This window comes from Centropristis striata, chromosome 5 (assembly GCF_030273125.1).
Source record: "Centropristis striata isolate RG_2023a ecotype Rhode Island chromosome 5, C.striata_1.0, whole genome shotgun sequence".
In the NCBI taxonomy this organism is placed as follows: Eukaryota; Metazoa; Chordata; class Actinopteri; order Perciformes; family Serranidae; genus Centropristis; species Centropristis striata.
Window position 1 is genome coordinate 31,642,978 of NC_081521.1, and position 108,419 is coordinate 31,751,396.

Here is a 108,419-nt window from a genome sequence, read left to right on the forward strand (position 1 = left end):
TTAAAATAGCAGTTTTCCATGTAGTGCATTACTTAGTGATTGTTTGTCATTATGTGTCCTCAGTTTTGTATGTAAATTGAATCATTCGTTCCAAGTAATATTCACTAAACCAGTTCATTGGCTTAATTAGTTGATATTTCCAAGTAAAATGTAATTGAGGGACATCAGTGATTCTTCAATTTACTTGTGTATTTTCATAAAAAAATAAAATAAAAAAAGTTGTTCTATTAAATAAATATTACTTAGAAACAGCCTGAGTAAAGATTACAAACACTTTATGTGGGAAAACTTGCCTAGCTTTTTTAAAGATAATATCACTCATTTTTTTTCAGTGTGCATAGAGCCTATTTGCATTCAGATATATTGAACCTGATATTGAACCACTGAAGAGGTACATCTGATTTGACTTTTGCACTAACTTTGGCACATTATTTCACCCCTTCCCGATATGATATCATGGCTTGGATACTTCAGATCTTCTAGTTTCAGCTTCAGTATCTTATTAGCAAAAGATAGAAGTCAAAGGAAGCCCATTCATCCTCTGTCCATGCAGATTATATAAAACCACATCTATGTTAGTTTGTTTAGTTTCATCTCTTCAGGTTATTAATGAAAGCAGCAGGGCTTAACATGCTGTTTATCAGATGAGACACAGACAGTTTTGCAGGAATAACTTACCTTTATTTTATTTATTTATTCATTTTTTAAGATCTAATTTTTGCTCACGGTTTTAATTGATACCCTTTAGCTGAGTGGATGTCTTCCCACTTGTAGGTAGAAGAGGATTTTTCCTTTGCAGTCTGCACAGAGAACCTCTGTGGACAAAGCTGGTTGATTCTTAATATGCAGCACTGTTTATGCTAAAAAGGGAGTATTATGTATTCATTTTCTACTTCGTTTTATCTCCGGAGTCTTTTTCTCTTAAGGTCACTGTCATGCTTGGAAGGCTAGGCTATGCAGATTAGCTTGTTGTGCCTCTCAACACATTACTCTGTTTATAGCTTATGCCTTATTTTCCATATATGGAACTATTCATTAATTACTGTCCTGAGCTACTGAACTTCAAATCTGAAATGTCATATAAGTCAATATTAATAAATAAAAGCATGTGGCATTGAAATATATTAATATTTCTATGAAATTAATCGAAAAATCAATAAATGAGGCAATTTATATACAAATAAAAAGTCAACATTAACAAAGTTTAATAAATAAATAGAATTGTATTTTAAATAACTTATTTTTCAAAGGGCTACTTTTATTCACTTCAGGAAATTTATGCTATATTGCCTCATTTATTTATTTCAGGATTTATTTCCGGGTCATATTGTTTTGTTTCATAGGCATAATTATTTATTTACCTTAAATGGCATTTCAAACAATCCAACTTCAGAAAAAAAGATTGAGATTGAGAGTTATATATTGTATAATATTGTCTTGAAATTCCTTGTTCTATTTTATTTTATGTAAGGTTTATGGTTGATGTGAACATTTTCAAATAACACTAGAGAGGATGTTTCCTTGTTCAACACAGCTATAAAATCAGGTCACTGTACAGCTCTACCATACTACAAACACATCTTATCAGCTAAGATTATATTTAGGACCCTTCTGTTTGGCAGGTTTGGTGAGTAAAGGTATATGATGTAAAGCAGCCTAAAGAATGTAGGCCAGATCTTTAAATCAATTCAGCTCATTAAACACATTGACAGGCTGAAGCTCCCCAGTGGTGTCCGTCTTTTCTCATACGTCTACCTATGCCTCTCCTCAACGTCCCCACCCCCTCTATCATTATTATTATTCACTCCACATTCCAACCATCCATCATCCCTACATCTGATGTGCTTTATAAGCTAAATTATTTTTTTTAAGTATCCTTTTTAAATAGTTTCTTGTCTCCTTTGTCTTGGATTATAACTATGCAATATACACATTCCTCTGGCTGTTTAACTAACGCAAGAAGGAGATATTCCCTATAAACAGAGGGGAAACCTGCTGTGTGTGCTATTTATAGAGGAAGTTAATATAAGGGGTTTTCACTGCTCAAAGGGGAGTGATAAAAAGGGGAGTTCCCCTCCACATACACACACATACAGATAAATGTACAGATTTGCACACAGGTTTCCCCGATGGAATACGGTGTGCTATAAAGAAAGCTCAAAGTTGACAGGCTATTAACTGGGCTGTGTATTAGGTTATAAATCAGCCCATACTACATGGACAAATATTCACAGCATGTGAGGCAATCACAGGGTCTATTGGATATTGCCTCATACAACATACAAGTGCACTGTTGTCCATCAAAATGGCCAATAGGAGAGAAACTGTGCAAGAAAACATTGGTAATATATTCATTTTATTATTAACTGTCTTCTGGCCACTTTAAATCATTAAATAAATGTTGCCTTCAAAATAAAAGCACAAGTAAAACAAAATCAGGGAACAATCTTGCATACATTGTTCAATGGGATTACCCACACATGTGTGATATAGATGAAATGTATCAGCTGGCTTAAACAGAACTTGAGCCAAGCTTCTGTTTAATACGTAGCTAATCAAACAGCAATCAGTGGATCAATACCCATCAGGATGCCTGGCTGCTTGTCCTTAGCTGGCATACCGGAACCCAGCCAACTGAGGTGGCCCAGAGGGAGCATTATACTCCTGCTAATATATGTCTGAGAGGAGATTCAGATCACCCACTGTGCATTACTTTGGTGCTTAGCACTGGTGGAGAGACAGAGGAGGAGAGAGATGAACACAAGAGAAAATGTGTGGGAAATGAAATATGAGAGGGGGGAATAATAGAGAGGAAAAGCGAGATCACACTCAAGCAGCAGTGATAAGAGCAGAAGGTAAAGACAACAAGAGGAGAGACAAACATTTCCAGCAGCGAGAGGAAGTGATACAGAGAATGTTTGTACTTGTGCCACTCTACACTGAACTACGAGTCAGGAGCGTTTTGCTCTCCTCTCTCGTTTTCTCACTTTCCCTCTTGCTGGTTTTATAAATAGCCCACTCTGTTTTCTGAGTAAAACACAGAAAGCATAAGATTCACTCAAGGACAGAAGCAGGAGTCAAAACCATTGAGATGGTGAGGGTTCATAGTCGATTCAAATATACCTTCTGTAATGGACATGAGAGCTGCAGCTCCAGTGATGCTTTTATCAATTTACATTATATGCAACTCTTAGGTTTTCTGTCTCATGGCTTTATTTAGCTACAAGAGCATCAAAGAAGAATTGCATATCTTACAAACTGTACGCCTCAGTGACATTGCTGTTTTTACACGTCAATCATTAAGAGTCATTTTCTGCTCAATTCTGTGCATTCTGAATATACAAAGTATAATATTATGATGAAAAACATAACAGATAAATATAAGCTGGTTTGGACTGGCATGACAATAAAACTGGTCTGAATCCACTATTAGAATTGCAATCTATCTGTCTTTTGACTTCACAAAGTCTATTGCATCACATAAGAAAAAGACACAACAGTAGTTTGAGGTAATCATAATGATGTTATTATTGATATTGTCATGAAGACCAGTAGTCAATAGGTATGTAATTTACATTTGCATTTCGAGTGCTCTCTCTGTTAATATTCTGTATTAATCACTCACGCTGTTCTCATTTGCTGTTCGTACTCATACCCACGAAAAGTAATGTGTTATAATTTGTAAATAGCCCATATAATCATGAGTCGTGAGCCAGGACGTGCGGAGCTCTCTCAAAGGCAGAAGTAAGGTGATCTAGTATAAAGAACGACAAAGTCCGTGTTGGCAGTAAGTCGAGGTGGATAGATGGGTCAAACAAACACAGGACTTTCACCCAGGAGATCGAATTTCACTTACATGACTAACTTACTAACCCAAGTTATGTAACAAACGTCCTGTTAGCGCTATTTTTCTTTTCCTATAATGGCCAAGGTGTGACCTGCCCTACTCCACCTCTGGCTGGCTTATCCATATATTCTTACCCAAACCTTAAGCAATAGCGCTGCTCATGCCTAATCATTTCCAACCCAAACCAACGAAGGCAACAAGTACTAGCCAATCAGAGGTAGAGTAGGGTGGGTCATGACTGTTACATCCCATGTTACATAACTTATGCAGTTAGGTAGCAAACAGTTATTTGAAACAAGCACAGGTCTTTCACCCAGGAGACCATTATTAATTATGTTACATGTTATTTTAACCCAAACCAACATCTTTTCCTAAACCTAACCAAGTAGTTCAAAAGAACTTATTTTAACCAAAACCATGATCTTTTTCTATAGCAAACCAAGTAGATTTGTTGCCTAAACAGGTCCTGGTCGTGCTGCTGGATAACACACGAAAAATGGTGCAGAACTTTTCATAAGATAAGGATAGGTTGAATACAGCAACTGGAAGTTCTCAAGAAGGGTTTGAGAAGTGTTCATAGCGATAATAGGTCTTTTTCCTTCCACAGGCTTTATACAGATAGCGGAGTATCGAGACTGCAAAAGCTAGGGACAGCGAGTGAAGAAGCTGAGGATTATCCCAATCTTAAACACACATACAGTATTTGACTGGCAAATAGTGGTAGGAGGTGGTAGAGGAAATAAAGTAAGAGGAGGTGGTTGTCTGGGGGTAAATATGTATTAAGACAGAAAGGACAGAATCTATTTGACCAAGGCCTGCACGTGTATTTCAGTCAAACCTCATCCCCTGCACCATGTGAGGCTCAAAGGTAAGCCAACAACAACATTCAAATAGAAAAACATAGTGAAAAAAAACAAACAACAGTTAATTTATACAGTGTCTGATGACACAAATAAGTTCTCATAGAAATTATATTTCTTTTTTGATTTATACTTCCATCCTTTGTCCCTGGAGCGAACCTAAGAGATAACTCATCTACTATACAACTTTAGCTTCTTGGGTTAATTCAGCAAGCATACACTTTGATTCCCTGCTACACAGGAATCTGTACATGGCAGAAGCTCATTTTAAAGCTGAAGCTTTAGGCATTTTAAGACATCATTGAAAGCAACTGTAACTCTTAGATACATTGTTTACATGGCTACGTGTGTTCACCACCAGCAGTGGGTTTAAGTCCATTCACTTTGTGGCCTTGAAGTCCGATAGAACCACAGTGTCCGTCACAGGCAGTGTGTGTGCACGTGTGTACACAGCTGTAAGTGTTTAATTGTCTGGCGTGTTTGTTTGTGTGAAGTGTCCTCTTGTCTGTGGAGTACAGCAGAGATGTGTATTCCTTAGCTCCAATGATCCTGATGTGCTGAGTGCAGTCCTGTTGGTTTCTCCCAGAGATTGTTTTTTGTCTTGACGGAGTGTCACTTCAATAGTGTGCTTGGTAACAAGAGTGGAAACAACAGAAATCCAGAGGAAGCTTTCAAGCCACATAAAGTCACATAGGTATTCCGGTACACAAGAACAGTTTAGAAAAATACAAGTACACATCAGATTAAACAGCAGAAGAGGGTGTGGGCAGTGTTTTTCTTACTTTCCTTATCCGATTTTCCTCTATTTCCTTAAGTAATTGGCTGATACTGCAGCGTATCTCATAAGTCAACACATGCTCATAGATCTCATCTAGTGAGTGTGGCAGGAAATTCCTTTCAGTTGCCTGGGTTTAATATGTATGTGTTGGACATATACACAGGCACAGTGTGCTAGGATAGAATAAAGTATAAAGAGAACCATAGTGGCCTTGAGTTAAGAAGAGCAGTGTTTCAGATTAACTTTTAGTCTCCAAGAGCTACACGCTCAGTTTGCGATGATCTAAAAGCTCTCTATTTCTCACTATCTCTTTGCCTCTCTCTCCGTCTTCTCTCTTTCATTCACGCACACAAACACATGCACAAACAGCACTACACAGTGAGCATGATGGACCTATGTATCAGAGATAAGCGCACTCAGACAGTCCCTTGCAGCATTATGATACACTTGGTCGGGCAAAAAGTCAAACCGACTGGCTGTCTGAATCTGTGCATTCACTGGGCTGGCAGCAGATAGTAGCTGTTGTTGTGCTTTCACTGTTAGACACAGTGACTGGGTTGTGACTGCGAGTGACTATAAAGACTTCAACACTGGAGCGAGCGGGACATTAGTTAATATCTTAACTGTGGATGACACATTTAGCTCTCCCTGTTCTGGAGTCGGAGTGGATTTGGACTCAAACCTTCCGTGTTTCCTCTCATGTTTACCTGCTGTTACTTTCTCCTTACATTCATGATAGTGAACAGATCTTATGGATACACAACCCTCTTGGGATAAATACTTCACAGGGACTACGACTCAACAATGTTTCAGATAATAACAGCAAGAAGATGCAGATGCAAAGCATGACACATACTTCTAAAAGCGAGACACTTGTCTTTCATACAGTATATTGCACATAGCAGCAGTAGAGATATAGGAATATATTGGTGTCAGTTTGCCTGTTAAGTATTATTCATACTAATTCATGCTACAATGATTACTTCAAATGACATGCATCACTACGATAGCAGAATAGCATCTGTTGGATGAAAAGCTAATGAAGGACATATATCCTTGTCCTTGGATTGCATTACATGGGAATAATGCACCAATGGAATGAATGTTAAAACTGCATGAGTGTCACAAAGAAAAGCAAAAATTGAGAACCAAATATATCTCTTTTACAATCCAAGATACAGTTTGCCAGGTGGCAGCATGTGTCTTCGGTGGTCTAATAATTGAGCAAGCAACACTTGTTCCAGAGGCAGGCAAAGTTTAACAACTTACGATCGACCTTTTAAGGGGAGAAACACATGGGAACGAGGGCACGAAAGGTTCAAATGTTTCATCAGTTTGATTAGGTAAGAGTGATCAATTTTACCTACTGATTCTGGATATCATAAGCAAGCTTACAGTAGACTTAAACACTGACATTGCTTCTTGTCATTTTAAAAATACAAAGCAGGTATTGCTGCTATGACAAAAGATGACTTTCAAGGTTTCATAGATTCATTTTAGTTGATCACTGAGCTTTTCCTTTGGTTATGGGCCTTTAGAAAAACTGTCATTTTTAATTTTTAGAGTAAAAAAAAACGACCTACATACACGTTGCTGCCAAACCCTTGAACTTGTCTGAAATTAGCTTCTGGCAAAAACGTCAAACTAAAAGCTTATCCTAGTTTGCTCCGTAATCTCATTTGATCTATTTCTACAAACATGGAATGCTATGAAGTCAGGAGGATGGAGGAATAGGCACTCACTCAGAACGCTGCAGAGAAAATATTCACTATCTTTCTACATCGTGTATCCATAAAAAATGTAGGTGAGAAGCAGACATTTATCATATGACTAACAAAACAAAACAATTCACAATAAATAAGCATTCACTCTGTTTAGCGAGACTTTTCTTCTGTCCACCTGCTAGCTTGTATTGGCTGGAAACAAAAAAAGGCAAGGTCTTGGCAAGAGTATACATACTGTAAATCTAAGCTTCATTGAAGAAAAATGGCAGGAAACAGAATGTGTGCTATCGTGGTCCAGAATTACAGCACAGCACTTTCATACATCTGTTACAGAAGCCACTAAGTTGTAGACAATATCTAGTGAAGGCCTAGGGAGGAATGCTAGTGCACTCTGCCTTTTTACTCTTACAGAGAAAGCAACAAATGACCATTTGGCCAAAAGCCTGTTAGTATTGCTCGCTCTCTCACTCTTTGTTGCGCATTTCAGTTTTCCCTTGACAGAACAGCTGTGATCATGTTGGTTTTGTTTTTCTCTGAGTCAGGACCTTGGCAGTTAGGCCAGCAGATTAAAGTCGTTCAAGAATGCTGATATTATGGCCTGTTCTTGATCACAAGTTAATAAGATACATTTATAAATTACACTGATCTAAATTGTTGTTATCGTGCATCTTCTCCCAGCGGCAGTTTGAGCAAGAACATAGAAACTAGTGGTCCCTTTATGTTGTTAATATTGGTTATTACTGGTTAGGCTACTATTTGGCTACTGTTGCGAGCAGAATGACTACTGTCACATAGGTAAGACTAACTCCATGCAGACACTGACAATGTCCTAAATAAGACAGGTGGCAAATCTATGATATGCGTTGATAGGTCCATAGGATGTGGGAGAACGTGAGGTCCTCTTAACTGACCTTTTCTCCAAGTTAATCCCATTCATCTGCTCTGGACTCCCCACGGGGCGCCATGCGTTGGTCATAACAGGGAGTCACACCTTCATCCTTCTGTTACAGACCCCAGCTGAAGTTATCCATCTACAGAAGCTTACATTATACATCTGTACGCATCTTAGTGATGTTTACATAATTAGTGTTAGCAAGGGTGCAGTTTCCTGTTTTTATGCCCTCTGGTCTGAAGTCCTCAGTGCTGTGGTTCACAGCCTCCTGGATCTCCACATAGTCAGATTTACTGATAGTGGACCCGCTGCCGCTCCGACCACTTTTCTTCAGATCATCAGCTGAGCTGGCTTTAGGCACACTGGGAACATTAAGATACTGTGCCTGCTCCTCGCCCTCCGTCTCTCTGTGGTAGAAGTAGTTGAAATTTGACACAATGACGGGTACAGGCAGAGCAATAGTCAGCACACCGGCAATGGCGCAGAGAGACCCCACAATCTTTCCTCCAATGGTTGTCGGGACCATGTCTCCATAGCCCACAGTGGTCATGGAAACCACAGCCCACCAAAAGGCCTCAGGGATGCTGCTGAACTGGGACTCTGCCTCGTCTGCTTCTGCAAAGTAGACAGCACTGGAGAACAGGATCACGCCGATGAACAGGAAGAAGATGAGGAGGCCCAGCTCTCGCATACTGGCCTTCAGAGTCTGGCCCAAGATCTGGAGCCCCTTGGAATGACGTGAGAGTTTGAAGATACGAAACACCCTGACCAGACGAATGACACGAAGAATAGCCAAAGACATAGCCTGCTGGCCTGCCTGGCCGTCCTCTGGCCTCTCTGCCAGCTCTGTGCCCAGGGTGATGAAGTAGGGGATGATTGCCACGATATCAATGATGTTCATGATGTTGCCAAAAAATCCAGCTTTACTAGGACAGGCAAAGAATCTAACTAGGAACTCAAACGAGAACCAAATGATACAGAGAGTCTCCACGATGAAGAAAGGGTCTTTGAAATAGGCTGAGCTGTCATAGGTATAGGTGGCGTTGGCCATAGATGGGAACTGATAATTGTACATCTCCTCATCATCATTTCGGAAAACTGGCAATGTCTCTAAGCAGAAGCTGACAATGGAGATCAGAATCACCATGACAGAGATGATGGCAATGATGCGCGCAGGACCCGAGCTCTCCGGATACTCAAATAGCAACCACACTTGTCTCTGAAACTCATTCTCTGGAAGAGGCCGCTCCTCTTCCTTTATGAAACCTTCATCCTCCCTGAAGATTTCCATAGCCTCCTCACCCAATTCATAAAACCGAATCTCTTCAGAAAAAATGTCCAGGGTCACATTAACAGGCCGACGCAGCCTCCCTCCTGATTGGTAATAATACAGAATAGCATCAAAACTTGGTCGATTACGATCAAAAAAGTACTCGTTCCGGAGTGGATCAAAGTACCTCATCCTCTTCTTGGGGTCCCCCAGCAGCGTTTCTGGAAACTGGGAGAGGGTCTTGAGCTGCGTCTCAAATCGCAAGCCCGAGATGTTTATGACGACCCTCTCGCAGCACTCATGATCCAGCTCTGGGTCGTACTGGTCATGAGGCTGACCCGGATGTGCTGCGGCTTCATCCGCAGGGTCGCTGGTAGCAACCGTCATGCTGGAGGAAGATGGGACCTGCAGGGTTCAGACAGGGTGGGGCCACGTCGGGCCACAAGGAGATAAAGGCTCCACACGCTCGTGGATTCAGGTACAGGCAGGTCTGCCTGCGGAGAGCTACAGGACAGGACAGAAAGCAGAGAAAAACTGCAGTATTAATGTGATAACCATGTGTCACATTATGAATGCAATGAGGAAGAAATGTTTTGAACTGATACATCCATTTACATCTTGAGCATGCATTTTCTACAACTGGTTTCTGGATCATTCATTTTTATTAAATGTGCTGTAACATCTTTCACTTGCTAAAATGGTCAGTAATTCCCAGAAATGCTGTGTTATTTCAAGACCTTCCTGCAAACAGGCAGAGAAGAGCAGTTGGAAATAACAAGCACGGATGGAGGGGGGAGCCAGAACCACTTGAGCGCATTGGCTCCATCATGTCTATGTGTATTAGGTTATGAGTTCTCCTTCATATGAGCGCAGTGCAGGATCAATATGCCAGCCAGTAATATTGTATCAGCTCTCACAGGGTGCAATTACAACCAACAAATCTGATTACATGCTGAGTGCTCCATACAATCTCTGAGATGAATTTCCTCTCTCTGTACGTGTGATGTGACCAACATTCCCTGCCAAAGCTGAGAAAAACTTCATCAAGTCACTAATGAAATAAATAGTTTATCTCTAAATTATTTTAACACATGCCATAGCCCAATGCATTACTGCACAACTGTTTGACTACAACCTTCAAACTTCATAGGCCATTGCACGAAAGCATGATGTATTTTACTATGTTCAGCAAACTATTTCACACACGTGTAATATGATAGCAACGATACCTGAATGAAGAAAAAGTCCCACCTATGTGCACGGGCGCTTGTAAGCCTTGTTTACAGCGTGTCCTCTGGTGGTGATGCGTAACTGGGCCCAGCAGAAGTGTCCGGTCAAAAGTCAGCCACCGCGGTCACAGCAGCTCCTCTCTGCCGGCCATATATCACCCGAAGCTCCGGCTCTGCAGCGGCGCGGGAGTAGGAGAGGGGGACAAGGCGTGAGGATGCAGGAGTTATCTCCCTCGTCTCAGTGATCCAGCAGATACATGCTGTGATGCGGCTATAGGCTACAGGTTGAAGCTGGTGAGGGGAGTGGGGATGATGTTTTGGTGGGGATAAAGTGATCAAATCTTTAAATGCTTGGCATCAGCAAAATATGACACCCCCTCTTCAAAAACAATACGCCGCCGCCTGCAGCGGCAGCAAAGGTAACCCTCTAGCCTGATATGTGCGGAGACTTATTGGGGAAGGGAGGTGCTGCTGTCGGTATTTCTACTCGGTGGCACCTATGCTTTGGCAGATTAAAGCGAAATCACCTGTTTGATCTCCAAACAGATCCATATCCCAGCTAAAGGTGTTTGTGTCTGCGTTTTAGCTCGTTATTATCCTAATATAGCTCCACCATCTTTTTTCCTGATGGGGAATATCCATAAGAATACACCAATGATGCACATTAGTAACAAATGGAGGCTTATGTTCACAACCCATTCCATGGAATAACGCAGTCCCCCGGGGGCGTTTTTCATAGCCTATAGGTGAAAAATATTTTTTGAGACAAAGCAGCCAAGTTCATGCACTGGGATGTTCAAAACATTAAATGACAAGTGTTGTATAGTTGATCTGCAAGCGCGAGTGAGTTAGTTTGGAGTGGCAGGTGCCAGACATGCTCAAACCATTCGCAGCCCTCTCCTGTGTGGATCGTGGACAGCCACAATAGACTCCATGCACTAAACAAAGCAGCATAGCGTTATCTGTCGGACTACAGCATAATGTCAGATAATGGCATGCAGGAATTCACCCTGGTTCTCTTGGTGCGCAGACGCATTTATTTTTATCCAGTTTGTCTCCTCTTAAAAGGTGCCTTGGGCTCGTAAGTCCATTCCTTCATATCTGTCCTTCTTCCCTTATTGGACTAATCTGCAGCGGATGTGTCATCTCATCACGACCAAGTGTTTTTGAGCTGCCGGCTTTTCCCATGTCTCTCATATTTCACCATAATTCACCACAGTTGAGATGCGTGGGCTGCAGTCGGGCATCGCAGCGCATACTAAGAGCTGCTTGCGCGCCTCGCCCCATCCCTCTGCGCTCCCTCTATCCCCGACACTCCTGTATCTCGCCGCTCCACATTAAAGGGAAAGCATCGCTCGCCACTGGGTGGGAACGGTTTTCAACAAAACATGCGCGTCTCAGGGGACAACGAAGGATAAAACAATATTTAAATTTAGAAACTGGCAACAAAAGGGGCTCTAGATTTCACTAAAATGTTGTAATCGACTTTGTAGCTTGCTCCTGATACAACTTGATAACACACACACATAAATATGAAGAAAAATGAATAAAAAGAATAAAAGGAATGTTTTCTATTACTGCAATGAGTTGAGGGGACAAGGAATAAACCAGGAGCTTCAGTACATGTGCATGTGATCATTGTCTGAACACAAACAATTTTCTTGCATCTTATGATTTAGTCCTTCTGTGAAAATGTTCAAAAGGCTGCTGCAGTAACCCTGTGCCCCTGTAGAGATAATATTTATGTGCACATTTGTCTGTGTGCTTTGTTGCAGAACTCAAAAGAGTACAGAATGTGCACACACATCATGAGGGTAGGACCCACATATTGAACAAAATGTGTGTGCCCCCTGTGAGGTCCTTAATGTATGCAGAATACAGAGGAAGACTCCAGTAGTGTTTAATGTCACTGATTAGTCTCTGATTATTTACAGACCCACATACTAAATCATAGTCCACTAATTACTGCACAGTCCTATTAAGCACATGCAGGCCCACATTCACACATACAGACTGATGCTAACAGCTCTTAATGCAATCACAATTTCATGAAATTCAAGTGAAGTCCAACGATTATAGAGTGAAATTAAGTAGTGACTTTTTCCTGCAGACAGTCTTCCCTGACCTTATTTCCTCTGCTGCTGCATGAAAGTGGGCCAGGTGAAAGCCCAGATATGTCCTCAGGCAGAAAGCGGGAATCGCACACACATGAAAAAAAAAGAGACTCTACAACTCCCGAATGTATACATGAGGAATTCCACATGTCCTCCCCCCATGTGTTCTCCTTGCTTTGCCATTCTCTACTGCCCAAGGACAGGTTGGACATCATATGCAATCCTTCTCCAATTAAAGTGTCAAAACACTGATGAAGATGATGACATGGGACCACAGGGACGGCAGCAGTAGCCCACTCTGCACCCAGCTGATGGCTGAAGGTCTCAATGAGCTATTGACACTTTTACATAAACGTGCTGATTGATGGACAGGAACTCTTAAATCCCTGTCGTCCATGAATACAAATGAAGAGGACCCAATCCTAAATGGAAGGCAGCTAAGAGCCCAGCCACCGATATCCAATGCTGGGTGTCACTCGTGTAATGATTCATCACCTGCTACCATCATGCCAGCAATCACCTAAAACACAGTTTGACGGACCGGAAGAGGGCACGTAGAGTACGGGATATGGGATTGAGTTTGTTGGGGTTGGGAGAAAGGTGAGTCATATCCTCTGATGACTGTAATGTTTCATTTCAATTTGCAGTTTGAAGGTTTGTATTCAGGTAAAGTTTAAATTGGAGATATTCTGAAAATGGTTACGAACTTTAAAAATACATACTTTATTTGCTCCACCAAGGAGGTTATGTTTCCCTGTTGTTTTTTTTTTTTTTTTAGCAGTTTTACAGATAACTCCAGGCCCAATTTTCCTCGAATTTAGTGGAAGGTTAAAGCATGAGCGAAGGGCGAACCCTTTAAATTTTGGAGCTAATCAAAGAATTGTTTTCACTTTTGTTAACATTGTGAGACAGGGCATGAACTTGGAGGAGGTCAGCTCTCTTCAAGTGCTCTGTTTTTTTTTATTTATTTGCTCTTAAATTAATATGAGGCACACTTTTCCCATAGACAGATTATTAAACAGTGCAAAAATGTGTATGCATGCAGTGCGGAGAGGCCCAGCCAGGAAAGGTTAAAGTTGAAAGGTTAAATTTAGAAAATGTTACTTAGTTTGAGAAAAAATAGAATGCTTTACAAATTACATTTTTAGACAAACAGTAAAAGTGTTTTAATACCCAACAAACACTGACACAACATATATATTTAGATTTACTGTATAGCAATGGGTAGACTGCAAACAGGAACAGGCAATAGCTAATGCGGAATGCTAGCAGTTGACAAAATGTAAACTGATATGGGGTTTAAAAAAAAAAAAGAAAGAAAAAGGCCCTCAAAAAGAGTTTTGAGGGCCATTAATCCTTCACCCATTTTGAAGTCCTCAATTGTGTCTCCAGTTCCCTCTCACCTTCAGGTTGTGCCAAGCCTGAGCCGAAAGGGACCATTGATTCTGTTTTGTGTTTAGCCCAGCAGACCAGATGGAACCTCTTAAAGAAACATAAGAATGATTAACGACTAATGACCCCATGTGACTGCTGTAACTACATCTGAGCACTATTTCTATTATGTATAAAACATTTTTATTCATTCTTTTAATTTGTGAGAGACCATTGTGTTCTCTTGTGCCAGCTGGGGCACAGTAGTATCTGAGGTGCTATGGCTATGGGGGAGTCCCACAAGGTTTAGAAAAGGAATATGGAGAGAATAATGATTATCAGGACAATATAAGTGCAGGGAGTTTCCAGATGTCCATAAAGTGCACATAACTTGTTATCCCCATGATTAAATGAATTTACCCAGAGAATAAATGTGTTTTTGATCCATTACATGAAGCCCTTTCACAGAAATCCAACACAAATAAGTCAGTTAAGATATATTGTGAGATGATCAGCACTTTTCTGTGTAAGTGTGTGTGAGTCAGCAGACCTGCACACCTAAAATCTCCACCCTTTTCTATGCAGCAGAACATGTGGAAGTGAGAGAGGGAGGAGGAGGAGAGCGAGAGTGAAGGAGAGAGGAGGGCGTTGATCCAACTTATGACAGCAGACTGCAGGGGAGGAGCTCTGTCCTGGATGACCTCTGCTGGTGCTGCAGCAGGTGATTACTCACGCAAACACAGATGCAACAGCCTACTCCGTTGGCACGAGGGCACTCATCACCAGAACACAGTGACACACACGTTTAGAGAAAGTTGTGCTGCCATTATGTTTCTTTATCGCTCCAAGAAAAGAAACCTTAAGTTGCTGCTTTCTGTCTGTTCCTATTCCTAACAGCTCCACATGAACACATGAAAATCCTCCTTCTGTTCCTATTGACTGAGTATACAGGGCCCTCATATAAGGAGGGCCCACAAATTTACTAGAATGAACAGCCGTGGATGTTAGGAGGCATCAAAATAGCACTCCACAGCGGGCATCCTCCTCTACGACAATGAGCCAAGGAACTTCATTACCATATCCACTTATTTTGACCCATCCGCCTTATTTTTCCCCTCATTTCTCTCCCCCACTCATCTCGCTCTCCCCGCTTGTCTCCCTCCGGGGTTCCTCTATATTTAGAGAATGACCTTGAAAGTTCTCTACCTGCCTGTTGAGAGCAGCCAGGCTGATGATAATCGCTGCTTTCATGATGAGATATGTCCTCACCTTCGCACTAGAGTACTCTACTATTGATTCTGGATGTGGTTTCACTTTCTGTTGTTCTCACAGCCTTCGAAAAACAAGGAAAAATCAATGACCTAACTGTTTGAGAGGTGTGGCTTAGCTTAGAGAGGAAACTTGGCAGTATATTAATAATGGTATCTATACTGCATGAGTATGCACAGTGGAATATGTATGCCATATGCAGAGATCTCCTTTACAATGATGCTTGGCAGCTTTAAAACGTACATTGAATGTGCAGTGACAGTAAGGAATCCTCCCCCAGCAAATGTTTTCTTCCCACACTGCAAGCAGCGGTTAAGTGCTGCCTGTCTAGTCAGTTCAATCAAATCAGCAGTCAATGTATATGGGCCACAGTCTGCTAACGTTCTGTCTTTAGTGTGTGTGTGTGTGTGTGTGTGTGTGTGTGTGTGTGTGTTATATGACTTGTGGTAGCATTGTGTCAGAGCCAGCATACAACACAGCACCTGACCCAAAACAGAAGAAAAAAAGGAAGGAAAAGGTTGGTATGATGTCAGAATGAGCACTATGTGTCACATAAAAGAGGATCGGTAGAAGTGCAAGTGAGGAAATGAACATAGTCAGCAGGAACTGGAGTTAGAAATGTGCAGGAATTGAACATAAGGGACGGAACAATAGAGGTGGAGAGGGTAGCAGATAAAGGTCACAGTGACAGAGTGATGAGTCATCCAGTGGAGCACAGCAGCATCTCTCTCTCCGTTTCACACGATCACCCTCTCACCATCTGTCTGTTTGTTTTGACAGCAAAAACTGAGATGACTGGCAGGAGATCACCCCTTCCAACAGCTCGGAGAAAAAAACAAAAAACGAATGTGTCTTAACATCTGGGTCTGAATATGCTGCAGATATTGTTTTGTTGTTGTTGTTGTTTGTCTGCCTGCATCTGTTTGAATGTCTGAGATTGTTTTGTTTGTGTGTTTGTGTGTACTACATATGTCTGGATAGGGAGTACTACCGTGTCTACTGCACTTGCAGCTGGAAACTGGAAGTGATCAGCCAATCAGCATCCAGAAATAATCAGATTTTTTTTTTTTTTTGTGGAAGCACTAGCAACAGCATCATCACCCTTAGCAACCAGCCTTCCCAGCTGCCAATGGTGTGGCTCTGCCAGTGAACATGGAAATAACACACAACTGAAAGTCACAGGAAAGTGCACTGTAGGTGGCAGGTAGGAAGGATAAGAAAGTTTTATCTTCAGGATTTGTATGTTAGAAAACTTTGTATCTTCATTAATGTGGTTATGTCAAAAGGCCTTCAAAGTCAGTAGTTTTTAAAAACGGTCTTTTATTAATCCAAGTGACTTTTCTATGATCAAAAAGATTGTCTTAGAGGACTGGATAAGGAAAAAACTAAACAATGGATGTACCTGTGAAGCAGCTATAACAATATTTTTTAACAAAAAAATTAAGTGCAATGACAATGTTCAAACAAATTATCTTGTGAAAGGGGTGAGGCTGAACTGATGGAGTTTAAGTTAAAAAAACAACAACAGCATTCATGATTATTACTAATGATATTCCTCTATTCTTATGTTAAAATTTCAGCTATAGCAACTACCCTGTCTGACCAGATGGAAGTCTGTCAACCTAGTTAAGTAGTCTTATGGCTACTGCAAAAGCTGAAGGTTAGTTTAAAAAAAGACATGCTCTTTTCAATAGTCATTGGACATGTCTGTAATAATGATTTATGTTAAAGCAACCACTAAAATGTTTTACACACAGTTGTGACATAAAGTGGTGGAAAAATACCACACTGTGAAATTACTTCATTGCAAATAAAAGTCCTGCATTCAAAACAAAAGTACAGAAGTATCAGCAAAATGTACTTAAAGTATCAAAAGTACTTGTAATGCAAAATGGCCCCACTCTGATTGTTTTATACCTTGTAAAAGTATGATTAGATTATTTGTATTGATGTATGTAAGCAGTGTTTTATTTTTTGTAAAGACAGGACTACATCTAACTACTTAATATATTGTTATGAGGCTTAATTTAAAAATGCATAATAATGTTTACATTTATCATGTTTATGTTAAGTACAATATTGGCCTGAAAATGTAGTGGAATAGAAGTATAAAGCTCCATAAAAATACCATACTTAATTATATTCCACCACTGGTGACATAAATAACACATCAATAACAAAAAATAATTTATTTTGATTAAAATATGAATTTCACAATTTGAACTGCAGGAGGTGCCGCACAACAGCAGCCTTAATATATCACATGGCACTGATCTAAAGTCATTCCATCTTCCTAGAGATGTTGAAATATGCTTTAATCATTTGCTGTTCTTGGCATTCAGCCTGTAAGCCTCTATGTTGTTTGTGTGCACATACAGTCTGAGTTTGGCTCATGAATTGGTTGTGCTGGCATTATTTTAACTCCACTTAGACCTGCTGTTCAAGTGGAGTCCCTGCATGGTGAGACCCAATCTGCCTGTGGGGCAATGCACTGATAGTCTGCCAGACACACACACACACACACACACACACACACACACACACACTAATATACCTGAAAGCACACAGAGACACACAAATGACACACTGCCAATGCTTCTCAGAAGCCATGTACACATAAAGGATACTATTGCAGACAGCTAAGTGCTGATCCCTTCAGTGCACCTGTAGAGGGCTGGATCTTTCCTATATTCTCTTTATCTTGCTGACAACCCTCCCTTGTTGCTATGGAGATTTCCTGGTTTAGCGCCATGGCTGGTGGTGAGCTTTGATGACGTCATAGGTATTTTTGTGATCTCAAAGGCAGATCACTAACACGTTTATTAATAAAACCAGAGAAGAGAAAGACAAGGCAAAGAGCCAGAAGGAGAAAGAGTTTAAAGGGGGTAATAACTGATAAACATTGTGAATATTTAGTCTAGAACTATCACCACATTTCCAATATGGCTCAAAGAAATGCAGTTTGATACTTGTGGACAGACGGTGGCCTAGAGAGATGGCAGAGTTATTAGCGAGCTGGTGGGCTCGCTGGAGCAATAAAGCACACTTGCTCATACACAGGATGACAGTGTGATGACTGTAAACCTCTGTTAGAATGTTAATATTTACCTCCTGCGGCACCGAGATGATATGAAGTTTTCCACTGGACTCGTACACAGTTCAATTCTTTTCGAGGTTCACAGAGCAGCCAAATGTGTGGCAATAACGCTCTCTAAAAATTCTGAATCAGCATCTCTTTCGCAAGCCAAATATAAACCCCAGAGCTCTTAAATCTGTCAGACAGAAGACTGTATTTCATTCAATATTATATTTCCATTGCACTGATGTTTACAAATAGATGCAGTATGCTTTGATAGAGGTTTGGCCCGGTCATACTGTTACAGTGGGGTTGCCTTGTTCTGTCTTCTCCACACAACCACAGCAGAGACTTCTGTTGTCTGTTTTTCTGTAACCAGTCGTCTAACAGGGCTGCGAGCCAAACGCTGCTGTTCCCTGCTAAAAGGCTGCTCCTGTGTGAGGCTCTGCATGGGAAACACTTATTAAACAGTGACATTTCCTGCACAGTTATGGATAGTTATGCTCTGATTAACCTATGCAATTAGAGCGACATTAAATGATTTCACCATTTTTAGTAATCATTTAAAGAATCACAGTTTTATATTGTAAAAGCACTGCTATAACTTGATAAAATGCCCTATAATAGACTATGTGATGGCCTTGTTTCACCTTTATCCTGTTAAATAATTAAATGCAAACCGATTAGGTTGCTCATATAAAACAACACCATATCGGAGTGGATTATAGAAGTGGATTAACTCCACTGAATCAGAGAGCTTTTTCAAATGTCTCTATTCATGGCATAATCACAACATATGATACGCACATATACTCAGGTCTGTAATTGGACCTAGATATTCTCCCAGACATAAATGGATACCATTCTCTCAGTAATTGAGTGAAAACAGACTGCAGCTCCTCTCAAATAAAAACAGTACAAATCATAATCTCTTTATATGGGTCATGTTTAAAACAGCACAGAATAACACAGAACAAATACTGGCATACGCAGCCTTCCCCTGACATTATTCTGACCCATCTCAAGACACACCAGAGCACTCTGGGATAAAAGAGAGCCATTCACAGGCACGTGTATGTGTGTGTTTGTGTGCATGCCTCTGTATTGTTCTCCATGTGTAGGTCAGGGGAATAGCTGCAACCAGCACAGGTACGTAGGTGTGTGTTTCACATATTAGCAATACAGAGCACACAGAGCTAACAAAAGGCATATGGCTAACAGTCTTTGATTTGTATCACAGTTTCATATCAGCAAATCACAATTGGCCTCAGTTATTTGCCACTTTTGACTCGAAGCAAAAGCTGTTTGTCAGTTATTGTCCGTAATGAATGTCATTACCCAGAAAGAGGACTACAGAATGTAGACATCCAAGTAAAGTGTAGGCATTGAATGTGCTTTGCAAAATTTCTGGCTGTTTCCTGAATGTGTCCTTTTGAATTTTGTATAGAAAGCAGTATGGAGAAATCATAACAGTCCCGGCTGAATTCTGTCACTGCCTGAAACACTTTTGATCCTGTAATGCTTCCACTCACAGCGTGTTATATCCAGGACAGAGGCAGTCATAAGACTGCAGCTACAAAACTGTACATGGAATATTTTAAGCGTCCGTTTTTTGTCATTCTTGCAATTGCATTTTGTTGCATTTTGAATTGAGTGGTGATCCACTGGACTGGGAGAACTGGTAGGCACCTAGTCCGCGTTTGAGGACACCAGTTAGGAGGAGGAGGATTAGGGAAGAAAAATTGATCCATTGGGACTTCTGTCTCAACTCTTAACTTCGGCCAATCTGGCCAAACAGGAAGACCGGAGTCATTGTGCCCCTAAAGAGAAAAAAAGGTCACTGCAGGTTAATGGATAATCTATACAGCTCTAAAATGAGAAAACCTTTCTAAGTGATTATCAGGCAATGTTATCTGAAGTTCACCAATGGCATATTTACTCTACTTATGAAATTAAGTGTGTTTACCTTAATGGGAGGCAGTATAATTGGGATCGTCAGGGGTTCCAGGAGGTCTGTGAAGAAAAATAGAACCACTTTCACCTGTTAGAGAGAGAGAAAAAAAGAGGAGGGGGAGAAAATTGTTAGAGCCACACAGCAAAGCCAGACCCATCACACAGCTCGGTGGTTTTATTAACAATGCAAGGCTGCTCCTCTTCTCCCTGCTGCCTCATTACCACTCATGCAAAACTCAAATTGTAAACACTGTCAGATCAGAGGGAGAGGAGAGGAGAGGAGAGGAGAGGAGAGGAGAGGAGAGGAGAGGAGAGGAGAGGAGAGGAGAGGAGAGGAGAGAACTTTGGGATTAGAGAGTAAAGAAGCCCAACATTTCCATAAAACTATCTCCACTGACAGCCACATTGCCCATTAATCCGTCTTTGAGTGAAGCAGATATACATCCAAACTTCTCACTTACAATTGACCCTTTATAACACCATAGACTAAATGACTGCACTATAGTAAACTCAAAGAAAGAAGAGTGAGGGTAAAGAGAGGTAGAGGTAGGTCTGTCAGTAAGGCATATCCATAACTCAGAGATGTACCTTAGCAGCAATGGACAAAATAGAAATTGAAAATACTGTGCTTGCCGCAGTACTTTATTACATCTGTGGTTTATTCTTTAACAATCCTTCCTGCCCTTGAGGAAATCTTCCAGACTGACCGATGGAGTTGAATAATAAACGAATAGCTCCATAGTCTGCTCCATAATATATCCCGCTTACTGATCAATAGACCATGGTTGTCCTCACTGGGGCTTTTTATGTGGCCTGTTAAATGAGCAGGCCATTTAACTGATGACCAGTACAGAGTTTTCCCTTTAAAATATATGAAGTCAAGGTCAGGGGTCAAAATGGAAAGCAAAAATCAATGAAAGGGGTCAGTCATCCTGTGTAGGACCTCCCCCATTTTGCCTTTAGGGTAAGCCTGCTAATGAAACTGCCCTAATTGTCACTCAGCCATGACTGGAGGGGTATAGTATTAGTTTACTACCACAAACATTTGCTTATAAGCGCAGATTCACATGGAAACTAGTTTCTAGGTCTGGGCATAACATGAAAAAATACAATACCAGTAACCTCAAATGAAACCACTACAAATATAGTACATTTGACCCCCTATTTTTATTTGAATGGAAACATTCTGTTATGTAAAATGCCGCCTCCGCTCCTCCCCCTCTAAATTATTTTTACATAAATACATTCTGAAAGTGGTTCAGAATTTGATGACAGGTCAGCATGCTGAACTGCCAGATCTGTGAAATACACTAAGCTGGACTTAGACACCACAGACCGTACGGGTTGAAGCTGCTGGTGAATTGGACCAATCACACGTGGCATTAATATCGAAGAGCACTTGTGGCAATTGGCTGACCAGTAAAACCATACATAAAGTGTTTTGTTTTTTTCTCGAGTGGGCCCTAAAAGTCACACTAAGTAGATTCAGAACATGGCTACTGGATAGATTTACCGTCCTGCCTTTTTAAAACGTTATTTCCCTCTTGCCTTCGTCTCTGTTCAAGTAAGAGTAATTACAGTCAGCAAAGACAGGGAACATAAATCCAGACACATTTGCAGGGTTGCAGTGCAGCAGTTTTAAAAGACAAGAATGTGGTACAGATAGAAAAGGCAAGAAGGATGAAGACAAAATCATTTTGATCGGTCCTTACAATTAAAATTCACACAGTGAGTATTACCACGCAAGTTGATAATCTTACAGAATAAACACCCTGCATAAGAGAACAATTTCTATTCACTAAGATTTATTCACTGATATGGGTGTCAGACCATCAGTTTCCATTTGTTCTTTCTCTCTGGTTTTTCATAGATTTTGGACCTCTCTGATATCAAAGGCAAAAGGAGACCGAGGTCACACGGCAGGTGAGGCACCTGTTCTGTTAGCAGTAGCAGGTGGCCACCAGGGGGCAGCACTGAAACAAGCTGGGTGGGCATGCTGTTGGTGCTCTTATTTATTCCATAGGCAAAGTCAGCTGAAGGTTAAAGGCAACCTGGACACACTGCAGGAGCATCAGGACGAATGCACCGAATAGGAAAATCTACAAACTAAGGCTGATGGAGGAGTAAACATATACATACCTGGAACTTGAGAGACAAATAATAAGAGCTATGAAACAAACCAACAACGACAGACAACTATCTCACACTTATATTTTCAATAATATATCTTGATTAAACTGACCTGTCTGAATAGTCTTTAAAGCCCTGAATGGAAAGGCCCCCTCCTATACCTCTGACCTCTTGACCCCCAATTCCAGCTCCAGGTCCCTCAGTTCATCTAATCTGGGGTTGCTGGTTGTTCCCAGATCTAAACTTGGTGACCGCACCTTTTCTGTTGCAGCCGCCATACTGTCGAATAGCATCCCCCTCTCCATCAGATCTGCCCCCTCCCATTGAGTCTTTCAAGTCCAGGCTAAAAACTCACTTTTATTTATTAGCATTCCCTGATAGGGCTGGATATGTGCCTGTTGAGACTGCGTTGTTTTAATTATGTTTGTTGACTGTGAATTTGATGTGATTTTACTGTCTTGACTGTGATTTTATACACTTTGTACAACACTTTGGTCAACGTGAGTTGTTGTTAAATGTGCTTTAGAAATACATTTGTCTTGACAAATCTATAAAACATAAGCAGTTAAAAAAAAACTGTCTTCATGGTAAAGAGATCATTAAGAGACAATAGCATGACACAGAACTTACCAGCTCCATCAGTGGGAGAACAGCAGCCTCTGCTGAGCGCGAGCAGTAGTGCACACAGGACAGCCAGACACAATGTGCTCCCAGCCCATTCATAATTCCTCACGCGCTGCAACTCCTGGCTCGTCACCTGTCTGAGTTGTACCTGGTTCATGTTTGGTGGGGATGGGGTGGGGCGTTTTATGGTGGCAATTTATAAACAGACCTTCTTAGTCCAATTTGTTTCTATACTAAAGTCACTGGGTGGATTCTGGGCATGTCTGGGCTTGTTTTTCCCCCAAACAGTCTTATTAGAGACTGGAGATGAGCTATTTTGATGGAAATCTTCAATATAGCTTCCAAGCCATCTGGGAGGTTACTGTAGAAACAAGGGCGCCATGGCAACGGTGACTGGGGTTACCGAGGAAACGACCGTCTCCATGGCGACTGCATCACAGCGGGCTATATTTGAGGCATCCAAAGAGAAGCACGCGCCATCTTTGATCACCGTTGTGTGTGCGCGCGCACACACCGTGTTTTTGTCCGCTTTCACGTGCGTCTCGCCCCGATAATGACACACTGACAAGCCGGCGGGGCCACTGTGTTTATATGGTGCCGTTTACGCATTAAATAGCCCACTGGGACAGTTCATATCAGGGAGTTATAGGGGGCTTATTTGTATAGACAGTAGCATTTGGACTAGACTTTAACGCACAATAAAGGCATATCACAGAACGCTCTAACTGAGATAATATATGCAGAACTGTGTTTTTCAGACATTACATGTGTTTAACCACATACACATATTTAAATGATTCTGAATATTATACATAGGCTATGACTGACGAATCACGACTCATAACGCATGTTATTACAATGTGAGTGCTCTTCGAGTAGCATATATGTCATCTTTCACATTTATAAAGCTTCTATTACTACCTGTTGTGATAATATATTGGCTATTGCACAATGCACAACAGGTCAATTCCCTCACTCAAGAGAAGAATAGTAGGTCTACGGAGCTCTTTCTCTCCAAGCGCAAAAGGAAAACAGAGCAATTATGAACTCAGATCACCGAAATTAAAATTTCTGATACTTTGAATGGAACACAAAGCAGCGTCTCTGAACGGACAGGGTTTGCTCTCTCTTTCTATTCCTTTCTCTCTTCATCTGATCTACCGCTGCTTGCACACGCTGGAGCGCAACGACAGAAGTGTGTTTACACACACCCCTCCTTCCTGTGTTCAGGGCCATGACTCGAAAAATGTGGCTACACGTCGGTGAAAATCTTTTTGTTTATGTTCACACAATTCTGCGAGTTGTTTTGCGTCGTGGTGGGAAAGTTGGGCTGCTGTTTGAATGCGCTGTTGATCCCGTGCTCCTCTATCACCATGTACTCGCTCTTGCTGAGTGAGGATGAGGAGCGAGTCTTCCTCAGCTCCTCTGTGTCTGCTAGAGGCTGACAGCTGCCCACGTGCAGGTACTGTGCCTGCTCCTCGCCCTCCGTCTCTCTGTGGTAGAAGTAGTTGAAATTGGAGACGATGACAGGTACAGGCAGGGCAATAGTCAGCACACCAGCGATTGCGCACAGAGACCCCACAATTTTTCCCCCGATTGTCACGGGGTGCATGTCCCCATAGCCTACGGTGGTCATGGTGACAACAGCCCACCAGAATGCGTCCGGAATGCTGTTGAAACCCGATTCTGGGTCGTCTGCCTCAGCAAAGTAGACAGCACTGGAGAAGAGGATGACACCGATAAACAAAAAGAAGATAAGGAGGCCCAGCTCACGCATGCTGGCCTTCAGAGTCTGTCCTAAAATCTGGAGCCCTTTGGAGTGACGCGAGAGTTTGAAGATGCGAAATACCCGAACAAGCCTAATTACGCGCAGAATGGCTAACGACATGGCCTGCTGTCCGTTCCCCTGCCTCTCTGCCAGCTCTGTGCCCAGGGTGATGAAATAGGGGATGATGGCCACAATGTCAATAATGTTCATGATGTTTTTGGAAAACGTTGCTTTACTCGGGCATGCAAAGAAGCGCACCAGCAGCTCGAAGGAGAACCAAATGATACATAACGTCTCCACCACAAAGAACGGGTCTGAGAAGGGGCTGATGAAATATGTGAGTGTGCCATTAATCACAGGTGCAATGGTGATCGGATCCCTGTTCTCGTCCCTGAACTCCGGCAGTGTCTCTAAGCAGAAGATGACAATGGAGATGAGAATGACCAGGACGGACACTATCGCGATGCCCCGTGCGGGACCCGAGCTCTCTGGGTATTCAAAAAGCAGCCACACCTGTCTTTGAAATTCATTCTCTGGCAACGGCCGCTCCTCCTCCTTTATGAAGCCCTCATCCTCCCTGAACTTCTCCATAGCCTCCTCACCCAGCTCATAGAAGCGGATCTCCTCAGAGAAAATGTCAATGGGCACATTTACGGGTCTTCTGATGCGCCCGCCGGACTGGTAGTAATACAAAATGGCATCAAAGCTGGGTCTGTTTCGATCAAAAAAGTACTCGTTCCTGAGAGGATCAAAGTACCTCATCCTCTTCTTGGGGTCCCCCAGCAGAGTCTCTGGAAACTGGGAGAGGGTCTTGAGCTGCGTCTCGAAGCGTAACCCTGAGATGTTGATGACGACCCTCTCGCAGCATTCGTGATCCGGTTCATATCTGTCCAGAGAGTGGTGGCCCGGCAGAGCCGCCGACTCTTCTAGCATGTTGTCACACGCCACAACCGTCATCACGTCGGCTTCTGTCTCGGTGTATCCGTGGTTCACCAGGTTGTCGCCCCGGGTTTTGGTCGCGCTCGGCGGGGGTGATTGCAGGAGGCTGAGGTGGTCGTCCATGCGCGGTTGAAGAGGCATTCAAGGGGCGGCCGCCTCGCCCCCCTTCGCGAACCCCGGTCAACCACAGCCGCCACCACAGCCTCTTCTCCTCCACCGCCGCTCTCACTCTCTTCCTTCGCTGCACTTTCACTCTCTACTGTTGCTGTTCCCGCCCACGAGGAGAGATCTGGGTTTATAAACAGGCCATCCACCCGCCCACGGCGCGCCAGCGATGGGTACCTTTCCCTGCCCTCCGCCAATCGCAGCCCGCACAGATATACACAAGAAGCAACAGACGGGCGTCATTCAACTTCATGGTTTGGGCGTGCCCGCCTCCCTCAGCCCCTCTCTCCGTCTTGTGGACACGCGCGCACACACATACGCACACACACTTACTAGGCGAGCGCAAACAGTCTCCTTTTAAAACAAGGTCACTGCCCACAGATAGGACGTTTTCAAATAGGCTACTCATAAATATATCAGGGACAGTCTTAAAAGACGCGCCAGCATTTACGCGTCACCCTTTGTTCCAGCTTTTGTTCATGCAAGAAACGTACTTGGGTGTGCCATGGCAAAATTAAATGCATCTGGAGACGGAATATTGTCCTTAATTGCTCCGTCGTTATTCTTAACTACACGCACACACACATGGCGGTTGGAATGACTGGCATCCGATCTGATCTTAAGTATAATTGATGCCTGCGTCCCAAAGTGGTGATGGTGCGCGTTAGTGAGGAGAGCAGGAATGGGAAAGAGAGGACAGAGGTCGAACAGGTCGAGAAAGAAATGTGTTATTCATGTAAAATAATACCAAATTTGTCATATGTTTAAAGATATGTTATAAAGAAATACTGGTAAATATGACATGAAGAGACACACACCACCCTGCCACATGCACTCTAGCCCCATGCAATATTTAAGGGCTAATATAGTGAATGTCAAAAGGGCAGCTACAGTACACATCATCGCCGGCCCTGTGACAGATGTGATCAGTTATAATCACATAGGAGACAGAGTAATCCTTGCCTCTCCCATCTGAAACCTGACTGGTTTATACTCTGTCTGAATATCAGCCGCACTGTGCCGTTTAGCCTTCACAACTTGTATTGAATGTAATGCTATTAAGCCCTAAAAGTGACAGGTGTCCCCACATTATAAAACCAAAAGTAGTAAACAGGAGGTATATCACAATAGCACTGTTAAAAAGAGTGTGATCATTCCTCACAAGTGGTGTTGTTGGTTGGCAAAACCGACCACAAATATTGTTCTTAGTCATCAGCTAATGCTCCAATTGTCTCCACTAATTATGCCACATAAGTCTATTTTAGTTGCAGGGACTTTCTGCTCCTGGGAGCTGCTGTCCAAGGTGCTGAAATGTAAAATAATTGCAAATATTTAGACTGGTATTTTGATCGCTATATGATTCACAATACTGGAGATAATGATCATTTTTGCACTGTTATTCTCCTTTTCACCTTTCTCCTTTTGAAAGATATGTTTAAATGACCATGATGTGATTTGTTTTGGGAAGATTTGTACCAAAATATGTTTTTCAAGTCTGTAGAACGGGATTCATTGACTGTGACAGCTCTGCATCATCATAATACTTAATTCAGATTGGCATTTTGACACATATTTGCACCTCTTCCAATTTGGATATTGTACTAGTCCATATTGCAATATTAAAAACATTTTTGATTAATTGTGAAGCCCTACAAAGAGTTTCTCTTTTTCTTTTTACAAAGTACATTTCTCACCTGCTTGGAGAAACAGTCTCATTGATTAAGTCAACCTGAAGGAACAGAAGCATGACAGTATAAGCCTTATTACAAGTGGTCAAAGACGTTTGGTACAGCCACCAGCCGCCATATGTAATCTGTAGGTATGTAGCTGAGCTGATGAGAAATGCTGTGCTCATGAACTGCAAAATAATAAAAAAAACAATAGTTTCCATTCTTACTTACATTTTGACTCCAGTGTTATATACAAGGTTGCCCATAAAGTTGGAATAGTTTTGTCACAGTCATTTCATGGAAAGAGGAAAAACATTTTTATTCCAACTTCATGAGCAACTGTGCAGCTTTCACACTAGTTAAATAGTGCTCAGACAAAAATGTTTTTAAGGTTTTATTCATTTATATAAATTCTGGAAGTACCAGAAGTGAACAAGTGGTGGAGTCTCCCTATACAATACATGTGCATTTGACAGTTTTCTACATCTAGCATAACTTTTTATGTAATGACACGACAATGATGTCTAAGAGTTTTCCCCCTTGCTAATAGTTAAATTTGGCATAAACACAGCTAAGCAAGCTAATGCTGGTGCTCTAAGACAATATCCAGGGGCTGCAGTGGTCACACTGAATAAACTCAATCAACAGTTTGTGGCATTACTGTGAAATATGACATAAGTTGCTCTAACTAGGGCAGCCTTATGACTAAAAAAAACTGGATCACAATCAGAACAAAGGTGACTTGTGTTTCAGTCTAACAATGGACTGTATTAACTCTGCCGAATGCTTCATGGTTGCATGTCGTAACAGCAGCCTTTGGAAACCTGAACAGGACATGTACCCAAGGTGTCCTCTTAAAAGTCTTCAATTTAAGTTAAACATGCTGAGTCACTACAACCTGCAATAAAATCACTGTTAAGCGTCCCAGTGGGTCATCAGTAGAGAATGCACCATTAAGGCTTAGTCCTTGCAACCCAGTGGGCCTGGGTTTGAATCCGGCTCAGAGCCCTTTCCTGCATGTCTTCCCCTCTGTCTCCTTTTTGTAGTCGGAAAAGGCATGAAAAATAAAAAAAATGGTGGAGGTCAGTGGTGAAAAGTAACTAAGTACATTTACTCAAGTACTGTACTTAAGTACAATTTTGAGGTACTTGCACTTTACTTGAGTATTTCCATATTTGTAACTTTATGCTACTACTTGACTACATTTTGAGGCAACTATTGTACTTTTTACTCATTTACTACATTTAGCTGACAGCTTTAGTTACTTTTTAGGTCAAGATTTAACATAAAAAACATGATAAAAAAAGTCATTAGACATTTTTTGAATTAAACCTAATAACAGTATATTAAGTAGCTTAAATGAGCTAAACCTCTACAAAATTAAAATGCTGCTTGCATAATTGCATCAATTATAATAATCTAATAATATATTTGGAATATATAAAACGATCTGAGTGGGTCCATTCTGCATAATGAGAACTTTTACTTTTGATACTATAAGTACATTTTGATGCTGATACTTTTGTACTTTTACTTCAGTGAGTTTTGAATAAAGGGCTTTTCACAGTCTGGTATTAGTACTTTTACTTAAGTAAGGGCTCTGAATACTTTTTCCACCACTGGTAGCTTGTGCTGGATGACGAAACATACAAAGCATTCGCCAGATTCATCTCTACCTATTTTGGCACGAACTGACCACGAACAGTGACGTCAAGAACAGCTGGGGACCATTGTTGCATGTCCTTACTCAGGGCTTTTGTAATCCATCCAACAGTGTCACATTTTCCACTTTGTTCCATTTTTTTAATGGGAACAATAAGGAGACAATCATTATTGCCGTGTATGGCATGTGTATAACCTGTTTCTTTAATAACAAATGTTACCACATGTGAACTTGATCACATGCATCGACAGTGCACTGAGAAGATTTTCCTAATTTCTTACATATTCACAAAACATTCTCACAAGGTGAGAGGAAATGAGGACAATCCCCCAAGGTGAGGACACTGTAGAGGTGAGGAGCAGTACTAAGAGCTGCCCTGAGTTTGAGGATAAATGTAGTCAGTGGAAGGTCTTCATAAATATTACGGCCAATGCCAAACACTTGTGTATGCTCCCCTGTGTGTGTATGTGGGTTTAGGTGGGTGGGTGGTGGTGGATATGTGAGCTGAGAATAAAAATGAGAGAGAGAGAGAAAGCATGAGAGTTGACTGGTTACTAAACTGAATCTGCTCAACAAAGAAAATACCACATTTAAAGAGTGTCATAAAAACCAGCGCTCTTTCAGTCTGCTCCTCTGATGTCTTTAACAGAAGGAGTCACACTCACATTTTACCTTCATTCTTTATAAACCACAGCAGTGCATGCTCAGACAGCATATCAACAAGTGGAGGGAGCACAATATCAAAGGGACGACTGGAGGAAAGAGACCACGGGCTAATTGTGAGGGATGACTGTTTGTGGCTCATGAACATCTGCTTCCTCCAGATTAAATTAAATCAGCATCGAATGACTGGAGTAATCTGAGAAGTCTCCCATCAACATGGGCAATGTACGGCAACACCCAACCTGACACATGCAGCTCCACACACACAAACCTGTACTGTAATTGTAAAATATTGCATTTACATTTATTCCTGCAGGAATACCCTAAATTAAATCATGATTAACACTCATTTTATCACTGAAATGAGCTTTGCAAAGCGTCTTTTATATTTTGCCACTAGGGGGAAACAATAGTGAGAATAAAAATAATACAAAAAAACATTTAACAAGGTTTATAAATAGTTAACCTTACAGCGACCAGCCTCTTGTTCCAGATGGGAACTAAGCAGGCGGCAATCTCCCGGTCTGAGCAGTGAAGCAAATGCGTGCCTTAAGACTGCATTCTTTCAAAAGTCCAACAGAGGTTGCCAACATCGGTTGCAAAAGGAGTCCGGTCCTATCTATCACAAAATGAGACTACTTCTCATTTGATTTATTCCATCTGTAGAAATGCTTGTGGCAAGATTATAGTCTCAATCATTAGTTTCAAGTCTTCTTCAATATAATATGATGGTAATTGTGGAAATAACAGTCCCATTTATAAGAAAATAGATAATAAAGTAGGGTATGATTTGGGGCGTAGCTACCTTTGATTGACAGGTTGCTAACACGTTGAGCTGTCATCAGGATAGAAGCGAAGCAAAACAATCTTTATTCACAGCACTGTATACGTCAGGTAAAATTAAACCTAGTAATTCATGATAGCAAGGTTTGATAAAGTAAGCTAGTTTTGCTCAAATTAATACTAGTATTTCTTTGTCTTTTATAATTGTTATTGCAACTTTCAGTTTGCAAACTGTGGCTTAATCCAACTTCATTCTCAGCTCATTGGCTTATTCATTGGCTTATTCATGGCGTGTTTCAGTTCAGTGAGTAGTGATACGCAGTCATTGATAACATTTTAAAAATACACTGATCGATTAAAAAATTCCATGTGATCGACCAAAATCTTAACGACCATTAATCGATCATCGATTGATTATTCCCATCCCTAATTTTGGTCATATAAAAATGTCTTATTCAGCGTTCGGTTGTAGTAAAAGACATTCCAGTAAGTAACGTACATTTTGTTTGAGCGTTAAAAGAGTTTATTTTTAGATACGCCCATAAATTCTCCCCTCGCTCCTCTTCAAACGGGCAGTCGACAAACCAATGGGTGACGTCAGTCCACGAAACTAAGTCCACTGAGAGACAAAAAGATATACTATTTTGACAACTTTCATGTTGTATTTTAACCAAAGCTTCTCTGTTCATTGTTGACAACAAAAAACAACAATTGTTGTGGTAGCTGGTCCAGCGTATGTGGATGTTTGTGAATGCAGGTCCCTGCTTGTGTTCTACTCGCTGCCGCTCTGCATTGCTCTCATTTGGCGGTTATCGCTGACAGTTTTCCCAACCCATGGCATGTCATGGAAACATAACAGCCGCCCGCCGGTTCCCCCTCATGTTACGCTCTTAGCTCTGTCCCCACTGTTGCCATTAATAGCACTGTTACCACAAGATTAATGTGCATAAATTAATATAATAATGTATATTTTGGACAAGTGCCATTCTGCTGCATGATAAATGCACTTACTTTTTATACTTACAATACTTAAGACAAACTGCTGGGAAAACACTGAAGGACATAAAAAACACAGTGATGTTACAACTCATTTGTCGTCAAATAACCCAGTTTGTATAATACAGCTGGCAAAAAAGGATTGAGAGGCATTACTTTAGTATTTTTTGTACCATTAAGTACATTTTACACTGTAGTGGTGAAGTGAAAACTTCTTCCACCACTGTAAACAAACTCCTTGTTGAGCATTTTTCTGTAATCAGTACAAGGACTTTGTTTCAGAAAATGCATTAAAACTGAATTGAGGTATGTTCAACTCAATCCTTGAAGCACAATTCTATTATTGTCATAAAAAAAAAATTACTAAAAGAAATTAGTCATTAAGAAAAAGGTTGCAGAGACATTAAGATCCTTCTCTGGATCAAAGTGTTTGACAATTCAACACTGTAATGACAATGATTGGTTAGGACTGTGACTGTGACTCTGATACATTCAATGTAGAGCCTGTTTTCCTATTGAGGCCACATTGAAGCTGTCTTGTATTAAAAGGGCCAGTGGGTCCACAGGGATAGAGCTCAGGGACAGCCAAAGGGCCTTTTAATGTGGTTTCCACTCCCCATGTTAAATATAGGACCACCCCAACTCCCTTATTAACCTAGGAAATTAGGCTACCTTGCACATTGCACTTGAATACCTCAAACTGGAATGTGTCTGACTGAAAGGCATTGAAACAGACCCAAAGAGCATGTGAGGGGGAAGTGGGTCATTTTGTAGGAAGAACAGCTCAGCTGGCTGAGGTCATGGACATCTGGTTGCACTTGAGGAAATGGGCTGGTTTGGATCTTCTGCAAGGGATGCACAGCAGCCTCCATTCAAACAGTTCCTGGAAAAAGGTTAATGTCTTTAAGAGAAAACTAAGGGTTGGGATTCACATATGTGGCAAACCGGTCCCATCGTCTACCGGTCAGCATTTATGTGTGGCTGCAAGCTCTGACCTCACAAGTAGACTATATGCATTAGTTTCCGTCATAAGTGTTTGCTTTTAGGCCATCACCACAGGAAATATTAACATTTGCCTCATTATCACGGCACACTATGCCCCTACAGCTGTAATGGAATATCTATTTTGCTTTTTATTTGTGTTCTTTGTATCTAATTAGTCTTTGCTGCTGCCCATCCGGTCGAATCAATCTTTCATCAGTTTTTTCCCTCTCTGTGGGTGTTCATGGGAGGTTTTTTTTGTCTTCACAGTGGGCTATTGTTGGTACCATGCCAATTTCCTTGTGCACTAATTGTACTTGCCTAACAAAGCTGGCTGTAATAACAAAAAAACTAAACTAAGTCCCCAGTCATGTTAGCTACTCTGTGAGGCTGTATGTCTACAGCGGTCCTCTGAGTAACATGACATACCATGATAATGCTTATATTCTGATGTCCAGCAGGTATAATGTTTTCCACGTTTACCATCTTATTTTAAGATTTTAGTATGCTAAAATGTTGTTATTATCACCAAACACAATGCACAGCTGAGGCTAGTGGGAATGTCGTTAGGTTTAAGAGGGAACAAATTATGATTTTTTTTTTGCCAGTGTTCCACTTTAAATTGCTAAAGTCAGATAGACAAACCCTTTAATTGCTTGTCCCTGCAATGATGCTGCTTTATTCCCAACAAAGCTGTACCTCCACTTTCCTTGAAATGTGACTTTTGAGATGGGAAATTGGCAGTACAGATATTTGAATATCAATCCCAGCTTCCATTCTCACATGACCCCATGCAGGAGGGATCTACACTGCCAGAACTTCACTCACATTTAACCCTAAATAAAGATATGTGGGAACTGAAAAATGAATTTAAAAGCTGAGTGTTTTTTTTTCCTACAAAAAACTACAAGTCCAAGAATGCATTACTGGTGTTAATTGAAAGAAAAGTAAACAAGACTGGAAAAAAGTAGCTAAAATCAGTAAAATAGGGTAGAAATATGATGCATTATACGTACAGACATCGCTTAAAACATTACCATTTATTTAAAAAAAAGGTAGTATAGAGTGCAGGAAATGTTCCTGAACATTTCAGGGACAAACTGCATGAGTGAAGATGGGCTTTACTGAAGGATGGGGAAACTCCATGGAGGTTGTGATGGGATGGTGCCGAGACATCCCGAATGTCTGTGTAGCTCTGGAAATAAATGTCACTTGATCACATTAACTTAAACTTTCTCCACACTCCCTTGAGCTGTGGAGAAAGTTTAAGTGCTTCTCTGGTTATTTTCCCCTGGGAGAGGCCTTAGGGAATGACAGGACTAATGTCAGAGAGAGAGAGAGAGAGAGAGAGAGAGAGAGAGAGAGAGAGAGAGAGAGAGAGAGAGAGAGAGAGAGAGAGAGAGAGACAGACATCTTTTATTCACAAGGGAACAGCAGTAGGAGTCTAATTTATATGGTGACTGAGTCATGCCAGGATTTACACAGCAAACATTCTACATTTGTAATGTAACCATTTCTGTAAAAGGAAAAAAGTTTTACCAGAAAAGTTAATTTATGTTAAAAAAATGATTTTATTGCTAATAAATGGGCCTAACTATGCAATGACGTGATATTGTGCGATTCAATAACAACCATAGTCATCGGTCCTTGTCATTATCCCACACTCATTAAAAATCCAATAGTAATATATATATAATTAATTAGATCCAGATTCTAATCACTCCACTTTTACAAGCAGCGTCTTCCTGTGACTCAGCCAGTGACATGCCCTCAGCCATCCCACATCCTCTTCCTATCCTCACACATAAACAGTAAAAGCACACAGGGGTGCTGTAATCTCAATATTCACAAATGAAGTGGCGGCCCATATGGACAAAGCACCTGCATGTGCGGACTAATTAATCAACTGCTCATATTAGCATAACTATAGATATCAGGGCCAGCTGCACAGGACAGAGGCAGAGAGGACGCAGACAGGAGGACAAGCAAAGAGGAAGAGAACGGCCATCTGTAGAACAAAGCCTGACTGGCCATGAGCCGCATCAGGTGCCGCTGTAATCCCAGCAATGGAGAGAGGGCAGAACGGCTGAGGGGGTGTGGGAGTAGCTCAGCTGGCTGTGACACAGAGTGGAGACAAAGAGTGGCCACCATTGCACGTGGTTTCACCAACACGTCTGTCCAAATAGGCTTCTGTGCCCTTTCCACAATTCTTAATTGCATTTATACAGACTCGGCTACACGTTAGTAGTTAACTGTTAGGAGTGTCACTTAAAAAAAGCATAACTACGATTCAAAACTACGATTTCCAGCATGTCAGTGAACATGTTATAACCTAATGGTAGAAGCTAAGGAACACTATTCCACAGAGAGAGTTAGGGGGAAATGTTTTCTTGCTAGTTTGTTGAGCGGGAGTTAGCCTTGAAGAGAGCTGACTGTTTTTGTTGTTTAGGCGTTAGCTACAGCCTACAATAGAATGTGTTCTGCTTGCAAATACATTTAGAGCACAGACCGCTCAGCATGGAGTTAACATTTGCCGCATGCAGAGCAGCTGCCCACATGCTAACACCACCGTCACAGCATGGCCACACATCCGAAACATGCATGTGTTAAGGGTGGTCAAGTTACAATATTCAGTCGTAAAGTATCTAGAACAGCTCAGGTTGCAGCATAACAGTAGTAACTGAAATACTGTGTGTTGTTTTCGTTGCCACCAGAGGAGACAAGTTCTCCAACATAAACGGCAGAAGAGGTCGTGTGTCAATACCACAAATTACAGCACGTAGGCACGTTTCATGGGAATATATGCACGGCTCGCAGCTCGAGCTACAACATCGCTTTCTAAAAATAGCACACACGTACGGTACGCGGTTGTAAAAAAAAAAAAGACTGCAGTTTCTGTGGATTTATGTTGTAAAACCACTGACCTTAGGTTTAGGGCAAAAAATGCCTGGTAAGGCTTTATGAAAGAAAATTTAAAGGAACACTCCACCGTTTTTTCATATTAAAACATGTTATTCAGGTAAGTAAGACGAGTTGATACAGACCTCTTGCGTCTCAATGCGTGCACTCAATCGCCCTAGCGCGCGGAGCTACTTGGCTAGCACTTAGCTTAGCCCAGTTCATTCATTAGGATCCACACAGATGGACAGTTAGAAGCGACCAAACTCCTCCACGTTTTCCCTATTTAAATACAGCTACACGAGTAGTTAAACGACCAAGTATGGCGACACAAAATAAAATGTGGCGCTTTTCGAAGCGGATAAAAAGGATAACTATAATGTATGGCGGAATAGCACTTGGAAGCACTTCGACTCGGCGCATTAATATCATCACTTCCGCTCCCTCTCACTTCCGTCAGGAGTGATGATATTACTGAATGAACTGGGCTAAGCTAAGTGCTAGCCAAGTAGCTCCGCGCGCCAGGGCGATTGAGTGCACGCATTGAGACGCAAGAGGTCTGTATCAACTCGTCTTACTTACCCGAATAACATGTTTTAATATGAAAAAACGGTGGAGTGTTCCTTTAAACAGTAAATAAATGTATGTAAATGCTGGAAATGAAATAGGTTCACTTGACTGGAGTAACTTAAGTTAAAAATGGTTCACTTTTGGTTTCACACAGGACGCAAACCCCGCTCTCCTGAGTGAAAGTCCGCTGCTTGTTCGATCCATCCACCACCACCCTCAATCCTTTTAAACTTCACTTGGCTGTCAATCACTACTTTGTCAGCAAGATGGCGGCGGGCGCATTACAGCGAATGGTGAAATATGGAGACATAGCTCGTTTTCGCTGCCTGTACATGAGACTTATATTAACGTTTTCGACAGGAGAACAGGCTGGGGAGAATAAAGTATCAGTGCAATGTCATTACAACACCATTCTTCACCAATCACACTATAGACTGTATATGGAGATGGATGATGTGTCTTCACCTCCCACCCTACAATAATGCAGCCAAAATATCTGTTGTTTTGATTGCATTTATTGCGTTCATTCTACCGCCAATCAGTTTCAATTTTTACCGACCCAATCAGAGCACATTATGAATGGGTACGTCCTGCCTTAATAATCAATCAAAACTAAAATTCTCAGAAAAAATGAATGCTTGAACACACATTGGCCTGATAAAAACAGCTTAAAGTGACAGAAACTTTAACATGAATTTTAAGTGTACTGTAATGAGGGTCTCATATATATTTTAAGTTCTTCTAAACCCTACTAAATAATGCTTGAATCAAGATGTTTTGGCTTCCCTTTTGGCGAGCTGTCAGGCCATCCATCTTTATTTACATTCTATGCATTACAAAGAGTTGGTCTGGACTGTTCAAAGGATAGCTATTAGCCAAGCTATGGAACCAGAGGTCTCCCAACTATGGTTTAATGCCAAAGGTTGGAGAGGTAACACTTTCAAGGGGTAATATCGTTCGAATGCAACACACTGCAAAAAAACCCATCAGATCTATGAGGTCTAAAAAGGAGTGCCCAACTGTGCAAACCCTGTGCCCACATGCTGATGTCTGGAGCCGGCGCTGGCTTTGTTGCACTTGTTGTCTTTGCCACTTAAAGACATCTGCTTTTCAGGTTGTACTGGATCCAGGAAAGGGTTTCTGGAGAGTTCCAGCATGACTGTGGTGTCACTAATATGAAGATGTAGTAGCAGGCGAAATGTATGCATTATAGATAGACAGTCCCACCAGAGCATATCAGCTGCAGCAGCAAGTGAGGCTTCACACACCAACCATCAGTTCCACTTAGATACAGAATGAGGACAGAAACAGAAAAAGCCTTCACATTCTTCGGATGCAAGGCTGAAGCCGATTGAACTGAGGACTCTAATTTGTTATCCATGTTGAAGCTCTGGAGACCACGCATGACTTTGATGAATTATAAAGCCTTGTAATTATCTATTAATCAGAGTGTTTGTCTCTGTGTTCTGCCCTACTTAGGCCCTACTTAGAAACCAAATCTTTCTTAGATTGGAGAGTCAGAATGAATAAGAGTTACAAGCATGAGAACAGCTGCTGAATAATTGCATTACAAGACAGTTACTTCATTTGTCAGTCTATAAAATATAAACCATATTGTTTCCCCTGGTGGCAGATCTGGTTGTAAAGGACTGGGGAAGCCATGTTCGTGGGAGTCTCAGGTTTAGAAAAGCAGGAATGTGAGAGCCCCAACCCCCTCCCGCCTCTCTGCTGACATCGCTCACACTTTAAATTCTCACATCATCTTCTCTCCCTCCATGTCTCTCACCTCCACTCATTCCTTTCAACATCTTATAATTTTTTTGTCATCTGCTTAACTTTGTATCATTTTGTCCTCTCCTTGGAGGCATCTCCTTTTTTACCTAATGAGGTATGTCAGCATCCCTTTATTTGCATGAGAGGACAGGGTAAGTGACTTTGTAATACATTAGTTTTCTACATTACGTCATTGATCTGAAATAGTGGGTGCATTTAAAACCAAGACAGAAGGTCTAATTAGCAAGAAATATGTCTTTGAAATTTCCAAATCAGCTTAATTACTTACTTTTTATTTTGCTTGTGTGTGTATTTTGAGGGAATATTGTTATAAATAGAACATATTTGCGCCCATCTGTGTTTACAGTGTGCCTCTGTTTGACATGCTCCTCTCTGCACTACGGCTCTGCTCAGGAAAGCCACCGTGTCCCCAGTTGGTCCAGATGGTTGTTGGTGCACGCAGCAAAATATATACTCTCAACATCCACAGAGACTCTCTGCCCTCAACATTACACTCTTTTTTTTTACTACCATTATTATTTATTACTACTGTTATTTCAGAGACACATTGCTTAACATTTTTGTGGTTGTTACTTGTTAATTTTGTCTTGGCATTGCTTGGGTAAAAAGATAATTATGGTACAATAAAACATGACAGGAAAACAGGAATATATATGTTTGGATTTTCTGAAAGTTATGTTAAAGCAGCTAATAAACAGGGGATCAAAACAGAAGAAAGTTGCCTTTCTCTACTAAAAATAATTTCAGTAGGTCTACAAGCCTTATCCATAGTCTGTATAAAATATGGTTATAGCAGTTGTGAAGCTCAGTGTGGTGGCTCCAGCTGTGGCCATGGTAGCAGTGCCTGACTCCTCCTAAATCCCCGCTAATCCAAAAATGGGCAAAGAGGTGGAGTGTGGGTGGGTTGAGGCAGGCCGATTGCAGCCTGGTTGCTCAAACAGGCCACCTGTGACGGGACCGCCTCTGGCTCAAAGCAGCCACGTACATAATAATTATGAATAAGTTTAAAGATTATAAAGATTTTCTACCATGCTTCTATTTCTGCTGTAAACATGGGCATTTAACATGGGGCTCTATTAGGACTCACTCAAGTGGCCATTCGAGGAACTGCAGTTTTTAGCACTTCAACATTGGCTTCATTTTTCAGCCCTAGAGGTTACCGTTTGGTTTAATCAAGTTATGACAAATGATCTCCAGCTAATGATGTCAGAAAATGTTAAAAACTGTTTTTAACTGTCACATGCAGCCACCACTCTGAAGCTACATAGGATAAATATTGGATAAATGATCTAGAATACACGAGCATTGTAATATCTGTTGAATACAGCGTTGGATAAAAAATAGACATCCGACGGTGAGATAGTGCTAAAGGCTTACTGTATAGTCTGTAGCTTCTTTATCTTTTCAGTAAAAGGCAATAAGTCGAAATTTGCAGGATCAAACGTTTGTGCAGAAATGCTCAAAAAGCAGCTGAGTCAAGATACATGAACATGAGTAGGAGACTAGTCATGCCAGTGGCTCTGATAGCCTACACTAGCAGTGCTTTTTAGGCTAAAATTCCACACTTTTCCATGTGAGTGCAACATCATATGATGATCATTTCAACAGTTGTGACATTTCACCTAAAACCATACATTATACCTAAAACCATACATTAAACCATACGTAACTTGCTCATTTATGAGGTTTACACAGTGAGGAGAGTAGGCTTTATCCTCTGGAGAACATGAATTTCTGTACATAATTTTGTGCCAATCCATTTGGTAAATGTTCTGGTAATTTACAGGAAAAGTGAAGACTTTGATCTGCTGGATTCACCCTCTTGAGAACACAAAGATTCTAAAATGTCATTACAATCCATTTAACAGCTGTTGAGATATTTCAGTCTGTACTAAAGTGGTGGACCGACAGACAAATGACCAGCAGACACACACTGCCATCCATTGAGCCGCCGCTAGAATGGCTGCAAAAACCCACATTCTGCTTCTTCCAATGGACTATGTCAGACGGTTCTGTGGACCTTGTCTTTCCTGCTGAGCCTTTTTTGTGCAGTAATGGCGACAGAAGGCAGAAGGGTCACTAAATACAGTATGAACAGAAGCTAGCTGCAATATAAATGCATGATGGAGGACTTCAGGGAAGGATGACATCCAGTGTAGGCCACCCATCAGCCCCATTTCCATATTCCTCTATTCTGGCTTTCTCCCGCTGTGTGTTTTACTGATAGATGAAAAGGGAAAAGGAAGGTGTTTGAGCCCCAGGATGTGTGCATGTGTGTATGTGCTTGAGTGATGGTACCATGGGAGATCCAATACTGTTTCAAAGCCTGCCTGGACTCCACAGGGGCAAAGGCAGTAAGTCATTAATAGAGCGCACACACACACACACACACACACACACAACACACACACACACACACACACACACACACACACACACACACACACACACACACACACACACACACAGGAGCTCCTTGGTGGCCTCTCTGGCCTCCATGTCCACTCTCTCTCAGGCTGTACATCTTGTTAAGTGGGCCAGCCTGTCTTTGCCAACAGCAACTGTGCGAACATGCACTTTTCTCAGTATTTTACTTTTGCTTCTTTCACCTCTGATCACAGTCTTCACCTCGTAACATCACTGGATATTAATCTTGTGTCGTCTATTTTTACTCCTGAATTATCAGCCCTCTGCAGTACATCTTTTGCATGCATGTGTGTAGAGGACATTCAAGTAATCCAGGAAGTAATTGTTAATCTCCTTGAGCACAAGGCCACACGGGCAACACTACTATTGTGCAGATTCAGCAGTCTTTTAATGACAGGTTACTTTCATTAACATATTACAACACACGTGTCACGCTCTCTCCCCCATGAAAGCAGCAAAGACAAGCTTCTTTGTAAACCCACTGTAATTGTCATGTTGATAAAGATGATGGTTGAACTGAAAACAAAGCATGACATTTTGACATTACATGCATTCACTTTAATAGAGTCAAGGACAGATTCAATAGTGAGTTAGAAAAAGAAAGTGTTGGCACAGACAAATGATGACTCACTACATTTCCATTTAATTTAGCTTCCTGTGAAAAAGAAAACATAACTTAAACAAAAACAGTATTTTAGTATCCATAGAAATCTGGCCTTGTGATTCATTTTAGGAAAGATTTTGGGCCTTTTAGGTGCACAAATGAAGAAAAGTGTAGAGAATGTAGAAACTACACCTGCCGATGTGGTTCAAACAATGAACAGATAACACCAATGTGTTCATTTGGTTATGTATACTTGAGTACAACCTAAATGTGATTAGAATACTGTTACAAAGTTAAAATAACATCTGCTATATTTCACAGTTTGTTATAAGCAAGTCTGTCTGCTTGGTCTTCACTTTCTCCACATTTGTTTATGCTTTTAAAAGGTTTCTTGCTGCATTATATTCATATTTTTCTGTTAGATTTGAAGCTCACCTCAGCTGTCTTTGCAGTTATTGCTCTGCACACACTTGGAGAATTATATCTGCTGGGCCTTGCAACAGCTAGCAGCATGGATTCCCTCCTGCTGCCAGACACTTGATGCGAGGAAAGTCACCCGCCTTCTACAGTAACAAAATAACTTTGCAGGATTCAGGATGGGGATTTTTCCAGAGAGCCAAGTTGACTCAGTATCACTGTTTGACTCAGTCACTGTGACGTCACCTATTGGTTTGTGGACTGCCCGTTTGAGGCATTGAGTTCAGCGTTACACTCATCGCCACCTTGTGTCGCCATCTTGTTTCCGATATGGTGAGCAGACCATATTTGGACTGTGGAGAAGCGAGAGGGATCTGATCACTTACTACACGCCTCTCTACACCTCAACCTGACTGAGCGAAGCTGCTGCTAATTCATGTTCGCATTAACTGGAGCATTAGTTTTGGCTAGCAAAAAAACAAAAAAAAAAGTATGTTACTTACCTAAGAAAATGAACGGCGACTGCTTGGAGTGTCTATTAGTCCAACCAAACACTGAAAAAGACATTTTAATGAACAAAATCTTGAAATAAACTGACCCATTCAGACTGTATTTTCACTTAATGACAGTTATGAGACCAAACCAGTAAACTTCCTTTTTTTCCCCAACTTTAGTGACACATTATCGTGGATACGCATTGTTCTGCTTCTCCCTGATGACGGCTCACCTTGTTAGTGACCTGTCAATCAAAGGTAGCCACGCCCCAAATCATACAATTCTTTTTCTTCTATTTTCTTCTAAATATGGCCATTATTGCCACAAGCAGGACTCAGCCTAGCGATGGTATCTACCAGTGAGCCACCAGAAACACTGACATGGAACTGATTTATTTTTTACTGATTTTAAGTATTCCACCTTTTTTAAAGAAGAGGAGACCTCTGAGGATAATTTAGCTCCCAGTAAAAACATCTAGAACAATGAACACTAAAGGAATCCTAACCAAGAGAAGCTGACTGCAATGATGACAATGGTAATAAAGACAACACATGATCCTACACTACTTCACGTCAACAAAAGTCTTTTGTTATTATTTAGATCAAGGGAATTTAAATGGTACTAAATTAAGAAACCAGTCACTTCAGGCATTACATTTTTGTATACCCCCCACTTTCTAAAACGATATTACCCTTTTTGTTTATTACTTGATTTCTGGTTCACAGTTCAAATACAATCACAATGAATAATCTTCATTAAAAAAACAAAGATGGTGAGAAAGAGTGAAAGGTCCTACTGCTATATGTCCGCTGAGTGTCTTTCACTGGCTGCAGATTAACATGCATGTCAGGAATGACCCAGGAGCCACAAGATAACATCTCTTCTCCTGAGCTGTAAATACATGTGCACACAAAGCATGTCACACACACACACCCACACCCACACACACACACACACACACACACACACACACACACACACACACACACACACAGAGGCAAAAGCAAGGCAGTGTGGAGTGAGGGCAGAGACACTGTTTCCCCCCTCCATCACTCCTTCTGTCCTCTTACCCACCACTCACTCATTGATCAGAATCATCTTCTTTCCATCCGTCTTCATTCCCCATCACTGCCCCTCTCTGGAAAGGTGTTACCTTGATAAATTATTCAGTTTTGGCATTTAGAAATCTCTGCCCTTGTGAGTGGAGAACACACATTTAAAGGTGTGCGTCATATAAACCCTGCCCTCGGCATGTGTTACATCCTCTTCCCACTGCTACATGTCATTTTACGCCTTTTTCTTTAATGAAATGTTCACTCACCCACAGAGCTTCTGAAAGTGTGGTGGGTTTTCCAACAGAGACGAATGTTTCTAGGGTTTTTCTTTCAAAACAGAATAGAAAAAGTAAATTTTCAAACGGAGACTAAAAATGTACAACGGAGATTAAATCAATATTAGATGAATAGTAACAAAGAGATTTTTATTCTAGATTTTAGAGGTGGAGAAGCATGTGGGGCCGATTCATTCAGTGCACATTTGGATATAAAACAATGATCTGTGACACAAATATGTTCATTTGCAAAATAAACTTTAGCTTACATGTTTTTAAACACATTTCATTTAAATAAAATTAAAAAAACAGCTTGCAAAGGAGCCTGGGGTGGTGGTCCTGAGAGCATTTGATAACATTTTAATTGACAGGACATAATGTGCTAGGAATGGGAATTATTAATCGTTGATTGATTAATAGTTGTTAAGAATTTAGTCAATCACGTGAAATTTTTAATCGATGTGTATTTTTTTATTTTATCTATGACTGCATTTTACAGTATCACCTAACTGGAGGTTGTTTTACGATTGACAGAAAGTGTCTTTTTGTCCTTTCAAAATAAAAGCCTCTGTTATCAAAACAGGCTTTTGCATAGTACTGGGCAAAAATAAACATAGGCAAAATAAAAGATATATATAATGTACCGACTTTGTAATCTTTGAATGATGCCCACTTGCTAAAATAGTACGCTGGACTCATTATCTTACAGAAAGTTCTTACTGTTTTTAAAGTTTTATGTATAACATACTGGAGTATGTATAAAATCATAGCGATTAATCAATTAATTGATTGTTAACATTATAGATGCTTGAGTTGGCAGGTTTCTTACAAACACCCATCCCTACTGAGTGCTCTTTGCAAACATTACATGTAACAGAGGAATATCTCTTCCAGCCATCTATCAAAGAGATTGCTTCTGCATGCAGTGGAAATAAAAGGACAGGAAGGTCTGGCACTAATTACCATAAAAAAGGAATATTGGAATAAATCACATTTCCAACTGAATCGTTTTAAAAGGGGGAAATTTTTACCGTTAATTCTCACCTCACATAGTTGTCATGCAACTTGAGTTTTACTGGAGAATAAAGTCTCTTATCCTGCGGAACGTCTCTCTATATGACTTCGTCCCCACAAGACCTAATGACTGTAAAATCATCATCTGCTTTGTTAGTGTATAACTTTCCAGCAGTTGCAAGTATTGTTCCCTTTAGTGATGTATGTGTTAATTATGTGGGGTTTGTTTGATTAGAATTCCTCCCATCTTGCGGCTTTATGCATGAAGTGGGTGGGTTTGTTAGACTTGCAGTTAATCCTTTGATTTCATTCCACTTCACTTGGTCGGCCTTGTCGGTGAGTTACATGTTAATATCAGCATTGGTGCTGTTCGAACAGATTAATGTTACATGAATAATTGAGAACGTATATTAGGTCATTCTGTGTTTTGTGTTTATATTTCAGGTTTTCAACCTAACTCGGGGTCTAAATAAGTTTCTGTCCATTAACCACTGATTAAGAGTGTCGGTAGGTTGGTGTGTGGATTTTTGTTGTATTTTTCGAGTTGTTTCCACCATACTTTTACTGATATCTCGTCCAGATGGGAGTTTACTAAGCTAAAATGATAATTTAGTAAAAAAAATCTGGACAGTTAGTTTTGCAACAAATATATCGACAGATTGCCAACCTGTTTCTTTGAAATATATATAAATACATTAATGAAAACGGATGTCTTGTCACCGCTCTCTTTCTTTAAAACTTTCTTTTGTCATTTGGTACATCTTGTTCCTGTGATTCTTTCCTCATTAATTAGACACACATGCTTTCTTTTCCCTGTTGTGAGAGACGACAATGTGATGAAAGGACTAACCCAATTTCTTACAGCTTCCAATAAAAGGTGCAGATATGATTATACCAAGCGCGCGCTACACACACACACACACACACACACACACTAACACATACATGAACACACGTCAGCTCATGCATTTCAATGATTTATCGCTCAGCAAGTATGGAAAGACAAGACTCTAATGACAAGACTCCCAGCAAGTTGAATAATTTGGGCGCTGGCCACTTCTATAAAAATAGAAAAAAAACTTTCAGAACAGACTAAGAACTTACTGTAAGATAATGAATCCAGCGTACTATTTTAGAGAGGTGGCATCATTCAGAGATTACAAAGTCGTACATCTGTGCTTTTCACTCACCTCTGACTCAACTAAAGGCTGCCGTCCTGGGACACAATGCTATTTCTATTCAGAGGAAGAGAAGAGAAGAGAAGAGAGAAGAGAAGAGAAGAGAAGAGAAGAGAGAAGAGAAAGAGAAGAGAAGACGAAGAGAAGAGAAGAGAAGAGAAGAGAAGAGAAGAGAAGAGAAGAGAAGAGAAGAGAAGAGAAGAGAAGAGAGAGAAGAGAAGAGAAGAGAAGAGAAGAGAAGAGAAGAGAAGAGAAGGTCTTGAAGTTATGAGCACAAAGGGTATTTTCGTTCTATCTTCCCCTTAAGAACAGGGCAAAGGTCTAATAGCACTGAGACTGCGGAAGGCCTGAGCAACTGGAGGAATCAGAGCAAATAAAAACTGCACCCCCACAGAGACACACACACAGACATACATGCTGCAGAGACACATACTCACTCACAACAGACCTCCCCAGCTACCCACTTTGACAGATGACTTCCTCGGGCATCTAGGGGATGCGAGACAGTGTGAATTGAATTTTAGGGGGAAAAAAAAAAAAAGGAAACACACACACTTGTGCACAGGACGCACACAGGCACCCACACAGCCCATAAACAGAATGAATTGGCACAGTTAAGTCTCAATTACATTGCAGGTATGGTGCCCTCAATCTCTATAAGACCCAGTGTCATTTTGTCCTCCATTATGTCCCTCCATCCTCGCTCCATTTGTCACCCTTCATCTCCTCCATCTTTCAATTCACTCACGCTCTGGGATTATCCTGGATGTATCTTGTGCGTGCAGGTTTTCTTGTTGGTTTTTTTGTGCATCCATACGTGTTCATACGAGTGTTTATCCTGAGGGATGGCGTTTGAAATGTTAAAAAAAAAAAAAGCAATCTGCGGCACAGAGGAAGTGAAGCTGCAGAAGGCATGATTGTTCTCGGGGAAGTAATTTCAGACGCATGTAGCGGAACGGAAGCCTCAAAGTTGTGATTCTAACCGTCATCTCTCTGCCTGACCTCATTTCCATAATCACACTGCGGCTAAAGGGCTCCATCAGTGAACACGTGGGTTACATGGAGGGGAAAAACACACCTGGGAGAAAGAAGCCCAACAGGTGAAGTGAAATTCACGTGAGGCAAACTGGATGTGCAGGTGATTGGGAAGTTCCTCTCTCATGCAAGTTCACCATTGAACTGAATCCTCAACCTGCAACAAGTTCTTGCAGAATCTTGCACGTCGTATTCTGCAAATGCAAAATACTTTACTCTTTTAAAGTTTGGTTGATGGTAAACCGAGACACAGACACTTGATGCGAGGAAAGTCTTCCTCAGGATTCAGGATGGGGATTTTTCCAGAGAGTCAAGTTGACTCAGTATCCCTCATAGACTGTATAAATAATGGACGTAGTCACTGTGACGTCACCTATTGGTTTGTGGACTGCCCGTTTGAGGCATTGAGTTGAGCGTTACACTCACTCGCCACCTTGTGTCGCCATCTTGTTTCCGATACGGGGAGCAGACCATATTTGGACTGTGGAGGAGAGAGAGGGATCTGACAACACTGACTACAGCCTCTCTACACCTCAACCTGACTGAGAGAAGCTGCTGCTAATTCATGTTAGCATTAACTGGGGTATTAGTTTTGGCTAGCATAAAACAAAAACAAAACATACGTTACTTACCTAAGAGAAATGAACAGAGACTCCTTGGAGTGTCTATTAGTCCAACCAAACGCTGAAAAATAATTTTTTAATGAACAGTGTGAAAATAAGTGAAAAACAGCGTGAAAGGGTCAAAGTTATGAGACCAAACCGGTAAACGTCCTTTTTACCCCCAACTTTATTGACACAGCATCATGGCTAAGCATTGTTCTTTTCCTCTCCTGATGACAGCTCACCTTGTTTGTGACCTGTCAATCAAAGGTAGCCATGCCCCAAATCATACGATTGTTTATCTTGCATTTTCTTCTAAATGGGGCCATTATTACCACAAGCAGGACTTGGCCTTAGTGGTATGCTATCTACCAGTGAGCCACCAGAAACACTGACATGGAACTGATTTTAAACATAAAATGCAGTTAAACAGTTAAATCGCAATATATTGTCTCGCAATACTCACCATATCGCAAAATGCCTAAAATTGCAATAATATGGTATCGTGACTCAAGTATTGGGATAAAATTGTATCATGGGGCCTCTGGTGATTCACACCTTTATTTTTAAACCACACATCACATCACTGACATATACTTTTCCAAGTTGATAAGGCAATTTTTTTAACAAACCATTGCCTATTTACGCCCAGCAGACTCCGAGGAACATTAGCATTAATTTGGAGTTGTGTTTCAGGAAAGCGAGTGAATACAAGTCCAATATCCACTCAGCTTTAACCTGTTTTTGGTCTCAAATTAACTCCTAAGGGAAAGTTTTGGTTCTTTAGCTGCTAAACGCTGCATTATATGTTTACCAGCTAGTTGCCAAATTTGTCTGTCTGTCATTTGGACCTGAGCTGGTAGCTTATAGTAGGATTTTTCTACACAAAACAGCTGCCTGCTGTAGCTAAATGTGAATAAAGCTCCTCTATAGAGTTGAGGGGAACTGCACATTTAATTTTTTTAAGTTATAGATATCACCATGACATTTCTCCAGTTTGTTATTTATATTAAAGCAACACATTTAATATACACTAATTTGCATATTTAATGAGTTAGTTCATATATTTACTGGATATACATCAGAGTATTGGAAAAAGACAATTTCAAATTTATTATTTTATTTTGTTGACATATTAAATGCAAAGTTTTTTACGAAGGAAAACTGGGATTTTACCATTTCATAAATCAGAATGTACTGTCAAAATAATTAAAAAAAATGTAAAAGTCATCATGTTTTTAGGAACAAAATGAATGATATATAGACAAACCCCTCAGTAAAAAAATCTGAATATAATTAGGAATAAAACTTGTAAGTTTGATAAATGCAAGTGCAGCTGAAGTTGAGATTTATGGTTCAGAGCATGAGAAAAAAAACCATTGTGAGAAAATGCCCTTTAAAGATTTCATACATTCTTAATATCTAGACTACACTCATGGTACAACATATTGTAATAGAATGCTTATAATTTTAGTTAATTTAGGAGAAATCTACAAAAGATGTAGTAAAATATACACCTAAATGTTTATTTTGGATGTTTCCTTTTCACTATGAAAGAAGACATTTTATTGGGGAAAAATAGCACTCTCTCTTATATTACATTCGTTTTTCCATTTTTCCAAATTTCATACACATTTTATGTGTCCAAACTGACCAACAAAGGAGCTACGAATAAACGTGACTCCTTTGTCTCTTAGAATAGCCGTCAGACTAACTAAGAACACATCAAAAGGTCACCTGAAACTCATCTGTTCAGCCCCGTGTGCCACTACCCAGCTGTGACCTTCAGGAGGACAAACCCAAGAGGGAAAGAAAGGAACACAAGGAATCAAAGATGGAGGCTAGAAGGAGATTAGGGGTGCGTGTTTGGGGGGGTGGTCATTCCATTAAACTGCTGACTCTCCTCTGGCCTGCAGTGGCCTTTACCATAGCAACAATGCCCTGATAGAGGTATGTTAATAATGTAACAGACAGGAGAATAAAGCTGCCAATCAAAGAGCTTCAGTCCCCGCTGCACTGAGTGAATTATTCACCACAGGCACTGATTAGAACAGGGGGAGAGAGCGAGAAAAAGAGGCTGACAAAGGTGTGGAGAGCCTGACAAAAGAGAGTGATGTGACTTGGAGGGGAGGGCGGAGGAGAAACAGACAGAACGGATGAGAAGAGGAAAGAATGGTATTCTACTGTTATGTAACTCAGGGGTTGAAAGGGGGGCACAGCGGGTTGTGGTTCATTTTAAACAGCTTAAGAGAAAATAACAGTGTTTTTGAAATAGAAGGTTGCAATCTCGTGGTACACTACATAGTGCACGTCCCCTTTTATGTCTCTATATATAAGATGTTTACCAGGTTTTACACGCCGATTTACCTCTTTTAACCTTTTATTAACTGCTCCCATTCGTCTCTCCTCCCCCCCATACTCTGTGCGTGCTCTGACACACAAGTCAATGCGGATAATACGCAGGTGGAGATGCACACTCACACACACAATGGAAGCATATGTAAACATGTCATCTTCTAGTCACTGATAGGAATGCAGATCTGACCAGCAGCTGCAGGGACAATGACGCATCACACAGTCATGCATTTGAAAGGCAGAGGGGGCAGTAGCTTGTGTTGTGTGTCTCATTCACAAATATATATAAAAGTGCAAAACATGTCTGATCACTCATCATTTGATTGAAATTTTCTCTTTTATGTTCACCTCACCTCCATCTCTGTCCGTCTTCACACACTCTCAACACCACTTCCTGCCCTTTCAATTAGCAACGCTTGAAACACAACGCTTCCTGGCAAACATTTAGTCATTAGGATGCAATTAGCAACTTAAACACATTGAGCTCACGTATAAATATAGCCTTTATATGATCACTTCATACAAGCAAAAGGCAATGCAGGGATGGAAAGAAGCTGGTAATTAGAAGCCCGTGGCACAAAAGGAAATGTGCCACATAATCATTTGCACGTGCACAAGAGAGACACGCAGGAACACACGCATGCTAATACAAGGTTTTTCCATAAGCAAAGGTTAATTTACGCTCAAAGTTCATCAAGTTCTTTCAGGTTCGTTCCAACTATGAGTTTGATTAGAACGGAGAACAGTGGTGTTTCTATCTGGAAAAAATATTTTTAAATAAATAAATATTCTCAAATGTATCCTTATATGTATACTTCTGATTTCTAGGGTTAAATTTTGGTAGGTTTTGCTTACATTTGGATTCAATCAAAACTACTTATTTGCGAAAGAAACAAAATACAGTCAAGTCCATATGTGGGGTTATGAATGATCCAACAAAGCAGTAATTAATGTCCAAGTTCATCAACTTTTACATTTCTGGTTTACTCTGCACTGTACATCTAACCGTCACAGCATGTGTGTGAAAACACACCAGTCCACATGTGCAACAGCGGTAAACCGACTCACCAGTTTTTCCTTCATGACCCAGTTTACGGTTTTTCCAGGACTGTGGGCGACCCTCCGTGATGAAGCTCTGTTGGATGAAACTTCCTCTTTCCACATGTTGCGTGTGTGTAAGTGAAAGATAGAGTGTGTTGAGAATGTGTGTGTGTGTTTGCACGTGCATGTGTGTGTGTGTGTGTGTGTGTGTGTGTGTGTGTGTGTGTGTGTGTGTTGAGGGTGGTAAGACGTTGCTGAGCTTTGTTTTTGTCATGATTACACATGGTGGAATAACACCTCAGGCATCCAGATGGAGTATCTCTGCAAGAGAGCTACACAATCAAGTTCATCGCTGCAGTCCACCGTTTATCCCCTGTGTAACTATGGACACACTGTACAGCAGTACCAAAACTATCAAGCAGACGTTCTTTAAACAAATAAGTCCAATTTTCTGACAGAAAAAGTTGATCAAAACCACATGGCCACTAAAATAACTGGAGGAAGAAGGAACATAATGGACTCTGAATGTGAAGAAGTCCCCAGCAACTTGTTCCAGACATGAGTGTAAATGTCAAACACTAAAAACTGATTGTTCTGCATGACAAAAAACGTAACATTTTTCTATTTGTCTGGATAGCCTATCGGATATTTGCTTGAGGATTCAATAGTCACATTTCCATCAATAAATCTCTATGCCCATTTTGAAGATCTGCATGGATGGAAACACCAAAACTTGACAGAAACACCAAAATTCGGAAAAGAAAAAGAAAAAAAAAGAAAAAAGAAAACCCATCAACCACCTCAAGCAAGGTGTTTTTTGTCTTTTTTCGAAAAATAGTTAATACCCTAAACAGGAGATGGAAATACTTTTTGTGAATACTTTTTGTGAATAAGTTCTGACATAGCGAACATTTAACTCACATAAATGATCAGCTGATTTCACTCTGACATTAAAGAAGAATGTAACGTCCTAGCCGGACATTTTGAAGGATGAACAAGGGTGGAATTGCTAACTGACATTTATTAATGATAACAGAAGATTTGGTAACTGTTGGCTGCAACCATGTCTGCCAGTCTGCTCTCTCGTTAATCACAACCACACTATTCACATCAATTCACCCATAAAACCCCCAGGTTTCTCTTACCCCACCACCTCAGGTCAACCCCTCCCCATCATTGACCTGTCCCTGAACATAACATATAATAAATTGGCGTATGTCAACATAAGTGAACATTACACAAACATTATCCCGGGCTGCTACAATAAGTTACCCAGTTGAATCTAATTCCTCAAGACATATTTTCTCTCCTGGGTGGTCAAAATTGTCCGATTAGCAACCTCTTTTTTTGTTATTTTTTCTCTCTTGCTCAATCTCTTCTTCTTCTGTTTTCTTCCTCACACACTTTCTCTACTGGTTACTGACGTATTAGCCTACAGCAATACATTACACCATCTTCTAACCAAAGTACGTTTATGCAGCTTTGTTCATTCCATCCAAACCTGTTGATGGAAACATCCCTAATTCACATTTTCTTTAATGCAACATTTCAAAAATTTTGCTTCAAAATTCGCTACAACTTTAATCGACACACAGCTAGTACCTGTGAGCAGGCTGTTCTCTTGATTAGATCGTAGTTATTTCTGCAAAAATGATTCCACTTGCCAAATTTAGAAAAATCTTTCAATTGTTGGCTTGTGTCTCAATAGAAACTACATAGAACTACTGGATGCAGTTGTTTTGGTGATAAGTATAGTAGTACAAGTAGTTTAATCTTAATCTATGTTTCCCCAACCTGAAAAAGTAGCTTTGATGCCGAACCTGAACCAAGTAGTTTCACATCAGAATGCTAGCAATGTGTTTAAAACAGCAATTCTGACAGTTTTCAAAACAGCATCCATTAAAAACAAAGCATCAGTTTTTTTTGTAGAATATCACATGAATTGCACTGCAAACATGTTCATAAGAATTCACACTAACCCATTCATAAGAACACATTGCTGTGGGGGGACAAAATGTGTAATTTTATCTACAGTGTTCTTGTTTACGTCATAATCCTTTCATTTATGTTGGATACATAACATGACACTTATATTATATGAAACTCTCTGCACTTTATGGGGCAGATAATAACAAAGTGAATGCAAGTGAAATTTGATCAGAGCAGCAAGTACTAAGTTTATGTGCATGTCTTCCAATTGACATATTCAGCAGATTATCTTACTATATCAGTTCTCATGGGGTTGGCCTGATGTAACACAGCCTGTCTCATACTTTTTTGTTACCGTGTACATCTGATATTAATAAAAATGCACTTTGCCTTTATGACTGCAGTCTGGAAACCAGCATGTTCCATCATCCACTGCACCATGACATGTAATGCACCTTTAGACATTTACCTCTAAGCCGGGGAGCCAGTGCTTAAGATAAAAAGGCCCTTAATGAGATGAGATAGTCTGTGCAGCCAGCAGCTTGCTCCTAACTCACGTACCTGCAATACCTATTAAATACAGAGTAGATTCACAGGAAAGCCTGATGTTTGGCCACACATATTTATGTGTTTGGGCCAATGTATCCTACATGGATATAGAGATCACTGAAGTATTAGCACAATATCTTAAAAGAGACTCCAGAGAGATGAGCATCTGTATTAACTGACGCCCCGAACAGCACACTACTCGAACACCACATCTCCAACAGATCATCTACTACCTATAGGCCAAAAAACAAGACACTAAAATCATACAAGCTCAGACTACAGAGCTTAAAAATGATCCCTGTGGTTTAAGAAGAAGATCTAGGGCTTTACAAACCACAAAGGCTGACTGAAAAAAAAATATGGTTGCTGAAATTTTGTTCCAGCCACTATTTTTTCACTGAGATTGACACAACAACCACTGCTGCCCCCTAGTGGTCTGTAAAGGGAACTAGGCAGGATACCAAAAGTAAAGACATAAAGTCTACAAAAACCAAGAGAATAAGGGGCAAAATGGTAGGAAAAAAATGTTTAAATTATGATGTTAAAAAGGAGCCGTAAGGAGAGTGAAGGGAGTAGATTTAAAGAAAAAAACATGAACGAAAGAAAGAGATGTAGAGGGAGACAGCCCGGCTTTGTACTCCAGTACAAAAGAGCAGACAAAGAACCACGGACACCTGATCACCAAGGCCTTGGACCAGAGAGAGCCTGCAGGAATAAAGAGAGAGACGGACGAGGGCATGAGGTGCATTTGAGTATATGTGTGTGTGTGTGTGTGCGAGTGTGTGTGTATTTTATCTGTGGAAGGGGTGAAAGCCAGGAAACAGGTCCCCATTGTGCAGCACGGAGTAATGAGGGAGGTAATGAGGGTTTGGGTTTCCAGAGCTGCCCATTACAAGTGCACCATGGCTGCTCCCGAGAGAGCCAGGGGACCGAGAGAGCAGAGGAGGGGTGGTGGGTATCAATGAAGATAGGGGAGCTTGATCTAGATAGCAGTGAACAGCCGTCTGTTTCAAACTACCACACAGGGAGTAGAAGTGGCACTGTGGGTTATGATAATACAAGATTATGGTGTATGACCTAAAAGCATGCATGTACATGTAAAAATTTGTTCAAAGCATTTTTTTTGTAAAATCTCAAAATTAACATTTCCTCAAAAATAATGTTGCCACCTTTGTTTGATTGGCCTTTGTTCATCGTGCTTAACTGTAGTAATATTATTGACCACCTGGGGGCAGCAAACAACACTGATGCTAAAATGTTTTCTCCTCAAGCTCTTGAAAATAATGAAGATGGACTTTTATCTGCACCATCATAATTACCAGGTTACTATGAATTGATCATTGACCTGCCATTATAGTAACATGTAAAGTCATACTTACTCACTATACTTGTGAGGACCCCCGACCCAGACTTTCATCACAACTGTATGCCTTAATTCATCCAAATCTGAAGTTAAAGTAGCAATACCACAATTTAAAAATACTCAAGTATGAGTTAAAGTCATGCACTCAAGAATATACTTAAAGCATATACTCACTATGGAATTTGGTTTTATTAATGATGCATTAATGTGTGAAGACTTTTACTGTTGTAGCTGGTTGAGGTTGAGCTCCTCAGGTATACCTACAGTGTTGGGTACTTTAACCTACAGCAATTACTATAAATTAACCATACATTACTCATCATTTTGGACGTAAAATTGTTATCTGCCAAGTAACTAGTAGCTAGGCCTGTCACGACGAATTTTAGTTTCCATTATTTGTCAAACAAATATTTGCAGTTATTGATTTAATTGTCTTTTTTCTGTTGTGCTTGGCTTTGCAACTAGACCTAAATCATTAGTGTAAATTTCAGTGGCTACTCATTAAAAACAATCCAATCTTTGGCAGAGTAGTGTTAATTCATCTTGAATAAACAGATTGCTGTAACAATATTTAATCTCTCATTCAACTGCACCTAATTCACCTTAAATATCTCGTTCTTAAAGCTACAGCACAGAACTTTTGCACATGTTTCAAGGTCTCACCGCTATGAATCAAGAAAGCTGTTATCAGCACTTCTGTCACCATTTTGCTTTGTAAGCAACAAATATGTTCTGAAACAGAAGAACCTGTCCAACAGCTATTTCCTGACATTTGAACCTTGTGCTCAGGTAGACAGTTTATTTTCCTTCCACCTAAACTAATTTTCTCTCTGTTGCCGAATTTGTAAAATTGGCTTTGAATTCCTGTGATTGTAGAATGTAACGGTTGTGAAAAATGATCGAGGTCAGCTCAAATAATCAATCACACAATTATGTCATAATTGTGACAGGCCTGGTAGCTATAGCTGTCAAAAATGTAGTAGCATAAAAAGTACAATCTCACCCTCTGAAATGTAATGCTCTATAAATGTGAAACAATGGAAGGTGCCCCAAATATTTACTTTAGTGTTTGAGTAAATGTAGATATAATATAGTAAATTATAATACAGAAAATAACAATAGTAAATTAGTTATTTCCCACAAGTGCCACTTAAACATTACCTAGTCCATCCAAAAAAAAAGGTCTAAAAGTCCTCACTGTCCTCACAGGGTCTGAAAGTTCAGTTGGTCCCCATAAAGATAGAAAGACAAGAAATCAGCCATCTTTATTCTCATTGCACGGGAGATGACAGGAGGAATGCAAATATGCCGGGGTTAAATCAAACAAATGAAAAGTTGAGACTGATGAATGGATAACAAACGCACACACATGTACAAACACTTAATCAGGTTATTGTGTGCATTTTTACGGTAAGACAGAGCCGGAACTTCCTCTTCCACTCATATAGCTAAACAACCCGTATAATGTAAACAGTATATTTTGCCTAATCTGACAGGGTAAAAGGCCATGGCAGAAAAAAGAGCCACGTTAATAGCTAGGTGAGGAGTGATTTATTGTATAATACATGTGTACTTTCTGTATGTATACACAGTGGATCAGAGAGCTGTTGGCTTTATGAACACGTCCCGAGCCAGTCGGCCCTGTCGGCTGGGAAATAATGGAAGATTCGACAGCAGCACTGGTTGCTTGCAGAGGTTAATCTGACCTTTAGTGAAATCAGCTCAGACACATAACTTCTGTAGCAATTCTTTGGTTTTAAAGTCGCCCTCGTCTTTCAAGGTGCATGTCTTAGAGAGCTTTACCGTCCCAGCTTTACAAGCGTTTGACCAGAGACACAAATACCGCCCGATTCATCTCTGTGTGAGTATCCATCAGATCTGTAAAGCCTTGGATGTCACCTTGTCATCCCCCGGCTTGGTTGTCTGACTGTGTAAACTCAGGAGACTGACACTGAGACTGGGGCAGAACGAGCGAGCAAGTGGAATGTAAGCATTTGGGAAATGTGAGAACTTGTCTGGGACTTGCACTCTGTGTGCAGTCTAAAGCACTATTATGGTCTGCGCTTGTGTGCAATGTGCGTGTGAGTAGTGTGAAACCTCAAAGTTTATCTGACTTGTTTTTACAGAGTTTTAGTTGCTCCCGGTGACCGAAGGCAACATAATACTGCGGTGAGAACCGGGATTCTGCTAACTTTGTGTAAAAATCTAAACAAGACAGCTATCTTTATAGTCTCAGTTATCATATTACAGTATCCCCCAGCACTCCCCTCTCTTGCTACATTTGTTCAACATTAGAATTCATATGTTAAAGATGAAAAGGTAGGAAACACTATAAATGTTGTGTGCGTCAGAAAGAGGAGGTTTAAAAAAGGTAACACCTTTAGGTTATCTGGCATTTTGCCATGGCACTTACAGTCCCATTTCTAAGCAGACTGTGTGTGTGTGTGTGTGTGTGTTTGTGTGTGTGTGGGCGTGTGTGTGATTCATTATATTATGGGGGACAAAGTGTGTTCACGTCATCAGATGTGGAGACTCGTCTTCCATATGGGGACAAGAATCCAGTACCCACAAGAGTAACAATTTATTTTAGGGATTTGGTCTTGGTTTCAGATCTGCTTGTGTGTGATTCTGTATTTATGTTTTCGATCTTGCGATTGGGGTCATTTTAGCAACAATAGGGCTCTTTATGATGGCATTGTGAGTTGGTTAGACCATCACTTTGGTCCAGACTAAAAAAATAAACAACAATATGTAGGGATGACAGTTTTTGAAAACATTCTTGAGACCCAGAGAATGATTTGCAATACCAGATTCTATGTAGTGCCATCAGCTTGACATGTTTTACATGAAATATTTCAAAAACTATTGTATTGGCATGACATTTGTTACAAAAAATTCATGGCTTTTACATGGTCAACCATTATGACTGTGATCCCGACTTATCTAGCACCATCATTAGGTAACATTTTCAACATGTTCAATTCTTTGGTTTATAACCAAATACCGCAAAACATGAATGACACTTGGACCTCTGCCAAGGCTAATGGTACATTTATGTGCTCCTTGGATGACCTAATTAATAAAAGTCATAAAGACATTCTACAGACTTTGGTTTGTTCATGAGCTTTAAGTCGTAAAATGGAAAAAACATGGAAGCTACAAAGGAGATTTTTTTGCCGTTACCGTTTCCACTGCAATGTTCATATTTCCGACACAACACAAATGCAGCACAATTACTCTGTCTTACATTGTTAATTAATGTTAAAAAAACAAAAACAATTATTATATCCATCTGTGACTTGGAATTCTCTTGGAGCATGCTACACTGTTCCTCCAAGTTTCATTAAAACCAGGCACGTATATTTTTTCCATAATCCTGCAGATAAACAGACAAGCAAACCAAGTCTACAACATGATGTTGCCAAAGTCTAATGAAGTAAGTAATGGTATTTCCATCAGCCTCAGCTGTACTTTGTGTTCAGAGCAAATTAGCAAACATTAAAAAGCTAGTAAACATGGTAAACATTACCTGCTAAACATCAGAATGTTAATATTGTCATGATATGAATCAGTAAGTGTTCCCACAAGTATAAAACTCCAAGGAAAACATAAATCTGTTCACATGGTCACATGTGGGGACTTGCCTCTTAAATGAAGACATAAAAAAATCAGGAGAAGTATTGATTTATTAATGACAGTTTTGGCATGTATTGCTGTGCTGAAAGAAACAAAGAACACATCACCAACTTCTTACTGAAACAAATAGTAATATTTGCCAGGCTACCATTGCAGAAGAACGTGCATACACATATAGATTTTTCCACAGAGTACAACTCCTACTGCATAGAACAATATTCCTCCACATAAAACACAAACAAAACATGATCTGTCTGTATCTCTTCATCTTCCCACAGCTATAATTTAAAATGTAACATGCCACTGTAATTGACCGCAAAACAATACCTAAATTACTACGTAGACAAGCAGAACCATTAGTTCAGCAGAAACATTTGAAAAAGCCCAGAACACCAATCTGAAAACAATTACCAGGGGCAGCAGAGAGAAAAGAACAGAAACAACATTTCAATATATGTAGCTTTTTGGCCACTGTCCATACCACCCATATTCCCCTGGTGGCTTGCATTTATATAACTCCAAGCAAAGCGCAACGGATTAGCTTGGAGCTACAAGGCTGACTGGCTGGACAAAGACTTTAGGAGTTTGTGATGGTAGAGTTTGATCTTAAGGGATTCATTTATTGTCAATTTTCTGTGCAAAATAACTCAAAATTCTTTCATTATGTGGGGATTTGTAACTTTCCCCAAGTTGCATATTGCCTTTTTGTATTGTGCTTTTTGAATGCATTCCTAGAATGACTCTACACTGTGAAATCCATGATTAGCCAATACGCTCCAGATGTGTGTCTGTAAGTTCAGCTTTGCCACAAAATTTGAGCTAAAGAGAAGACAGCAGCCTCCCTGTCAGCCTGTTAGCTCTCAAATATACCCCCGACACACCAGCAACCCCACTGCACAGCTCCTAGTTGTAAATTTCCTTCTCTTTCTCTCTCATTCTGCTCTTCACACACACCGTTTGGCCCAGGTCCCAGACATGCTACTCCTCCATTAAGGGTCCTTGTGGCAGTGAGGCTGCCCTATCAAATGCCTGCGTCCTGTTTGATCCCAGCCCAGATTTCAAAGGTAGACACCTGATCCCCACCCTGGGTGCGGTAGGAGGGGGGTGGGCATGGGGAAGGACTGTGGGCAGGGAGTACAATGTTTGCAATAGATGAGTATAGGCAGAATCCTCTCTCTCTCTCTCTCTCTCTCTCTCCCTCTCCCATTAAGGTTGGGGTTTAGCTTGTGATCTTCTCACAAGTCAGATCCTCTACATCAGGGGCCTCATCTATCAACTGTGCATGTGCAGAGTTTTGTGTCAAAGAGTACCCAGTTCCATACTTTTTTCAATTACTTCTTTTGCTTGAGAATGTGTGTAAACCTGCTTCTGTCCATGCATACAAACAAATGCTTTGAGGCAGACAAGTGTAATCATGGTTGAATTTATTCCCAAATCACAGAAACAAACCATATTATCAGACCGTCAACTATAGGGTTCAAGGTATTGTTATGGCTAAGATTTGACCCTTTACTCAATATTGATGCAACAGAACTTCAACACGGGATAATTTAATGTGATTTTTGGGTTGGTTTCTGGTAAAACTAACTCATGTATTTTTTGGGGCGCATTGAGCAACACAAGCCAAGTGAAATCTAGTTCCATTAAATTCGAAAGAAGGCAGACATCTCCATTTCCAACACTCGCATCAAAAGAATCTAGATTGAGAAATAGCGCTACAGTTGAGAGAAGAAAAAAATGCATTTTTGATGTTGGGGAGAACCTGTTATCTCCAGTCCATCAGTAGCAAAAAACAGTTTTATTTTAAATTAAATTTACTTCTCTAAATAATTATCACATTCTCGCTTTTTTCTGCATCCGTTTCTGCTTTGGTTTTGTGAATTTTTCTTTCTCAGCAATTTTTCATTGCGTGTGTGAAGTGTTTTTAATGAAATTCTTGAGTTGGAGCAAGGTCAGGTTGGACGTGTTATAAACGTGGACCCTGGGGGCCTTATGTGTTCTGGAGCAATGGTAGGAATTTTTACAGTTTAAACACAGGCCCAATCACCTTCCAAGCAGGTGAAATTCCTGCCAGCGGATGCGGTTGTTTTACACTTGTGCTTTATGAATGCAAAAGGATTACCTTGGGCCTGATTGTTGACACGAGGACAGTAATCTGAAGCGCTGGCTTCATCTACCTGACATGTAAACAGATGATTAACACTTGTTTGTTCAGACACAAACACAACTTGTGTGCAATCATGCAGCATTTACAGTTCAACATATCCTTTACTGTACCCATCAAAGGAAGAACTGGTTGTTTCTTGTCATGTTTTGACATCCAGATGTTCGTGTGCAACACTGCGATAGCTATAAAACTCAAAGCAAATGTTCAGATTTGAATGAAAATATTTCTGTTGGACACAGACAAATTGTTTATCTAAGAGACTCCACTAAATTCATCACCATCTCCACCCAAATCCTAAATCATAAACAAGGCATAAACCTGTCCTTCCCTGCCTTATAAAGCAATGGAGAAACCTGGTCACTTAGTGCAATGTTGAAGGCAAGGCACTGGTGCATAGTGTTCCAATAAACTATGACCTAAATGGTCTTTTAAGGACTGACAAGAGTCCTAAAAGGGCCATGAAGAGTTCGAAAGAAATCCTTAGAAGAAGTTGATTTGTGCTGTCCAGACTCCAGCAATCTGCTGTATACATGAAAGAAACTCCTCCAATAATTATTGCATATGAGAAATCCAAGGACGTAATTCACTCCGATCTAAACAGAGCCATATTTAAGCCATTGTTATGAGTTCTAAGTTAGGATTTTGTAAAGGGATCCTGAGAATCTGGGGTACCATTATTCCTCTAGACTCTTAAATCACCCATGCATCCATAAAAATTCTGGACAGCAATCAAATGGAAACCTCAGATGCAGGATGCTATGTGCACATGTGTGTGTGTGCAAAAGGTAAATCATGCAGGGTCAGAACAAGAGGTGTCTCTGGGGCAGGTTGCACCATTATGTCACAGAGTCAGAGACGCCAAACATGCACCTGTGTCTGGAGCCGTGCCTGTAATCTGCACACAGCTGTCAAGTCAGAAAATGACTATACCTGCCTCAGAAGACTTTTGACTCTAGTTTAATTGTTATCAATATTTAAAAGCGCAGCCCAGACGTCAGCTTTCCACAGTTTATTTTTGCAACAAGCAGCTAAAAAGCCACATGTAACTTAACGGTTAAGAAAGCTTACTCATGCGTGGCAGCATGTTGGGATCCGCGGTGGTCTGTTTCCTTTTCTTTATGAGGTGAAATCGTGAAATACAGCAGCTCGTTACATTAGACTGTAACAGTTTAGTCATCAGCATCTAGCACCTTCATTCATTTGTACAGTATGAATGCTTTGTTAAACTCATGCAGAGAATCATGCGCAAACCTCCACACACACACACATTATGTCGCTTTCCTGAAAGGTTAAGTAATTATCTGTGATTAAGGCGTGAGAAAGTTTACACAACAGAAATATAATGTTACATCAATTAACCTGAACACCCACCGAGAAGTTACAACATATCCATTTCAAGTAATTACATTACCGTCGAAGCCATTTACATTGTGCTCTGGCATTCTGGTTTTAGTAGCAAGTCTCCACTGTAGAATTTCCATAGGTGGTACCCACAAAGCAGTGGGGTTTTACGCAGTTCTGCTTGTTTAGCTAAATTGGGCAGTAATGACATTACTGTGGCTAAGCAGGCGCGCCTTGTTGCGCCTTAGCTTTACAAGATCCCCTCTGTGTCATTAGCATTGTAGGAAACTGTATCACCACTAGTCATGCCTGAGAGCCTTGGTAAAGCACGACAGCCTGCATATTCATTACAGCAGTTTAAAAAACATTTGGATTGAGTGTGGGTTAATAAAAGTATGATCAGCACTAAGACAAACAGAACTGTCTCTCTTTGGGGGTTTATGGTGCTGCATAATCGCGCCTTGTAAACTGTTTATTTATGCAATTAAAAGGTAACAAGCCCCACTGAACAAAGAGGGAGCTGGGGCTGCGTCTACAAAACGAATCTCATAATTTGTCATTATGGACCATGTTTATATCAACTTTTGCCGTGCGAGCCCTCATCGTCTCCCCTCGTCTGCAGCCACATTCCTCCAGCTGGGACCGGGTGTGTTTGAGTCTGCACTCCAAGTTCTTGTGCAACCTCAGCACATCACCTGGCATATCAAAAAGACAGGATTTTCTCCACATTATCATGCTCTTGAGTCAAATGAGCTTTCTGGATAAATAATAATGTCAGCGACGAAATTCCCCACGCCCACGCCTCCCTCCCCCCGCACCCTCAGCCTCGACCTGTGTTATGGTTTCTCAATTGAAACTCAAGCCTGCAGAATGTCATACAGCAGTACAATGCAGCACGCTGCCCATGCTGTGCTCAGCATATGTGGGCAGGATTGGTTTACTAGAGTCCAATGTTTTATTTAGCGTGTGTCAAAGTGGTTGTGTGTGTGTGTGTGTGTGTGTGTGTGTGTGTGTGTGTGTGTGTGTCTGTCATGAGGGCATGCACCCGTGTGTTTAAAAGAACAGCAAGGAACACTAATCAACAGTCTATTACAAATGTGATTGATGAACTTTGGCAGACTGCTGCAGCCAAAACCTGGATAGGCCACATTGCTTTGTGTTTGTGTGTGTGTGTGTCTGTGTGTCACACATGTCTGTGTATCCATATGTGGATGATATTTTATTCAGCAGATGTCACTGCCCCTGGTCACACTCATCTGAACAAGAAGACACACAGATGCAACCTTAAACCATGGGCTTGGATGGCTCTCTTGTAATAACCCTGACATCATTAAAAATAAAGGGGGGAACATGACAATTACCACCTATTAGAGTCTGTCTAGCTCAGGCGCACACAGGCTGCATTCAGTATTGAGCCATGGCCAATGGTTAGAAGACCTATGTAGGCCGATTTAATTAAATTAAAATGTGCATAGTTCATTTTATGAAAGTAATTTAGGAATGTGTTCTTAGAAACTATTGGGGTACGATGTCTGAATTATAGTGGGTCTTACACAGGAAAACGGAGAGATCACTTGAAAGCTTTTAAATTTGATTCTCCCTCCTTGTGAAGATACAAATTCAACTAATTCAAGATGTAACCCGGCCATAAATGTGTTTTACAAGCACATTCTTCACCAACATGTTGACCAGCCATAATCGGAGCAGGAATCCTCCAGTGAGCCGCCTGGAGAGGGGAGGAAGTCATTTGGTCTGAAAGCTGTGCTCTCTGGCCAAAACCCCACTTTGAGACAAATCTCTGGGTTACATTAGCCCTGATCTTTGTTTATCTCATCCTCCACTTCAAAACTGACTGTGACGGATGCTTCCCTCTTGATATATATATTTACCTCTATGAATGTCTGTGATTTTCAATTCTACTCTTTTCTATCGCCACTTTGCCTCTCATCCATGTACTCTTTTTATCACTCTAGTTCCGCTCGTATGTCTTCTCTTTTCGTCCTTCAGCAACCTCAAGCTTTTTGCAGATTATGCAATTGGTGCTGGAAAGCCATAAATGCATACTCTTTAAGAGTTCTGTATACACCTTCCCTCCCCTTCAAATGTTACTGAGTTTACTTCCCACACAGTGTTTGCTACAGACAGGAAGTATACTGGACCTAAGATGACTTTCTAGCAAAACAGTTCCACTGAAAAGGTTTGTAAAGTTGGTTTGTAAGCAAAAGTAGCAGTGGTCCGGTGATGGCATTTGAATCCATCCAAATACAGATTTACGATAAGGCCAGAGTCACTATTAGTGTAAATGCTTAAGTACTTCTCAAGTACTTTTCTGACATAGATACAGCCTTTGCCTTATAGCTAAATCATAAGAGTCCAGATCCATCACAGGACAGAAAAAACATGCACAGATAACCACCTTTGCCTCTTTTGGTCGACAAGGAAACAATGTTGCCAAATCAAGTAGGTGTAGCAGGTTCAGACATATGAATTCCACAAAAACATTTATTTTCGTCTATTATATTTTGTTTTAATCTCCTGCCTGTATGTGGGTTTTGTCTCAGTTCTTGTGTGTGTGTATGTGTGCTGAGTCTGTCTGCGCGATGACATAAGACCGGACATGCGAATGCCAGTCAAAGCCGTCTCTTGCTTTGACCGGAGGAAAGCGCAAACTACTGACATATATAGTGGATGATGATGTCATCGATGTTGCCTGTTAGTTTCACCGTAGTTTGTAAAGTTTATGTTGAGTTTTTTTATTTTTTTTATTTTTATATTTGGCACTTAATGTGCTAGCATTGTTTAGCTCTTCTTCTGTCAGAGCTAGGAGAACACAGTGCACACCACTCATCTTCTGTATGCCCTTTTTTTTTGTTTCACTACAGTTATGGAAATGATTGTAATATTTGTGCTTAAACTGTTTTGAGGTGTTTAATTTATATATTTAATTATCAGTTCATTTATATATACACATATTGAATACAAATTGGATACGTTTGGTAGTTATTTGATGTCTTTGTCTTGTTTTATTTAATTTTTTGGTGTTTTATTGTCTCTTTTTAAATAATTGTTTTTTGTTGAAGTTGAAATATTGTGATAGCATGTAAAAAAAGCTGCCTCTTGCTTTGACCGGAGAGCTTGGAGAAGACTGTGCACACCACTCATCTTCTGTATGCCGTTTTTTGTTTCACTACAGTATGTGTGGAATTCCTGGGTCTCCTGATTTATTTGAACACAACGCAGCGAGTATACAGACTGGTTACATAGGCACTGACATGAACTTAAATAATAGTGTCTGGTAACAGTGAGTTACCTATTCAATATGTATGACAGCACTTATTAGGCTTCGTTTTATTGATTACCTCTGAGAACATTGGGGCAGTGATTTTCCACGGCTCTGTACACAACCGCAGACACCAACGATACGCTTCCATACTTGTGTGAGTGTGAGCCAGAGCTATAAACACATGTTAATGGCTATGGACACCTGTGAATACTTCACTGTAGGGCCTCTATTTCTCTCACACACACATGTATGCATGTCCTGTAAGCTGCCTGAATCACATCTGTGCCTGTCAGAGTGGGTGTACGTAGTGAAAGTCGGTGGTTTTCCATTTGATTATTCTTTGTGAGTCATCTCCATATGTGTGCAAGCTCTCTAACCCGCACACAGACACAGACTCATACACACAATCCCTCCTGCAGACTAGCGATGGAGACCACCTGGTCACAATCAGTCAGGGCCAGGGGTTAAAATCATTGTGTCTTTAGCGTGGTGGAAAAGGCTCACGGAGGGATTGGCAAGGCAGGAAGGAGGATTGAGTTGGACTTGACAAAGTGTGATGCAAGCACACTTACCAGGCCTGAACACCTTCAAAAAGCATTCATCTGTTTGTTGAATTTACCTCTGAAACTTGCCAGGCGCTCGACCATGACGGATGTGGTTACCGTGTCATGGTAGCTTTAATATGGAGAAAGCCACACTTTCAAGTCTTTTCAAAGTCATAACTCTACTTCAGTTTCTCTGATGTGTTACAAAAGGAAACAGTTGTGATCAGGAAAGGAAATTTATGGCTCAAAATAAGACCGATCGCACATTTTAAAGAACTAAATGCTTCCTGTGAGAGAAATTGGCCCACGTGCAAAGGTCAACTGGGCACCAGGCTGTCTGGTACTTACTTTTCAAACCTCTGACACATTACATCAGACCTTTAACTCAGGATGTAACGCTAATGTCACAGCCTATGGTATCTGCTGCCATGACACACTATTGAGCCCAGGTAATCATCCGCAGCTGTCTTAAAACACACGCAGAGAGAGAAACATTTGGAATTCTTTAGGATTTTTTGTTCTCTCTGACCAACAGTTTTAAAGGGACAGTTTACCCTGAAATCAAAAATACACTTTTTTTCTCACCTGTAGTGCTATTTATCGGTCTAGATTGTTTTGACATGAGTTGATGTAGATGTCTGCCTCCTCTCTAATATAATGAAACTAGATCGGATTTGGCTTTTGGTGCTCAAAGCAGCAAAAAATTAAGTTATTTTTGACTCAACATCAATGTGTCTTTCCAGAAATCATGACCCCATTACTCAAGCTATCCCACAGACCTTCTTGGGAGGAACAATTTTCTCTTCATCAACACCATTCAACCGTATCACCTCGATGTAAAGATTAATGGCGTTCTCCTTGGATGAGCTTAAGCGTTGATAAGATTTCCGGGTGTAGTTCAGCAGAAATAAATAGTTCTAACATGAAACTGCTCTCAACAAGCACTGTGGATTATCTTCAGAACCCGAGTCATGAGTTTTGACACCACAAGTGGTAGTTCCATTATATTCAAGAGAAGGCAGCCAATACCTCCAACACTAGCCAATTCACACCAAAATTATGTAGATTGACAAATATAGGAAAAGGTAGATTTACACAAACACGAGGAGACAGTGGAACAAAGAGAAGGCGACCATGGGGATGATCCAAACATGAGCAACAATTTTCCTGCCAGTTCTTTACAATTATTGAGACGTGGTTGGTTTTAATTTGTGATTTAATGTTAGAAATTGGGCTGTAACGTTTGGTTGAGCAGGTATTTGGGTGGGAACTTGATACCATAGCTCCACTCTATCACTATTGTTGCTAACGCAAGACGCCTCTATCCGGGATATTTAGGCCTCAATGGTGTACAGTGGGAGGAAGTGGAGACCCATCAACCATTCTTTATACAGTCTATGGTGGCAATAGACCAATTACAAAGTAAAAGCTGTAGCTCGAGCTTGAGTAACATGTTTTTTTTTTCTTCAGCTCTGCGATACTGTAAGTACTTGTCAAGTAGGACAAGTGTCGATGGAGTCCATACGGTTTCCTGCAGAGCGTGGAATGTTTTTGACAGCACCTGCCTCTCACCATTCATCTGTGTCCGCACACTAAAGCAACGCTGATTAGCTGTGTAGTTTGGACCCCGATTGTCCGTAGTGTGTGTGTCTGCAGACACTTAGCTGTAATTGTGCTTTTTAAACAGTTTGACAGCACAGAGCCATCACTCTGTTTTTGTTTGCCTACTTCCCTTCAGCACTCAGTAGAGTTTCAGAAGTAGTTGGAAGTCGTTGGCTTAAAATAGCTGTCAGTCGCTGTGTTTTATCCTGCACTTATATACTCCCCCCTGCCAGACGCAGACCCAGTGCCATCTCTGATGTGGCGAAATCAATCAGCGGGATTGTCAGCTGGTTTTAATGGCTGCCTTGTCTCTGTGCCATGTCATTCTTTCCTAAAGTGTTTCTTTCTTTCTGCCTGTCTTGTGTCTCACTCTCCTTCTTCGTTTGTCTTTATTTCTTCTTTCTATTCTAGCTCATTTTTCCAGTCAAGATGTAAACCAGAGCTGGCCCGGCCGCCAGCAACGCACAAGAGGTGGTTGTTGCTACAATACGCATCTCTTTAACAAACAAAGAAATAAAATGTGTGAAAGCCAAGGCTGCTCACTGTAACTCCACCCGACACGTGGCCGACACTCTACAGACCCCTCGACGTGGCAGCAGGAACATGTGACATCACCACCGAGTCGCAGGACATAATGCAAACAGGACATTTGTCATTCAGACACTGTTTTGTCAGGTTGACATGAGCTGAACTTCATTCACTATTGTCTGTCTTTTGGGGCTACTAAATTGCTTCTGTGAAATATAGCCACTAGTTTTTCATTGAATTAAGATGTTTATATCTGTACTTAGCGTATACAACAGTATGAGACGGTTCACTCTAATTGAGAGGCCAGATGTGAATTGGACCTGACTGGCATACATTGCTTTTGATTTTGATTTATTGATATGTTGTTTGTGTTAAGATAAGATAGAACTTTATTAATCCCAATGGAAAATCTGGTTCCAGATTGCTCCAAGTTAGAAAAACAACCACAATATAGGATAATATAAGAAAAACAGCGAACAAAATAGGTAATAAGAATATATAATATATATATAACAATATATAAATAAAAAATAAAGTTTCAGAGGACTAAAGTGAGTAGAATGCAGATGACATGGCAGGATGTAATATACAGATATATTGCACATAAAAGTGTGCATGATTTTATGCTTAAAGCTTCATTGTACACAACACTAACTGAATTTACCCAAAAGAATCATGGAGTCGAACTTTATTCTTGCTCGTGCTGTGAAGCTCATTTCATCCCTTCGCTCCCATGGGGATTCTGGATTCGACTCCCAGTTTTGGCAAACAAATGTGTGATTGAGCAAGATGGAGTGATTCACTAGCACCTGGAGTGCTGCTGAAGGGTTGACCCCTGTGCTCTGATCTCCCCAGCAATGGAATAAAAAAGGATAAAGATCCACATGTGATTAACCTTCATGTGGTATTATTTTCCCTTTTAAAACCACAAGCGTTTTCTCAAGTGGAATCCTCTTATTATATTTCTGCATTTGCGTTATCTCACAAAGTAGGTCAAGGAATAATTTGTCCATGTCTCTATTGTACACCAAGCTACTGGTGCTGACGATGTCATATAAATACATGACTCACTTCCCGTACATCATTATTGATCATCACGCTTTTCATATTTCCATCATGCTCTTTCACACGCAGACACGTGTGCACATGGGTGTGCACACACACGCACACAGAGGCATGTGTTGTATGTGGTTTTGGTTTATGGTGATGTCATTTTACAAACATTCAGCGCTGCATGCTTGTCAAGATTGTGCAGATGAAGGCCCAGGAAGTTCCTAAGAAACTTTAAATCTTATCCGCAGGCGAAAAAAGGCTCAACTCTGGAATTACATGCACGACGATACATTCTTACCCAGATTGCTCTTCATATTCTGTGCTCTTCTGCACAGTAGCTGTCTACAGCCATGAAACTCTAACTCATGGTGAACTCTAGCTGACTGGAGAGTCGAGTTACAGATTGGTCTACTGACATCTGAACCATTGCAAAAATGCCCACGTACATATAGAAAATATGAAGTGAAGATTGATGGCTACGCATTACAGAATGCTTCTTGCTATTTTTGTCTCCCGCTTTCTTTGCCGTTGTGATGTGGCAGAGTTTGTGCAGATGGAGTGTTATGTTTGTAAAATACTTTGGAGTCAGTGGAGGATTGGTGGAGGGTAGTAACATTTGGGCATAGTGTGGTCACAGGGCGATGAGAAGTGGTCTTGTGTGGTCCCACTGGGTTACGTTGGAGTTAGTCAGAAGTTTATGAATGGAGTGGAAGAGACATCTTTATGGCTCTGAGGCCCTCTCTCGCCGCTAGACAACACTAAACACCAGGAGAGCTTGGATCAGCAGACCACTGGGAGCCCCAAAACATAGCATATGGATTTAAAGGTGTGTGTGTGTGTGTGTGTGTGTCCATTAATAGTAGACTCCATCTGCAGAATACATTTTAAAAGGGAAGCCATTCCTGAAAAGTTAGCTGAACTTATAGGCCCGCTCTATGAACTCAAAAGGAGCAAAGTGATAAAATAAGTTCTTATATCACACAGAATCAAGCATAGGACTTTGTCTAATAAGAATGTTTTCTATGGCAAAGAGCGAGTGGAAAAATCCAGCCGCAATTACTGTGAAAGTTAAGCTTGGCCGTAAATGCGGGCTGGAAATGCTTACAGCAACGTTCAGTGTAACACGGTAAGCAGCACCACCTTCATTGCGTAGACGCAGGATATTGAAATCTTTCTTCGGGTTCCATAATGAAATGATTATGAAACAGTCCCCCAATCTTTGAGTGAAGTGATGGAGCCCTGTGCCGAAACAGAGGGTGAAGCCGTTACATCTTTTCCCAGTTAAAGAGGCTTACAGAGCAGCAGTGACCTGCGTTGATTAGAGAAGTGTCTGGCACAGAGGCAGGGTGTGTCTGCCAAGCTCTAACCACCCAAGAACACTATACACACACACACACACACACACACACACACACAATGTAACCAAATGAAAACGTACCCTTTTTCTTTTCAGACAAGTAAAAGCTGACTTCTGCTCCCCTAATTTCGGGAACTCGTACCTAAAATTGGAGCCACAGATCGGAGCGAGTCAGGGTTATACATCATTTCCAGTCATTCAGGATCAATTACAGGCTTCATTCCATTCTGCTGATGTTACCTTCACTCTGGTGAGTAGCATCTTGTCAAAGTTGGATAAAGACAGAGTTGCACAAAGCAGTTATTTAACTGCTGTGTGACGTGTTCCCCGAATTTCTCCAACTGAGCCTCTGCTAAAATGGTAATTGTTTAAATGTATTCAAATCATCCCAAACCACAAAGCTGGGATAATTGCAGAGGGATACTCATCACTCAGCATCTTCTCCATGACTCTTTTCTTTCTTTTTTTCACAATTGCTGTGTTTTCTGCCACCCCGCCCTTTCGTAGTCTTCAGTGTATAGAATCCTCATGAGTGTTTGACCCTGCCTCTCCCACCCGAAGAGAGGAACATCAAATGGCTCAGAGGAAAACCAGACAGATGTGTTTGAAGGGAACATCTGTCCAAAGCTATCCCCATGTCCAATGAGGTGCCAAGTACAATGAAACTCGAAGAATTTTTTTCTCAGAGGACTGAAAAGAGAAAGAATTTTTTTTATGTTATTATTTGGCTTTATGAACACAAGGAGCTCTGTCGTTAGACAATTAGAGAGCAAATTCCCCTCATAAGGCTCAGCTTCCTGCTCCGTGACCTCAGATAACTACAGCATGAGGCGCTTTTTTAGAGTGTATTTTGGCCGGTTGTGCAAACATGATCCCAAGCCATCTCAAGGCCAGAAGGTGAGTGATTTTTGGAAGAATTGATTTATTCAATACTTTGATCAGCACTTTGGACTTGGAGGTCAATTATGGCTCACGGGACTACATTTCAACATTTCATTTAAAGGCCATTATTTAGAAATGGCTTTGTTCTGACAGAAAACATCTCATCAATCCCTTCCACTTGAATACAGCTGGCTTTTAAAGGATGATTCCAAATTAGGACATCTTAACTCACATTTTCATGGTTTTTGCCACATTTTCTATTGCCTGGGAGAATATCTTGCTCACCAAAATAACTGACGAGTTCTGGGAACATGGTGGCATCACTGCAATAAAGTTCAACAGCGTCAAGTGATCAGACAGTTTGTGAACAAGCCAATCTGAAAGTCGGCCACCAAAAATGTTAGTACGAGAAGAAGATTTTCCCTTATTGCCCCACAACTGGGAAATTCAACCAGGAGCAGTGAGAAGCACATTACTGCGCTAGGGGAGCAGTTTGGGATTAGGTGCCTTGCCAGGGGCGCCTCGCCAGTCTGGCCACAGGCTGCCATAGTCACTTCTTGGGAAAATTGTGTGTGTGTGTTGAACTTTTTTTGAACGTCATTTTTAAAACTATGCATGTTCACCACAGTTTGGATTGGATCTTTTTGCCATCATTCTTTTTTTCATCTTAATAACTTTGGCTAACCTGCTTCATTTTAAGCCACCTGTATGATAATAATATAGATTCCCCATGCTTGTTGCCCTATCCAACATTCACACATCTCAACAATCAGTTATCACTAACAGTAATGGGGGCCAAACCCATGAACATTAGACCTAAGTTGCAACACATTGCATTCATCCCATACTACTGATTAAATAATGAGGTTGGTATGTATTGGTGAGTAATTCAAAAACAAATTAGGAAATAGCAAACTAATAGGTCACTACTGAGGTAATGTCTGCCTTCAATGATCTTTTCCTTTTGTGAATAGTTTAGTTCAGTTTAGTAAAGTGGAAATTTAATGATGTGGAGAGGAAAATGTTTTAAGCATTTGGCTTCAAGTGCAGCAAGTATAATGTTAACCATCTTTACCATCTTAGTAGGGCTGCACCTAACGATTATTTTTTGATCAATTTACCTATCGATAATTTTTTCGATTACTTGATTAATCTATCGATCATTTTAATAAATTTGCCAAAAATAAAATGTTTAAAACTTGTCATTCATATTTCAATATTATATTCAATAGTAGGTCAATAAACAAACAAATATGAAAAACAAAGTATGCACTGCAGGGCATCATTCCCAAACTGTCTTAACTGAAAATCTGTGTTTTACACTCCAATATAAAGTTTCTCCAAAACAAATACTATGCTATACTAAATGTAATGTAATGCAATCAACATTTGCAATGCAACAGCAAAATAATACCACAACAATTCAGGTCACTTTCATTACCAGTAACAAAATAACAGAACATCCTACTGTAAAAATTGTGCAACTTGAATACTTAACTTTTGTCTTAACAGAAATTATTGTAACAATTACATTGTTTCTGCAACAAAAAATATTATCTTAATATAAATAATTGTCTTAACTGGTTTCACAGTTCTGCATAAAATCTCAGAAAAATAAAATCAAAATAATCGTAATATCTATTATGTTTGGTGGAGACAAAATTAAACAGGAAGTACGGTGTCGACGTCTTGCAAACTTGCCCCGCGATGCCTCCGCTTCAAATTCATTGCCTTCGTACTGCTGTGATAAGTCATTTCTAATTTGCAGAGCGTGCAGAGCACCATGTTGTTCGGTCTCTGCACTAGGGTTGTCAAACCTGTCAATACTCAAAGAAGTATCGATACTAAAACATTGTATCCGGATACGATACTCATTTTCAAAAGTATCGAGTATCTGAAGCTTGTTATCATAGTTGCAGTTTCTTTTTGCACAACTGTTTTTATTATAAATATCTAATATGTGGTTCTGTTCATTTTTACATGTTGTATTTTTCTTGTTAATAAAAATATTTCTGTTAAATTTCGGGGTCTTTGTTTTTATCCTTGTGGTATTGAAAATGATATTGAGTATCGAATATTTTCCTGAGTATCGGTATCGAGTTGAAAATTTTAGTATCGTGACAACCCTACTCTGCACAAAATACTCCCACACCTTGGATGTTCTTTGACAAGGTTTTTTTCTCCTCAGCTTGCTCCAACTCTAACTTTCTCTGTACTTCCTCTAACTGTCTTTGCGACGCATCGACGTACGTTACGTGAATCGACACATCTACGTAGTCTATAACGTTGATGACTTCAATGAGTCGCCCAACCCCTACATCTTCTAAGTGTGCCAACAGCTGCTAATTCGAACTAGAAGAAAAAGGGATTATTGTACTCTGGCTGCATAAATATTCTAAGATTTATAAATATTCTAGATCGTATTAGAAATATTCTCAGCCTCAGCCTTTTGCTTCATGATTTGTGCTCAGTGTTGTTGTGCTGCAAGATGTTCTCCATGCTTCACCTCCTGTCACGGCCAGTCAACAGTGTTCTGTAACTTGTTTGTTTACTAGACACATTGTGAAAAGTCCCTGAACTCACTAAAGGTCTTTCCATGATGCTCCACAGAACCAAACAAATCACATCTGCCTTAAGTCCAAACCAACACACACTGCATTACATTCACTGTTTGAAGATCCCTTTGTCACTGAAGGTCTTCTCACTCCATGTGTCTTTCTGTTTCCTTTTCACCTCTTCTCATTCTGTCCATCCTTCGCCGTGGAGCTGTAATGGCTTCAGCAGATGCTGTTTTGAAGCAGCAGATAGCAGCTACTGTGTGGCAGAAGATGTGTTCTGTGTTCTGGCTTTTTGTTTATAGCTGTAACTAAGCCCTGTAGGCCAGCACCAGCCCTGCTGTCTGTCAGATGTCTGCTGCAAGCCGCCACACACGGAGGACCTGAGGAGCTGCAAGGACCATACCAGTGGCTTTGCACAATCAACCCAGTAAATCCAGTGTGCTTAAAAGTTACATTACTGGAATCCATTTCTCAATTTTTTGCAAAGATAGCATTGTTTTACAGTTTATTCCATAATCAAAGCTCTAAAAACTTGCTCAACATAGCTAATTCATCATAATAAAACAAATATATACACTGTTTTTACTCAAAATTACTACATTTTAGAGTTTTACAGTGCCATGTTCTGTGAAGCTTTCTTTATGGTGCATTTGCATGGTGAAATAAAAGTCTGAGATATTCAAGTGCTATGATGTGAGGAAACCCAAGAGGGAATACAAGTAATCATATATAAATAAGACTGTTGTCAAATTTGACAGTTATTGGTATTGAATAATTAAAAAATATTTTGCCGACTTCAGATTGGAAAGCAAGTTGCACATTAGCAGCTCATAAATAGACCATTCCTCTATGTTGAACCTCTATGTGCGAGATCACTGGATGACATCTAGCTAGACAGAGCTTGGAAATAAATATTATATACCATGCAAAATAAAGCTGCATGCTTCAGGAAGTGACTGGAACTAAAAGAGTGAACACAGATACTAGTTACATTGAAAACAACTGGTATGACTCCATTTTATTCTGAGGGAACACAAAATGAAGATACTGAGGATTATTAATAATAATATTAAAAGAAAGAAAACAATGTTTGTGATACCGACAAAAGACCAACATCCTTATAATGTCTTGCATGATTCTGCAAGACCACTGGAAGATGCTGACAAGACTTTCCCGAATTCAGGAGAAGCCTTATGCAATATCAGAAGTGTTTGTTTTTCCGTTTGTTAGGAAACATTCAAGAGTTACCTGAAGTAAATGTTTCTAAAGCAGAAGCAACAAGTGCATCCAACCAAAGGGTTTAAGGGAATACTTACTAATTCTGATCCTACTGTTTATATCAGTAATTCACTATGTCCACGGCCTTTCCCGTAAACTATGTGTTTGGTTACAACTAAACAAATGACAAAGATGGTCTTGAAGACTTATACAAGCTTGGGCATGGTAGATCTGGTGTGTGTCCGTCTTAATTGTGTTCAAGTGTGTGCTGGTTTGTATGTGAATTATTTGTCCCTACTCTCGAGTCATCCCAGTCCCTTGGTGGCTCCAGAGCGAGCTGGTGAGCTCATTTCCATTGCATTTGCGTTGCATGTTGTGTGTTGTGCTGGGATTTCCAATCTAATTCCCCTTGCAGACTCTGCCTGACACTGATCTTTTTGTCTAAGCATACCAAAGGACAGCTCAGGACAAAGGAACGAGCCTAAAAGCTTATAAAACCTTCACATCAAACACACAGTTCATTTTTAATTTTATGTTTGTGTGAGTGAAGAAAGCCATTCTGGACCCTCAAGTCGAACTCTTGTGCCATGCAATTCATCCCAGGCTCATCACTTAGTCTATAAAACAAAAGTTGGTTCCTCACTTTTTATGAGAGCATCTGGCCAGGAAGGAAGTGTTGCTGAGTTCCACCCTACAGCACTGTTGTTAGGGCCAGGCGATATGACAATCATCAAAATTATATTTTTTAAAAAGTCTATTGAATATATTTTTTATATAGTTTCTATTGTCATATTGAAAAAAACATCAGCCAAACTATGTTACAGCAATATTTACATATTGTTTTGAACCTAAGTTCTGATCCTTGCACATGGGATCAAAGTTTGAGGGAACCTTTCAGACAAACATGGAGCATGGAGGACACAATACCAGGCTTTGCCATGTGGTTATTCCATATATACTGTTCATTTATATAATCAACAGAAAAAACATGCTCTATCGTGATATTGTTATCAAGATATGAAATCAGCACAAGTTCTCCAACCTAAACCACAGAATTGGTCGTGTGTCAGTACCACCCATTATGACACATAGGTACGTATCGCGGCTCGCGGTACAGCTGCGCGTTCTAAGATTAGCACACACATACGGTCCACGGTTGTAAAAAAGGCTGCAGTTTCTGTGGATTTTTGTTGTAAAACCATTGACCTAAGGTTTAGGGCAAAAAAACTTCCTGGTAAGGCATTATAAAAGACGGTTTAAACCGTAAATAAATGTACGTTAATGTCGAAAGTGAAGTAGTTACAATGGTCACATGACTACCACAGTCACGTAAAAAATGTAAGTTGTGTGAATCATATTTTTTAACGTAGACAATGTAATTTAAGTTAAAAATGGTTTACTTTTGTTTTCATATGGGACGTGAACCCCACTGTCCTGGGTGGGTGGTGGATGGTTCAAACAAATGGCAGACTTTCAGCCTCTCATCAAAGGCAGAAATCTGTCATTTTAACTTTGCCGTCAATCGCTACTACGTCAGGAAGATGTCGGCGAACGCATGGCTGCAGTCGGTGAAATACATCAATATCGATTGTTTTTCGCTTGCCTGTTCACACGACCTATATTGATGTTTATTATTTATTTTTTAGTTATTGTCCACAAACTTCATGAAAAGACCGATGAATTGTCTTATGCCATTGCTCAGTACTTCCTAACTGACCCACTAGTTCTGTGGCTCTCAGCCCAAAGCTAATTTGTAATAATTCAAAGTAATTCTTAATAAAACAGGTCACAACTAGCCTGGGTATACCCATGCTGCCTTGCACGCTCAATTTCATTTCGAACTGCAAGGCAGCATGGTGTCCATGGCCAATTCTTAGCCCTGCTTTTGGTATCCAATCACAGAACGGGGAGGACAAAAGCTTGTAGTTTGCTTACAAGATTAGGTGTAATTTCACCTAATCTTGCTGACAAACAGACAAAAAGAAAAAAAACACTGGAAACAATAGTTACCTACTTGAAGGAGGTAACTATTGGAGGTTAAATTGTCTTGTGCATGTGTTGCCACGAACTACATAAAGCAAGAGAACTGCATATGCCTTTAATTGACTCACAATATACCGCAAAGATAGCATGTCAATCAATGCAACAGTGCAGTTCAAGGTGTTCTCAATATAGTTTTTGGACACCACTGGAGCATGGAGAAATAAATTATCAATTTACAAGTGTACTGTAGTTTCCATGCAAAAATATAGTATAAAGTGAGAATTAGAACTGAGTATCACTGAATGTTTTTTTTCTGGTGACTTTTAGTTTTGCACAGAACACATATAAAGGCTGACGTAGCTGTGATTTTAGATACATCCAGGTGCAAAGATAGAAGTCAGATTTAAAAAAACCATAATGCATCTGTTTCCAAGGTTCCTGGAAAGTACCGGGGGCTTTCGGATGCTTAGACTTCCAATTTACTCTCAATGTCTGCGCTCTCTAAGCTCTGTAAGAGAGCAGACCATTTAGTTGTCTATAAACAAGGGTAAAAGTAATTGATTGCCGAGTGCTCCTTTAGAGTTTGAGCACCTTAGATGTGATTCGCTAAGGGAACGTCACATCACATTATCTTCACAGACTGGGAGTGTTTTGACTGTTGGTTTGAGGTGTGGGGGGTAATGCCTGGAGGTTTGTGGGGGCGGTAATGGAGCTTTTCCTAAATAGTGTGATCTAATAAGCATGCCACTTTTATTTTCTCTCCTGTGCATGCCAACTATGTAGAGTAATCGCCCTCAGGGCTCCCATCAGCCTTTACCTGAAGACTATTTAGTCTGACTATATTAGTCAGAGCTGGAAACACCCAGGGATCTCCATGGTGTCATAAGTTTGTCATAAAATAACTTCATATCTGATGAGTGCAAACAGGTTTCCAAATATTCTGGCTGTTTCCTGCCCTGCAATACAGTTCATTTAATATATAACCTGTAATCACTGGTGCTCACTTATGTTTCAGGGTGCAATCACATCATCGTCGATAATTATATAGCTGTAATAGTGTTTCTGTAGTAGGGAAGACTCAAATACTTAACTCTGGTATTGCAGTGTCAACATGCTGGAGACAGAAACATAACCATATTTCATTCCTACATAAGGAAACAGGTCTTCTCACTACACAGGTTGTGTTTGGACATGCAAGTGTGTATATGTGTGTACATTTATGCAAGAGTGTACATGTTGACCCAGTTTAACCCTTTAAAAGACTCTGTGGTGTTTCCAAGGAGTAAAGCCAAGCCAGCTGCTGCTTTGTTCCTCCTCCCAGGTGTCTCTTTTAACTCACCCCTCAAAACTGACTCTGTCTCCCTCCCTTCCTTCCTCCTCTCCCCACCTCACCCTTTACAATTCAACTTAACCCCCTGCCCCGGTCCTCTCCGCTTTGCAGCTCTCCCCGACTCCTAGTCTCTCTCCTCAACCCCTCGTGTCTCATACTCATACCCAGTTTCTGTCTTCCGTGCAAACACCTTGTTCACTTGATTGAAAACACTGATTTTTTGTTCAGGGAGGCATTTTTAGGTTGTCCTTAGATGTTTTTATTATTGTCTCTGCACCTTAATCTCTTAATAATGTACTGTGTCTTTTTTATCTACTGCTGATTTTAATGTGTCTGAGTTTTCTCTTAGTCTTTTGTCTATTTTGTTTCTGGTTTCTGTAGCACTTTGAGATTTCTTTATGAAAAGTGCTTTACAAATAAAAGGTATTATTTTTATTATTATTTGGAATTCAATGTGATAAACGCCCAGCTGACATCCATGTTTAGTTATGTTTAGTAATGTGGTGATATGGTGGACAAATAAGGTCAAACAAATGTCAGTTTCATTCATTTATGTTGCCACTTTCTGCAAGTGTAATATTATAATTGCAATTGCTAAATCTTATTAAAACTGTTTTTCTGGATATTGATGTATTAATTCAGCTGGATTATTATTGTGGTTGTACAAGTTTATTTTTGTAAGTATATTTTTGTCTCACAGCAAGGGAAAGAGATCTCCCTTACTATATGACCTGGCTCATTCACAGTGTTTTAATAATACAAAACACTGAATGAGCCAGATTATGCTGGGGAATTTAGGAGAAAAAAGTAACGAGGGGAGGGGGAAAAAATGCATTATGCACTTAAGTAGACTGCAAGCAACAACCTGATTTTCCTCAATATGTCTAAAAGATTCATTTAAATAACATAAAAGCAGATATTCCCAAAACAGTAGTTGTAGTAGCTACTACCAAGAATAGCTCATTTATGTGTAGGGGGATTTTAGTACTACTGCACCCTTTAATATTGTTGTTATTGCTCATTTTATGACATTAATGAAAATCAGGTTGTAGCTCGCAGTCTACCTAACTGTTCGGATAGACGTGCCGTTTCTCTAAAACAATGTTCCTCTGACTTACTGACACGAGAACTCAAATAGTTAACTTTTTGTCTCGTCATTTTAATTTTTTTCTCGAATTCGTATCTCATTTTCATTTCACATTTAAACTTTATTGTCTAACTGCATAATGAAAAAAATAATTTTCTCCTACCTGGCCCCAATCCTCTTCCATAGTTTATATTATCAATTGGATTTTAGTTTTTTAGCAAGGATCATACACAGATCATACTTGAAATGTATGATTTTAAAAATGGTTCATTTTTCTGCTGTCTTTACATTAATCTGTTGGTATATAACTCATTGTTGAAATTGGTATGGAAATGTAGCCATGTCCATCTTAGTAAGGGACTAATAAACAACTTGGATGCTTATTTAGAATAAGACCCACATGTTAATAAGAGCAATATGTAAAGTATGTTGTTTTGTTTGGGCTGTATGAACTGATTTTTTTGGCCACTCACTAGATGATGTTGCAAACAGTTACCTATTTCGAACCTGAGCAGATTTAAGTCATTAACATTCACTTGAAGTTGTGTTTGCATCCACCTGACAAATATAAGCACCAATTTCTGAAGAAATCTCAGGCGTTTTAGATGCTAAATGCTCCAGTATGTTCACCAGCTGGGCACCAACTGTCCTGCAATGATCAGCATGGAAAAATACAAGGAGATACGTTGTTACGTATCTGTAGTGTGTAATTTTAAAAGTAGTTCAGGTGGTTGTCAAATGTTTGTGTTTTTTATGATATGTATGTTTGTTGGCAACGGCACCAGGAGAGCAGGCACCTGCTTGTGCTTACGGTTTATGGCATTGATGACCACAAACATTGAATTAAAGTCGAAAAATTCTTGACAAATTGAGAGGAAATAATTATCAGTGTAGCACAGACATCAGAGGACATGTTCTGACATGTGCGGAGGTAGGATGTGAGTCACACACGTTTCACATTTGGGAGAAAATTTGTGGTTTTGGAGACCTCGTGGCGCATATCTATGGAATTCGTTTAAAACGGGGGGAAATTATTACTAAGTAACTGATGGAAATCGGATTAAGCCAAAAGATCATGAATAAAGTTCAATATTCCTGCGCTAGAGAGTTGACCACAAAATAGATTTGGATGGGTGGGTGAGGACGCGAGCCAAGTGATTTCCTGCTCATAGCTGCTCCCATACTGGTGTATTTATTCCACATGGGAGATGTACTGCGTGCAGCTTCATCCGTCCTGCCTTTGCGCACATATTTGTGGGACATTATGAAAACCATTACTGGCTCCCGTTTGTTTTTTAATCAGGCTGCAATATACTGTATACAATCAGAAGGATATCAGACTGCAGCGATGTTTTGTGCAGCAGAGATCTAAGTCTACACGTCTACGAGTTGTGAGCTGTGAAGCAACAGACCCTGAGGCCAGGGCTCCATTACAGGACACAATGCCCTCTGTGTGTGAGAAACAGCCAGCCGCTAAACTATAGAGTTGGGTAATTTGGACACTAGCAACCATGAATATCTAGTCACAGAAAGATTATAATGATTAAGATTTGCCTTTTCTGGCACCACAACTGCCATGTATAAAATCTCCAGCAGATCCTTTTCTTGTTTTATCTATTCCTACAAAGTAAAAACAACAATAAATTGGTTCTCCAGACCAAGTGAATACACCTCAAATCCTGAACAGCATGTTCATCAGTTTAAATATAAAGGAATTTTAAATTTACAAAGTAGTGATTATAATGGTCATATGACAATAACAAGGAGTCCATATCAGTCCAGCTTTGGGATGCATAACAGCATATGATCCGAAGACTTAAGCTCTCATCCCTTAACTTTGGCGCAGGCCCAGAAGCAAAATTAACACAAGATGTTTCTAGATTAAACATTTTGCCAAAATCTCTGGGAACGGGTTGCAGTAGCAGTGGGGCATGTCATAGAAACAATGGTGAGAGAGGCTAAAGGTTAATACACTTACTTATCCAGCGCACAGAACCACAGTAACAGACACTGGCAAGCATAAACACACACAGGGACTTTGGGTTTAATGAAGTGCTCGGTTTCCTCTGAGAGGAGATTAGGGTTGGGGGGCAAACTGTGGGAACAACTGGAAAGCTATTCAGCTAGTGAAAAAAGTCTTGATATTATGTGAGCAAATGATTTAAAGTGTGTTTTTACAGGTATGTTTCGATGTTGCTCTGTATCCATCTGTGCATACCGTGCATGGTGCACAGTGCATATGAGTGAGAGTCCGGGCTGTTTGCTAGCCTGTGTACACCGCGTGGTGGGACAATAGCAGGATTCTGCCTAGCGAAGCCGTGGGAGGAAGGGGACAGAAGAGTCAATGAGTGAAGAGGCTTCTAGGATGCGTCAGCGCAAGGCCATGATGAGGGTGTAGGAGGACGGGCCCTCTAACTCAACAATGCGCGGAGGAACAGCCATTCAGTCGCCTCGCAGGGCGACACGCACATGCACACAGCCATGGGCACACACAGTCAACAAAAGGCGCAGGTAGAATTAAGCCATTCATCCACCTTCCTCGTGACATATGGATAACTGGACCAGAGAGCCTCAGTCAGTGGCTCGTTTATTTACCATAGGTTTTCCACTGGCCATTAAGAGAAAAGAAAGAATGAAAGCTACGGCAAATGTTAGCAGGGATGAGTCATTGAGCAGGGTCAGACCAAAGCTTGCACAAGTATGAAAAGATATGTCATTCAGAGTGCTCTGTGTATGATCAAATCATTACAATTAATAAGGATAAAAGTCATGTCAGGAGTCAAAACGAAGTAGGGCAATAAAAGGAGTTTCGTGTGACGTGTGTCTGTGCGTTTATTCTGCACAAAATCATATGCTTTCATTCATCCTCCTTGTGTACCTGATGATTTGATAACCTGATGCACCAGATGGTTTGTTAAATAAAAACCATCTGAGAAGACGTCATTGGAAACTGTTTGGAAAACAGCAGGGATATTTTTTAAAAATACTTGGCAAGGGATTTGACGAACCATTTGTCTTTCAGGGGGCAACCAATCAGATCAATAAACCATAAGACGACGCCAGTTGGTAAATCAAAGTTGCCGAAGCCAGTCAGGTTAAGAGCGAAAACATCTTTTCCATCTTGAAAGGCCTTCAGTGCCGTTTGCTGCTCTTCATTCAATGGAGAAATACCTTAACTACACCTGTAGCTGCCAGTAGCTCCTCACCGGATGCCGTTATATATATTTATATATTCCAAGGCTATTATTCATTTACTGGTGAGCTGTGCTCCACACAGGATGCTGTTATAGTTCAAACCACCACAAATACATTACTTCTGTTATCCTGCAATTCTTACGTGATCACTTGATACCACAAGAAACCAGTTATCATGCAAGGTCAATGTTAGTCCATATTGCAGAGAAATTAAAAGACAGCTCTGTGACCAAGCTGGACACCGATCGAGAATTCTTCTTTTGAATGAATTCTATCATTTTATTTGAAGGGAAAATTGAAAGAAAGAGTTCATTGGTTTTAATAGATGCTTTTTATTTTATTTTATTATGGATTAGTTCTTACCACAGTAATAACTATTCTTTCTGACAGAAACATCACATTATGGACAATCCAGAATATCAACAAATTAAATAAAAATGGAAGTAAAAAGAAAAGAAAATATGTCTCTTACATTTATAATTTATGACAGCTCACTAGTAAATGAATAATAACCTTGGAATATATAAATATGTATAACAGTGAAGCATTACCTTAGTTAACCTATGATTTATTTGACAAGTTGTGATGGAAGTGATGCAGAAACTGTACATGTCCCGACCAAAAAGAAATCTGCTTCCCGTCATTCTTACTGAGCTAAAGAATGACTGCCACGCAACATTAAAATAACAAACAAATAACAAACTCCAAACCACATAAAGCCAAAACTATCTGCATACCTAGATGTCTTTGACAAAATAGGTTTTTCCTGTTGTTCAATTTTTGTCACCTGACAGACCAAAAATAAACTTAATCAACAAATCTGTGACACTCATAGTCAGATAAGTCTGACGTCATTCTTTAAATGACTGAGATAATTGGGAATGTGTACTTCAACACAAGCGTGTGCGTCTGTTTCAGCAGGCCTGTGCGTTGCTGTGCAGCACCTTGGTGCCAGGGAGGAACCTGTCAAACCGCTTTCCTCACATATCATTGAGATGCATATCGAGCGTGACAAAGGATTAACCTGTTGTTAAGTGCTTGGAATAAAACAGTATTTTGATTTGGATGTGGATTCTATGCTGGTGTGCTGCACTGTTGCCCTGCGGCTGCGTATCAGAGAGGAATTAACTCGGATTTTTTGAACCATGCAAATGATGAAAATGATGTAAATGATGTAGTACTGTGCAGAATGCATCAAGATAATTATGCCCCGTGTGGTTCTATAAGAAAAAAGACGTCAAGTCTTTGCATGCTTTCACTGGAATTATAGACCTGTAAATTGAAGACCACACATTAGGGCTGGATTGTGACTCATCCCAGTTATTATAATACATGCACACATGCACGTGCGTTGTTATAATGATTAACAGCACCAAACCCTGACACAACCACAAACAGCCTTGTTTTCATGTTGATGGAAAGGTTGTGTAGAATTTTTTTTCTTTTTTAAATAAACACACAACAAATTTGTCCTCATTACTGAACAGTTGTATCCAACTTAAATGTATGTATGCAAGTTATAAATTACAGAAATAAGTGACAAAAACTACAATATATAAAAAAACTTTCAGACCCACATTCTAAACTTGCTTAGCCTAAGGTTAAGAAACCTGATCAACAATGCAGTTTTTAAAATCACCTGCATTTAGGTCTCGGCCTGAAACAAGGTCAAACTCGTGCACATGGATCCTCCGAAGCAGACTCGGCGTCAAAATGCCTGAAATATGAGGATATCGGTGCACTCTTGACCTCTTCTCCACCCTCCCAGCTCAAAATGCTGAACCCTCCTCAGCATTTCTCACCCTTAACCAACCCCAGAGTGGGGTGCAGGGTCAAAGTTCACCGTCTGGGGGGTTTCCCCTTTCAGGATCAGACTCGATAACGAGGGCCAAAGGCAGTTTTGACAGTGACACAAGCTCACACACACACACACACACCAGAAAACCTTGCGCACAGAGTTTGAAAAAGAGCTACGCCAGCTTTAGGGAAATGCCCACTTGGTTTTCAACTCATCAGTGGGGGGTCAAAATTCTCAAGCAGAGAGCGACCCATCTCAAGTTTTCACCTGTGTTATTTCCTCCAGGGCCCATTTGCATCCAATAAAGTTTTCTCATTAGCACCGAAACGGCAACTCAACTCAAAGAATTTCTATTTTCCCGAGAGGAGGAGAAAGGGATGACACTGACACACAATCCTTCCTTTCTCTCATTTTTTCTCTTTTTTTTTTCTCTTCTCTTCTCTCGGTCTGTTGGAGCAGAAGGGTGGGATGTCTGTCTGCTCAGCGCCAGGGGCTCTGACAACGATACGGTTCAGGTCAGAGAGAAGCTGTGAAAGAGAGAGAAAATGCATAGAGGGTGAGAAGGCAAGACGGAAAGACGGGAAAATAAAGATGCATAAACAAGAGAGGGAGAGAAATGTCAGAGAGGGACTGTTGTGATACTGGAGCCTGGAGGCCCTGCTGAATGCAGGGTGTGGCTGATCTCTGCCCAGGGTGAGGGGATATCATAGCTGCGTGGTTTGACTCTACTTGTTGCTCCATTTGCCTTTTTCCTCTGTTTGCCATTGACAACTAGCAGAGATGAATTCCTGGTTGCAACAGACCATCAAAGTTCTATTCTTGAAACTCAGTGAATTTCATTGGCCTGTGCACATTTTCACCGTCTGAATAGCAAAAGACTGCACATATTTACGATAATCAGCTCTCAGAAAATGGCAGCGTACCATATTTCTGAAATGGTCGACCAAGGACGCTGGTGGTTTAACCACACGAGCGGCTGACGCACGTTGCACCTCCGAGCCCACATCCAAGGGTATTAAACACGCTGGCCGAGCTAGAAATGACTCAGGTGTCTAACAATGACAATCTTGGGAAGCTTTCACTGCACAGAACCAACCCTGACCTCACTATCCGGTGACGTCAAGTCTCAAATGAAAAAGTAGTTGAATCATCCACCGGGTGAAAGTTAATTTCCACAGATTTGCGTAAGAGACAAAAGTGGACGAAACAGTGAATGGACGGAGAGGATGAATAACAGCAGCTAGGTGCAAATTATGAGCAGCTGTACATTTTTTTATTTTTTGTCACATGGCACGTGGAAAGGGTAGGCACTAGGACCTGCCGCCAGTGCACGCAGGGAGGGAGGGAGCAGCTTTGGGACTCCTCTTGCTAAACTTTTAGAACAATCCATTTCCCTAAGAGTGTGGGAGGGAGACAGACAGAAGTGGATGGCCCGAGACCTGGATTCTCAGCTTTAAAAGCGGGAGCGGGATTTGGAGATTGGGATAATTCTGCCTTTGGCCTGGAGAGAGTGAGGTGGAATATAGCAGAGTTCATCAGGAAGTTTTCACTCACTGGGGAGAGCAAAGGAGCAGCATTAACAGGGTGGTGAGTCCTACCTTGTTCTTTTAAAACTAATTACACATGGTTAATGTGTGGTGTGTGTGCACATAGGACAGAGAAAAAGGGAGAGGAGAAGATTCTCTCTCAGAAGTTTTCTTCATACCTGTCATTAAGTGAAAGTGGAGCCTGTGAATTGAGACTGAGCCCAGCAGCAGCCAATGAACTCCTCTGTTGGGGGGAGAAAATTCCAGCTGACTAGGTACTAAGAAAAGTTTAGTGGGTGATAAATATTACATTTGTGTTCCAACATTTTCAGTGAGATGCGGTAGTTTTCCAGGTACATACAGATGGAGAGAGGGAATGGAAAGAGGAGAGGGTGTAGAGAGAAAGAGAGAATAGAGGTGAGGATTAGAAAAAAGGGGGTTCTCCAAACTTCAATGGGAACCAGTTCACTGTTCAGAAAACTCCTGGGACATCAGGTTACCTTCATTCTTTCTCTCCCTCTCTCCCCCCTTTTTCCCCCCCATCTGTCTTTCTCTCCCCTTCTTTTTCTATCTGTCTTTCTCTCCGCTCATGTTACACAACCCTTAAAAGACTTTCTGATGAGCTCCAATGTCCAACATGAAGTATGCTGCTAAGGTTATCCTTACGTCTGGGTGGGGCCTGCCACTCGCAGCTGATCAAGGTTCAACACTCCGATATGTAGATTTGTGTGTAATTGTGGTGTGTATGCAAGCGTGTGCGCTAAACACAGACCTCATGCCTGCCACTCCTACCAGGGAATTCCTTTCGGGTTTTGACAGGAGAGGAATGTCACCTCGGACCAACATTTACAAACACACAAACAAACAGCTCACAGCAATGACTTGTACAGTCGGTGCAGGCGTTTGGTCAGCCCTGTTAGACCTGTTCTGCTATTTTGATTGGAAAATGTTGGTGTAGCTGCAGTAAAAAAAAAATCCAGAAATAAAAAAGCCCATGTGTACATCTGTGCCGGATAAGAGAACTTATCAAAACTTTCGGGGCTTAAGCCGGAGAGCAAAGCGCTCTCAGGAGAAAGGTGCTCCGTCCTGAACAAAAATAAATGTTCTAAATTGTTTACGAGCTTCAATTTTTGCTGCCAGTGTGTGCCGGAGGGGAGCCGACTGTGTTTTCATCACCTCTCTGTTGGTCCACAGAGGAAGTGGAAAAAGAAAGCTGCAGCAGTCCGGCCATATATCTAACATGACATCTCAAGAGATACTGTATTATGTCCATGTGGTTAACACGGGATAATTCAGACCACATTCTCTTAAAGCTCAACTGAAATTAAAATGCGTATATTTTTGTTGCCTCGCTTTATAAATTATCTTGTGTGACCTCTTTTAAGAAAAAAAAAGATAAATTAAATGTTATATATTTTTTGGTCTCATGAAGGCACTCATTGGCTTTGCACATAAAATTAAGCCTCTACTTCAAAGTTGAATGCCAATTATAATGTTTTATTGTCACTGTTTTGACAGTGACACTGACTGATAGCCTGAAACACAGAGTCACCAAATATACAATATATCTATCAATTAGTGCTGCCACATATACTGTGCCTTATAAATATCAGCAACCAAGAAAAAGTTCACTTTCTAACTTCTAACTGGATAAGCAGTCAACATTTAACCAGCTGCCTGTCCCTTGGCTTGTAATCTTCAGTTTAGTCTGTTGACAAATGTGTCCTGGCTCCACTGTCGGCTCACTTGTCCGTCAATCATGCACAATGACCCAGAAGCTTGCAAACTAAAACGGCATTTGTGATACAGCTTCAGTTGCAAGAACTCCCAATGGCATTGCTAAAAACAGCTTCAGCCGTATAAACTGGTGTGTGTATGTGTATGGAGGGCAGATGGACAGTGCTGTTTTCCCCCTGCAGACAAAGATGTCTGTGATTATTCATGACCCTCTCAGGTTTCCCTTTGAAGCTGAATTACAGCTTTCCCTATGTTAGCACCTGTGTGTGTGTGTGTGTGTGTGTGTGTGTGTGTGTGTGTGTGTGTGTGTGTGTGTGTGTGTACATGTGTATGAATGTGTCAGTCAGAGAGAGGTAAAAGGGTTACAGTTTAAATGTAATTTCACAACATGTATTACTTGCTATGGAACAAATATTGTTTGTTCAAAAAAAATACCTGAATTGTTAAATATGCATTCGTTTGCAGCACCAACGCAACACTGGATTAATTTTTCCCAGTACCCATTGGTAGAAAACCATCCAAGACCAAGCAAGACCATCCAAGCTCTTTACTATGCTACAGTTGGGTTATTTAGCCAAACAAAAATATGTTTTTATAATCGTACATGTCATTGTTTGTCAATGATTGTTATGAACCTGTTTCCTTTGCAGTCTTGGATGTCAGATACACATTGTTTTGTTCAGCTGACAATGCATCTGGGACAGTTTTAAGGGAAAATTTGAGCTTGTTGTGTCTCTCAGTGGGTGGAAAAACAGTTTGGATAAATAACCAAACAGTAATATAAAAAATACACTGGGGTCACACAACCCATTAATTAATCCTGGTTACAGTTAAACCAGTATTGCGTCAGTGGATACGGTGATTTTTAGTGTCAAGTCAAGGAGGTCATCATCTAACTAAAGGTATAACTGGAAATGCTCCATTAATTCATTAATGAGGCGGAACAGAGACAGCACACACTTTATAAAGATCACATTTATTAATGCACATTTACATAATTATCTAAAAATAGTATTAGATACAGCCTGGCTAGATGATTCTTTCCAGTTAAGTGGTAAAACCACAGTTGATTGATCAAACTGTTCTCTAATTATTATGTGGTATTTTATTCTAAAGTTTTATCTCAAGAGTTCATAACATGCATTTAGGCATATACATTTTCACAAGTGTATGGGCTTTAATGCATTGATCAATTATAATTAAAGCAGTCTCACAAATTATCTTTGTCATTCAGTTGCAAATATCCAATAAATAGAAGCACTCAGTGAGCATCACTGATTTCAAGAAGTTTTGTTTAGTGTTTTCCAGTTTAAAGACGTGACATAATGCCACCAGGCATGGAATTCTAAAAAATCTTACTCATTCAGATTATGAGCGCTAAAGGAAGATCCACCCCCTTAAACACATAAAGGATGCAATGGTACGAGTTGTCTAGACTGCAGACTGTTGTATAGGGACACCTGGGCAGGGGAGAGGCTGCGACAGCACACCTGGATTGTCAGTTTAACTCTGGCTTTTTAGCCTGAGGGTCTAAAACCAACCACACTAACCCTCAAAGTACTACTACAATTTAAATGGTCCTGCAAAGTTTTTCCTTTCACCTAAACACAATCCTCCAATGTATATCACAAACATCGTTGTTCTTGCAACCCCTGTTGCGAAGCCACGCACGTACTGGACTTTGTGTGCCGATGCACAAAAATATGTTCCTATGTAAAAAAAAAAAAAAGATGGCATAAGAACATGCATTTTGGCTTTTTCTATGTGATAAAAATAATTTATCTTTACTCTCGAAAGGAGATCTGCACCATTAAAAGGGTACAGAAAAAGTGAAAAATCTAACTAATCTTAAAATTGCTAATATGCCATCTTTGGTTGGTATCAGTTACACTTAACCATTAATACAGCATAAAACAATACGATTGTTCCTACAATCACAAGCAGCATAAGAAAGACCACTAAATTAAGACAGTGATTTAAACCAGTAATAATTGGAATTATGTGAAGTGATTTAAATTATGTTAATTCATATTATAACAGTTTTTCTGGAAAAGGCGCTACACATTTGTGCCTGGCCAAAAACATTCCTTGTTTCCTACATACCACAAGACCTCATTTGACACGAGTACTACAGCAGCCGCTAAAAAAAAAACTGGGACAGTGCCAGCTGGCAACAAAAAACTAATTAACGTTTGTCAACACAGAAATGACACCTGATGTCTTATCAGATTGACAAAGCTTGAGGCAGACTTATCTTCTTCCAGTCTTCTACTAGTTAGATATAGGTGTTAGTGGTGGAAATTACAGTTCATATGATAAAATTGACTATTTAACTTTGTGCATGAAGGTTACCTGTAGACCTGATCATGTTTGAGAAGGCTTTGGTTGCATGCAGGATACCATTTGTTAAATGGGTTTTTTTTAGCTTTATTAACTGATTGTGAACTGACTACTTTTGATTGGCAGAAGTAGTAGAAGTTGTGAACCCGAAACTAAGACAAATGTATACATTATCTGGGAAGATGCTGCTAGAAAAACAGCTGATCAAACCTGTGAGTTAAATGTTAAGTCAGAATTTATTTAGAAGGATGGTTCCATATGCCATTTAGCACATCACCTCTTTGTTCACAAAAGACAAAACCAACAATGGATGATTTATCAAATTTGGCAGTTTCCATTCAGCTTCAAAATGTGCATAAAAATAAGTGGATGGAAACAGGGCTGATGAACGACCCGGTTATTTGTTATCCATATATCTGTTTGCTACACCGCAACCCCCAAAAGACTGGCCTTTGCCATCGTTTTTGACAATTATTGCTTTCTATTATATTTCAAGCAAAAGAAAAGTGAAAAATAGGTAATGTTCAATCATCCAGTACAAAGCTACCCTGTTTGAGAAAAGTGTGGAAATGATAATTCATGGATCAAAACAGAAACCCAGACCCTGCTCTGGTTATCTTTTGGGTCAGTGGAGCTGCAGTCTGGCACAGGTCAGTGCACAGACTGGGGTGAGAACATCTGGTGTAAAGTGAACCAGCTGAAGTGTTCTGTATGAAATCAGTGGGAGAGGTAAGAGGTCAGAGTTCGTGCTCGGGGGGTTACGTCTGTGTTTGTGGAGGAGAACTAGGTCCTGGAGGTCGCCGCAGGTCACGATCCTGAGCCATGCGGCACAGGGGCAGAGTGGAAAATACGGAAACGTGACGTCAACTCCAGTCACTTTCTGCTGTAATTCTCGTTGACGTTTCCTTTACAAACAACTTCTCACATTGTTTGGGAGAAATTTTCTTCAACAGAAATCACAGCTAACATTGTTTGACATTTGTAACTTCGTGGATTTGGAAAGAAGAGTTGTCAGACATGAGCAGATTCTTTTGTCCCGGCACCTTTTCCCCCATATGGCTCTGGTTTTCAGCCTCTTTGCACTGTACAAAATCAAGAATAATACACTCCTGTGTTTGGACTTCTCTATACATTGAAAACTGAATCCAGGACTGTTAATGCAAGTCAGCCTTTGTGTTGAAGATCTGATTTCCACAGGTGCTCCATCAAAGGCTTATGTTTGCCTGTGTCTGCCTCTTTCTATGTCTGCACACATGTGCGTGTGTGCACTGTATATGCTTCCAAAAAATGACAACTGAATGTGCAGACATGTCTGCTCATTCCACATTAAATGCCTCTATGACTTTCAGTCAAGGTTTCCTTCTCCTCTTGTGCATGTGCACGCAACCCAAAACACACAGTAGCCGATAAATCACCAAATTACCGGAGCTGTTCTCACAGCTAGAATAACAGTGTTGTGGTCTTAATCTGTTGACTCAGTGCACGTCTGGTGTTTTGAATTTGTTTCACCGCAACCCCTTTTCATGTGTATCTGTGTACATTTGGATTGAAGTGATGACACCGGCTCACTCTCGCTTTCCTTCCCCTTTATCCCGATTGGTTGGTCGACTTCAGCTTGTCCGGACATGAAACTTTCTCTCTTGTTGCCGTCAACAGAGCAAGAAAACTTGATCTTTACAATATTCAAATTCAATGTAATGCAATGCACATGCATACATGTATAATACGTTTGTTTGTGTTGGATACTCATCAAACACACACACACACACACACACACACACACACACACACACACACACAAACACACACACACGCCTTAGCCCCAAGGATACAAGTGAAGCCACTTATTATGCACTTATTCGTATTATGCCGATTTGAGAATGCACAGTATGCAGGAGGATGAGCGACTGGCTAGTCATAACATAATGGTCTCCCACACTGCGCAGAGATTAATAACGCCTCATTCTTCTTATAGTTGTTTTAGCCAGACAGGATCCCTAAAAACTACAGAGGCGTGAAGGATCTGCCTTCAAACAATCCGTTCTATCCCTCGTCAAGTTTTGTTTTTGTTAAAACATGATTAATGTCGTGTCATGAGGAGTTTTGGTGAGGATGACGCCATAGGAAGCCATTTCTCTCTGTTAAGCCAGTGCATCAAGCACCAGGGTAAATATTAATTCATCCTAATTCATCCAAACCCCCAGCTTCAGGTCACATACACACACAAACACCCATGCAAACGCGCTGGAAAGTAGCCGCTCTCTCTCTTTCACCATAACTCTGCTCACACGCTGAACATGGCATGCTGCTAACAGACAGAGGATGGGCCTGGGAGGTCCCACGCAGACAGGTGGTTGACATCAGCGGAGGGGGGGGGGGGGGTGATATGGACCGAGGGAGATAGGGAGGCAGAGAGACACATAAGCACGGAGAGAGAGAGATGACAGAACGATGTGCGGACCACACAGAATAGAAAATGTCCCGGTGAGAGCGGGGTGAGACTGGAATCAAACAAACGCTGGGCGTGACGACAAGATCACATTTTTACACTCTTCGGAGGATTCAACACAGTCCTGACAAGGCCGCCACCATAGAACAACAAAGTGAATTGTACTAGATCATTTTTGTTTGATTAAACAGGGAATACCAAATACTCAAATATGTTTCAGTAATGTTCAGAACACACCACTGAGACAAAATTAAGTTTTTACACTTGTTTTTTATGTTTTGTGCTGTAAAGTGTGAGCATGTTCACTATGACCAGATATGTTTATTATGTGCATCACTTTTGCATTTTAGCATCAATGTGCAAGCCAACATTCACTAATGAGAAACTAAACATCAAGTACAGCAAAGACTAATGGAAATGTCATTAGTTTTGCAGGTATTTGGGCATTAATTAAAGTTCTATATATTTCACACAAGTCATTGCATATTATTTTATTTTATTTATTTGCAGAATAGAAAAATGTTGATTATTGATTAATGTTGCTTGCCTTGTGATTGTTTTTGATTCCTTACTTTTGTGGATTACATGACTTTTGTATTTGCATTTTTTGTAAAAGTTGTAATTATTTTTTAATTGAGGTGAGAGTTTTTTTCTTTTGTGTCTCTGGTCCTTAATAAAACATGATTGTGCAAACAAAATTAATAAGAAAAGCAACACAGAATGTCCAGAGAATGGCTTGTTTGTACTTTATTTTTTTCCACACAATCTTGTCAGCATACAGTGACAGTGAATCCTGCAAAATACCTAATGGAGCCTGCATAAACTTTTATGGCAATCTGACCAACAGTTGTTAAGGTATTTTACTCTCAACTAACCAAAAGACAAACAGCTATCCATTGAGCGGTGCCTACTAGCATGGCAAAAAAAAAAAAAAAATAGGATTTGAGGTTACTGTAAAGAGGCTTTCACCTATGCATGATGGGCCTTTAAAGCCACATGGCAGCAGGATGTCGTCATGTATTTTCCTTATTATCCTGCAGTGAGATACTTAATCTCTACATGCTTCAGAGGTGGCTGGCTGGTTGATTCTACACCCAAAACAACCAGCCAGAAAGAAAATTGAATTAAGTTTAACAAATCAATTCCATGTTACATCAATTTAAGGTGGAAGGCAAACATCAATGTCAGCCTGTAGCAAGAGCACTTTCACTGTGACGTGACAGCCTAATGTAAAATTTATATGCTTGTTTCATTAATAGAATACCATACATGCATATCTTAATGGCTGACGCAACATATACGCAATTTGCGTCTTCAGGCCCACACCCATGCTCATGGCATCAGACGTGGGGCGTAATGGAAAAACTTGGGTGTCTGAGTGAGCACATCTGTCTATTTACGCCCACGTTTCACTTTATGATCTGTAGCAAATTTAGCTGGCTGACTCATTCGCGATCACTTTGTTTTGCTGTTTTGACAGTATACAGTCAAAGCGACACAAGAAGAATCTATACGCTCTATTTCGTCGAGCTGTGAAAGGCGCATTGAGAAACATTCCAACATTAGTCAGTGATCTTTATCAGAAGCACAACTCATTCTTTTTTTATTGTTATTTCACCTCAGTGTTAGCGATTTCAATCACATGCGTGCTGATATAGTTGTACACATCGGGAGGATTAGTATGAACATGAGTGAAGCTCTGCTTCGACAACATTGACGCCTTTGAAGTTCTGCTCCAGTGAATGCCCTGAGAGTAAATAAGCAACATGAGCTACAACACCTCAGAGACAGTTGTTTTTCTGTCTGCTGGAGCAGAGAGGGGAGAAATGTTAAAGCTATTTGGAGAGAAAGACACAGCAATGAAATGCCATGTGTCTCTTTCTCCTCAACTCTTTCCAACTCCCTGTAGCCTTAATTCCTCCTTCATTCCCTGTCCTTGAACTCATCTTTGTCTTCACTTCTGCTCCCCTACAGCCTTGTACTTCCTTGATTTGCTTCTTTGTATCACAAGCTCCTTTATTTGCTAAATTCCCGAGACATCTCATTGCCCATCTGTAGCCCGCCCTCCATTACTTGTTGCCTCTCCCCATCCCTTGATGTCTCTGATTCCTTCCTCTCCATCCCTCTGTCCACATCTCTGTCCGTGGCCAGACAGGCATTCCTGCTCTCCTGTCCTCCTCCTCTCAGTGCTCCGCTGTGGGATGTTAGATTCTCACCAGGAAAGAGGGAGTTATTACCACGGCCATGCCAAAAGATTAACCACTTGTCATGAGAAGATTGTTGAATGTCAAGGTCATAAAAACGAGGGGTCTGGAAAACATGTTCATCATTGTGTTCATCCTGCCTTCAAGGCCTGGCGGACTTGCCTCCCACATCTGCTGGTCCAGTGCAGGGAGAGGGTGGGTTGACTGGGGATGGGCCTGGACTGTAGAGGGGGGGTCGGAGGGGTGGGGGATGAGACCTTTCACTAACACAGCCATGGTGCTCTGGCTACAGTTTTGCCTTATTGCCAAAAGAAGCTCATGTCTGGAGTTCTGCTGGGGTCGACGACAGCTGCTGAGAGTTCACTGTGAGGACATTAAACTGTGTCACTCACGCACAAATTCATTGTCTGAGAGGATCTTTTGAAAGTTGAAATAAAAGAGCGACAACAGTTGTGCCCAAAACAAATTAAAAGTATACATTGTTGCGGAAAACACCTGATCTTTGTGGCCGCAGTCAATCGCTGCTGCCCATCACTTGAACTGAAAGATGGATGAAGAGACTATTTTTGTTTCGGACTTTCTTGAATAAATTAACCTCATATTAAGATCAAACAAAAAAAATATATTTACTTGGCAGATGGTAGCAGAATACCAGGTTTGTTACAAAAACACTGTTTGAGCTCTGCAAGAGAACGATCTACTGTGAGCAGCATTAGCATTGTGGCCAAGTGGTACCATTTAGTACAATGGGGAGTTCTGAAGTAGAAAATACTGGGCGGACAAAAATGCAACCTGCAGCATGAAACCATTGATTTTCCTCTGTAATGTAAATTTGCACTGTGATATAAATCCACATTACTTCAAAGAAATTGCACTGCTAAAGGAATGACTCAGTTATGATGGCATGCCCCTTATTATTAAACATATTTGAATCCTTGTCTAAATGCAAGCATAACATACAGCCCACCTGCTTATGAACATCTCCAGAAACGTTCGTATTGCATAACCGACTGGGAACGTGCTAGAAACCTAGAAGCATTATTAAACAAACAATGATATTCCTTAGTGTACAAAGAGCTGCATTGTTTCGGTTTACAGTTTCTATTTTGCTACTCATCCCTTTCTTCCAAATGCAATTACTGCTGAATTTCCCTCTCAGCAAAAATCTTGTTTATTTTGGATTCCTTTCACAAACACCACAAGGATTCAATCTTTCTATTATAATGAATCACTGTTTGACTTACTGTAGGACAATGTGTGACAACAGAGAGAAGGCTGGGGTTACAATGTAGTCATGTATCTGCTTTGTCTCCGGGTTGCCCTTGCAAATAAAAAACAACTCTAGGACAAATACTGTGCCAAGAGCTGAACTAAAAGTTTTACCACATGTAGCATTATCCGTAGCTGAAGACGTGCGAAGTCTCAGCTGAAAAGAAGACTTTTTTTTTTTAAAAAGCCCATAGAGATACAGAATACGCCAAACAAAAGCATGTGGTTCCTGGAACTGTGTTTCAGTATCTTGGACGGGAAGGGGAGCCTTGTCAAGCCTTGCAACATCAAAGACAAATAAAGATGTTAAGAATGTATGGTTAAAATTCACATATGCATGTTATTGCACCTATAGTCTGACAGGTATGTTCTAACATTTACTGGACTGGCACCCTTTTTATTTTTCTTGGAAAGTGTACATTAACAAAAAAAAACAAAAAAAAAAAAAGAGTAAAAGTGGAGCCATATGCAGACACAAGTCCAACTGTTTTAATTATCTCAGTTCCAATACAAATTCCTTTCAAAGCTAATTGAAATCCTATTGTCTGGGTTTTTGGCAGATCTTTAGAGAAATTATTTTACAGCTTCTGAAGCAGTAGCCAATTATTTGTAGCCCACAACATTAAAAAACACAACAAACACACGCACAGTCTCCGACTGAGGCGGCCAAGTTGGACAACGGGTGGGATCCGGTCTCCAGTGAGAGGGTCTACGGATGTGATCAGAAAATAGTTGTGCAATTCTTCCAAAAACACAAGGAAATAATCGACAGGATCCACAACAGCAGCGCTCTGCACCTGCACACTTGGACAGTGTTGAAATCTTTTATCACTCTTAGACATAGAAATGGCCCGGGAAGTTACCTCTGGCTTTCAACCAGAGAGAAAAGATGAACATTAGGTCAGATTCCAGGAGCAAAAAGAGTATCTGTATAAATGAAAGACAGAGATACAGAGAAAGGCATGAAGGGGCAGGATGAAGACACTGGCGCATTGCCAAAGTCTGTTCCTTTTAGTTTCCACATGTTGGCTGCCTGCTTCCCTGATATTCTCAAGATGCCCCGAACAGATACACAAGCTTTTATTTTACCACAGCTGAGAATTTTACCACTCTAAGAATGGCACCGTGTTCATTTACGGTTTTATTTGGGTAAATTTGTTTGATATGTTTGCTCATAAAACCTAATGCCACAGATATATTTCAGAGGTCTCGTTGGCAGCGTGTTACCGAGCTGGGAACCATTCAGCGGATGAGTTAAGTACCAGCGTCCGTGAGGCTGCCAGTATCAGCCAGCTAAGTTGAATTAAAGGTCAGTCTTTTGAAAGCTACTAGTTGTTAGAAAAAAGTTGGAAACACATTTAACTGAATGTTGTACACGCCAGGCATATTTTATTGCTGCACCCAGTAAACCCATCAAGCTAATACAAGCTGATGTATAAAAAAAAACTGCACATACGTTCTCTTTTCCATATTATAGCATTTGGTCAGTTCACACTGTTGCAGTTTGTACAGTAAATGTTCTTTTGTTCTTCATATCATACTTTTTCATCGCACTGACGAGTCAAGTGCTTTAGCAGGTTGTGTGTGCCTGTCACTCTCTTCCTGTGTCCTGAGGTCACAGCAGCAGAGTTTACCTTTTGAAGTGTCCCTGATGCACAACACGTGCCTTGGTTCTCACAGAAAATGTCTTTTAGACATATTCATGAGAGGAAAGTACAGGTCAGAAGCTGATCCCTCCCATCTCTGCTACGCACATTACAACTGTCACATGTCTGATAGCACTTTGTTTTGATGAACAATACGTAGGAAGTCAAATGCGGTGAGCCAAAAGTATCAGGATGTCCGACTACATCTGGTCACATTTTGCAGCAGGCAAGCCAACATGCTTTTCTGGCTTTTCTGACCCACAATCCTCTGTGCAGCTTGCATATGAGCAAGAGGGTCAAAGTTCAAGATGTGCCATGTTAAGATGAAGTAATTGGTCCTATTTGCATGCAGCAGTACAGACTTTGTAAGCAGTTGCATCATGTACTAAAAGTAAAAAGAAAACAACGTTTCACAACTTTTTTTTAACTAAGAGCCAAACTCAGTTGCATCATGTCAAGTTTGAAAGAATGGGTGATGTGAGAGAATTTGGGTTAACAAGAATAAGCATAAACTTGTCACAAGTCGACTATTGTGAGAGAAATAAGTAATTTGATGAATTGAAATGATTGAAATGTGATTTATACTCAGAATGACTAAAATCTACTGCATAAAAACGTTTTTCAAATGGTTGATTTTATATTAAATTCAATGTTAATATTAAGCAGCAACCTCCAGAGCTACTAGGCTCTGTTCTGCACCTAGTGGGCAACATTTGACTCTTTAGAAACCTATGGGTGGCATTCATATTTTATACAATCTATGCTTAGCGAACTTCTTTGATGATGTCAGTGTAAATGGACCAGGGCACTGTTATAATATTGATTCTTTGTGATATTGTATCGTTGTCAGAAGTCTGCAACAAAAGGACCTTGATTTGATGCAATTCAGGAGCCTGCTATCAATATATACACGATATATTATAGCCATTTAACACAGTTACATTGATAACAACTCACAAAAAGCAACAAGTTACAATTTTCTGACTGTCTGACCTGTGCCCTGTATACTACATAGAACACTTTTAAAGTGTTTCCAAGAATAGACCGCCTCAATCACCGACAGCCTCTCAAGAAAGTTTGGAGAGAGCAACTTCACTGCGCTTACCAGGACGCTGCATGACATCATTTTGCGTGACAAAAACTTGATTCATGGCAGTATCTTGGCTGTTGTATTAGTTTCACGATGCAGCTTGTCCAAACTGTGACGAGCAGATTGTCTTTCCGTAGATGACAAGCTTAGATTACAACGACGAATGAAACAGTGGATCGGCAAGAAATGGAGGCAAGAAGTGAAAAAAAAAAATCTAATGCACAAGAATTCTGTTGCAGTCCTCCATTTTATCTGCAGAGTTTCATCTCAAATTAAATATCCTCTAAATGGAAAACGGACTTGTTCCTCAAGGACTGATTCTTATAAGTCTGCATTTTTCAAGCATTGATTTATGAGCATTAGATATCATTTCTTTAGAGGAAATAAATATGTCTTCTAACATTTGGACGCCTGCACAAGTGAAAAGAGATCGAGTTGACCTGGCAGTCGTCCCTCTTAATAATTATTTCCAGTGGATGACAGCAGGAGGAACTGCACTATACTGACTCGATGAGAGACACAGAAACACTGTTTACCTTTCTCTGTTTTCCTCTGCATCACCCTCTCTCCATCTCCTTTCTCTCCAGCTCTGCAGCTGTCACTCTCTCTTTCTCACCCCTTCATAATCTGATGCTGTTGTCATCGCTGTGAGAGAAGAGGTGTGTGTTTGTTTGAGAGAACTGTTGACGTGTCGCTCCGGCACGTCTTTTAACAAGGACTTGTATCTAATGACTAATGCATCACACAGATAGGAAGAAACCCCACTAAATGTAAACTAACCTCGGATTGATGGCAGGCAACACTCCCCCGAAGTGTGTTTTGGCCCACCTGCCTTGCTGTCATTGTATCACAGTCAACACACTGTACTGTAACCACATGCAGTCATTTGGCAGCTTGTGCTACAGTCTGATCAATGGAGCATCTTGTGGATTGGCACGCTAAATGAAAATGTGTTAGCGGCTAATGCTGCATAGTTAGTATCAGTAAACGTGTGGCTAGGCTCCGCTGCCTTGGGCTAAGTAATTAGTCTCCGTCTGAAGTGTTTTCCTCCCATGCCGCCTAATGATTGGTTTTCCAGGTCGCAATCTAGCGGCTGCATGACTTATCTTTTCTTTCCACATACTTTCATCAAGCAATCTTGTTTAACCAGGTACTGTCATGCCATTGTAGCATTTTGAAAGTGATGGATGACTCAACGGAGATGGTTTTGATTTACAGTTTGTCAAAACTGGAGGAATCTGCCTAATGTGAGAAAGGAAACCTCCTCAGAGCAAGGGACGCTACAGTAAAGCCACATGAGGCCGTTTTATACAGTCTGTTCTCATAAACATCCTCCTTGGTGCAAACTGTACAAAGCATGAATCATAAAAGGGATATCTAACAACTTCTTTGTTTATACCAGTTTGTATTAATACAGTATGTGGAGCGTCTGGAAATATGAACCACATTGTGTCTGTTATTTCTGTGGTATTTGCTTAAATACATTGGAATACCTTTGTCATTATTTGGCTGGCACATGGGAGCAGGACTTTCTCTTCATAGCTCTCTTGTTATTCAGGGCATCTCCCATGTGTTTGTGTGATTTTTCTGCCTGGATACTAAAGAGGAAAACAGCTTACTGTCATGTGCATGTCAAAGTACAGGGAGCCTCACACAGAACTTCCTGTTTTATCAGTACCATATGGATCACCTCCACCCCCCCAAAGTTTGATATAGGATGTACGTTCACATGTAGAATCCATTGCACCATTTTGTGTAACATTTTCAGTTCCAGGCCCAGTCAACACCCTGCAAATGTGGCTGAAATATGTCATTTTCCAGTGGTCCTAGTACACAATTTCTGGAACAGAAAACGCAAAACCATAACACAAACAAACAGCATTGGGAACTCGTCCAAACCCTGTTCACTGAAAACCGCAGGAGCATCTCACTCACTTGCATGGCGGTGCATGTGTGTTTGTTATTTTGCATACAGTATTTGTGTGAGGGGGGTCGGAGGGATAGCCAGACAGATTTGGATCCAGTGCTCACGTAATCCCATAAGTCAGAGGTGCTCTCTAAACCGCTCTGACCCCTGTGCTCCTACGCTGCAGTGTTTACGCTGGCTCCACTGGCATTAAACACAAGCCACATATTTTTAACATTAGGATCCTCCAGGCTCACTCTGGGCCATGTAAATAGTGAGCTGCCCGTCAGCCGAGATCAATCAAGCCACTGCCTGTTTGGACCAGCTCCATATGTGTCAGAGTGTGTGTGTGTGTGTGTGTGTGTGTGTGTGTGTGTGTGTGTGTGTGTGTGTGTGTGTGTGTGTGTGATTGAGTTTATTGAAAATATCACCAGAAGGTCAGTTTCTAAAAAGTCTCAATTGATAGCTCGCTCTATATTTCCCAAGAGTGCTTGCATGTCTTTCAGATTCAATGCCAAACTGAACTGGTTGCATGGTTGGAAAAGAATGCACAAATTTTAATAAATTAGAAAAAATACCATATTGTAAGAATAAAAACATCTATAAGCCCTGTATTTAAATTTTTTATTTAAGTTAAGTACATAAAGGTTTATCTGCAAAAAGTTAAAGTGATCATCATGTAAAATAGGCACTTTTAGAGTCACATATGATTGTATTATTATGACACATGAATTAACATGTAAGCATCATTTCATGTTGCCTGAGTGAATAACTCATTTTCAAATGTGGACATATATCAGCTATCAGCTATTTAAGAAAAGCTTAAGAAAATAAGACTTCTTAAAAATCTTAACCAGTAACTATAGTTAAAATAAGTAGACACCAACATAATTAAAGTACTAAATGCAGTTCTTGAGAACATGTACACATCCACATCTCCACCTCTGCTATATAGTTAAACAAGCAGAGGTTTCAAAGAACAGAAACATCCAGAACTTGAGCACTCTCAGCTTGTGGGAAAATACCTGAGAAGTGATTTAAGATGCTAAACCTCCATCATGCATCCAAGTTGCTGTTTCAAATGGGAACAGGGCCAGCGACAGTTTGATATTTCTCAGCTGCTTGACCGTTGACGTTTACTTCAGGTCAATGCAGGCAACAGTGACCTCTTCTGGTTATTATGTGCTACAGCGTGAGGATTTCAATGCAATTTGTCATGTGTACAGAAGACCTGTGTGCCTCAAAACATTAAATAAAAACTAGATTATGTTTCATCTTTGCAAACACAAATCTGAATCTCTTCCTACACATTTTTGATATCCATCCAGCATGCTCTACCTCAAGGCTCTAGACCTAAACATTTACAGCAGTTATAGTAGACTTTGAGGTATTCCAAGAATATAGATAAGTCACAAATACTGGCGTGCCAGTTTCAACACACCTCAGTAACCTACTCAGTCTTTGTATATTCATACATATCACAGCGTCTAAGTATGCAAACTATTCATAACAACCTTTACATGCATTCCTTCATGCGCATGTTTTACACGTGTGTCCAAGAAATATGCTGTTTGCATGTGTGACGGAGTTTGAGTGCGTAACCGTGTGTTCACATCCTGCATTAATGATGCATGTTAGAGTGCTTTATGCCCATATATATATATATATATATATATATATATATATATAAATAAAAGAACTAATGAGGTGTGAGATGCCGCACATTCCAATGTATGGCAAGTCTAAGCTCTGAGAGTTAAACATAGTGAGTGTGTGTGTGTGTATTTTGCGTGAGATAAGGGCAGATAATGGTAAACTGTGTATGTCTGTGAATGTCGTGGCTGTCAGCAGAAGAGATGAGAGTTTTACTTGCACTATTTTAGCACTAAACGGCTAGATAATGTGTTCCATTTTGTTTCCTCATGGCAGTGACATAAAAACAGGTTAATTGTGAATCCATGTGTTTAAATTGTGTTTGGTGTGTATGTGTGAATTACAGGAGCTGTGGTTCAGGGAGTCCAGATGGCAGGCATGAGGAGCCCGGCCTGCACTGGAGTCTGGCTCTAGAGTCCACCGGGGCTCCCACTTCAACTGGACACATTCCACAGGTACGCATAAACACGCAGCACAGCAACAAGCTAGACGAAGACATGTTCATGCTCAAGGACCAGAGATGTTCCAGTTTCTCAACAAAAGTACTAAACCTGAAAAACCAATTTGAGCAAAAAGGGCCCTGCTCTTTGAGGGAGCATTCAAGGATTCAAAGATTCTGCTGAGAGAGCTAACATAATGTGTATGGGTGGCTCCATTTCGATTTTTTTTTTTTTTTTAAATAAAAAAAGTCAAAAGTATCAAATCAAAAGTAGGATCCATGAAATTGGAAATTTGACCACATGGCTTCAAGCCTGGTGCATTCCAAAATATAGCACACTTTATATCATGTAACCTATCCTTTTTAAGAAAATATGAATGTTGTCACCCTATAACTTAGTAAAACATTCTCTGATGATGAGCATAATAACATGCATGTGGTAACAGACAACAACTGCAATTTCCAACTCCAAATGATCACAGAAAAAAAAATGCCCAAAACCAGATGGAGGAAATAACAGATATAGCCTACATCTGTGGACATTACCAACAAGCCAAAACAAGACAGATAAACCGATACACACACCTGCCGGGTAAATAAATGCAAACATTGCAAGATATTTCAGATTAATAGATTAGTTCAGCAGCAATTGAATTTAATTTAATTGATTCAGCAGCATAGCAATTGAGCAGCCAGGAGCACATCGACTGTAAACACACAGGAGCCATACATGCCAACAATCCCTTCATCCATCTCAAATTGATTCTTGAACAGCAACAGCACAAACTCAACCGAGAAATAACTCAGAACGATACAGTCATAGCCAAACTCAGCAGCAGGTAGCCTGTTTTTACCTTAGACCCCGGGTCGAAACTCCGGTGAAGAGTCCCCTGACAGAGTCGTCTCGGTCCGACAGGAAAACTTCTTCCAAACTTCTGTCCTGGTGTCTAAACTGACGGCTGGAACAAGCTGACACGCGGCGTTTCGCGGTTTCTTTCTTCTTAATTAAATCCAAAAATGAGAAGAAAGATCCTGTCAGATAATAATGTAACGACAATAGGACTTGATAATTTACAGGTTATAATTCCCGCGCTGTAGCCTACACCTGCACGAATATGATCAGACGCCATTAGCCAATCACTATGAAGCACGTGATGCCAATCAGCCTATACAAGCGTGACTTCGCTGCCCTGAGCTAATGCTAATCCCTACACCTTAACAGGTTAAAGTCATTGATTCATTAAGTCATTTTTAATTTTAATTTATATGACCAATCTGAGTTGTGTGGAGTTGCATATCAAATTGATATTCAGGTTCCCCGCTTTCACATGTTGTACACCACTTCTATGTGGCATATATTGTTTACCCACCATCTATTCATAAATATCCCATAAATGTCATTAAATTGATTTAAAAAAAACCTGTCTTGGTTTTCTTACTTGAAAGGGAGTAAAGGGTTATTTGTTTTTGTTTTTTTTGTTTTTTTAAATATAAGCATGTAATGTAAAAACAATGTGCCTCTTACTTTGTAATTTATCATTTATATGGATTTTCAAACTAAAAATCACTTCAGAGTTATTAAAAATAGTAAAATCCATCAGTGAAAACCTGCACATGACTCCTACAACAGGTCTGTACCACATGTAAATGGTCTTTGTGCCAAAGAGAAAATTCAAATTAAGAGAAAATTAATGAATGCAGCAAGTTCTCTGACATGACTCATACAAGCAATTTAAGAATAAATCTTTTCATACAACTGGTTCTTGCATGAGGCCCATTGTCTGAACTTTTTTGTCTTGTGCTGGACTCAGGTCGTGTGCCCATGAGGTCGTCACCACTGGTCCTGCTCCTCCTGATCGGCGTCCAGGCTGTACTGAACATGGGAGGTGGATTGGCTCGGTGCGCCGGGGCAGCCAACCACAAAGTAGGACAGCAGACGGCAGCCAATCACAGAGCAGGACAGCAGCAGGCACCAGCGGGGGACCACCATTCTTCACAGGAGCATCATAGGACCAGCCACCACAGGACCAAGAGGCCCCATCGGGCAGCCTCACACACCCAGGATAGGAGCCCTGTCCTTGGGCACCCCAAGTCAGATTCCCCCCCTGACCCCTCCATCCCAGTGGTGGACCCCAAGCTCTTCTCCAAGAGACGTTACCGATCCTCGCCCCGTGTTGTCTTCAGCGAGGTGGCCCCATCACATGATGCCCTGGAAGGTGAGGGCTATGACATTGAAGGGGTGAGGGGGGTGAGGGTAAGGCGCAGAGCAGGATCGCACACCATGCACCGAGGAGAGTACTCAGTGTGTGACAGCATAAATACCTGGGTGGGCAACCTGACACGAGCCACAGACATAACTGGGAATGAGGTAACAGTGCTGCCCAACGTTACAATCAACAACGTGGTGAAGAAACAGTTCTTCTATGAGACCACCTGCCGATCCCCCACGCACAGAGGCTCTGGGACTCCAAGCGGGGGAAGGACAGGGGGACGGGGTGGCAAACAGGGCTCCAGATCAGGCAACTCGGGCTGTCTCGGCATCGACAGCCGCCACTGGAACTCCTACTGTACCAACACACACATATTCGTAAGCGCCCTGACCATCTTCAAGGAACGGACAGCCTGGCGTTTCATCCGCATCAACGCTGCATGTGTGTGCGTTCTCAGCCGGAAGTCTTGGGCGGGACGACTGGGGCACTGACTGGGGAGGAGGACTCCTGACCACTGAACTATGAACCAAGCACACACATTTCTACTAAACAGCCACTGCAGCTTTATTGCCAATACTGTAACCCTCTTCCCCACCTCAAGACATAGACACACACATACACACACACATACACACAGCTTCATCTATCCAACCCCTTGGCCCCTGACCCTACCTCAGTCTGAGAAGTCCTGGTTGTTTTAAGTTATGAGGACTGCATGTCATATTTATGGTTTATACAGTCAAATATGAAAATATATACAGTATGTGTATATATACAAAATGAATTCAAGCTTTTAATGTTGTTGTTGTTGTTGTTGTTATTGTTGTTGTGTTGTTCATGCTGTTATTTATTAAACACCTCAGTACTTGCCTGGTTTCTTGTTTCAGTTTAAGCTTGGCTTTAAAGCTGCTCTTATCAATATTTCCATATTTATAATGAATGAAAGGGGAAATTTGACAGCACCTCCTCAGCACCAAACATAAGACAGACAAAGTTAACTAGGAGCTGGTTAACATATCAGAGACACAACTCCAAATGAATGCCAATGCTGTTCTTGGCTACTCAGTGTGTAAATAGGGCACTGCTTGCCAACAGGCTCTGCGTATCAACTTTATGAGGTGATAATATGTAATTGTGTTTAGCAACCCCCAGTGGCCAAAAAGAAATCAAGTCATGCATGATTTTATAGGATTCCGTTTGAACTTGTGCTATAAACCCAAATAGATACAATAAGGGGTCACATTTGATGAATCTTGGGGGCTGTGAAATGATTAGTGAGCTAGGAAATACGGACTTATTTAAATTATTTGTAATCTTTCTTTTATTTTTACAATTTTTAATTGTGAAAGAGCAACTTAGTTGGTCAGTTATCTCTTTGGGCACTTAGAAACAGTCATACACACACACAAAAACGCCACAAGTTTGCTTCATAATATTTCACAAGCACATAAGGTCGTCAGATGATCAGATCTCCCATTGAAGCTTAATATGGTTGATATCTGGTGACTGTGAACATATGATTCACATGATTTATTTACTTTTTAAGGTTATTCCTAGAATATGTCACCAATTTGTACATATAGATGAAGAGTGAAAATAAGGAAAGAGTAGTGTAACCAAAGAAATGGACATAACTTAAATTACATTCAACTCATAATAACAACAACGATATGGAGGTTTGGGGAAAAACATAAGAACAATTTTTGACACAGGACTCGTTTTTCTGTCAAAAAAGGGTGTTTCTTCAAAATGCCAAAAATGCTCCAGGTTTTCTAAAGAAATGGGGGCCCTTCAACAGAAGCCCACTTTGACTGGGATGTAATTCAGCCCTGTATGCTCCAGATTATCTTTGTGTTACTCAGTGATTGAGTGCCAATCACAGACATTAACAATAGATGAGAAGAAGAGCATTTTATCTTTACAAACACACATTCTCTCAATGTTAAAGTGTGTCTCACTAAGTATATACTACCCTCTTGTGGTGAAGCTGAAACTGTACCTGATACATGTTTGTGCCAAATGAACCGAAGAGGAAAATGAGGACTGGTACAAAGCCATGTATATTTTCTTTGCTCTCTTCTCACTAAAAATTGGATTGTGCACCTCTCCTCACATCATCACCCTCCCCAGGTGCCTGGCTGTGCTCTCACCTTCACTAATGCTGCTGCTTCACAGATGCTATTCTGATCTCGGTGTGTTGCCAGGAAACCTCATCGCAGCAAGGCCGCCTGATCAAAGGTTTTTCAGAAGATGACCTCAGATAACCTCTCACTTTAGCAGTAGTCTATCTGGAAACAGGCAGTGTGGTTTGTTAAAAGTTTCCTGTTTTCTCTCAGTTTCGCTGCTGTAGCTGTAATGTTATACAAGGTGGTAACCTGCATGTGAAAAGAGAAAGATGAAGTTAAATTCTGGATGCAAAATCTGCACCTTCACATTAAAGATACGCATAATTTCTCCCATATCACAATTATTTTATGAACTGTTTTCAGGTCAGAGACAGATTCCTTGTCTTTAAATAAATCACCAGATTATCTGTGAACATTTGTAAATCGCTGCATATGTACTAATCATCTACCTTTCATATACATGAATGAAGAGCTGCTCAGATGGCTTCCACTCAAAATACATTAACTCACACTAAATATTTGACCAGTAGATGGTGCTATACTGCCACAGATAAAAGTGTCTCACTGCTAAAGTCTTCTACCATGTTTGTTGTATTAACTCACTAACATGTTATGTTTGCTGCTTCATTAATATTATTTTCCACAATCCTGCCAAGCTTCAGTTTACTTGCAGCATAATTCATGTCCTGACAAAAAGAAACAATCACTAAGCCTCACAGCTGACAGACATCACAGCCTGTCATCAGTAATGACCTCAGAGCTGAGGAAAAGGTCCAGGCCATGAACCAAACATGGGTGTAACAGACAGGCAATAAACAACTATTACTAATGTCAGTTTTAAGAGAGAAAAAAGAAAAACATTTGGATTAAATTTGCCACAGTTATGTCAGATATGGTCATGGTAAAAAAAAAAAAACAGAGCTACTGACCCCGCCAACCCCACGCTGGACCTGTTAAGTATCATGTGAAGCTGTAAAACGATATTGTCAGCCATTTGTTGTCTAGTTTCATGGGAGGTTATGACCTACACGCATTTTTCTCGTTCACATGTTTGGAACCACATACAGGGCTGGGCCGCTGACAGCCAACAAAAACCAACAAGCGGGGACACTGTGCTCTTGTCCCACTCTTATCAGCCTTTCCTTTTTTGGCACTGCTCTGGTTACCGTCCAAAGTAAACCTCATTTGTTTTCTGTCTGTCCTCCACAATTCCCTTAATAAGTGTTACAACAACTTAGCTGCCCTGAGAGTTTTAAGCAGTTCATTTTTGAGATATACACTTGTGTGAATGGCTGACAAGAGCTACATGTTGGTGATTATACACATAAATCCTCATCTAAGCATTTATTCTAGTCCCTCTCTCCCATCATGTCATTCCTTTGTGACTCCTTCTAGCATTCAGCTTGGCAGACCATTTTGTTCCTCTATAAGGACATTTTCTAACCCGTGCCTAATTTCCCAGTGATAAAATGAAGTACTCTTTGGAAGTCCCTCCTCCTCTCCATGGTTGTGGGGAAAATATTTATGTTGAACATAGTGCTGCTGCTGAGTTACATGCTCCCAGTTACCGATGACACCAAGGGAAGAAATCCAGCAGAGGGGCTAATCTTTCCATTTCATTAATAGTAGATTTAGTTTGTATCTTATTTGAGCCTCGCTGATGCTTTGCACAAGGTCTGGCAATGCATTAGGAATAAGAAGTGAATCATGCATTAAGTTGAGTGAAATATGAATACTAAAAAACAGTCTCTGAACTACAAGTAAAAGTCCTGCATTCAAAACTCACTTCAGTAGAAGTATAAAAGTATCCGCTTCAAAATGTACTCAAAAGTATCAAAAGTTAAAGTACTGGTTATGCAGAATGACCCCACTCAGATTGTTACATAGTAATACAT

General features: G+C 40.6%; 3 protein-coding genes across 5 annotated transcripts; 1 reads left to right on the forward strand and 2 right to left on the reverse strand.

Moving 5' to 3' along the window:
* Positions 1-2,343: 2,343 nt before the first annotated feature.
* On the reverse strand, positions 2,344-11,726 carry kcna2b (potassium voltage-gated channel, shaker-related subfamily, member 2b). Of its 2 annotated transcripts, none has more exons than XM_059333374.1 (3): positions 11,610-11,726; positions 10,623-10,773; positions 2,344-9,875 (listed from the first exon to the last, which is right to left on the reverse strand). In XM_059333374.1, exon 3 carries the CDS (start codon positions 9,756-9,758, stop codon positions 8,256-8,258), a length of 1,503 nt encoding a protein of 500 aa, XP_059189357.1. In that variant the 5' UTR covers positions 9,759-9,875; positions 10,623-10,773; positions 11,610-11,726; the 3' UTR covers positions 2,344-8,255. The 2 variants fall into 2 exon arrangements, with proteins under 2 accessions (XP_059189357.1, XP_059189358.1); XM_059333375.1 differs by having other exon boundaries at positions 10,601-10,773.
* A 7,632-nt stretch (positions 11,727-19,358) lies between these two features.
* On the reverse strand, positions 19,359-103,176 carry LOC131971657 (potassium voltage-gated channel subfamily A member 3). 2 transcript variants are annotated; one of them, XR_009394399.1, is made up of 3 exons: positions 103,043-103,176; positions 20,397-20,471; positions 19,359-20,250 (listed from the first exon to the last, which is right to left on the reverse strand). XR_009394399.1 is itself a non-coding variant. In XM_059333190.1 (3 exons), exon 1 carries the CDS (start codon positions 25,983-25,985, stop codon positions 24,390-24,392), a length of 1,596 nt encoding a protein of 531 aa, XP_059189173.1. In that variant the 3' UTR covers positions 19,359-20,250; positions 20,397-20,471; positions 23,144-24,389. The 2 variants fall into 2 exon arrangements, 1 of the variants encoding a protein (XP_059189173.1); XM_059333190.1 differs by lacking the exon at positions 103,043-103,176 and adding an exon at positions 23,144-25,985.
* Positions 85,381-105,260, forward strand: ngfa (nerve growth factor a (beta polypeptide)). The gene is made up of 3 exons (XM_059333191.1): positions 85,381-85,516; positions 102,096-102,204; positions 104,000-105,260. The coding sequence occupies exon 3, from the start codon at positions 104,011-104,013 to the stop codon at positions 104,887-104,889; it is 879 nt and encodes a 292-aa protein (XP_059189174.1). The 5' UTR covers positions 85,381-85,516; positions 102,096-102,204; positions 104,000-104,010; the 3' UTR covers positions 104,890-105,260.
* Positions 105,261-108,419: the final 3,159 nt, after the last annotated feature.

Excerpts from the sequence above, each read along its gene's own strand:
- kcna2b (XM_059333374.1), bottom strand. The coding sequence starts at position 9,758 with ATGACGGTTGCTACCAGCGACCCTGCGGATGAAGCCGCAGCACATCCG.
- LOC131971657 (XM_059333190.1), bottom strand. The coding sequence starts at position 25,985 with ATGCCTCTTCAACCGCGCATGGACGACCACCTCAGCCTCCTGCAATCA.
- ngfa (XM_059333191.1), top strand. The coding sequence starts at position 104,011 with ATGAGGTCGTCACCACTGGTCCTGCTCCTCCTGATCGGCGTCCAGGCT.